The sequence below is a fragment of the Salmo salar genome, chromosome ssa20, assembly GCF_905237065.1.
Source record: "Salmo salar chromosome ssa20, Ssal_v3.1, whole genome shotgun sequence".
Taxonomy (NCBI): Eukaryota; Metazoa; Chordata; class Actinopteri; order Salmoniformes; family Salmonidae; genus Salmo; species Salmo salar.
In genome coordinates this window covers 49,621,344-49,765,522 of record NC_059461.1, presented here as the reverse complement: position 1 = coordinate 49,765,522, position 144,179 = coordinate 49,621,344, and the positions used below count along the sequence as shown (strand labels likewise).

The 144,179-nt window shown below is 43.3% G+C and overlaps 3 protein-coding genes across 7 annotated transcripts; 2 read left to right on the top strand and 1 right to left on the bottom strand.

The window, feature by feature from the left end:
* The first annotated feature begins 56,842 nt into the window (after positions 1 to 56,842).
* On the top strand, positions 56,843 to 82,750 carry scn2b (sodium channel, voltage-gated, type II, beta). 2 transcript variants are annotated; one of them, XR_006760961.1, is made up of 6 exons: positions 56,843 to 57,093; positions 72,255 to 72,421; positions 74,998 to 75,208; positions 76,488 to 76,683; positions 77,635 to 77,705; positions 79,268 to 82,750. XR_006760961.1 is itself a non-coding variant. In XM_045703570.1 (5 exons), exons 1-5 carry the CDS (start codon positions 57,009 to 57,011, stop codon positions 79,293 to 79,295), a joined length of 687 nt encoding a protein of 228 aa, XP_045559526.1. In that variant the 5' UTR covers positions 56,843 to 57,008; the 3' UTR covers positions 79,296 to 82,750. The 2 variants fall into 2 exon arrangements, 1 of the variants encoding a protein (XP_045559526.1); XM_045703570.1 differs by lacking the exon at positions 77,635 to 77,705.
* Positions 82,751 to 89,017: 6,267 nt separating this feature from the next.
* On the top strand, positions 89,018 to 120,383 carry LOC123729266 (sodium channel subunit beta-4). 2 transcript variants are annotated; one of them, XM_045703569.1, is made up of 6 exons: positions 89,018 to 89,964; positions 113,465 to 113,628; positions 113,838 to 114,057; positions 114,711 to 114,840; positions 115,065 to 115,131; positions 115,235 to 120,383. In XM_045703569.1, exons 1-5 carry the CDS (start codon positions 89,871 to 89,873, stop codon positions 115,111 to 115,113), a joined length of 657 nt encoding a protein of 218 aa, XP_045559525.1. In that variant the 5' UTR covers positions 89,018 to 89,870; the 3' UTR covers positions 115,114 to 115,131; positions 115,235 to 120,383. The 2 variants fall into 2 exon arrangements, with proteins under 2 accessions (XP_045559525.1, XP_045559524.1); XM_045703568.1 differs by lacking the exon at positions 115,065 to 115,131 and having other exon boundaries at positions 89,022 to 89,964.
* A 178-nt stretch (positions 120,384 to 120,561) lies between these two features.
* Positions 120,562 to 137,782, bottom strand: LOC123729265 (transmembrane protease serine 4). Of its 3 annotated transcripts, none has more exons than XM_045703566.1 (13): positions 137,467 to 137,782; positions 128,055 to 128,109; positions 127,755 to 127,898; positions 127,206 to 127,358; positions 126,782 to 126,908; positions 126,532 to 126,651; positions 125,558 to 125,601; positions 125,009 to 125,171; positions 124,613 to 124,779; positions 124,114 to 124,209; positions 123,832 to 123,974; positions 121,884 to 122,033; positions 120,562 to 121,710 (listed from the first exon to the last, which is right to left on the bottom strand). In XM_045703566.1, the coding sequence occupies exons 3-13, from the start codon at positions 127,864 to 127,866 to the stop codon at positions 121,699 to 121,701; spliced, it is 1,287 nt and encodes a 428-aa protein (XP_045559522.1). In that variant the 5' UTR covers positions 127,867 to 127,898; positions 128,055 to 128,109; positions 137,467 to 137,782; the 3' UTR covers positions 120,562 to 121,698. The 3 variants fall into 3 exon arrangements, with proteins under 3 accessions (XP_045559522.1, XP_045559521.1, XP_045559523.1); XM_045703565.1 differs by lacking the exon at positions 137,467 to 137,782 and adding an exon at positions 132,288 to 132,860; XM_045703567.1 differs by lacking the exon at positions 137,467 to 137,782 and adding an exon at positions 129,560 to 130,500.
* Between the last annotated feature and the right edge of the window lie 6,397 nt (positions 137,783 to 144,179).

The window sequence follows — 144,179 nt, the reverse complement described above, 5'->3', positions numbered from 1 at the left end:
TATTCCATTCCGCACCAGCCCCATACACCAGCGCCATACACTAGTGCCATACACCAGCCTCATACACCAGCCCCATATTCCATTCCCCACCAGCCACATACACCAGCTCCATATTCCATTCCCCATCAGCCCCATACACCAGCCCAATGCACCAGCCCCCCCGATCCCTGGCTGCTATTCTCCTGAATCATAGGGTGATGGGACATGAAGTCTTCTCATTAGATTGCCGTGTTAAGGTTGTATCGACCAGAGAGAGCCTGCCTGTTGGGCTTTGATTGTACTGTATAACAGAGGGGTAAAAAGGAAAAAATATATGACACACTAGTGACTAGTTTTAATCTTCTTCTCTCTGCCTACTCTATAGAAGCCACTCCTGGACAATAAACCCTGGCTGTTAAAGTCTGAATAAATCAATTTTGGGAGGTTTGGAACAAAAGGGCAAATAGACCATTACATTTGCGATGTCCCTGTGACTCAGAATATCAATTAATCCATGGCGTGATTACATCATTAACCCCTACAATGGTCTGTGGCTATTACATGGCAAACACTTCTTGACAGGGTGAAATGACCCCATGGGAAAACTCTCACTCTCTTCATTCAATAAAGAGTTAAACCTTGAGGTCTGTAGAGCTCTGATTTACCCTTTCACTTTCTGGTTTCCCCTTTGATTGATCCCTTCAGTTCATAATACCCTTTTTTTAATTTAAGCTTAAATCACTAGAAGGTTGGATCACTCCGCACTCTTTGGTATTGGTCCCCTGATGAGGTAGCAGATTTCAGCCGTCTGTAAATAAACATGCAAGGCTTCCTTGACTCTGGAGAGAACTCTTATCCAATGTATCAACCAGGGAAGAGAAGCTTAGGGAGCAGGAAGATGAGCAAAAGAGGAGAAAACAGTAGTTTGGTGATCATGGCAGCTTTTTTTCTCCATTCAGCCACAATCCATTCTCTATCGACAAAGCTCTTTTATTCTGCTTCCTCCCTGCTCAGTGGTGCTCTGCCTCCGCACTAAGAAACATTAATGTATTCTCTGAATAGAGAGACCCTTCTAAAGACACACCATTTTCTCTTAACACTCTTTTCACAAACAATTTTTTCATCTGCTTCTCCCTTTTGTGGATTCTGCATCTTTTCATCTCGTTTTCATTGAAACAGGAGGAAGCCGGAGATACGTGTGCTCAGAGATAGACAACAACAACGTATACCAACTCCCTCAGGTCAAACACAGACGCCCGCTCAACATGTGACTACTGAAGGTGTGAATACACTGGCACAAGGGTGAGAGAGTGAAAGAGAGAGAGAGTAAGACAATACGAAACATACAGTAGCCAGACAGATCTTGGGCTGCTATGAGATACTGTAAAGACACCAAGGCATGTACCATTCAAGTAATGTATTGTTTCATCTCAGCAGGGCGCAGATGAGCTTCCCTGAGACGGTTTTCTGATACTTTCTGCAGAAATTCTTTGGTTGTGTAAACCCACAGTTTCAACAGCTGTCTGGGTGGCCGGTCTCAGACGATTCCGCAGATGAAGAAGCCGGATGTGGAAGTCCTGGGCTGCCGTGGTTACACGTGGTCTGCAGTTGTGAGGTCAGTTGGACATACTGCCAAATTCTCTAAAACGCTTATGGTAGAGAAATATAGATTAAACTCTCTGGCAACAGCTCTGGTGGACATTCCTGCAGTCAGCATTCCAATTGCATGCTCCCCAAAAACTTGAGACATCTGTGGCAACATGCTGTGTGACAAAACTTCACCTAGAGTGGCCTTTTATTGTCCCCAGCTCAAGGTGCACCTGTGTAATGATCATGCTCTTTAATCAGCTTCTTGATATGCCACACCTGTCAGGTGGATGGATTATCTTGGCAAAGGAGAAATGCTCACTACCAGGGATGTAAACACATTTGTGCATAAAATATGAGATAGATATGGTTTTTGTGCATATGAAACATTTCTGGGATATTTTATTTCAGCTCATGAAACATGGGACCAACACGTTACATGTTGCGTAAATTGATTTGTTCAGTGTAAATCGGAAATGTGTTAGCCAAAAATGTTTATCAATCAATCAATCAATCAATCAAATGTATTTCGAAAGTCCTTTTTTCATCAGCAGATGTCACAAGGTGCTCATATGGTTTAGTGTGTGTGTACATATGTATGTGTGTGTGTGAGAAAGAGAGAGTGTGTGTGCATACATGTGATCAATCATGCATTTGTGTGTGTGTGTGTGTGTGTGTGTGTGTGTGTGTGTGTGTGTGTGTGTGTGTGTGTGTGTGTGTGTGTGTGTGTGTGTGTGTGTGTGTGTGTGTGTGTGTGTGTGTGTGTGTGTGTGTGTTTGAAAATGTGTGTAGATGCAACGGGAGGCAATCAATATGTGGGTTTGAAGTCTGTACTGCCAGATTGTACCGGGCCATACGCACTACCCTCTGTAGCGCCTTGCGGTTGGATGCCAAGCAGTTGTCATACTGTACGAAGTGGTGATGCAGCCAGTCAACTCAAGATGCTCTTGATGGTGCAGCTGTAGAACTTTTTGAGGATCTTAAGGGCCCATGCCAAATATTTGAAGCCTCCTGAGGGGGAAGAGAAATTGCCGTGCCCTCCTCACGACTGTGTTTGTGGACCATTATTGATCGTTAGGGATGTGGACATTGAGGAACTTTAAGCTCTCAACCCGCTCCACTACAGCCCTATCGATGTTAATGGGGTGAAATGTCCCTCCGTTTCCTGTAGTCCACAATCAGCTCTTTTGTCTTGCTGACGTTGAGGGAGAGGTTGTTGTCCTTGCACCACACTACTGGATGTGTTGTTGCCTACCCTCACCACCTGGGGGCAGTTCGTCAGGAACCTCCAGGATCCAGTTGCAGAGGGAGGTGTTCAGTACCAGGGTCCTTAGCTTAGTGATGAGCTTGGAGGGCAATATGGTGCTGAACGCTGAGCTTTAGTCAATGAACAGAATTCTCACATAAGTCTTCCTCTTGTCCAGGTGGGAGAGGGCAGTGTGGAGTGCAAGAGAGATTGTATCATCTGTGCATCTGTTGGGGTGGTATGCAAATTGAAGTGTGTCCAGTGTGTCTGGGATGATGATGTTGAAATGAGCCATGACCAGCCTTTCATGTGTTAAAAAGACAATCAGCAGTTGAAACAATGACAAAGCGGCTCCCCACCCCTGTTTCGGACTCCTGAGGGGTGCAGCAGTCTAAGGCACTGCATCGCAGCGCTAGAGGCATCACTACAGACCCGGGTTCAATCCAGGGCTGTATCAAAACCATCTAGGATCGGGAGTCCGGGTTAGGGGTGTGTTTGTCCGGGGGGACTTTACAAGAAGGACGTCATTGTAAATTTGAATTTGTTCACAACTAACTTGCCTAGTTAAATAAACTTGAAATAAAAAAATGAGGGTTCTGATGGGGTAAGACAGTTGAACTAAGCTCGTGAGGCATTTATAGTTTATATTCATTCTTCAAGAATCAATGGGTACATTTAATTAATTCAGAAGTAAAAAAATGGATGAAGCAACTGCAGATTGCCCTTTAATTTGTTCATAAAAGAAAGAAGACAATTGTAAAGGTGTATATGGATATTGCATACCAATGTCCAATGAATTATCATTTGATTAATGAATGAATCCATTCCCCCAAGGAGTTGAGAATCACCTAAAACAATTAGTTCTTTATCCCTCTGGGAATGGGAATGGGATTGTCTTTGTCTGACTGTGCATATGTACATTAAATAACATAGTTTAGGTGATCCATTATGTCATTGTGTTCCCAATCATTCTACATGCTGACTTTTAAAATCATTTCTAAATTGAATGCAAGTGGCTTCTTATAACACGATAGAAATACTCTAAAGAGAAAATGTTTTTTAATACTTTCGAGTCTAAGACGTAGGGGGAGGAGGGGTGTTAAGCTAACATATGGAATTGTTTTAAGATGGTCATACCATAGATCATTTAGCTATTTGATTTAGGTACTGTGGTGGTTCATTTCTTTACAATCAAATGAGGAGAGACAGACTTATCACACAAGTCAGAGTTATACTTAAACTAAATCTTTAATCCCTTATTAATAATGGAGCAGATCAATACATCGCACACATATAAAGTGAATCGATTGAGTGCTCTATCATAATGTTGGCTGGTCGACGATTCACGGTCAAATGATTCATTGAGAGCGTAGAGACAAAAGTACAAAGGTCCTTTATAGCCAAGTTACACCCCTTTCAATCTACATGATGAACAACAGATATATAGAATGGGTCACAAGGTTAAGATTTGTATGAAAGATACCTATAATACATAGCAGACAGTATCTGCTGTTTCAACAGTTTTCATTGTATAGACCAATGTCTGTCCCTCTGACTCCAAACTGGAACCATCTCTCTCTGGTACGGTATAGAACAGAAACATTAACTCATGCTCTGGAATGCTCTTTAGGTTTCATCACCCAAAAGACATCGTAAATCTCCTCTGTCAGTGTTATCTCCCAGAGGCCCATCCTCAGTAGAACACACACACAATAGTTAAGAATACTCTATTCTGTTGAATAAAACAACCATGTGACAAAATAAAAGTATTATAACATAATCTTACAATTTTGCCACCATAGTACAAAAAATATATATAAAACAACTATTTGATAAAATATTGATTTTGGCCTTTACTACTAAAGCCCATAGAAACACATTGAATAACACATTCAGAAATGGGAATAAGACAGTCACAAAATAAATCACAAGAAAGAAGGTTTTGTAGTGTCTGTCCTAAATCTAGATAGGAAACAGAACTCAAAGGATAGTGAGACACAGGTTTTATCTTGGACACGGGGCAACAGAAAAACAGCAGAGGGGCTAAGGATTTTAGAGATGGGGAACGGGCCGATGAAACGGAGGGAAAGTTTACGGGACTCCACCCGGACGGGCAGGTCCCAAGTGGAGAGCCAAACCCTCTGCCAGAGCAGATAACGGGGAGCAGGGGTCCGGTGGTGATCCACTTGTCGCCGATACCTGGATGGGGTCATCAAAAGAGAGGCCCAGGCTCTCTTCCAGGTACGGCAACAGCGACGGATGATCGGGAGTCCCATAGGGCGGCGCACAATTGGCCCAGCATCGTCCGGGTTAAGGGAGTGTTTGGCCGGGGGGGGCTTTACAAGTACGTCATTGTAATTAAGAATTTGTAGGATGGACCCCGATCGGAGACCATGTTGACCGGAAGTCCATGGATCCGGAAGACCATGAACTGAGCAGTCTCCTTGGCTGAGCCATCTCCTCTCCCTCCGAGTTCTGGCTGGGAATGCTATGCCTTACGGATCAGGCTCTCTATACCCCTTACGACTGCAGCCACTAGACAGGAGGTAGGGAGGATAGTCTCGGGGTCAGACATAGTAGCAAAGGGCGATACAACTGTGAGAGTGCACCCTGCTTCATGTTCTTGGATCCCGGGTGGTAGGAGAGAGTGAAATTGAACCGGGGAATGACAGGGCCCAACGAGCCTGCCTGGAGTTGAGGCGCTTGGCGGTGCAGCGAAATTCCAGGTTCTCATGGTCAGTCCAGACTAAGATTGGGGGTTCCTCACCTTCCAACCAGTTCTTCCATTCCTTCAACGCCATCTTGACGGCGAGGAGTTCTCGATTTCTCACTTCATAGTTCCTCTAGCAGGGGTAAGACGATGGGAGAGGAAAGCGCAGGGGTCCCTACTCTGACATATGAGGTATTGACCTCCGGATGGACTAAGATGGGGGCAGTAGTGAATCGATGTTTGAGGTCCGAGAACACCTGGTCAGCTGCTGGTGACCACGTGAAGGGAACCTTGGGAGAGGTGAGTGCTGAGAGGGGGGAAGCCAGGATGCTGTAACCCCGGATGAAGCAGCGGTAGAGGTTAGCAAACCCCAGGAAACTTTGCAGCTGCACTCTGAGTTGAGGCCAATCCACTACCACTCTCACCTGGTCTTGAACCATCTGTATATGTCCTGCAGCGATGACGTATACAAGGAAGGAGATGGTGGAGCGATGGAACTCACACTTCTCCGCTTTAACGAAAAGCTGGTTCTCCAGGAGACGCTGAAGGACTTGTCGGACGTGGAGGACGTGTTCTTGAGCTGACCGGGAAAAGACCAGGATGCCGTCGAGGTAGACAAACACGAACCGGTTCAGCATGTCCTAGAGCACATCGTTGACCAGGGCCTGGAACACAGCAGGAGCATTGGTCAGCCCGAATTGCATGACTAAGTACACATAGTGCCAGCTAGCCATGTTAAAGGCAGTCTTCCACTCATCTCCTTCTTGTATCCAAAACAGATGGTAGGCGTTTCCGAAGGTCCAACTTAGAGAAGATGGTCGCTCCCTGAAGGTTCGAAAGCTGAGGAGACGAGTGGTAGAGGGTGCATTTATTTTACTGTGATGTCATTAAGGCCCCTCTAGTTGATACACAGGTGCAGGGTTTTGTCCTTCTTCTCCACAAAGAAGAACCCTTCGCCGGCGGGGGAGGCCAATGTGTGAATACTCCCTGCAACGAGTGAGTTCTCAATGTACTCCTCCATAGCCTTGGTCTCCGGACCGGACAGGGAGTAAAGCAGTCCAGGTAGTCCGCGGGAATGGCTGAGAGATCCGGCGCTTCTCTCAAGCCTGCAGGAAATGTCCCGAGGCAGGCTGGTCCGACTTCAGACAATGAGCATAGCAGAATGAGCTCCAATGAGCTCCAACCCACGATAGCACCAGTAGCCCAGTCGATCAGGGGATTGTGCTTCTGGAGCCATTAATATCCCAAAAACATGGGTACATGGGAAGATTCGATGAGCAGGAACTGCATACACTCACTGTGCTTTCCTATTTCTTGATACTCACATGTTGATATGAATCATATTCCGGGTGACTCTGCCTATCGAGCGCCCATCCAGCACTCTGACGTCCATGGGAATGGAGAGGGGCTGAGTGGAGATACCAAGCTCCGACACCAAGGTAACATCGATAAAGCTCTCATCGGCCCCAGAATCAATGAACACCCGGAGTGATTTGGCCTGGTCATCTCATAACAGGGTGGCATGGAGAGGGGTGTGAGTAATGGGAGATTGGAAAATCCCCGTATGGCTCTCCAGAGTACTCATACCTACTGATGAGCTTGGTCTTTTTAATGGACAGGTGGAAATATAATGTCCTGTAATCCCTCAATAAAGACAGCTCCTGGTGTTCAGTCTGCGTAAACGTTCATCCGGAGACAATCAAGCCCTTCCCAGTAGCTTAGGCTCTGGAAGAGGCGAGTCGACCGCCCTCGGCAATTCCCGTGAGCACCCGTGTGACATCGGAATCTCTCAGAATTGCCTTCGAGGTATCCGAGATTCCTCAGAGTTGAGGTGGGAATCGAGCACGAGCGAAGCGAAAGAGGACAGATTCCCTCTCCCTCCTACGTACTCGTAGCCGCCCATCGATCTGGATGATCAAGTCTGATGGAGTCGAGGTCCATGGACCTCGCACCACCTCCGTGAAGGAACATGTCAAACAATGCTTCCGGGTTCCAGGCACTCTCAGCCACCAACCTGTGAAAATCCATCACTTAGTCTGCCACACTACAGGTGTATTGACGTAGCTGGAGCAGCTTACGAACAGCCTCTCTCCCAGACAACGGAGACTCGTACACTACCCGTACTTCCGCCACAAACTCCTCCAGACTGCGGCAGACGGCAGACTGTTGCTCCCACACCGCCGTGGCCCAGGCGAGTGCCCTCCCGGACATCAGCGTAATGATGTACGCTATCCTCGAGCGGCCCGAGGGGAACGAAGACGGCTGCAGCTCGAAAACGAGGGAGCACTTGGAGAGAAAGAATTCCAGAATCTCCAGCATAACACTCCAGAGGTGGTAAGCGGGGTTCTCGGGACACTGGGGTAGGCTGGGAAGAATCGTCGATTGGTGGCGGGGTTACTGAGAGTCTGGGGAATTACTGGTGTGGCTTGTACGGAATCCGCAGAATTCCTTCAGCAATGTATCAAATGCCTGTTAATGGCGTTCCACCAGGGTATGGAGTCCCTCCATAAGGCATTGCAGTATGTCTTTGTGTCTTTCAATGGTGGCTCCTTGCTGGGAGACAGCATTGTGGAGCTGGTCTGGCCAGTTCGTACTATCAGAACTCAGAATAAGACCCAGATGCGGACAGCTAGAATCATGTTTATTGGTCCAAACAGGGGGACAGGCAAAAGACAGGTTAACCCCTGTGCGGCGGACGGACATCCAGCGAAAAATCATATCGCCATTACATAACAAAATTTAATAATTTTCTTTTTCAATTTTTTTTTCAAATGATATCGTTTTATAGATACACCTCTCCTGAATCAAACCACGTTGTCCGATTTCAAAAAGGCTTTACAGCAAAAGCAAAACATTAGACTATGTTAGAGGAGTATATCGTAAAAGTAGCCACATAGCCATTTTCCAACCAACCACATGCATCACAAATATCAAAAAACAGCTAAATGCAGCACTAACCTTTGATGATCTTCATCAGATGACACACCTAGGACATTATGTTATACAATACATGCATGTTTTGTTCAATCAAGTTCATATTTATATAAAAAAACAGCTTTTTACATTAGCATGTGACGTTCAGAACTAGCATACCCCCCGCAAACATCCCGAGGAATTTGCTAACAATTTACTAAATTACTCACGATAAACGTTCACAAAAAGCATAACAATTATTTTAAGAATTATAGATACAGAACTCCTCTATGCACTCGATATGTCCGATTTTAAAATAGCTTTTTGGTGAAAGCACATTTTGCAATATTCTAAGTACATAGCCCAGCCATCACGGGCTAGCTATTTAGACACCCGGCAAGTTTAGCACTCACCAATATCAGATTTACTATTATAAAAGTTTGATTACCTTTTGTTGTCTTTGTCAGAATGCACTCCCAGGACTGCCACTTCAATAACAAATGTTGGGTTGGTCCAAAATAATCCATCGTTATATCCGAATAGCGACGTTTTGTTCGTGCGTCCCAGACACTATCCGAATGGTAAAGAAGGGTCGCGCGCATGGCGCAATTCGTGACAAAAAAATTCTAAATATTCCATTACCGTACTTCGAAGCATGTCAACCGCTGTTTAAAATCAATTTTTATGCCATTTTTCTCGTGAAAAGCGATAATATTCCGACCGGGAATCTCCTTTTCGGCAAACAGAGGAAAAAATCACAAAGACGGGGCGGCCAGGTCATGCGCCTAAGCCCACAGTCCCTTGATCGGCCACTTGAGAAAGGCGATAATGTGTTTCAGCCTGGGGCTGGGATGACGACATTCAGGTTTTTCCCGGGCTCTGAGCGCCTATGGACGACGTAGGAAGTGTCACGTTAGAGCAGAGATCCTTTGTAAAAGATAGAGATGGCAAAGAAGTTCCAGAAATGGTCAGACAGGCCACTTCCTGTAAAGGAATCTCTCAGGTTTTGACCTGCCATTTGAGTTCTGTTATACTCACAGACACCATTCAAACAGTTTTAGAAACTTTATGGTGTTTTCTATCCATATATAATAAGTATATGCATATTCTAGTTACTGGGTAGGATTAGTAACCAGATTAAATCGGGTACGTTTTTTATCCAGCCGTGAAAATACTGCCCCCTAGCCATAAGAGGTTAAGCTTGAAAGGGCTGGTAACTGTGACAGCATGGAATTCAAATGAGGAGATAGACAGATGGGTCAGGGGAGAAAGAGAGAATGTCCACTTGGGAGAGATGAGGATTCCAGTGCCACCACTCCGCTGGCTCGATGCTCTAGGGGTATGCGAGAACACGTAGTCAGACGAGGAGAGAGCAGTAGGAGTAGCAATGTTATCTGTGGTAATCCATGTTTCCGTCAGCGCCAGGAAGTCTAGGGACTGGAGGGTAGCATAGGCTGAGATGAACTCAGCCTTGTTGGCCGCAGACCGGCAGTTCCAGAGGCTGCCGGAGACCTGGAACTCCACGTGGGTCGTGCGCGCTGGGACCACCAGGTTAGAGTGGCAGCGGCCACGCGGTGTGGAGCGTTTGTATGGCCTGTGCAGAGGGGAGAGAACAGGGATAGACAGACACATAGTAGACAAGCTGCAGAAGAGGCTACGCTAATGCAAAGGAGATTGGAATGACAAGTGGACTACACGTCTCGAATGTTCAGAAAGTTAAGCTTACGTTGCAAAAATCTTATTGACTAAAATGATACAGTGCTGCTGGCTGGTGGAGTAGGCTAGCTAGCAGTGGCTGCGTTGTTGACTTTGAACGTGTAGCTGGCTAGGTAACCTCGATAGTTTCAGTACTACACCTTGTCATGATACAAAGCAACTTTGTAGCTAGCTAGCTAACATAACACTAATCAAGACGTTCCTTGTAATGTATTTAGTTTCTACAATGCTGCTCGTCGGTAATAGTTGGCTGGGTTAGGAAAAATGGCGTCGCGGGGGACGGAAATAGCTGGCTAGCTAACCTCGATGGCTGGCTAGCTAACCTCGGTAATTACTAAACTACACAATTATCAAGCTATGACAAAGACAACTAAGTAGCTAGCTAGCTAACACTACACTAGTCAAATCGTTCCGTTGTAAAGTATTAGTATCTACAGCGCTGCTAGTCGGTAACGGTTGGCTAGCTAGCAGTGGGTTAATGATGACTAGGTGTGTTGACTAAGTCTGGCGCCGCGTCGCGGCTGGCTAGCTCACCTCGATAATTACTCAAACTACACAATTATCTTAGATACAGAGACAGCAAAGACAACTATGTAGCTGGCTAACTAACACTAACACCACACTAATCAAGTCGTTACGTTATAATGTAATAGTTTCTACAGTGCTGCTAGTCGGTAGAAGTTGGCTAGCTAGCAGTGATGACTAGCTAGCTAGCAGCAAAATTGAAGTTGTTGGATTTTTGAGGAGTTTGTAATTCGCGCCATGCTCTATCATTGGATATTGGCGAGGCGTTCCGCTAGCGGCACATCTAGATGTAAGAGGTTAACCTCTTACATCTAGACGTTCCGCTAGCGGAACACCTGCTCCAATATCCAATGATCCAACTTCAATTTTTCAAACATATGACTTTTAAAGACAAGACTCTCCTTTAACTAACCACACTGTCCGATTTCAAAAAGGCTTTACAGCGAAAGCAAAACATTAGATTATGTCAGCAGAGTACCCAGCCAGAAATAATCAGACACCCATTTTTCAAGCTAGCATATAATGTCACAAAAACAAAACCACAGCTAAATGCAGCACTAACCTTTGATGATCTTCATCAGATGACAACCCTAGGACATTATGTTATACAATGCATGCATGTTTTGTTCAATCAAGTTCATATTTATATCAAAAAACCAGCTTTTTACATTAGCATGTGACGTTCAGAACTAGCATACCCCCGCAAACATCCGGTGAATTTACTAAATTACTCACGATAAACGTTCACAAAAAACATAACAATTATTTTAAGAATTATAGATACAGAACTCCTCTATGCACTCGATATGTCCGATTTTAAAATAGCTTTTCGGTGAAAGCACATTTTGCAATATTCTCAGTAGATAGCCCAGCCATCACGGCTAGCCATTTAGACACCGACCAAGTTTAGCCCTGATCAAACTCCGATTTACTATTACAAAAGTTTCATTACCTTTGTTGTCTTCATCAGAATGCACTCCCAGGACTGCTACTTCAATAACAAATGTTGGTTTGGTCCAAAATAATCCATCGTTATATCCGAATAGCGGCGTTTTGTTCGTGCGTTCCAGACACTATCCGAAATGGTAAATCAGGGTCGCGAGCATGGCGCAATTCGTGACAAAAGATTTCTAAATATTCCATCACCGTACTTCGAAGCATGTCAACCGCTGTTTAAAATCCATTTTTATGCCATTTTTCTCGTAAAAAAGCGATAATATTCCGACCGGGAATGTCCGTTTAGCTAAACAGAGGAAAGTAAACAAAGCTTTCGGTCGACGCGGGCACGAGCCTGAGTCTCACAGTACTGTAACCAGCCACTACCAAAACGCGCTACTTTGTTTCAGCCAGAGCCTGCAAAGCCACGATTCAGCATTTTGCCGCCTTCTGAGAGTCCATGTGAGCCGTAGAAAGTGTCACGTAATAGCAGAGATCCCCTGTAATTGATAGAGATAATCAACAAGGCCAAGAAATGGTCAGACAGGGTACTTCCTGTACAGAATCTTCTCAGGTTTTGGCCTGCCAAATGAGTTCTGTTATACTCACAGACACCATTCAAACAGTTTTAGAAACATTGGAGTGTTTTCTATCCAAAGCTAATAATTGTATGCATATTCTAGTTTCTGGGCAGGAGTACTAATCAGATTAAATCGGGTACGTTTTTTTATCCGTCCGTGAAAATACTGCCCCCTAGCCATAACAGGTTAAGGGCAGGCAGAGGTCCATAATCCAGGGCAGAGTCAGTAAGGTACAAAACAGCAGGCAGGCTCAGGGTCAGGGCAGGCAGAGGTTCGTAATCGGGTCAGAGTCAGGCAGGTACAGAACGGCAGGCGGGCTCGGGGCCAGGGCATGCAGAATGGTCAGAACTTGCAAGACTAGGAAATAGAAATTTGAGAAAACAGGAAGACGAGAAAGCACGCTGGTAAGACCTGACAAGACAAGACGAACTGGCAACAGACGAACAGAGAACACACATATAAATGCACAGGGGATAATGGGGAAAATGGTTCGAGACAAGCACAAAGACAGGTGAAACTGATCAGGGTGTGACACGGATGCTACCAAACAGAAGTTGGCACATCGACTGTACCGACTTCAAACGAGTCTCCTGACACGTGTGGAGTCGTAGAGCAAAATAGTTTGCAGGTCAAACCGTTCGGACGCTACAGACTTTTTTGTGAGAACATTTATTTTCAGGATGTCTCATGGTCTGACAAACACCGCTCTAGCTCTGCAACTTTTCACCACAGATGCGTTATAATGCCTCTGTTAACCTCTCTTGGGTAGGGAGCAGTATTTTCACGTCCGGATGAAAAGCGTGCCCAAAGTAAACTGCCTGTTACTCAGGCCCAGAAGCTAGGATATGCATATAATAGATTTTGATAGAAAACACTAAAGTTTCTAAAACTGTTAAGATGATGTCTGTGAGTATAACAGAACTGATATGGCAGGTGAAACCCAGAGGACAAACCATTCCCCCAAAAATGTTCAGCCTTCCACTGTTTCCAATGGCTTTCATGTTTATTATGAGGCGAAGTCCTCCCAGATTGCAGTTCCTAGGGCTTCCACTAGATGTCAACAGTCTTTAGAAAGAGTTTCAGGCTGGTTTTTGGAAAAATGAGCCAGAAGTTGTAGTTTTTCTAAATGGCTCCCATTTTGGCTGTAGTGTTTCCATGCGCATGGGTGAAAGCGCGTTCTTTGTTAATGAACATACTATTCTCCGTCTTAAATTTGATCATTTATTTACGTATTAGGGTACCTGAGGTTTGAATATAAACGTTGTTTGACTTGTTTGGATAAGTTTATTAGTAACGTTTGGGATTCATTTTGTATGCATTTTGAAGGAGGGAAACCGGTGGATTATCGAATGAAGTGCGCCAGCTAAACTGAGTTTTTATGGATATAAAGAAGGACTTTATCGAACAAAAGGACCATTTGTGATGTAACTGGGACCTTTTGGAGTGCCAACAGAAGAAGATCTTCAAAGGTAAGGCATTTATTATATCGCTATTTCTGACTTTCGTGTCGCACCTGCCTGGTTGAAAAATGTTTTGTATGTTTTTGTATGCGGGGTGCTGTCCTCAGATAACCACATGGCGTGTTTTCACCATAAAGCCTTTTTTGAAATCTGACACAGCAGCTGGATTAACAAGAAGTTTAGCTTTATTTTGATGTATAATACTTGTATTTTCATGAATGTTAAATATTTATATTTCTGTAATTTGAAATTCGCGCTCTGCAATTTCACCGGATGTTGGACAGGTGGGACGCTACCGTCCATAAGTAGTTAATCCAGCGTACAGGATTATTTTTGTTTTGTAACTTAGATTAACGCACCAGTGCTTCAATCGACTCTTTTTATCACAAAACTGTAGCACATTTGATGGCATTATCACTGTGTTTGCTTGTACTTTACCTTTTCTTTCTTTGACCCCCTGTATATTCACAGTGGTCCGGCTCCCCCATGCTGTGTAATACCTGGAGACATGCCTCTCAGCCCATGTACTAGCATGGTCAGGGGCAGTGATGAGTTTTGGCATCCTCACGGAAAGGCTCACTGATGTGCTGTGATGTGCCCACCTCTCCTGGGCAGATGGTGAGTGTGTGTGTGTGTGTGTGTGCGTGTGTGTGCAAGTGTGTAGGTGTGTGTACACGGACTGTTTATGGTATCTGGATTCAGAAGTAGGCCACCAGCACTTGAACACCACTCACAGTAATACATTTCCATTACAGACACCGTCAAAGGTGGATGCATCCTTTCACACATGCGAGCACGCGAGCAGGCAGGAAAGCGGTCTGAGACAGGACACACACTCCAATCCAGCAGTACACACTAGAATCCTTCCTGAGTCTCTCTCTGCTGGTGGTCTCTGATGCTAGTTCACTGAAGCATGGCAGGGCAGGGCAGGCTCAGGCTGACACTGTTAGCATTCATGCTAGGGCATGTCGGCGAGGGTAGCGGACAGAAAATTGTGCAGGTCTTTGCAATGCAAGTGTGAACAACACAAAACCCATCTAGATGATGTAACTAGAACACGCACAGGACTACGATGCTCACACACAGAACCCCTGTTCCCGTCCCCATCCCCCACAAACGCACACAAAATATGGTCGGAGCTAAAAGCAGCTAATCTCAGGCAGCATGCCATTCAGTGCGTCTTGAGTGACGTGTTGTCGTCAGCTCAGCGTTCCCACCTTCCCATGTGACTCTCAGATTGCAGAGCCTTGGTGTTAGGCACATCAAATAGAAATGCTGCATGTAAGTGTGAAGGGCGTGAAATTAAGATAAGCATGTACTTCCCACTGTCATGACTTTGAGTCAAATCGCTCAGACCACATCTGGACAACAATAAAAAAGGTTTCCCATGTCACCAATGCCATAAATTGAAATGTTAATAACCAAAAAAGCTGAAATCTTCGCTTAAATATATTTTCTACACAATAAACTCCATCTGCACTGAAGGAGACAGACTGTGTACAAACTCTCACATTTGATCAGATTTAAGTGGGAGGCTGTGACAGAGCAGTATGGGGGACATCAGGGATTGGTTTTGGTGCAGATATAATGAGAGGCGATCAGGCTGGTAAGAGCATGTCGCCAGAGCTCAGGGATCCTCTCTGTCACACTAAGATAAAAGTGACATTATGTGATTTGCAAAGCTCATATCAGGAGAATGGCTGGTTTTCCCTGCATCCCAAGCCCAACTTTGACTAGCCAACCAGCAATCAGTAGAGGGGTTGCATGAATACCGGATGGGGTATGGTTAGATGGCCTGATCATCCTCAAATCTCGTGTATAGTATGGGTGGCATAGGCCTCTTTCTAGTCACATAATGATTCAGAGAAATGTCAAACGCATCTCATCTTGTAAGACACTCTTGGCTGCACTATCCCCTTTACATCAACTCACCCTTTCTCCAAATCAAATAGGCAGATGTCTGTATGTATATGCCGCACATGAAAAGAACAGAAGAATCGAGAAAAGAGAATACTCACTCTCTTTTCCAAACTAAGAAAGAAATCCCTGAGAGCTATCCAATTACTTTTTGCTTCGACTACATTCTTTAACAGTTCATCCCCGAAGGACTTCAACTAATTAAATCGTTTTGACATCAACTTCTCTCTTTAAACTATGTCTCCCTCCACCCCCGTCCTTTGGAGTAGATTTGCATGTACAGTACTGCACAGTATGTCTGCGGGTTTTACAACTGAGCCACATAAATATTCCAATGACAAACACTTGTGTTTGGAGATTAAGGCATAAAAAAGTGGCTGGCCTTGCAATAAGTACAACTTGCTGACACCTCAGCTGGGAGATATGTTGTGCACTCTGGATGAGGAGAAGGAAGATTCCTGGGACTGTGCAGTGGCAGAATAATAGGTAAATAAATTGAAGTATAAAGCATGTGCCCAGGGAGAATGGAATACTCAACGATGGCTGAGCATGATCAGGGTGAAGATAAGATGGCCAAATGCGACGACAGGCCAAGATTAGGTCGTAAAACACAAGAAGACAGGGCTCAGGATAGAGTGGCTTTAGACAGGGCCCACTGGGCACACACCGGTTGAATCAATGTTATTTCAACCTCGTTTCAATGAACTTACGTTGAGCGAATGTGGATTAGACGTTGAATTGACGTCTGTGCCCATTGGGAGAAGATCAGAGATTGGCCACTAACGCATCCTGATGTAGAATTATTATATGCTTAAGAAGAGATGAGATGTACACGGAGGAAAAGAGAGAGGCATTCTCATCCAGAGGTGCTAGGCTGCTGCCATCTGCCATTCCTGCAGGGATGTAGAACAGTGGGCTACACATCAGAACCTGTTAAACATCAACACATAGGAGGAGCACAAATCTGGTTGGATGCTCAGTGAGAGGCTTCATCCATATTGATGATGACTTAGTCAAAAGTAGAGCCATGAATTATAGAGAAGGAAGAGGGAGGTGAAATTAGAATGTGGTATGGAGTTGGGAATGTAAAAATGCATCTTTGATGTGTTGGAACTACCCACCTACAACTGAAAGTATCTGGGTTTCATTTCACACATTTTCATGGGTAACTCGATTTGTAAATTTATGCCGTTGACCCTAAAGTTCTGTTTTTGTACTGTACTTTGAAGTCTACTTTACCGGAGTGAAGTAAGGCATGGTCAATGTGCCCAAACTAAGACCCCGTAGGGGGGTGGATCAATATTGGAGGGTGTCCCACTGCTGGCTAGACACTCCGTGACGTTCTGACTCTCTGAGTGACTGACAGTCCTTTTGCCCGATTATAAGTATTGACACTGCACTGTTGGACTCCTTGATTGCTTACAGTCCCAACCTTGAGTCAACTCCTTCCTCAGAACCTCCCTCCGAGCAGCTTCAATATGTCTCTCACAGAGCAATAGAAGAGAAATCTATGCCATTGATCTTATCTCATTTCGTCTGTTATTTGGTACAGTGGAATTTAAATGAGGAATCAATGTTTCGTATGTCTAGCTGGCTGCATGGGGTACAATTGAACCTTTTCAGATGATTACTCATGACACCTCATACTATTAACCTTAGTTCTACTTCCATTGCTTGTTTCCTGTATATGTTAAGGCATCAAACAGTGAAGATTTACACAATATTAGGCCTACAAACCTGCTGATGATGTGTGAAAACGATACACAATAACACTACAGCTATACACTATACTATTTCTTAATTCTTTGCGGTGCTCAAAGTACTTTATCATGTAGGGGATAACTCAATTCATCCATTGTGTAACCGCCCACCTGATTCATTATCAGTGAAACATTTGAATAATTTAGGCCATGAAGGCCATGAAAATTGATTGAAAGTCTAGCAGCGATTATGAAATGATATTACGTGATGGCTAGTTTTTGTTCAAATGGCTCGGTCATTCTCTTGTATTCATTTCTTTCCATGTCCTTGGCTTATGTCTGGGAATGAAGATAGTCTGCTTTCGTACAAAGCCAGCAGCACTCTCCTCATACACACACACAATACTAACGCCCCTTTCCCAGCGCCACACCATCTCCTACCCATTCTTCATGGATAAAGACACGCTCTTAAATTTGTTCAGACATCCGCTGAACAATGTGCAATAATTTGCCAGAGAACTGCTTAATGTTCACATATTATGATTTTGCATTAGTTCAAATTAATACTATTTGAACGAGGCCTGGTAATCCAGACAAGGGCAAAGTTTTAATTCACATCCCCCTCAAAGTGTTAATGTGATTTACATACACTTTTTGTTCCCATGCAAATTCTGCTGGATAATGTGGTGGAGAGATATATTGAGAAAGAGAAGGAGGAGAGAGGGTGAGAACCAGTGTTTAAAAATAGGGAAGAAGAAAGGAAGAAGGTTGCCCTGACAATTTCCATTACGCCGTGTGATTCATTCCCTCTCTCCTTATTTACATCACACGGTTTCCCTTTACTTCCGATAGCCTTGTTGACTCCACACACACCTCCGCGCAGGGGAACCGCACGCTAGGTTAGCAGAGGCACAACATTAACCATGTGGACCTATGGATTCAACATCTCAAGTGAAAAGCCATGGCTTTCAAATGAGTGGAGCCAGTGACTGACAGCTATAGCATGGACGCATTTTACCTTGTTCAGTTTGAAGGGATGGGTCAATATTCAGTGTGTATTTGTCTCGTCTTCCGTCCCCGAACATCTGTATCAACATGTCCAGCCTATTGACATCTACAAGTCAATCAATCAATCAATCAATCAATCAATCAATCAATCAATCAATCAATCAGGTAACTCTCATCTCCCTCACTAACCCATTTCTTACAAGTTAATCTTAGACCACATGAGGATTATTGACGAACGAGGTATCTCTCTTCTTCCTCCTCTCAACCACACTTGACAGTTATCACGCAACAAAAGGGTTTGAGTGGTTAATAATGTGTGTGCACGCACGCATATTACACACACACACACACAATAATCATTATTGTTTCACATACAATATCTCCCATTCACCGCTTACACGGGGTACACAGCTCAGCCGTAAGTCACACGAACCGTGAGAACAGAGGAGGACCATGGGTGATGATGGATGGATGGCACTTCAGAGGACACCATCATCGCCTCTCTTATTTCTCTGGGGGCGAGGCGAGGCTGAGACACGGTGGCAGAAGACAGAAATCATTACATAGGATAACATCTGGGTCAGGCAGAAACACAAAGCCAGAGAGATGTCCTCCTCGTCTGGCCCGCCACAACCCTAATGCAAATATCTGTTCCTGAGATAAAATATCTTATTGGACAGTGATGGCGTTTTTCCCACCAGGCCACTTGGGATGCGTTTAACATGGACTATTAGAGGGCATCTGCACTGCATAGCGGAGCTATAGGCTTGCGTGGACTTCACCTGGTTAAATCAAGGTCATTTGTCCCTTGTCATTTGTGTTGCATTACATTCATATTCAGAAATACAGGTAATTGAAAAATAAAGGAAATACGTTAGTAAATGAGGGATACAAAGTATATTGAAAGGAGGTGCTTTGTTCCTGAGTTAATTAAGCAATTAACATCCCATCATGTTTTGGGGTATAACAATGCCCAATTGCTCATAATTTTGGCCACCAGGGTTAGAAGAAGAGATCTCAGTGACTTTGAAAGAGAGGTTTCAAAAGAGCATAGGGGCTTTAAAGTTACTGTGTGTGTGTGTGCGTGCGCGTGCGCATTACCTGTGCTTATTTAATTAATATAACATTGTGTAATCACAAATGAATCGTAAAACTTCAGGACAGATGTTTTAATGTTTCATGATTTCATAGCACATTTCCTATTGTCACTTCAAAGTCTTCTCCATTTATTGAAGAAAAGTGATGAAATAGAGACAGATGAAGAGACTGTGATAACTGCTCCAAAGTGGGCACCACGAAGGTGTCAAATTACTTCTGAGAGAGACCACAGTGGGTGTGTATGAAATTCCCTCAAATACTAGTCATCTACGTACATTCAGTATACCCAGCCAATATAACAGGAACTCCAAAACACAACACTGCATTAATAACATAACTAAACTACCTGTTTTGATTTGAAACGCAACGTCTTCCAGACCCCCAAGGCAGTTGTCGTTAGATCCATGCCAGCGCTCTCCAGACTGCCCTCCTCTCTCTGGGTTGTCTCAATATTAATTCATTCCGCTCCTTGACCTTATCCAACACTCATTAGCATTTGGACGCACTTGGATGAGGTTCCGAAATGCGGGTCAACAACCTGTGCATTCCTAACGAACTGAGACCTCTTGAAATGGAGAGCTGCCATGCCACCTCATTAGCGGAAGTCTACATGGCATCGCCTGGCGCCCATTGCCCGGCGTGCACACTCTTCTGACTGGAGGGTAAGCTGACTGATCTCTAATAACCAGAGGAAAGCTGTTGATGTGACTCTTGCAAGCTAAGCATTCAAAGTAAGAAAATCTATTCTTCCTCTGAGACCAGATTTGTGTCCTCTAGATGAGATTTGGGTTAATTACAAGAAGTCATGTCATGTTAGATGTTAACACGACAGTGCTCTAATGACCTGATGCCTCCACCAATCGTATCACTTTACTAATCACTAAGGGTAAGGATGATTTAGTGTCCATTTAATAAATTATTCATATTAATTCCCCTTAACCTTGGTCAGAGGCAGGTGTCTGAGGCTTTTCTGTTGTTCTCACAGGACTGCTTATTCAAAACCAGAACAATGCCACGGCCCAGAGTGACTTAGAGTCACAGCGGGCTGAGTTGTTCAGGGATGGTAAGTCCATGTCCCGCAGGACAACAGTGTCTGGAGGGCTCTGGGCCCTCATTAATTACTACAGTGTTGTTGCTGTTATCATTTAGGGCCAGCTACATTGAAACAACGTTTTCAACTCCAATTTCCACTGAAATGCTTTGTGATTTAGTTTCAAAGTTCACAAACCAACCTACTTTGGTACTTACATCAGATCCTAATCATGGAGCAATATGGATAGATAACTGAGGAGTCTGCAGTGGGCTGATGTGGCTAGCTGTTAATGCTTTGAAGGCCAGCTAGATGGAGTGGAGACTTTCTCTTGCAGAGGGCACCTCTGTGAAGCTGGGCTCAGACGCTGGCTTTTACATTAGGAATCTCCATGCCCCTCTTCCAGACCATCCAGGGGTGAGAGAAATTGAGTGCCTCCCCATTGACATAAAGGTTACACTGAGGTTACATATTTGAAGCAAGTCTCCACACTCAAATTACAGGTATCTGTAGCAATCTGAAGAAGAAACCTGTTTTTATATTAATCATGAAAAACAATGTTGTGTCTTCTTTGGCTTATTTGCAACATTAATACCTACCAGTGTCATTATTGTAGAGCAAATACATTTCAACAGACTGCCAATAAACTTCAAATAACAAGATAATTGAAAGAGCAGAAGAAACAAAATGGTTCTTTTGTTTGTAGCAATTAAGATGGCCTTTTGAACTCTCAGGAGCTTATCTCTCACTTTCATCAAAGACGTTCTCATATGCAAATGAAAAGAAAAAGAGACTTCTCAGTCACTTCAAACATCGTTAGACAAGTCTGAAGTTTCTTATATTTGTTCATTAGTAGAGCATCTTTCGCCTCAGGAAAAACTTTGGAAAACTCCCTCATTGAATATATGGACAGAAGTTGTGCTGTCGTCAGGATAAAATGTGAATGTCATTTGAATCTGATAGCCTGTAGTCCGCTGTGCACGGAGAGACACTGGGTGTTGAAGAGTTGAGTCAGATAATCAGCTCATTGAGATTGCTTTTCGCTGTGTTCAACAAGCTCACGACCGGCAATAACTACCCACACTAGTGGATTTCAAATTTCTGCTACCACTTATCGATGGAAGTATTCTACCAGTTTAGGCAATACCGTCAGATCATTACCTGCAGAAAGGTAAAGAACATATATTGAGGCTTGCAATTGATCTACAAAAAAAAACGCCACCACCGACCATTCCATTACGAATTCGCATTGCTTGAGCACATGCTCTATTTATTGATTTAATAATGAGTGACTAAATCAGCACCCCACACTATGAACAGCACATGTCCTTTCTGACCCCCACTATGAGGTCAGGCATCTTCCTGGTCATCCGCCAGAACCATTATGTCACCTGTCACCATAGAAATATACTGAACAAAAAATATAAACGCAACATGTTAAGTGTTGGTCCCATGTTTCATGAGCTAAAATAAAAGATCACAGACATTTTCCAAATGCACAAAAAGTTATTTCTCTCAAATTTTGTGCACCCTGTTAGTGAGCATTTCTCCTTTGCCAACATAATCCATCCACCTGACAGGTGTGGCATATCAAGAAGCTGATTAACCTGTTAGGGCTAGGGGGCAGTATTGACACGGCCGGATAAAAAACGTACCCGATTTAATCTGGTTACTACTCCTGCCCAGTAACTAGAATATGCATATAATTATTGCATAAAATTGCATACAATTATTGGCTTTGGATAGAAAACACCCTAAAGTTTCTAAAACTGTTTGAATGGTGTCTGTGAGTATAACAGAACTCATATGGCAGGCAAAAACCTGAGAAGATTCTGAACAGGAAGTGGCCTGTCTGACAAGTTGTTGTTCATCTTGGCTCTTTTTATTGAAGACTGAGGATCTTTGCTGTAACGTGACACTTCCTACGGCTCCCATAGGCTCTCAGAGCCCGGGAAAAAGCTGAATGATATCGAGGCAGCCCCAGGCTGAAACACATTATCGCGTTTGGATAGTGGCTGGTCAGAGTACTCTGAGACTCAGGCTCGTGCACGAGGGCACGAGATGTTTTTATTTTCTCTCTCTTTGTACGTATACATACTTTCCCGGTCGGAATATTATTGCTTTTCTACGAGAAAAATGGCATAAAAATTGATTTTAAACAGCGGTTGACATGCTTCGAAGTACGGTAATGGAATATTTAGAATTTTTTTGTCACGAAATGCGCCATGCTCGTCACCCTTATTTACCCTTTCGGATAGTGTCTTGAACGCACGAACAAAACGCCGCTATTTGGATATAACTATGGATTATTTGGGACCAAACCAACATTTGTTATTGAAGTAGAAGTCCTGGGAGTGCATTCTGACGAAGAACAGCAAAGGTAATAACATTTTTCTTATAGTAAATGTGACTTTGGTGAGTGCTAAACTTGCTGGGTTTCTAAATAACTAGCCCTGTGATGCCGGGCTATCTACTTAGAATATTGCAAAATGTGCTTTCACCGAAAAGCTATTTTAAAATCGGACATATCGAGTGCATAGAGGAGTTCTGTATCTATAATTCTTAAAATAATTGTTATGTTTTTTGTGAACGTTTATCGTGAGTAATTTAGTAAATTCACCGGCAGTGTTCGGTCGGAATGCTAGTCACATGCTAGTCACATGCTAATGTAAAAAGCTGGTTTTTGATATAAATATGAACTTGATTGAACAAAACATGCATGTATTGTATAACATAATGTCCTAGGGTTGTCATCTGATGAAGGTCATCAAAGGTTAGTGCTGCATTTAGCTGTGGTTTGGGTTTATGTGACATTATATGCTAGCTTGAAAAATGGGTGTCTGATTATTTCTGGCTGGGTACTCTGCTGACATAATCTAATGTTTTGCTTTCGTTGTAAAGCCTTTTTGAAATCGGACAGTGTGGTTAGATTAACGAGAGTCTTGTCTTTAAAATGGTGTAAAATAGTCATATGTTTGAAAAATTGAAGTTTTTGCATTTGAGGTATTTGAATATCGCGCCACGGGATTACACTGGCTGTTGAGTAGGCAAGCGTCCCACCTAGCCCAGAGAGGTTAAACAGCATGATCATTACACAGCTGCACCATGTGCTGGGGATAATAAAAGGCGGACCAAAAATGTGCAGTTTTGTCACACAAAACCAATGCCACAGATGTCTCAAGTTTTGGGGGAGCATGCAATTGGTATGCTAACTGCAGGAATGTCAACCATAGCTGTTGCCAGATAATGTAATGTTAACCTCTCTTGGGTAGGGGGCAGTATTTTGACGTCCGGATGAAAAGCGTGCCCAAATTAAACTGCCTGTTACTCAGGCCCAGAAGCTAGGATATGCATATAATTGGTAAATTAGTACATTTGGATAGAAAACACTCTAAAGTTTCTAAAACTTTTTAAATTATGTCTGTGGGTATAACAGAACTGATATGGCAGGCGAAACCCCGAGGACAAACCATCCCAAAAAAAGAAAATTGGGCTACCCCTATTTTCAATGACTATCACTTTTATTATAAGGCCAAGTCCTCCCAGATTGGAGTTCCCAGGGCTTCCACTAGATGTCAACAGACTTTAGAAAGAGTTTCAGGCTGATTTTTGGAAAAATGAGCCAGAAATTGTAGTTTTTCTTGGTGGCTCCCATTTTGGCTGTGGTGTTTCCAAGCACATTCTTTGGTATTTTTCTCTGGTAAAGACAATGACGATTCTCCGTCTTAAATTGTATTGTTTATTTACATATTAGGGTACCCAAGGTTTGAATATAAACGTTGTTTGGTTGTTTGACTTGTTTGGTAAAGTTTATTAGTAACATTTGGGATTCATTTTGTATGCATTTTGATGGAGGGAAACTGGGTGGATTATTGACCGAAGCGCGCCAGTTAAACTGAGTTTTTATGGATATAAAGGAGGACATTATCAAACAAAAGTACCATTTTTGATGTAACTGGGACCTTTTGGAGTGCCAACAGAAGAAGATCATCAAAGGTAAGGCATTTTGTATATCGCTATTTCTGACTTTCGTGTCGCACCTGCCTGGTTGAAATATGTTTTTCATGTGTTTGTATGCGAGGCGCCGTCCTCAGATAATCGCATGGTTTGCTTTCGCCATAAAGCCTTTTTGAAATCTGACACAGCGGGTGGATTAACAAGAAGTTAAGCTTTATTTTGATGTATTACACTTGTGATTTTATGAAAGTTAAATATTTATAATACTGCCGTTTGAATTTCGCGCTCTGCAATTTCACCGGATGTTGGCCAGGTGGGACGCTACCGCCCCACCTGCCCATAAGTAGTTAATTTCTCTAACATAAGCCACCTCCAATGTTGTTTTAGAGAATGAGGCAGTATGTCCAATCGGCCTCACAACCACAGACCACGTGTAACCACCCCAGCCCAGGACCTCCACATCCAGCTTCTTCACCTGTGGGATCGTCTGAGACAAGCCACCCAGACAGCTGATGAAACCGAGGAGTCTGTAATAAAGCCCTATTTTGTGGAAAAACTCATTGTGATTGGCTGGGCCTGGCTTCCCAGTGGGTGTGCATGGCTTCCAAGTGGGTGGGCCTATGCACTCCCAGGCCCACCCACGCCTGCGTCCCTGCCCAGTCATGTGAAATCCAGAGATTAGGGTCTAATGAATGTATTTCAATGGACTGATTCCCTTATATGAACTGTAACACTGTAAAATCATAGAAATTGCTGTTTATATTTTTGTTCAGTATACTGTAGATAGAGGACTCTAGTGCCCAAAAGCCCTCTTAGCATGGGTAGAGCCATTGAGGACTTTAATCATTGTGAAGTAGTCAACTGGGTGGGACTTCCTATAGATTAAGGAAGGATCACATGATTCCATCTGGGTCATCAGGAGGGAACTCCTGAGCAAACATTCAATAACTGCAGGTAGCAGTAAATCACCAATCTTGGCTTTGTGCCTGTTCAAACAACACACTCTATGTGGCAGTATGCAGCCTTTTCAGTTTGTTTTCAACTCAAGTAGTAGAAGAAGAAAATGTACTCAATGGTGCTCTCACAGATGCCGAATAGAACAGATACAACATTGCGATGTCTATCTAAGTCTTTGCCTGAAACTGACCTGTCCCATCCTGTCATCCCCATAATGGTGCTTTCAAGACAACTGGTGCCGCATTCACGTGCTAGTCGGAATTCTGACATTTTCGACTTGCTAACTGGTTGAATACGGAACGTGTGTAACTACAACCAGTTAGCAAGTCTGACATTTTCGAGTTTCCTAGTTCCGACTACACCTTGAACGCGACATAGGAACTTGGGAAAAAATCATGGTGTCAGTGATCTTCAGGTCAGAAAGTCAGAGCTCTAGAAAGGCCTGAGTTTTCTACCTGGAATTCCAAGTTGGATGACCATTCAAAATTATTTTTCTGAGATTTCCTAGTTCCCAGTTCCCAGTTGTTTTGAACGGGGCATAATACCTGACAGATGTCTGATGTCCTTTACTGCCATTAAATCTTCCATGGGTAACGACCAGCGACCACTCCATAGAAACCGTATAGATGTTCTGTCCTCCTTGTATGTAGAGACTTTGGAGATAGGATATCTGTTTGTCCTTGGGTTTATTGACTGGGAAATGGTGAAACTGAGAAAAAGAGATAATCACTGAAATGTAACAAAGTACACCAAAATAATAATCTGGTAAGTAGTTAATAAATAACGTTATGTAACAATGATGCTATGAAAGACATAAGACACTTGCAGATTAATGGAGATTGCAAAGATACTGTATGTAGCAGTGGAGGCTGCTGAGGGGAGGATTGCTCATAATAATGGCTGGAGTGAAGTACAACGGAGTGAATGTAATGGTATCAAACATCTGAAAACCATGTTTTTGATACCATTCCATTTACTCTATTACAGGCATTGTTATGAGCCGTTCTCCCCTCAGCAGCCTCCACAGGTACATAGAATTAAATTATAATCTTCCATTACTGAACACACATCCTGTTTACTATGGTCACATGACAGACAAGGTCAAGGTCACTACAGGAAGAAACTGCTTATAGAAAATCACCAGCAGGAGGACACAAACATGTCAAAAAATGTAGACTCTTGTAACAGAACAATAGACGTGCCATTGCAAAGCACAGGCTGACAGAAAGCAAGGATATCCCTGCTCACATGGCACATGCAGACAGATGACGAGAATAAGAGATGTATGGGCGTCTTGATCGGCACCATGCGATAACCAAATCCCTGGATGGAGCAATTAGTGAAGAGTTTGTAAAGCTCTGCTTCAGTGTTAAAACTTTGACATTTCACATGTTGAATGGGTGGAGTGTGGTTATGTGGAGAAATAAATTCTCCTGCGAATGGGCAGTGGCAACCAGCTTTAAATAATTTTGATGATGTTGACGGATGATGGCAGTGTAACAATGGTGGTGATGACGAGAAAGAGGAAATGGCGATGATGCTAGTGTCGATGTCAAAGAGCAAGAGGACTCCAACAACAACAACGATCCCTTTCCCTGCTCACAAAAACAACTTCAGATGCTATGACATGAAACGGTGTTATGAGCCAGACTCTGACACACAATCGATAAGCCAGCCTCCATTTCTCAGCCCCGATATCCTTTGAGAGGGTTAGAGGATGTGTCTGGCACGTTCCGTGTCCTGTATAATATATCAATCTTTTACGTTTGTAGGAAGGGTGGCTGTGACACAAACACTCTGATGTCATTCCCAGACTTCCCTCTTCTGCAGGGCCAAGAGGACCTGGCCTTGATGTCAGTGATCCTCCACAGAGACGAGGGAGAGATGGCTCACGCCAGCATCCAGCCGGACCAGGAGGCCAGGAGGCAACTGCATTTTCCCCCTCCAGGAGACTGTTCAAAAAGGACGTTCCTCCCTCATGTTTGATTATCACTTTCTGACATTGTAGATAAGGTGTTTGGTTACAGTGGTAAAACTCTAGAATAAAAAAAAACAGTACACTTCCTGATGTTTTCCTCTCTTGGCTTTGGCTGCGTTGTCTTCAGTTTTTACTTAATTTTGTGATGTTACACACAGCAGGGTCTAAATTGTGCGTCTCTTTTCATGTCCATCTTTAGAGATGTTATGCCACAGACATGGTATCAAATAGCATGCTCATACTGCCAGCACAACACTTGTCTTTGAAGGTTTCATCCTCAGATTTGTCGCCTTAACAGGATTCATAATGTCTTACGGGAGACTTGAGACAGACACTTTCAAAAGTCAAAAGAAAAAAGGGAAAAAAGGAAGTGGTACAAAATCCCACAATCCCTTGCTCTATCTCACTTTGCTCTGTACATCCACACCTGCTCTCCTACATAAAACAAAATACGGTATCAGTCATCCTCCTCTGAGGCTTTTTCAAGTTGCAGTGGAGGTCTTAAGCCACGTGCCGATCCATCCTTTCCCCAGACAGACAGCTCAGCATAGGGTCAGCCAGTGCATCAGCATAGGGTCAACGCCTCTCACAACTAGGTGGGAGGGACCCTCTCCTCACCCTCTCTCTCTACAATGGCCAATAAACAGCAAGCAGCTTGAACCACTGAACCATACGTTTTGTGAAGCATGACTACTATGCCCACCCCGGGCCGAGACCAAAACCGATGGAGGATATGCATATGAATGACTTTTCTTTTACGATCCTCTCATAATCTAGGGTTAATTCTGAAGTTTAACAGAGGTTTTACTATAGTGTATAGGCGAGATTTATTGCAGTTTTCCAGAGACTCACAGATTTATTTTAGAATATGGTTCCACATTTCTGCAATCTGCAGAATATTGAAACAACTGGTAGTAATGGCTGCTACACAGACAACTGAGCTGCAATCCAATCAGAGGAGGCTGGTGGGGGGGGATCTTTAGGAGGAAGGGCTCATTGTATTGGCTGGAATGGCATAAATGGAACATGTGGTTTCCATATGTTTGATGTGTTTGATACAATTCCATTTATTCCATTACAATGGGCCCGTCCTCCTATATCTCCCCTCGCCAGCCTCCTCTTTTGCCAATAAGCATGAAAAACCTGTGTGTAATCCAATGTAGAATAGACCATTTGTGTTAGTGCAGACACTGTCCAAAAGTATTCCACTACAGAATAGAGGAGGACTCACTGTATCAATAAACTGCTAAATAATCCCTTGACAGTACCTCACAGCAAGCCTATAAGCCCCTGTGTTCTGTGCATGTCCAATATTTAGCCTTTACGATGATGAGCCTGAGACTAGGGGAATGGATGGCACTGAACACACACCTCAGTCTCACACTGACTACTGACGTTATACACACCTCAGTCTCACACTGATTACTTACATTATACACACCTCAGTCTCACACTGACTACTTACATTACACACACCTCAGTCTCACACTGACTACTTACATTACACACACCTCAGTCTCACACGGATTACTTACATTACACACACCTCAGTCTCACACTGACTACTTACATTACACACACCTCAGTCTCACACGGATTACTTACATTATTACACACACCTCAGACTCCCAACCAAAAATATACACCTTAATATCACTTTCTTTGAATCAAAGAAAAATCCCCGGTTCCTACCTTCGGCGGCACTCTCCTGCAGACTGACGTCTCTAGCGTGGCCTGAGAAGTGGATCATTCCTGTAGGTCTGTTCTCTGATGTTCTCTGTTCTCTGATGTAGATGATCACCACCCCTAGAGAGAACTGGGCTGGACTTCCAGGATCCATAGCCTCTACAATCAGAGTCCTCTGGCCCTGGGTCAGTGTCTGCAGCTTCTCTGTAGCCTGGGATGAATGAATAGAAAGTATTTTAGTAAACTCGGACAAAACAGAGATGCTTGTTCTAGGTCCCAAGAAACAAAGAGATCTTCTGTTGAATCTGACAATTAATCTGGATGGTTGTACAGTCGTCTCAAATAAAACTGTGAAGGACCTCGGCGTTACTCTGGACCCTGATCTCTCTTTTGAAGAACATATCAAGACTGTTTCAAGGACAGCTTTTTTCCATCTACGTAACATTGCAAAAATCAGAAACTTTCTGTCCAAAAATGACGCAGAAAAATTCATCCATGCTTTTGTTACTTCTAGGCTGGACTACTGCAATGCTCTACTTTCCGGCTACCCGGATAAAGCACTAAATAAACTTCAGTTAGTGCTAAATACGGCTGCTAGAATCCTGACTAGAACCAAAGAATTTGATCATATTACTCCAGTGCTAGCCTCCCTACACTGGCTTCCTGTTAAGGCAAGGGCTGATTTCAAGGTTTTACTGCTAACCTACAAAGCATTACATGGGCTTGCTCCTACCTATCTTTCCGATTTGGTCCTGCCGTACATACCTACACGTACGCTACGGTCACAAGACGCAGGCCTCCTAATTGTCCCTAGAATTTCTAAGCAAACGGCTGGAGGTAGAGCTTTCTCCTATAGAGCTCCATTTTTATGGAATGGTCTGCCTACCAATGTGAGAGACGCAGACTCAGTCTCAACCTTTAAGTCTTTACTGAAGACTTATCTCTTCAGTAGGTCCTATGATTAAGTATAGTCTGGCCCAGGAGTGTGAAGGTGAACGGAAAGGCTGGAGCAACGAACCGCCCTTGCTGTCTCTGCCTTGCCGGTTCCCCTCTTTCCACTGGGATTCTCTGCCTCTAACCCTTTTACAGGGGCTGAGTCACTGGCTTACTGGTGTTCTTCCATGCCGTCCATGGGAGGGGTGCGTCACTTGAGTGGGTTGAGTCACTGACGTGGTCTTCCTGTCTGGGTTGGCGCCCCCCCTTGGGTTGTGCCATGGCGGAGATCCTTATGGGCTATACTCGGCCTTGTCTTAGGACGGTAAGTTGGTGGTTGGAGACATCCCTCTAGTGGTGTGGGGGCTGTGCTTTGGCAAAGTGGGTGGGGTTATATCCTGCCTGTTTGGCCCTGTCCGGGGTATCATCGGATGGGGCCACAGTGTCTTCTGATCCCTCCTGTCTCAGCCTCCAGTATTTATGCGGCAGTAGTTTATGTGTCGGGGGGCTAGGGTCAGTCTGTTACATCTGGAGTATTTCTCTTGTCTTATCCGGTGTCCTGTGTGAATTTAAATATGCTCTCTCTAATTCTCTCTTTCTCTCTTTCTGTCTTTCTCTCGGAGGACCTGAGCCCTAGGACCATGCCTCAGGACTACCTGGTATGATGACTCCTTGCTGTCCCCAGTCCACCTGGCCGTGCTGCTGCTCCAGTTTCAACTGTTCTGCCTGCGGCTATGGAACCCTGACCTGTTCACCGGACGTGCTTGTTGCACCCTCAACAACTACTATGATTATTATTATTTGACCATGCTGGTCATTTATGAACATTTTAACATCTTGACCATGTTCTGTTATAATATCCACCCTGCACAGCCAGAAGAGGACTGGCCACCCCTCATAGCCTGGTTCCTCTCTAGGTTTCTTCCTAGGTTTTTGTCCTTTCTAGGGAGTTTTTCCTAGGGAGTTTTTCCTAGCCACCGTGCTTCTTTCACATGCTTTGCTTGCTGTTTGGGGTTTTAGGCTGGGTTTCTGTACAGCAATTTGAGATATCAGCTGATGTACGAAGGGCTATATAAAAATAAATTTGATTGATTGATTGATTGAAGTCGACCCTAAGCAAGCCCTCCCTTGCAGGTTTTTCTTTTTTTTACACATTATTAGTCAACAACACATGGATGTCCCCGGTCAAGAGAGAGTGAGAGCAGGGGAGGTAGGGAAAAGAGAGGCCTGGAGATGGACGGAGTGAAAGGCATGACTTGCAGACTGAAAGGTTTTGAGGGGGAGAGAGAGGTGAGTGATGTGATGAGAAAGAGATGACTTGCGTAGAGAGCTGGAGTGTAGAGGAGAGGGAGAAGGAGAAGGAGGGCAGGGAAAGATGACATGTAGCCTAGACAGATGATGGGGGGGACTAAGGATAGATTGGGACTTGCAGATAAACAATGAAAGATCCTGAACAGACAAATGGTTGCATTCACCAAGCAGCGTTTTCATGAATGAGGTGGTATGGGCGAGAATTATGCTGCTATGACTTCAGGATTAAAAAAAATGTCAACTGCATTTTATTGATTATTGGTGTGATTGTGTTTATAATATGCAAATAATTTATTTTAACCTTTGGAGTTAATCAAATTCAGATAGATCACCCTACTAAATAACCATGTGTACTGTGTAGAGAACTTAAGTAGCAAACAACGTGCTTTGAATCTATTGAGCATTGCTTTTGCAACATGGAAAATCACATGTCAGCTCTCTCTCTCTCACCATGGAAGCTCAGAGGAGATAAAACCCCCAAAAGCTGATTAAGTGTGATCTGTATCCTTGATGCCAACCCAGTGCCCATTACAAGCCAGGATCCAACCTTACCCTGAGGCTATACTTAGAGACATATGGTCCAACCTGTACAATGATTATGGGTAAAATTATAAAGTGGGATGGGCTTGATTTGCGACTCCTCCAACTGTGGTCTCATGGAATATTCATGAGGTGATTAGAGGAAAGCTTATTAATTCTTGATAAATTATTACCAAATTTACGACACATGGATGAGCTCTTCCGTTTGTTTTTTTCCCTCCCAGAGTTTGATATAATACCATACTGACATCTACTGGAATGAAATCAGTACTACGCCTCCAGAATGGGAAGGAATTTTCTGTGATGGACAAATACAGTTCCTTTGATGACCATTATCAGTTCACTTCCTGATTATGCTTTTATTGAGGGCTCGTTATTCAGAGTTACCCTGTCTTTATAGAGTTGTTTCTATGATGTGTCCAATCCTTTGGATCCTATTGTTTTTCTATCTCTACCTGGTAATTTATTGACCAGTTAATTTGAATTAGTTAATTAATTAATGAATTGTGTCTTTGATGTGCCAGAGATATCATTTACCTGGTTAGCAATATACAGATTCCATCTCTGATATTTGATTAAAATTCTAGAATGGAACCAGTATAGGCCTACACTGTTCGAGGGCCTTAGGTTTTGCATCTGCACTGTCCCATATCTACCTGCTCAGAGTATCTTCAATTATACTGAACAAGAATATAAACGCAACATGCAACAATTTTAAAGATTTTACTTAGTTACAGTTCATAGAAGGAATCAGTCAATTTAAATACATTCATTAGGCTCTAATCTATGGATTTTACATGACTGGGCAGGGGCGCATCCATGGGTGGGCCTGGGAAGGCATGGGAGCAAGGCCCAGCCAATCACAATGAGTTTTTCCCCACAAAAGGGCTTTATTACAGACAGAAATTCTCCTCAGCACCCCCCTCCCCCTCCTCAGACGGATGTTGAGGTTCTGAGCTGGCGTGGATACACGTGGTCTCAGGTTGTGAGGTCGGTTGGATGTATGATGCCAAATTCTCTAAAACAACATTGGAGGCGGCTTATGGTAGAGAAATTAACATTCAATTACAAGGCAAACAGCTCTGTTGGACATTCCTGCAGTCAGCATGCCAATTGCATGCTTGTGTTGTGTGACAAAACTTCACATTTTAGAGTGGCCTTTTATTGTCCCCAGCACAAATTGCACCTGTGTAATGATCATGCTGTTTAATTAGCTTATTGACATGCCACATCTGTCAGGTGGATGGATAAACTTGACAAAGGAGAAATTCTCACTAACAGGGATGTAAAGAAATTTGTGCACAACATTTGAAAGAAATAAAGCTTTTTGTGCATAAGGAACATTTATTAGATCTATTATTTCAGCTCATTAAAAATAGGACTAACACTTTACATGTTGCATTTATATATTTTTTCAGTATATTTGACACACTGGAAGAGTCAACCAGAAAAACGGAGCAAATTAGAATGCTATGTGGCCTTAAACAGAGTACGCAGTTGCAGAATACCTGACCACTGTGACTGACCCAAAATTAAGAAAATCCTTGACTATGTACAGACTCAGTGAGCATAGCCTTGCTATTGAGAGAGGCTGCCAAAAGACCCACAAAATGAGGTGGAAACTGAGCTGCAATTCCTAAACTCCTGCCAAATGTATGACCCCCTTAGAGATACACAGTTCCCGCAGATCACATGGACCCACAAAGAATTTGAAAACAAATCAAACATTGATAATCTACCATACTGTATCTGTTAGGCAAAATACCGCAGTGTGCAATCACAGCATGTAAGCTCTGTGGCCTTTTGCCATGAGAGAAGGGTAACCAGTGCTGCACAAACATTGTAAATACCACCAAAATGTCTCTTTTTATTTACCTTCCCCTACTATTTGTAACTATTTGCACATTGCTAAAACATGATACATAGCTGATAAAATAACACTTGAAATGTCTTTATCTATTTCAAACCTGTGAGTGCAATGTTTACTGTTCATTTCTTCAACATATATAAATGAATTGGCGAGTGCACTAGAACAGTCTGAAGCACCCGGCCTCACCCTACTGGACTCAGAAATCAAACGTCTACTGTTTGCAGATGATCAGCAGCACCAGAGCTTCTGCACAGATTATGTTAGACTTGGGCCCTGACAGTGAATCTCAGTAAGACAAAAATAATGGTGTTCCAAAAAAGGTCTAGTAGCCAAGACAATACCTCAGCCTAAACATCAACACCACAGGTAACTTTCACAAGGCTGTGAATGATCTAAGAGACAAGGCAAGAAAGGACTTCTATGCCATCAAAAGGAACATAAAATTCAACATCCCCATTAGAATCTGGCTAAAAACACTTAAATCAGTTATCGAACCCATTGCCCTCTATGGTTACGAGATCTGGGGTCCACTCACCAACCAAGAATTCACAAAATGGGAGAAACACCGAATTGAGACGGCATGCAGAATTCTACAAAAATATGCTTAGTGTACAACGCAAAACCCCAAACAATGCATGCAGAGCAGAATTAGGACTATACCTCTAGTTATCAAAATTCAGAAAAGAGCTGTTAAAATTCTACAACCACCTTAAAGGAAGCGATGCCCACACATTCCACCACAAAGCCCTCACCTACAGAGTGATGAGCCTAGAGAAGAGTCCCCTCAGCCAGCTGGTTCTGGGGCTCTACTCACAAACACAAACAGACCTCACAGAGCCCCAGGACAGAAACACATTTAGACTCAACCAAATCATGAGAAAGCAAAAAGAGAACCATTTGGCACACTAGAAAGAACGACACAAGGTGAGACCCAAATGCAGACACGGGAGGCAGATGGTTTGAGCTCTGATATTTATTATAATCCAAGGGATAGACAAAAGGCAGGTTGGGGACAGGCAAGAGTTCATAACCAGGTCAGAATCCAAAACGGTACAGGGCTGCAGGCAGGATCGAGGTCAGGGGCAGACAGAATGGTTAGGCATGTGGGCTCAGAGTCAGGACAGGCAATGGTCAGAACCAGGAGGATGAGAAAAAACTGAGACGAGGGGGGGGACCAGGCGCTAGGCGAAAACCTCTGGTTGAATTGGCAAACAAGACGAACTGGCCGACAGAAAACACAGGTATAAATACACAGGGGATAGTGGGGAAGATGGACGTGGAGACAAGCACAAGGACAGGTGAAACAGATCAGGGTGTGACAGAATCAACCAAAGAAACAGAGCAACTCTGAATTTTATCTGGCCCTAGACAGAGAGTACACAGTCTGTCACAGCAGCAAGATTTGTGGACAGTTGCCATGAGAAAAGGGCAACCAGTGGAACGCAAGCAATATTGTAAATTCAACCTATATGTATCTATTTAGATGTTTTATCTTTAATACTGTACATAGTAACACTGTACATAGCCAATGATATAGCATTTGAAATGTCTATATTCTTTAAAAACTTTTGTGAATATAATGTTTGCTAATGTTTCCTTTGTTCATTTCCCTTTTGTTTATTGTCTATCCCAATTGCTTTGTTAATGTGAGCATATGTTTTCCATGCCAATAAAGCCCTTTGAATTCAACTGAAATGAATTGAGAGAGCGAGAGAGAGAAAGAGAGAGAATGCTGACAAGTGATATGTTTGCTCTTTAAGTATTTTACACAGTACACATGTTTATTTAGTAAGGTGATATAATATAATTTACATATTATAAACACACAAATAATTGATACAATAAAGTTTATATTTTTTTAAATCCTGAAGTCATAGCAGGATACCACCTCATTCATGAAAAGACTCCTTGGTGAATGCAACCACTTGTCTTTTCAGGATGTTTAATTGTTTAGTTGCAACTCCCAATCTATCCTTAGTTCCCCCATCATCTGTCTAGGGTACAATTCATCTTTCACCACACCGCCCTCCTTCTCCTCTCCTCTCCTCTCCTCTCCTCTCCTCTCCTCTCCTCTCCTCTCCTCTCCTCTCCTCTCCTCTCCTCTCCTCTCCTCATCAGCTCTCTATGCATGTCTCTTTCTCGTCGAATCACTCACTCTCTCATCCTCTGTGCAGTCAAAACCTTTCACTGTGCAAGTCATGCATCCATCTCCAGCCATGTCTTTCTACTCCCTACCTCCCCTTCTCTCACTCTCCTTTTTCCGCCGGTTCCATGTGTCATTTTTTCACTCAACTCCTCTAAACTCTCCTCCTCTGATTCACTCACTGCTCTCATCCTCTCCCTCTGTAACTCTCTCCCTCCCTTCCTCCTTATCTTGCTCACTCTGGCTATACTTCTTCAGTGCCATCCATTCCCCTAGTCTCAGTCTCATCATCGTAAAGGCTAAATATTGTACATGCACAAAACACAGGGGCTTATAGGCTTGCTGTGAGGCACAGTCAAGGGATTATTTTGCAGTTTACTGGTACAATGAGTCCACCTCTACTCTGCAGTGTCTGCATCGGATTATACTCAGTCTTTTCACGTTTATTGGCACATGCACAGCTTTCTGCTCAGTTGGATTTCAGAGACTCACAGATTTATTTTAGAATATGTTTCCACACTTCAGCAATCTACACTCTTGCAACAACTGGTAGTAATGACAGCTGCACAAACTGTAATATCCCCTGCCCATACCCTTTGGTAAAATGTATGTACAACGTCCGAATTAACGCTAGATTATGAGAGTATTGTAAAAGAAGTCGTTCACATGCATATCCTCCATCAGTTTTGGACTCGGCCTGTGCTCGGATTAGTAGTTACGCTTCAAACTGCAGTGGTTTAAGCTGCTTGCTCTTTTTTTTGGTTGAGATCTTAGGCCCCATGTGCTTTATTGGTTGGAAGGGAGGTAGCCATGTAATTATAGCGAGTGACAGGGTGGTAGTAGTAGTACTCGTGGTGAGGGGCCGGGGTGGGTGGGTGCACTGGTTGACCCTGTGCTGAGGGAAAAGATGGATCGGCAAATGACTTAAGCACTCCACTCCACTGCACCTTGAAAAGGCCTCAGAGGAGGACCACTGATACTGTATCTGTTTGATGTATGAGAGCAGGTGTGGATGTTCAGCCCAGCGGGAGATAGAGCTTGTAGGATTGTGGGATTTGCTTCCACTTCCTAGAACAGTTTAACCGATTGGATCCAAGCACCGCGGTTCTTTTTTTCTTTGTAATTTGCAAGGTGTCTGTCTCAAGTCCTCCGTCAGACTTTAGAAATCCTGTTAAGGCGACAAATCTGAGGATGAAACTTTCAAAGAGCTTTGGCACTTTGGGCAAGATATATGATAGCCTACCATGTCTTTGTCTGTATACCGATGCTGAATTGCATTGAATCAGGAAAGTTTCCTCTCACAACCTCTACAAGCAAGAATGTTGAATTTAATGATATTTTAACGTACTTTACCGGTTGTCTGTGCGCTTGGTCCTTTTGGCGGTTGTAATGTGAGACAATATATCAAACGCTAATTTCTTCCCAACGTACAATTCAATTCAAACAAACCACCTGCAGTTGGACACTGACATTTTAGAAGATACATGTTCGGCCGCATCGAGAATGAGGATTGTATCACCAATACTAGGTTAGTTGAAAAATCTATGGCAACGTTGTGTATAGGCAAACCTGAAATGCCCATTAATGGATACCAAAAATCTTTGGTTATATCACATTATCTGGTGTACAATCTGTAGCTACTTTATGAACAGTCTCCTGGATGGGGAGAATGCAGTTGCCTCCTGGCCTCCTGGTCCGGCTGGATGCTGGCGTGAGCCATCTCTCCCTCGTCTCTGTGGAGGATCACTGACATCAAGGCCAGGTCCTCTTGGCCCTGCAGAAGAGGGAAGTCTGGGAATGACATCAGAGTGTTTGTGTCACAGCCACCCTTCCTACAAACGTAACAGATTGATATATTATACAGGACACAGGGAACGTGCCAGACACATCCTCTAACCCTCTCAAAGGATATCGGGGTCTGGCTCATAACACCGTTTCATGTCATAGCATCTGAAGTTGTTTTTGTGAGCAGGGAAAGGGATCGTTGTTGTTGTTGGAGTCATCTTGCTCTTTGACATCGACACTAGCATCATCACCATTTCCTCTTTCTCGTCATCATCACCGCCATTTCCTCTTTTTCATCCTTTTAATTGTGCCATCATTTTCATACCTATCTTCATGAGTGTTACACTGTCAACATCCATCAACATCATAACAATTATATGAAAGACACATTCGCTGGATAATAATTGATTTCAAAGAATCTTCAATTCTCATAACCACACTCCACCCATTCAACATGTGAAATGCCAAAGACTTAGCACTGAAGCAGAGCTTTAAACAAACTCTTCACTGATTGTTTGTTTTTCATTCGTTTTATTATAGCCTTTCATTACCTTTGTCCTATTTTTCTGTGCCTCTAAAATAGGCATATCTTGTGTGTGTTTCCTGACTACACTCTCTCCCTGTCTTCTTCTTTCTCTCATGCCCACCTGCTGGTTTCTCTCAGCATTGTCTCACCGCTGTGACCTCCTACGACACGCCCACATTCCCGGTGTGACTCAGCCCACCAGGCAGAGCAAAACCAGCACCCGCCAGAGGCAACAGCCAATCAGGATGGGTTACATCAGGTTTATGGAAATGTCCTGGGAAACTCCTGTGGCACCCTGGGAAATTAAGATGTAAAGACAAAAGATAATCTGTCATTTCAATTTAAATAGCCCGACTCCTTTTTGGCAGATACGCATTGATTTTTATACATTTTATATAATATATTATATATAATATTTCACTTCTATTTAATTACGGTGAATACAGTAAATACTTTGAAAATCCAGCTGTTATCTTTTCAAAATAAAGAATGCATCTGATCTCTCCACCTCTCTGAACTGTGTGTGACTCTCATGGATGTCTGCCAGGTGGAGGACACAGGAGACACAGGTAGGTGCCACTACGTTGGACTGTCACCGACAGCAGCAGGACGGAGAAGTCACATTCAGAGATGTCCCTGACCAGAATCACTCTGGCTTCAACAGGCACAGTCCGGTCTTGGTAATGGTAGATGAGAGGGTGCAGCTCTTTATCCAGCCAGCCCTGTTATTGCATATTAATGAGCACATTTCTAGTACAAATACACAGATTACTCCAGGTATGTGATATATATCTATAAGTCCATTTTTGGCAATACACATTTTTTGTTGCAAAATATTAATGTAGAAAATCCTGCATGTCAAATTTGTTGTGACATAATATTGTTTACCTTGTCAGTGAACTCCCACTCCACAAGGAGATGGTGATGTTCCAGACTTCTCAAACACTGAGTGAGGAGGCAGGACAGATGGACGTTAGAGCCTGCTTCAACTGTCTGGTTTGGGCTGGTACCCACACAACCTGGAGTGCTACACACTGTGAATACTACTACTACTACTACTACTACTACTACTACTACTACTAATACTACTAATACTACACACACACACACACAAAATGAACATGCATAGCAGAAACCACATTCAATACTATTCCTTATTTACATTATAACATGAACATGCATGATCTTACCTGTATATTAATGTTCATTTCTCTATTTTGAATTAAGACAGTCCACTCTGATCCGTCTCTATTGTCAATGTGTCTCTTCACTTTGAACACTTTGCTTACAGCTACAAGCTGCAACAAGTTACAGCAACATACTGGTGGTTCACCGTTACTAAACTGTGTGTATGTGTCTGTGGGTGTGTCTGTGTCTGTGGGTGTGTCGGTGGGTGTGTCTGTGTCTGTGGGTGTGTCTGTAGGTGGGTTGGGGGGGGGGGGGCAGTTGTGCATGTCAATTTGTGGTCAACCGATCTCTTTAGTTAAACCTGAGATATACACTGAGTATACAAAACATTAAGAACATCTGCTCTTTCCATGACATAGTTGAAAGCTATGATCTCTTATTGATGTCACTTGTTAAATCCAATTAAATAAAACAAAATGTTATTGGTCACGTGCACATATTTAGCAGATGTTATTGCGGGTGTAGCAAAATGCTTGTGTTCCTAGCTCCATGTGCAGTAATATCTAACAATTCACAACAATACACACAAATCTAAAATAAAATAATGGAATTAAGAAATATATAAATATTAGGATGAGCAATGTCGGAGTGGCATTGACTAAAATACAGTACATACATATGAAATGAGTAAAACAGAATGTAAAAATTATTTAAGTGACTAGTGTTCCATTATTAATGTGACCAGCAAGTCCATGTCTGTGTACATAGGGCAGCAAGCCTCTAAGGTGCAGGGTTGAGTAACCGGGTGGTAGCCGGCTAGTGATGGCTATTTAACCTCTACGGGATTGGTGGGACGGTTGAGCTAACGTAGGCTAATGTGATTAGCATGAGGTTGTAAGTAACAAAAACAATTCCCAGGACATAGACATATCGGATATGGGCAGAAAGCTTAAAATTGTGTTAATCAACCTGCACTGTCCAATTTACAGTAGCTATTAAAATGAAATAATACCATGCTATTGTTTGAGGAGAGTGCACTTTTTATTGTGCCTGGGCTGAAATAATACATTATGGCATTTCTCTTGCATTTCAAAGATGAAAAGAATATGCATGTTTTTTCTTTGTATTATCTTTTACCAGATCTAATGTGTTATATTCTCCTACATTAGTTTCACAGTTCTACAAACTTCAAAGTGTTTCCTTTCAAATGGTATCAAGAATATGCATATCCTTGCTTCAGGTCCTGAGCTACAGGCAGTTAGATTTGGGTATGTCATTTTAGGCAAATATTTAAAAAAAAGGGTTGGATCCTTAAGAGGCAGTCTTATGGCCTTGAGATAGAAGCTGTTTTTCAGTCTCTCGGTCCCAGCTTTGATGCACCTGTACTGACCTCACCTTCTGGATGATAGTTGGGTGAACAGGCCGTGGCTCGGGTGGTTGATGTCCTTGATGATGTTTTTGGCCTTCCTGTGACATTGGGTACAGTAGGTGTCCTGGAGGGCAAGCAGTATGCTCCCGTTGATGCGTTGGGCAGACTGCACCACCCTCTGGCAGTTCAGTTGCCGTACCAGGTGGTGATCCAGCCTGACAGGATGCTCTCAATTGTGCATCTGTAAAGGTTTGTGAGGGTCTTAGGGGCCAAGCCGAATTTCTTCACCCCTACCTTGTCACAACACAACTGATTGGCTGAAACACAGAATAAACAACTCCAGTACCGAAAGTAAGTGTGAGGGATGTTGTTGCATGTGTGTGTGTCTGAATCTACTACCTTGGCCTGCTGTAACTATATACAGTATGTGAGTGAGATGTTAGTAACTAAGTGTTTTCTTCATTCTCGATTGCAGCCAGTAGCAACAAGAAGAAGCGCTGCAATGTGTGTGGACGCAAGAAGGACAGGAAGACACAGTACACATACATCAAGTGCAAGAAATACATTTGCAACACACACAGAGTAAAACTCTGTCCCTTATGTGATACACATAGAAAGTATGAAAAAAACAGTGACAACAATAAGAATAGTAGATATAATACTAATGAAAAAAATACAAATATAACAAATAAAACAAATAGAAATGTAATAATAGTCAATGTTCGGATTAATTCAACAAACAAAGATGACTGGTCCACTTATACAGTCTATTAATTATAATACATGGAGAGAATAGTACATTTTATTTTTCTTCCCTTAGGTTGTGGCAATCTGTGACATACTATGCTGCCAACTCTAACCTCAGACCTTTGCCCCAAAAATATACAAAGTTTATCTTTGTTTGATTGTTCTGTGAATGGAAAAAAATACATTTTGAATTTGGGGAAGGAGTCTCTAAATAATACACACAGCACATTCGGGAAGTATTCAGACCCCTTAACTTTTTCCACATTTTGTTACATTACAGCCTTATTCTAAAATGTATTCAATTAATTATACACACACAATACCCCATAATGACGAAGTGAAAACAGTTTTTTTTAAATCGTACAATTATATATATTTTTTTAAACAGAAATACCATATTTACATAAGTATTCTGACCCTCAATCAAAATTGAGCTTAGGTGCATCCTGTTTCCATCGATCATCCTTGAGATGTTTCTACAACTTGATTCTGAGTCCACCTGTGGTCAATTCAATTGATTGGACATGATTTAGAAAGGCACACACCTGTCTATATAAGGTCCCACAGTTGACAGTGCATGTCAGGGCAAAACCAAGCCATGATGTCAAACGAATTGTCTGTGGAGCTCCGAGACAGGATAGTGTAGAGCCACAGATCTGGGGAAGGGTACCAGAAAATGTCTGCAGCATTGAATGTCCCTAAGAACACAGTGGCACACAGTGGCCTCCATCATTCTTAAATGGAAAAAGATTGGAACCACCAAGACTCTTCCTAGAGCTGTCCGCCTGGCCAAAATGAGCAATCGGGTGAGAAGGTCCTTGGTCAGGGAGGTGACCAAGAACCCGATGGTCACTCTGCCAGAACTCCAGAGTTCCTCTGTGGAGATCATTATTTGGCAGCAGTTACACAACACACCTATCTTATCTAATTCAAATTAGTTTATCATTGAAATATGAGAATCTGTAGAATTCTAGATAGCTGAGCATCTATCTATCATCTTTTTGAAATCCACAGCACATATACCATGCAGAAAAAATGCAGAATGTCTCTGATAAGGAATCCCATCAGCTCTCATCACTACATTTCTATCTGGAACATCACTCATTTGTTGTCGAAACATGGCCCAGGTGGTAACTTCTGATAGAAACATGGCCCAGGTGGTAACTTCTGATAGAAACATGGCCCAGGTGGTAGCTTCTAATAGAAACATGGCCCAGGTGGTAGCTTCTGATAGAAACATGGCCCAGGTGGTAGCTTCTGATAGAAACATGGCCCAGGTGGTAGCTTCTGATAGAAACATGGCCCAGGTGGTAGCTTCTGATAGAAACATGGCCCAGGTGGTAGCTTCTGATAGAAAAATGGCCCAGGTGGTAGCTTCTGATAGAAACATGACCCAGGTGGTAGCTTCTGATAGAAACATGGCCCAGGTGGTAGCTTCTGATAGAAAAATGGCCCAGGTGGTAGCTTCTGATAGAAACATGGCCCAGGTGGTAGCTTCTGATAGAAACATGGCCCAGGTGGTAGCTTCTGATAGAAACATGGCCCAGGTGGTAGCTTCTAATAGAAACATGGCCCAGGTGGTAGCTTCTAATAGAAACATGGCCCAGGTGGTAGCTTCTGATAGAAACATGGCCCAGGTGGTAGCTTCTAATAGAAACATGGCCCAGGTGGTAGCTTCTGATAGAAACATGGCCCAGGTGGTAGCTTCTATCTACATTTTTGTCAAAATTATGTTGATAAGATAGCCTTGTTCTTTCAATGTCCTGTACCTACATAGTACTCTAAATACCCCAATTCATGTTGATTAGTTCACTTACAGTAGTTAGTGCATATATCTTCATACTTTTTGTACTATATATACACATCACTGGAGGCTGGTAGGAGGAGCTATTGGAGGACAGGCTCATTGTAATGGCAGGAATGGAATAAAAGGAACTGAGTCAAACGTGGTTTGTTTGATATCATTCCATTTATTCCATTTCAGCCATTACAATTTGCCTGTCCTCCTATAGCTTCTCCCACCAGCCTCCACTGACACACATCCTTCCCTGATCAGTTAAGACCAAAGTGCTATGGGGTGAACAGCTTCTCCACACTTTGTGTAGGCTGCTTTTGCATTTACATGTTCCTCCGTTTTTGCATGAGCTGGACCACAGACTGTGACCTGGGTCTGGGGTCTTTGGGTGAACTCCAGGTAAAAGACCTCCAGGAATAGCGCCACCTGAAGCCCTCACTTCCCTCACTGATGGCCAGCTTCAGCATCTTGTGCAGCTCCTCATAGGAGTCATAGGTGGGAAGGCACAGCTGGTTAAGACAGGTGTGTGCAGTGGGCAGGGTGCTGTGTGTAGGAGCAGCGATAACCTGGAATGAGGGGCAGAGGGTGGGTGTCAAAACCCCCGGTGGGCAGCTGGGAGGAGCCTGGGGTGAACTGCAGCAGGCGGGCAAACTCCTCCCGGCGAAGCTGGACACATCACCTTCTTTCTGAAGTGCCACGACCCTCCGACGATCACAGCAGGGGCCTTGAAGTCCTACACGTTGATGTCCCCTGTACTACACATCAACAGCTCATTCTCACATGTTCATTCAAACCTTCGAAAAAAGTGCTCCACCTTGCCTCATCATTTGAGCTCCTCCAGATATCAGCTCCACCACTTTTTCCAGCTGTCCTAGAGAAGATATGGGATGTATCGGAAGCAAATAGAAGCAAACAGAATGAAACGGGAGTGACTGAATTTGTAGAATAGAAACTTGTTTTTATTGCAAAACATTTTCCGCTGCAAAATGTTTTGCTACGGTGTGCAGTAATGGAATACATCCCTGGTGGTGTCCACTATCTGCCTCAGGTGAGAGGAAGACAGTCCTTTTCTCTGACTATGATGGATGGGGCTCATGGTGCATACCTCACAGCAATAAATCAAAGCTCTCTCCTTCCCCAACTCTCCTTCCCCAATACTGAATAAAAATATTAACGCAACATCTAAAGGGTTGGTCCCATGTTTCATGATCTGGAATAAAAGATCCCATAAATGTTCCATATGCACAAAAAGCTTAATTCTTTCTCTCAAATGTTTTGCACAAATTTGTTGACATCCCTGTTAGTGAACATTTCTCCTTTGCCAATATAATCCATCCACCTGACTGGCGTGGCATATCAAGAAGTAGTGGTCTAAAGTACTTAAGTAAAAATACTTGAAAGTACTATTTAAGTAGTTTTTGGGGTATCTGTACTTTACTTTACTATTTATATTATTCCCAACTTTTACTTTTACTTCACTACATTCCTAAAGAAAAGAATGTACTTTTTACTCCATACATTTTCCCTGACACCCTAAAGTACTTGTTACATTTAGACAGGAAAATGGTCCAATTCACACGCTTATCAAGAGAACATCCCTGGTCATCCCTACTGCTTCTGATCTGGCGGACTCACTAAACACATGCTTTGTTTGTAAATGATGTCTGAGTGTTGGAGTGTGCCCACGGCTATCTGTAAATGATTTATACTTTTGATACTTAATTATATTTGAGCAATTACATTTACTTTTGATGCTTAAATATATTTAAAACCAAATACTTTTAGACTTTTACTCAACTAGTATTTTACTGGGTGACTTTCACTTTTACTTGAGTCATTTTCTATTATGGAATCTTTACTTTTACTCAAGTCTGACAATTGATACTTTTTCCACCACTGTCAAGAAGCTGATTAAACAGCATGATCATTACACAGGTGTACCTTGAGCAGGGGACAATAAAAGGCTACTCTAAAATGTGCAGTTTTGTCACACAACACAATACCACAGATGTCTCAAGTTTTGAGGGAGCATGCAATTGGCATGCTGACTGCAGGAATGTCCACCAGAGCTGTTGCCAAAGAATTGTATGTTCCTTTCTCTACCATAAGCCACCTCCAACGTTGTTTTATAGAATGTGGCAGTACGTCCAACCAGCCTCACAACCGCACACCTTGTGTAACCACGCCAGCCCAGGACCTCAACATCCGGCATCTTCGTCTGGGACCAGCCACCCGGACAGCTGATAAAACTGAGGAGTATTTCTGCCTGTAATAAAGTCATTTTGTGGGGAAAAACAGATTCTGATTGGCATAGATTATGGCCTAATGAATTTATTTAAATTGACTGATTTCCTTATAACTCAGTAAAATCGTTGAAATTGTTACATGTTCTTTTTATATTTTTGTTCAGTATATGTGTGTGCTCTAGGGCAACAGTATCTAAATATAATTTGTATTTGTTGTCTTGGCTACTGGACCTTTTTTGGAACACCATTATTTTTGTCTTACTTAGATTCACTGTCAGGGCCCAAATCTAACATAATCTGTGCAGAAGCTCTGGTGCTGCTGTAGGTCCTTCCTTGTTTGGGGACAGAAGCACCAGATCATCTGACATTTGATTTCTGAGTCTAGTAGGGTGAGGCCGGGTGCTGCAGATTGTTCTAGTGCCCTTGCCAAATCATTGATGTCGAGGAGGGTGGAGCTCAACCTGCATTGCTTTCTCACCCCATGGCCCTGAGGAAAGAAATATGTGATTATTTTAACTGCACAATTGGTTTTTTTTGTATATAGATTTTATAATGTCGCATGCTTCCTCCCAACACCGCTTTTCATCAATTTGTATAGCAGACCCTCCCGCCAAATTGAGTCAATAGCTTTTTTGAAAATCAACAAAGCATAAGACTTTGCTTTTGTTTTGTTTAGTTTGTTTGTCAATAAGTGTCGGTCTGTCGTATGGTATTTCGGTAGAAAGACAATTTGACATTTTCTCAGGACATTGTTTTCACTGGGGAGATGTTGGAGTCTGCTGTGCTGCAGGGGATTTTTCAGAGATTGCTGTAAACGCAGATTCACCTGTAATTATTGGGGTCAAATTTGTCTCCACTTTTGTGGATTGGTGTGATCAGACCTTGGTTTCAAATATTGGGGATGATATTAGAGCTGAGGATAGTGTTGAAGAGTTTAAGAACAGGCCATTTGAATTTGTGCTCTGTATATTTTATCATTTTGTCTAGTATACCATCAACACCACAGGCCTTTTTGGGTTGGAGGGTTTGTATTTGGTCCTGTACTCATCCAATGTATTTGGAGAATCCAGTGTGTTCTGGTTGTCTTTAATAGCTGATTTAAAGTTTGGTAAATGATCATCTAAAAGTTGTTGTTCTTGGTTCTTTGTTATGTGGCCAAAAAGATTGGATAAGTGGTTTATCCGTACATCTCCATTTTGGATAGATAGCTCTTTGTGTTGTTCTTTGTTTAGTGTGTTCCAAAAGCTGATAAGTGTGATCTGTATCCTTGATGCCAACCCAGTGCCCATTACAAGCCAGGATCCAGCCTTACCCTGAGGCTATACTTAGAGACATTAGACACATGATGAAGTGGGATGGGCCCGATGTGCGGCTCCTCTCTCCTATCTTCGGACTGTGGCGTATCTCAGATTTTATGAGTGTGTGTGGTCTCAATGAATATTCATGAGGTGATTAGAGGAAAGCACATGAATTCTTGATAAATTATTAACACATTTACGACACATTGTGGTGCTCGTCTGTTTTTGACCTCCCAGAGGAGTATGATATGATGCCATACTGATATCTAGTGGAATTAAATCAGCACCACGCTGCCAGCATGGGGAGGAATTTACTGTGATCGACAAATACAGTCCCTCTGAAGACCATATCAGATTATGCTTTTATTGAGGGCTCATTATTCAGCTGTACCTTTTTTTATGGCTGTTTGATCCTGTTGTTTTTCTGTGTCTGCTAGGTAATGAATTGACCAGTTAGTGTGTTTGGTGTGCAATTTTCAGATTCCGTCTCTGATGTTTGATTAAAATGCTACAATGCTACAGCATAGGCCTACTCTGAGGGCCATGGGTTTTGCAGCTGCTCTATCCCATATTTATCTGCTCGGAGTATCTTATTAGATCATTCAGAGAGTCTGTGAAGGAGAGAGCTTTGATTTACTCCTGTGAGGTGTGCATCATGAGCCTCATTCATCATAGTCAGAGAAGAGGACAGACCTCCTCTCACCTGAGGCAGATTCTAGTCATTAGTGAACACCATAGCAAAATGTTCCGCAACAAGGGTTTCTATTGGACAAATTCAAGTAGGTCACTCCCCATTTCATTAAGTTTGACTCTATTTGCTTCCGTTTGGATCCTAGTGAATACACCCCAGATCTGTGGAACAGAAAGTCAAAGGGGATGCTTCATCTCCATGGAAACAGCAGCTCTACTTCACCTCCTCATAGACAGAGGGCGCTAAAGGCTACTCTACAGTCTGCAGGAGCCCCACTGAAGGAAGAGTTTGAATGATTTGAGCGTATTATCAAAGGAACTACATATGGTGAGAAGATATTACTACTTTTTTTATCCTTCTAACTGGAACAAAAAAATATGTGTTTAAAACAGTCTTTAAAATGCCCATGAATTGAATCAGTAGACTGAGAACACACAATGTGGTTTAGTCAGTTGGTCTTCTGGGGAAGGGGAAACTGTGAGGGACAGAGGGCTGAGAGAGAGAGAGAGAGAGAGAGAGAGAGAGAGAGAGAGAGAGAGAGAGAGAGAGAGAGAGAGAGAGAGAGAGAGAGAGAGAGAGAGAGAGAGAGAGAGAGAGAGAGAGAGAGAGAGAGAGAGAGAGAGAGAGAGCAATTGAAAAAAGCAAGTGGCCTAAACAGCTACCCTGGGGAATTCCTGATTCTACCTGGATTATGTTTGAGAGGCTTCCATTAAAGAACACCCTCGTGTTCTGTTAGACAAGTAACTCTTTATCCACATTATAGCAGGGGGGTGTAAAGCCATAACACATACGTTTTTCCAGCAGCAGACTATGATCAATAATGTCAAAGCTACACCGAAGTCTAACAAGTCAGCCCCTACAATAATTGTATTATAAATTTCTCTCAGCCAATCAGCAGTCATTTGTGTAAGTGCTGTGCTTGTTAAGTGTCCTTCCCTAAAGTCTGTTGTCAATTTGTTTACTGTGAAATAACATTGTATCTGGTCAAAATGTTTTTTTTCTAGAAGTTTACTAAGGTTTGGTAACAGGCTAATTGTTTGGCTATTTGAGCAAGTAAAGGGGGCTTTACAATTCTTGGGTAACGGAATGACTTTAGCTTCCCTCCAGGCCTGAGGGCACACACTTTCTAGTATAGATAAAGTCCCGCCAAAGAACAGGAAACTACAAAGATATGTGCTTATCACTCAATGCTTCAGAATTCAGACTGTCTACACTGCGCTGTGAATGTTGGTTTGACTTGGACTCCAGCAGATCCTTATTTTATATATCCACCACAATAGAGAGAATTCTGACAAGTAATATGTTTGCTCTTTGAGTTTTCTACACAGTACACATGTGATTTAATATATATGCAGTACGAGTCAAAAGTGTTGAACACACCTAGTCATTCAAGGGTTTTTCTTTATTTTTACTATTTTCTACATTGTAGAATAATAGTGAATTCATCAAAACTATGAAATAGCACATATGGAATCATGTAGTAACCCAAAAAATGTTCAACAAATCAAAATATTTTTTAGATTTGGATATTCCCTTTGCCTTGATGACAGCGTCTTTCGTAACAGCATGCGTGGGTATAGCAGAGGAATGACAATGACACATCTCAGACACTTTATTGAGGGGTGTGTTTTTCTTCTTATTTTCTCCAAAATGAAAGAGCTCTGTTGACCACATACAGACTTGCAAAACTCGTCCCCCCCACCCCTTCCAATCCACACACACATACACACTGTTTACTGAAGGGGAACCACCAGTATGTTGCTGTAACATTTTGCAGCTTGTAGCTGTAAGCATTTCCACAGTGTTCAAAGTGAAGAGGCACATTGACCATAGAGACTAGGGTGGACTGCTTTTCATCGTCATTAGCCAAAACAGATAAATCAATATGTAATCCATCGCGGAGTCAAGAATAGGTAAGATAATGGTCATGTTAAAATGTATGTAAGGAACATTATTGAAACTGTTGGTCACCCAAGAACATGGAAATATAATGGTTGGCACATTGGCAACATGGCTGCTCTATCTGTAAAGGAGACATACTTATATGACTGGCAGATTGGTGCAATTTACATGTTGAATCATTGTGTACGGTGCCTTCGGAAAGTATTCAGACCACTTTACTTTTTCCACATTTTGGTACGTTACAGCATTATTCTAAAATTGATTAGATGGTTTTTTTCACCTCATGAATCTACACACAATACCCCATAATGACAAAGAAAACACAGGTTTATAGATATTTTTGATAATTTATAAAACATACAAAAATGGAAATATCACATTTACGTAAGTATTTAGACCCTTTACTCAGTACTTTGTTGAAGCACCTTTGGCAGTGATTACAGCCTCGAGTCCTCTTGGGTATGACGCTCAAGCTTGGCACACCTGTATTCTTCTCTGCAGATCCTCTCAAAATCTGTCAGGTTGGATGGGGAGCGTTGCTGCACAGCTATTTTCAGGTCTCTCCAGAGATGTTCGATCGGGTTCAAGTCCGGGCTCTGGCTGGGCCACTCAAGGACATACAGAGACTTGTCCCGATCCACTCCTGCGTTGTCTTGACTGTTTGCTTAGGGTTGATGTCCTGCTGGAAGGTAAACCTTCACCCCAGTCTGAGGTCCTGAGTACTCTGAAGCAGATTTTCATCAAGGATCTCTGTACTTTGCTCTGTTCATCTTTGCCTCGATCCTGACTAGTCTCCCAGTCCGTGCCGCTGAAAAATATCCCTACAGCATGATGGTTCCACCACCATTCTTCACCGTAGGGATGGTGCCAGGTTTCCTCCAGAAGTGACGCTTGGCATTCAGGCCAAAGAGTTCAATCTTGGTTTCATCAGACCAGAGAATGTTCTGAGAGTCTTTAGGTGCCTTGTGTTAAACTCCAAGCTAGCTGTCATGTGCCTTTTACTGAAGAGTGGCTTCCGTCTGGCCACTCTACCATAAAGGCCTGATTGGTGCTGCAGAAATGGTTTGGTTTTAGCTCTGACATGCACTGTCAACTGTGGGACCTTGTATAGACCAGTATGTGCCTTTGCAAATCATGTCCAATCATTTGAATGTACCACAGGTGGACACCAATCAAGTTGTAGAAACATCTCAAGGATAATCAATGGAAACAGGATGCACCTGAGCTCAATTTCGAGTCAAGTAGCAAAGGGGCTGAATACTGTACTTATGTAAATAATGTATTTATATTTTGTATTTTTCTAAATGTGCAAACATTTCTAAAAACCTATTTTCGCTTTGTCATTATGGGGTATTGTGTGTAGATTGCCGAGGATCTTTCATTTATTTAATCCATTTTAGAATAAGGCTGTAACATAACAAAATGTGGAAAAAGTCAAGAGGTATGAATACTTCCCGAAGGCACTGTATGTTTGCATTTGTATGCTAGTTGCATTCTACTGCGGTACAAGTCTAAATGAAGAGTGTATTTTCAAAACGCTATATCCACAACTTTTTCACATTTGTGTTTTTTCATCAGAAGTGATTGCCTATGTTTACATGTTTTAATACTGTTCTCAGATTTTTTATTAATAGATTTTAGATGTGCAAGAAAATGCTTTTGTGTGTGTGTGTGTGTGTGTGTGTGTGTGTGTGTGTGTGTGTGTGTGTGTGTGTGTGTGTGTGTGTGTGTGTGTGTGTGTGTGTGTGTGTGTGTGTGTGTGTGTGTGTAAAATGACATATATCCATTGTTTTGCTGGAATGCAATGTTCGTATCCTATATATTTTACTGTGATATGTGGTTGTCTCACCTAGCTATCTTAAGATGAATGCACTAACTGTAAGTTGCTCTGAATAAGATCATCAGCTAAATTACTAAAATGCCAAATGTAAATGTTTTACATACAGATCTCATCTGCATTGAATTTTTTTTTTTAGCACTTTTTAAATATTGATGTCACAAATGTATCATTTTAACTATTCTTTATTAAAAATGTAGTTATTTGTTATATTCGGACTGTTGTCTGAGAGTGAGGCGGATGTATAGCATTGTGCTAATAAAACCATGAGTTTTTGTCTCTCTGAAATGAAACCAGTGAAAGACTTGAAACAAATACATGTCTGTCATTGAACAACCACATGCCATGATTAGATAATGACAAAATGCACAACAAAAGGGCTTAATGGATAAAACCGTCACCATATCATATACCACTACCAAGACCGAATTGTCACCGTTGAACCAAGAGTGTTTCTGGTCAGGGACATCTCTGAAGGTGACTTCTCGCTCCTGCTGCTGTCGGTGACAGTCCAACGTAGTGGCACCTACCTGTGTCTCCTGTGTCCTCCACCTGGAAATCCAGACATCCATGAGAGTCACACACAGCTCAGAGAGGTGGAGAGATCAGGTATATACTTTATTTTATAAAGATAACAGTTTGACTAAGCATTAAGTACAATTATATGTAAATAATAATAATCATAATCAACGTGTATATGCGGATAAAGGAGTTGTGCTATTCAAATCAGATTGACAGATTATCTTTTGTCTTTACACCTTGATTTCCCAGGGCGGCACAGGAGTATCCCAGGAGATTTCCATGAACCTGATGTAACCCATCCTGAGACAGACTGTACCTGCTCGCTCTAACACAACACAGGACACAAACTGCTATGTCACACTCCAGAGGCTCAGGGCCCCGCCCCCTCCCACACCATCTAGAGCAGAGGGCGTCTAGGTTACCATGGTGAGCACACTGTGTACAGAACAGAGACTTTAATTCCTCTATTTTGAGATGATCATACAGCCATTTCTTACACTCGATACAGTCCTTGATAATACACAGGTTTTTTGTTTGACCACTTGACTGAATGAACGTGTGTGTGTGTGTGTGTGTGTGTGTGTGTCCTGTGTGTGTATGTGCGTGAGCTCATGTGCATATCATTCCCAGCCCAAGCCTCACCCCAGCAGAAAACCTCTCCCAGAGGAGATAATAACAGTGGTGTTTTTTTGTCCTTTAAACAATTCAAGTATTTCCACTGGGATAGAGTCAAGAACCAACCCAACCCTCCCTAAAGACTCAGACACAGGGAACTGCTGTGTTGAGGCTAGTAGCTTGGCTTTTTCAAATGGAGAGAATGACCAAATCTCCCATTGTTCCTTTGTGACATTGCCGAAGAACCACTGTGCTTGAGTCATTTCAGAAGGGGTGAAAGTCTGTTATTTTGGAAGAGAATCCAGAACCACTTATATCCACATTCATCTCTTACACTCTAATCAGAGTGGTTATTGATTAAGATTCCTATAATTTAGCTATATAAATATAATGTATTACTATTACTTAGAAGATCCATCCTTCTTGCTAATGGTCCCCTGGGTGCAGAGGAGTCCTCTCAGCTCAATGCATTTCTATGTGTACAGCAGTTCAACTGCTCAGTAATTAATCAGGACATCAATTATTGACAACTAACATTATTGTAACCCTAACAGAGATGGACAGTTATTATGTTTGACAGGTAGGGTTTTTAAAAAACAGGAAGTGGGTAGAGGGATTATCTTGCACATGGTTTCATCCACCAGCTGGCTCTCTCTGTAGCAATTATCCTGGGGACATTCCACAGGATATGTACAGAACATTCACAGACCATGCACAGGACAATCAATTACATGTGGTGTGATTTAAAAAAAAAAATGTTGGTCTTGGTGTGAAGTATTTTAGTCGAAAATAAATAAACAATTAGTTTGCTCAAACTGGCTCAAACTGTTCTTCAAAACTGTCTTGCCTGTCTTGCACATAACAGTTAGAGAAATAGGTAGATACTTTCACTTCCACTTCTATTGAGATGCTAGATTGTTTTTGTGTGGTTATTCAACAAGCATACTAGCTCTCTGTTATTGGTAAGCTGATTTGCTATATATCCGATTGGGGAGCAACATTTGATGTAGCCTTTAGAAATAGGTCATGTCCCATCTGGAATGACTTGACCATTACACAATGTGTCCTTATCCTTTAATCCCAGAGTGCTCCTCTCTCAGAGGTGTGGCTGAACGCTTGTTGCTCAACCTTATTGGACAGCTCGGTTTCATTACAGACTTTAAAAAGACAACTTTGGAATGCATATCATTACACCACTGATGGAACATGATAACTTATACAAAAATGTATTATATTGCTTCATCTTCCTATCAATCTCCTCCACTGTTTATCTAATGCTTACCGTTCCCTCTCTTGTTTTGTCTCTCTATCTCTCTGCCCTTTTCCGGTGTGATGTGTGAACGTCCTTGTCTATTTATTTGTTTCTGCTCTAAAGCCTCTCGACTCATCCCCTGAATCCCCAGAATGATTGCGTTCTCATCTATGTGAAGGTTTATGCCAAATGGCACTGCCTGCTGTCAAATGGTGCCTTCTCCCAAGGGGCGCACACAACACATATACACACACACACACACACACACACACACACACACACACACACACACACACACACACACACACACACACACACACACACACACACACACACACACACACACACACACACACACACACACACACACTGCAATCTGTTGGAATGGCCAAGCTAGAGCCGTGGAGTCCTTTACACTCACGATCACCACTGGAGTAGCATACCTGAGTACCCTGTGGGTTATGCTGCCGTTCTACAAAGAATGATATGGTTGTACTTGACAAGATTATATCCAGTCTCACAATTCTTCCATGAGGAATTGCTCATCCCTTTTTATATTTCTCACACTTTATTTATTTCACCCTCTATCTTTAGCATTTCCCACTATGTTCCTCTGCAGTAGCTATATGTGTGTAGCCCCGTTGTGCTTGACTGATCAGTAAGGGCTTTAATACCGAAATCTCTCGTCAGTATTGATCTTTTCATCCTCACCCGTTCATCTGGAGCTCCCAGTACATCCCACTCTTTCCCTGTTATCTATCTCTTCCCCCCATCCCTTAACATCCATATTAGAGCTCTCTTCCTCCCTTGTTTTCTTCCTAGGTACCTCTTTATTCCTGCACTTGCTATTGATGAACAGAAAGGGAGGGGTCGGGTCTTGCTGCGAGCAGGTTGGATTTTTTTTGTTTGTTTGGCGACCACGACTGCTTCGTTCTTCATGTTATCTTTTCACAGACTTCCCAAACTCCTCCTCTCAGGAAACTGAGAGACAGTGCTCACTCAACATCTTCATCCTTTGTCTTTGGGTTTCTCTGTTAAGTCTATGACCCTTTGTAGAGATATCCCTTTTAAAATGTTAAGAATTACATTACCTTCAAGATCACGTATAATTTTCTTGGAAGCTTTTCTGATACCTTTTTATAATCCCATTCAGTTCAGTCTAAAAAGCCAGGAGGTCTGTCTGGCCAATATCCATTCAAATCGTGTTCTACCACTGCGAAAGTGCATTCTACCGCTGGACACTGAACTACCAACAATGCCTTTTAAAGGGAATTTCCCCCAACGTTCGTGGAGATGGTAAACGCTGTGAATGTCACCTCAAGTGTCAATTACCACCTGTGCGTCAATTTAATTAAAACAAAAATAAATATCCATAAAATGTGTCTGTTAAAGCTAGACGTAGCAGTTTCATGCATCGGGTGCGTCTCAATCCACCTCATCCACCTACTTTGGCCTTCCGTATCTGCGGTGGAAAGTGGCAGAGCTACAGCGCTGTTTGTCAGACCAGGAGACATCCCCAAAATCGGTCTTCTCATGAAAATGTCTGTAAAGTCCGAACGGTTTGGCTTACTAACTAATACCACTCTATGGAAAGATGAGACCATCATGAACACGATGGTGTTCTCTATTTTGCTCCATGACCCCCACAAGTGTCACGGGACTTGTCTGACAAATGAATGGAAGTATGGAGGTAGTTCTGTGCCCCAAAAAAAAAGTGTTAAATATGTGTCCAAAAATATTTCCTGAGCTTATATCTCCTAGATATAGGACAAACACCTCAAAACCTTATACCTTATGATAGAAATGTTTACTGTTTTTTTAATAAATGTGTTATTCAATGCGTTTCTATGGGCTATAGCAGTAAACGCCAAAGGCTTTGACTTTCAGAGCTTGAAAGGCACCTCTGACATCACCTAAACAAGAGCAATGCATTTGTCGGTCAACATCCTACAGATCCAATCCCAGACAGTTTCTGTCAGTGTTATAGGTTATTGTTTATGTGTACAGCAGTCCAACTGCTCACTAATTAATCAGGACATCAATTATTGACAACTAACATCCTTTACTCATGGAAATGTCCAGGGTATTTCGTTAAGTGGAAACTCTATAAACAAATATACACACACACACACACACAAAGTAGAGCCGTAACTTTGATTTAAAATAAGGGGGGAACAACATTCGACTTGCCATTCAAAGCTCAATTTGTGTCCGACGGTCCTGCACCCTCATTTTAGACACACTTGTCAAAAACAGTGCAAATATACAATTCAAAATTCTATTTCCATGACCGCAATCAAACAATGGTTTTTATGATGTCATGAAAATATTCCGGTCCTTTACTCAATGAACAGGCTATCTCTGTGTGTTCAAGACAAGAGGAAACTTGGCCTGCTCCACTGACACTCTCTCCAGCTAGACCACAGCACTGTCTTTGACGGGATTAGCTCGGCACTTGCACACACAGATGTCCCACACAACACACACCACAGAGACAGAGGAGGGAGGGAGAGAGGGATGCAGGAGTGAAAAGAAAAAGGGACAACACACAAAGACTAAAACACAGTCCAATGCAAAGACTCTCACTCATAAACAGAGACACAGAGACACAGAGAGAGACACAGAGACACAGAGAGAGACACAGAGACACAGACACAGACACAGACACAGACAGACAGACAGACAGACAGACAGACAGACAGACAGACAGACAGACAGACAGACAGACAGACAGACAGACAGACAGACAGACAGACAGACAGACAGACAGACAGACAGACAGACAGACAGAGTGGTTTTCAAACCTCGCTGGGCACCTAGACATTTCACAATTATGCTGACCTGATTCACCTATTTATTTAAGTGCTTGCTGATTAGTTGACAAGTTGAATCAGGTGTGTTAATAACTGAGGAATAGGTCAAATACATGTAACGGTTTTACATCCCCCAAGGAAAGGTTGGAAGATCCCTGGTCTAGGACACACAGAGATAATTAGAGATCAATATAATTGATTCCGTTAGCTAGCCTATTGCCTATTTATATTCCATATTTATATTTATCACCTATACTGACAGCACGATACACGCACATCGTCTATTTTGAGCCTGATCAAACAAACAACAAAAGACACTATTATATGATTAAATCTCATTCATTTATCTGAGTGCATCCGTGCTTTTCCATGATTGTTAAGTTGAAACTGTCGATCGTTGCGAGTAAATGTAATTGAATAATTGTACATTGAAATGTGAGATATGAAAAGGGTAAATGTAGGGATAGAGAGGGAGGGAGCTAAGAGTGGAGGATTTTATTTCATTTCCAACCTCCCCGCCTTCTTTTGAGAGACACCCACAACCATATAACCAACTATTTCTACAGCTACAGTCACTGCCAGCCATATCATAGCACTGAAAAAATAACACATATTTTAAGCTTTTTTAAAAGTAAAACAGAAGATTTGACGATATTTGTATTTTAATCATATAGCGTGACGTTTTACTACAAGGAGATACAATGCATTTTACATTACAAAAGCGAAATAAGACGTGGATGCCTGCTACCAATTTGAGCATCGTGGGATTGGTGGTTTATATTTTGGGTAAGTAGGCTATAACGGAAACGTCTCATGTAACAGCGGATCGTAATTTTGAAAGATGAGTGACAGAGCCGCAATTTTACTATATTGGATCAAATGTGCACCGTTTTCTCGCGCGTTGTGTAAGTGTGTGTGTGTGTGTGTGTGTGTGTGTGTGTTTTGTAAATGAGCAAAATTAAGATATTCCTGAAATGCTGTGTATGATTATTGTAGGCTACCTAGTTAATAGACTGGTGGCCCACGAAAAACGCCGCTTGCCATCACTGGAAATTGCCAACTTCATCACCTCTAAGCCTAACACTTTAGGCTATGTCAACAGACTCAGTCAAGGAACCAAAACAGTTGGCTAAACGATGTGCGGTTGTTTTTAATCCAGAGATAAAGCGCGGTGAATCACAAAAAGCATAATTCCAGCGTCCCAACGCCTGATCTAAACCGAAACAACGTGGGGATTTATTATTGGCCCGCTCTCTACCTATAGCTTATTCAGAATGTGGAACAAGTCGCTTAAGTATCAGGGCTCAAGCAGGTCCAGTGATGCTCTCTCTACTGATGCAGGTACGGAGTGGAGTGGATGGACGCTGACGCACGGACACCGCGTATCTCCATCGTCTCTGCACTAGAGACGCATCGCTAGCAACATCGCATAGTATTTGTTTTCTCACAATAGCGGGTCGAAAGCGTGACTGGCAGCTTGCTTTGCCGCGGTCGGCTGGCTATGACGAAGCCAAACTATGCTGAGTTTAGCGCATCTGGGTGGATACACTTATCTATTCACATTGCCTCACTAGTGTAGGCTATATTTCCTGTTTATTCACATAGCCTACACTTCATTATTCGTATCCCAAAGAACACTCAGATAAAGATGGATAGTGAGAGTGCTGTTTTGTGCTCAGCAAAGGCCTGCTTGGCAACAGGCTACTGGTGCGTAATGACGGCTCATGAGATGAATTTCCCGATCTGTGATTTTGATGCCATGACACCATTAAGCCTATACAGTAGCTTAAACCTGTATTTTCCACATATGTCTGTTCATATCTGTGTTATCGTAGTGTTGTGGGATATTACAAATAAAAGGTAGGTTAAAAATGTAGAAAATATATATTGGGGAAAAAAACATTGCTATGCAGTGTCTATAGCCTATCACTTTCAAACTGTTGTGATGACGCCTGGTTCACACTGTCTGGTCACCGTCAGTCTGCAGCAGAAGAGATGACTAATACCACACCAGCCTCTGAAACCTTCACCATTTTAGAACAATCACGTATTGTCATGATGCTGCACCTCCTAGACGTTTACACTAGAGGGAGACAGTGCCACGCAGACGGTCTACTTTATAGACCAACAGGGATGATGTCTAATAGGCAATGCTGGCAAGCTCACATACATCCTCTCATACTATTTCAAGGAGCAGTTGGTAATAGTAGACTTTTAGGAGCTCAAAAATGCTATTTAACATCAGTATGGATGATATAGAGGACTAGTATTGATATAGAGGACTAGGCTACACTCGTGACTACCGGGTGCTGACTAACAACCAACAGTATTTGTGATGTCCATTTGGTATCGGGATCTTTGAGTATACTTTTATATTTCATCCACAAGGGGGCAGGCTAATCCACATCCACTGCCACTGTATAGCCCGCACTGCAGTCTGTAGACTAGTGGCTATGCAGCAGCACTAGCGGTTCTGGGGGGGCAGTGCCCCCATGACAACAATTTTGGACCCCCTTGTGGCCTCCCTAAATGTGGAGTATGAAATAATTTTTACATGACACATTTTTGCTCTCGTTCTTTTTTTTACATCCGTTACATCCCTCACTAGCTTTAAGCACCAGCTGTCAGAGCAGCTCACAGATCACTGCACCTGTACATAGCCCATATATAATTTAGCCCAAACAACAACCCCTACCCCTACTGTATTTATTTATTTATTTTGCTCCTTTGCACCCCATTATTTCTATTTCTACTTTGCACTTTCTTCCACTACAAATCTACCATTCCAGTGTTTTACTTGCTATATTGTATTTACTTTGCCACCATGGCCTTTTTTGCCTTTACCTCCCTTATCTCACCTCATTTGCTTACATTCTATATAGACTTATTTTTCTACTGTATTATTGACTGTATGTTTGTTTTACTCCATGTGTAACTCTGTGTTGTTGTATGTGTCGAACTGCTTTGCTTTATCTTGGCCAGGTCGCAATTGTAAATGAGAACTTGTTCTCAACTTGCCTATCTGGTTAAATAAAGGTGAAATAATTTTTAAAAATTAAATTAGACAGTGGCAACGCGGAACACTAATTTAACCCACACATTTTCTAGAGGGACGGCTTTAGGCGGAACACAACAGTATCGTACCACATGCAAAACGATATGACAACAATAACATCTAATGTAACTGGCCCCTCTAACAGTACAACTGGCCCCAGCTTGGCCCCCCCAGTTGAAATGGTCTAGCACCGCCACTGTGTAGCAGTTAAGCTCAGAGCTGGCAGCAATGATTTCATGGGATAGATCATCAATTCTCATTCTCCGGATGGTGTAATCAGGCTGCTCCTTCTGAATGTGAGGAAGTAGAGAGGAGGAGTAGCTGCTTCCTCATGGAAGGGATACTGTAGTGTACATGTTCAGATTGAGCTGTAAGGTAAAGGCTACTGTGTGTAGTCTGTAATCCCATAGCCTGCATAATGACCTTGCCTGTCAGCAGGTTCACCTAATAATGTGCCCTGTGTCATATCAAAGATACATACCTCAGTCATCAGACAGAGATCCAGTATATTTGACCAGTCTTGAACACTTACCTCCATATAGCCAAACGTAATAACATTTTGACCACCATATTAAGGTTCCTCAGTAAGGTATTATACTACATTATCCTTCCCCTATTGAACCCACTAGTCATTGAGTATGCTGAGCCACTGCCCACAGCAAAACAAACACACACACACACACACACACACTCACACTGAACACACGCAGGACCATGGACATTGGCCTCACCTTTATTCAAGGCTATGGATCACTGGGCCGCTAATGGGCCCAGAGGTTACAGGCGGTCAAGGTCTATGGGAAGACCTGTCCATCAACCACCTGGGTCGGCCTATCCCTCAGCCAGTCAACACCTGCCCTGTCAGCAGGCAACCCGGGTATGAACCGTCCTGGTCTGTAATCACCCACCTACAGGGTGATAAAGGGAATCGACATGGGGGTGAGATGACATCTATGCCACTGGTAGAGAGGAGACAACAGCTTCTGGTCCAAACCAGAGCCATGTGTCTAGAGACTTGAGGTTTCTGTATTATGATTCATTTACATGACACTTAAAAATGATATGTCAGCCATGTTAGACCTAACGCCCCATTACCTTACATGGTCAAATATTTAAATAAGGCTACAGTTGAAGTCAGAAGTTTACATACACCTTAGCCAAATACATTTAAACTGAGTTTTTCACAATTCCTGACATTTAATCCTAGTAAAAATTCCCTGTCTTAGGTCAGTTAGGATCACCACTTTATTTTAAGAATGTGAAATGTCAGAATAATAGTTGAGGTAATTATTTATTTCAGCTTGTATTTCTTTCATCACATTCCCAGTGGGTCAGAAGTTTACATACACTCAATTAGTATTTGGTAGCATTGCCTTTAAATTGTTTAACTTGGGTCAAACGTTTTGGGTAGCCTTCCACAAGCTTCCCACAATAAGTTGGGTGAATTTTGGCCCCTTCCTCCTGACAGAGCTGGTGTAACTGAGTCAGGTTTGTAGGCCTCCTTGCTCACACACACTTTTTCAGTTCTGCCCACACATTTTCTATAGGATTGAGGTCAGGGCTTTGTGATGGCCACTCCAATACCTTGACTTTCTTGTCCTTAAGCCATTTTGCCACAAATTTGGAAGTATGCTTGGGGTCGTTGTCCATTTGAAGACCCATTTGCGAACAAGCTTTACCTTCCTGACTGATGTCTTGAGATGTTGCTTCAATACATCCACATAATTTTCCTTCCTCATGATGCGTCTATTTTGTGAAGTGCACAAGACCCTCCTGCAGCAAAGCACCCTCACAACATGATGCTGCCACCCCACGGTTGGGATGGTGTTCTTCGCCTTGCAAGCATCCCCCTTTTTTCTCCAAACATAACGATGGTCATTATGGCCAAACAGTTCTATTTTTGTTTCATCAGACCAGAGGACATTTCTCCAAAAAGTATGATATTTGTCCACATGTGCAGTTGCAAACCGTAGTCTGGCTTTTTTATGGCAGTTTTGTAGCAGTGGCTTCTTCCTTGCTGAGCGGCCTTTCAGGTTATTTTGATATAGGACTCGTTTTACTGTGGATATAGATACTTTTGTACCTGTTTCCTTCAGCATCTTCACAAGGTCCTTTGCTGTTGTTCTGGGATTGATTTGCACTTTTCGCACCAAAGTACATTCATCTCTAGGAGACAGAATGCGTCTCCTTCCTGAGCCGTATGACGGCTGCGTGGTCCCATGGTGTTTATACTTGCGTACTATTGTTTGTGCAGATGAACGTGGTACCTTCAGGCGTTTGGAAATTGCTCCCAAGGTTGAACCAGACTTGAGGAGGTCTACAATTTTTTTCTGAGGTCTTGACTGATTTCTTTTGATTTTCCCATGATGTCAAACAAAGAGGCACTGAGTTTGAAGGTAGGCCTTGAAATACATCCACAGGTACACATCCAATTGACTCAAATAATGTCAATTAGCCTATCAGAAGCTTCTAAAGCCATGGCATCATTTTCTGGAATTTTCAAAGCTATTTAAAGGCACAGTCAACTTAGTGTATGTAAATTTATGACCCACTGGAATTGTGATACGGGGAATTTTAAGTGAAATAATCTGTCTGTAAACAATTTTTGGAAAAATGACTTGTGTCATGCACAAAGTAGATGTCCTAACCGACTTGCCAAAACTACAGTTTGTTAACAAAAAGTGGTTGAAAAATGTGTTTTAATGACTCCAACCTAAGTGTATGTAAACTTCCAACTTCAACTGTATGTAACTGAATGTCTAGAATTAGAACAATATTCCAGCCTTGTGTAGGTCTACAATCTTGTCCCTGACATTCTTGGAGAGCTCTTTGGTCTTGGCCATGGTGGAGAGTTTGGAATCTGATTGATTGATTGCTTCTGTGGACAGGTGTCTTTTATACAGGTAACAAACTGAGATTAGGAGCACACTCTTAAAGGGAGTGCTCCTAATCTCAGTTTGTTACCTGTATAAAAGACACCTGTCCACAGAAGCAATCAATCAATCAGATTCCAAACTCTCCACCATGGCCAAGACCAAAGAGCTCTCCAAGAATGTCAGGGACAAGATTGTAGACCTACACAAGGCTGGAATGGTCTACAAGACCTTCGCCAAGCAGCTTGGTGAGAAGGTGACAACAGTTAGTGCGATTATTCGCAAATGGAAGAAACACAAAAGAACTGTCAATCTCCCTCGGCCTGGGGCTCCATGCAAGATCTCACCTCGTGGAGTTGCAATGATCATGAGAACAGTGAGGAATCAGTCCAGAACCACACGGGAGGATCTTGTCAATGATCTCAAGGCAGCTGGGACCATAGTCACCAAGAAAACAATTGGTAACACACTACGCCGTGAAGGACTGAAATCCTGCAGCGCCCGCAAGGTCCCCCTGCTCAAGAAAGCACATATACATGCCCGTCTGAAGTTTGCCAATGAACATCTGAATGATTCAGAGGACAACTGTGTGAAAGTGTTGTGGTCAGATGAGACCAAAATGGAGCTCTTTGGCATAAACTCAACTCGCTGTGTTTGGAGGAGGAGGAATGCTGCCTATGACCCCAAGAACACCATCCCCACTGTCAAATATGGAGGTGGAAACATTATGCTTTGGGGGTGTTTTTCTGCTAAGGGGACAGGACAACTTCACAGCATCAAAGGGACGATGGACGGGGCCATGTACCGTCAAATCTTGGGTGAGAACCTCCTTCCCTCAGCCAGGGCATTGAAAATGGGTCGTGGATGGGTATTCCAGCATGACAATGACCCAAAACACACGGCCAAGGCAACAAAGGAGTGGCTCAAGAAGAAGCACATTAAGGTCCTGGAGTGGCCTAGCCAGTCTCCAGACCTTAATCCCATAGAAAATCTGTGAAGGGAGCTGAAGGTTCGAGTTGCCAAACGTCAGCCTCGAAACCTTAATGACTTAATGAAGATCTGCAAAGAGGAGTGGGACAAAATCCCTCTTGAGATGTGTGCAAACCTGGTTGCCAACTACAAGAAACGTCAGACCTCTGTGATTGCCAACAAGGGTCTTGCCACCAAGTACTAAGTCATGTTTTGCAGAGGGGTCAAATACTTATTCCCCTCATTAAAATGCAAATCATTTTATAACATTTTTGACATGCGTTTTTCTGGATTTTTTTAATTGTTATTCTGTCTCACTGTTCATATAAACCTACCATTAAAATTAGAGACTGATCATTTCTTTGTCAGTGGGCAAATGTTCAAAATCAGCAGGGGATCAAATACTTCTTTCCCTCACTGTAACTGGTGTACTCCACAGCCATTTTGGCATAGCCAGATCAGGATCTAACATAAGGGCAACATCGAGTATGCTATTCTGTTCTTCTGAAATACATTTTCTTCATATCATTGTGAAGGTGTAAGCTATATTACATGGATTCTTTTGAATTTTTTAAATGTAGATGTTCCAAAGGTCTGCATCATTGACTTGCAGGCTGTGTGGAAGCCAGGAGATCCAGGCTGTGTCACATCCGGTCGTGATTGGCAGTCCCATAGGGTGGCTCACAATTGGCCCAGCGCTGTCCAGGTTTGGCAGGGGTATGCTGTCATTGTAAATAACAATTTGTTCTTAACTGACTTGCCTAGTTAAATAAAGGTTAAATAAAAAAAGAAATGCTCATTGTGTTTATGTTAATTAACTAAAAATGACATTAAGACCGACAGTTATTTACTTGACCATCACCGGCTGACAAAATGTTGTGACCGCCACAACCCTAGTCTTTACCTTCTTTTTTACAATGACCTTGAGCCTCAGAAAAAAAAGCTGAAAGACAGAGAAAGGAGGAGGGAGATATGGGGTGTGCTGAGGGAGGGAGGGAGAGGAGAGTAAGGGAGAGTGAAGAAGGACGGAGGGAGGGAGAGGGCGGCACACTGCAGTATTTCCTGCCTTGTAATAGCGGATCGAGTGGTGCAGCAAAAGCATTGGCTCATATGGGTGTTTAAAACCCTTTACATCCTTGCCTTACAGGATGAGAGAATCTCTCTCAAAATGCTACACATATTGTACTACTATTGTTCAGTAAATGTGTTTATAGGCAATGATGTTAGCGTCAGACATATTCTTAACTCCCAGTAACATGTACAGATAGCATACATGTACACTTGTTCAAGATAGAGTTTGACTCTTTTTCGCAAATTACCAGAGGTTACAGTACCTTCAGCAGTGTAGAAGTGGGTAAAAAGTAGCTCAAGGCAATGTTCTTGTATGATAAACATTGACTCATCATGCATGTGGTCGCTACTGACGTGATGTAACAATCCAAACCGAAGCCTTTTGCACAAAAGATAGAGGGGACTTTCATTGGACTCCCCCTGCAGAACCAGATGCTACTCAGGTTAGGTTAGTTAGTCTCTTTTGCTTCCCATTACATTGGAGATGTAGACATTGATTGTCATTAAGACATTTCAGCTGATTAAGTGTGAATGGGATTAGCTGATTGTGTATGTTTATTAAAGGATGTGATAGACATACTGTAAAGTAACCCCCTCCTCAGTGTGGGAATATACTCACCCTACAGATGCACTAGATACAGTACAGATGTAGGATCTTCATTTGATCACTCTTTTGTTGCTGAGAATTTCCTGCACGTCAGGAAATACGAACTTGAAATGTATTCAAGGTTTAAAAAAGCTTCTAAAGTTTGTAATTTCCACTTTAAAATGTTGGTCTTGATTTTTCTGTTGCTGCAGGATAATTTTTCTGCTGTAGCCAACTAGCTCAAATTAAGATCCTACATATGTAAATGGGAATAGGCATGGGCTGGGAAGACATTGACATAGCATCAGTAAAGAATAGTGCATATGGCTGAGTGCTGACTCTGCAAGTACACGTGTTGTGTGCGTGCGTGCGTGCGTGCGTGTGTGCGTGTGTGTGTGTGTGACGTACAGGGTGTGCATATGTTTGCCAATGTGTAGCTATAGGTCTATATGTGAGCACATATGTGTGTGTGAGGGGGATGCGTCATGCTTGTATGTTTAATGTGGGATGTCAGCCTATTTGTCCCTCCCTTCCTCCCTCCCTCCGCTCTAAGCAGGTGCTGTACTGCAGTACTTCCAGATGACACCTGATTCAGAGAGAGGAAGGGAGGGGAGGGAGGGAGAGAGGAGAGGGAGGAAGTGAGTGATCCGAAAGACTCTAACTGCACCACTACAGGACACAAACAGAGAGAGAGAGAACGAGAGAGAGAACGAGAGAGAGAACGATAGAGAAAGAGAGGGAGAGAGAGAAATAGAGAGCGAGATAGGAGGGTGTGATTAGAGGGTCTAGCTGCTGCAGAGACCCGGTACGATGAAGAGTGATTGCAGCAGCAGGGGGAACTTGTCCAGTAACACAAAAGTTGGCAGACTGGTGCAGAGCCGAGCAAACACACCCGTCCCACGCCGGCCATCATGCACGTGCTTGTACTCACTAACAGCCACACTCAGACCAATACACACACACATCCCACTGAGGCACTCACAGAACACACACACAGGGCCGTCGTTATGGGCGGGTCTTAGGGGGCATGACCCATCCTCCTTGCCCGTCCAAATAAAACATTGAAATATTGATCATTTATTTGACCGAGACGTGCGCTGACAGAAAAATGCATCAATTTCAGATAAAGCATCCGAGCGAACAAAACACTGCCACTCTGTCTCAGTATGTGTAGACCATGTATCTGATGCTGTCTGGAAAGAAATTGTATGACATGCCATACTCTTTTGGTCCAGACAGCATCAGATACATGGGCTACATATAGTGAGACAGAGGGGCGCTGTTTCGCTCATTCGGATGCTTTATCCGGTGGAGTTTCAGCAGTGAGGAAGAGGTGAAGCGAGCGGGCTCACTCTCGCCAAAATCTGTCCAGAGTAAGCCAAATGTGTTTCTGTGCGCATAATATGCAGACCTAAGCTTGCCGCCTGCCTTCCCGCCTTTGGGACAACGACTCCCATGGTTAGGGCGGAGACATGAGCATCTTGTCATTATATACTAATCTCTGGTTTCAGCCTCTTGAGAAATGGAAAGGAATGTTTGGCTGGTGCACAGTGCACTGTTAGGATAATGGCTTCCCTTTAAATAAAATGTATGTTTGCCAAAATTACATATTTACTCCTGTCTAAATGAAAGCATTCAAAGTACTTCACCAGAGAGCATGACTTAGCCACAGAGGATCATTAGCTTCTTTAATAAAAATAACTGTGGATTGCTTTACTGTTCCCTGTGGCTCAGTTGGTAGAGCATGGTGTTTGCAATGCCAGCATGGTGTGTGCAATGCCAGGGTTGTGGGTTCAATTCCCATGGGGGGCCAGTACAAAAAAAAAAAAAATATGCATGAAATGTATGCATTCACTACTGTAAGTTGCTCTGGATAAGAGTGTCTGCTAAATGACTAAAATGTAAATGTTAAATGACAAGTGTGTATGACTATTTGGGAAGCCTGCAATTTGGGTAGTGGGTGTGTCAATAGGTCTAGCTGATTGAGTTGTGGCAGTCAGTGAAAAGCATCTAAAATATGTGAAGATAATGTGTCTTGAGAAAAACTTAAAATGTTGCAACATTCTGGAGACGTCTCTCTCCAGAATGCGCTCAGTTGTCTCTTGCGCATTCATTGATACATTGTGTGAATTGTTTGCCCTTTGATTTTTTTTTTTTTTATCAACTTCCCATGACATACTGTACAGGCGTGGCCAAAAGTTTTGAGAATGACACAAATAAAACATTTCACAAAGTCTGCTGCCTCAGTTTGTATGATGGCAATTTGCATATACTCCAGAATGTTATGAAGAGTGATCAGATGAATTGCAATTAATTGCAAAGTCCCTCTTTTCCATGCAAATGAACTGAATCCCCCAAAAACATGTCCACTGATTTAGATTTTAGTCATTTAGTAGACGCTCTTATCCAGAGCGACTTACAGTAGTGAATACATTTCATAATTTTTTTTTCTTCCCCATACTGGTCCCCCGTGGGAATCGAACCCACAACCCTGGCGTTGCAAACACCATGCTCTACCAACTGAGCCACACAGGACACATTTCAGCCCTGTCATAAAAGGACCAGCTGACATCATGTCAGTTGACGAGGACAAGGCTGGAGATCACTCTGTCATGCTGATTGAGTTCGAATAACAGACTGGAAGCTTCAAAAGGAGGGTGGTCCTTGGAATCATTGTTCTTCCTCTGTCAACCATGGTTACCTGCAAGGAAACACGTGCCATCATCATTGCTTTGCACAAAAAGTGCTTCACAGGCAAGGATATTGCTGCCAGTAAGATTGCACCTAAATCAACCATTTATCGGATCATCAAGAACTTCAAGGAGAGCGGTTCAATTGTTGTGAAGAAGGCCTCAGGGTGCCCAAGAATGTCCAGCAAGTGCCAGGACCGTCTCCTGAAGTTGATTCAGCTGCGGGATTGAGGCACCACCAGTACAGAGCTTGCTCAGGAATGGCAGCAGGCAGGTGTGAGTGCATCTGCACGCACAGTGAGGCAAAGACTTTTGGAGGATGGCCTGGTGTCAAGAAGGGTAGCAAAGAAGCCACTTCTCTCCAGGAAAAACATCAGGGACAGACTGATATTCTGCAAAAGGCACAGGGATTGGACTGCTGAGGACTGGGGTAAAGTCATTTTCTCTGATGAATCCCCTTTCCGATTGTTTGGGGCATCCGGAAAAAAACATTTCCGGAAAAGACAAGGTGAGCGCTACCATCAGTCCTGTGTCATGCCAACAGTAAAGCATCCTGAGACCATTCATGTGTGGGGTTGCTTCTCAGCCAAGGGAGTGGGCTATCTCACAATTTTGCCTAAGAACACAGCCATGAGTAAAGAATGGTACCAACACATCCTCCGAGAGCAACTTCTCCCAACCATCCAGGAACAGTTTGGTGACGAACAATGCCTTTTTCCAGCATGATGGAGCACCTTGCCATAACTAAGTGGCTCGGGGAACAAAACATCGATATTTTGGGTCCATGGCCAGGAAACTCCCCAGACCACAATCCCATTGAGAACTTGTGGTCAATCCTTTAGAGGCGAGTGGACAAACAAAAACCCACAAATTCTGACAAACTCCAAGCATTGATTATGCAAGAATGGGCTGCCATCAGTCAGGATGTGTCCCAGAAGTTAATTGACAGCATGCCAGGGCGGATTGCAGACGTCTTGGAAAAGAAGGGTCAACACTGCAACTATTGTCTCTTTGCATCAACTTCATGTAATTGTCAATAAAAGCCTTTGACACTTCAGTATTCCATAGTAACATCTGATAAAAATTTCTAAAGACACTGAAGCAGAAAACTTTGTGAAAATTAATATTTATGTCATTCTCAAAACTTTTGGCCACGACTGTATGTCACCAGTAGGCCAACAAATGTATTGTTAATCCCCCGTCATTTGATTACAATCATTTCTATTAATGCATGTATTAATTACAGTAATTTACCAGGCCTGCTGCATTCTGATTGTCTTAACTCACCAAACTTCATAAAAACTGCTGTCTGTCTCAAGCTCACTGGCGCGGGAAATAGGCTATGGCTGTAACGGCTCTCGTCGGAATGAGTGGACCAAAGCGCAGCGTGGAAAGTGTTCATGATTTTTATTGATAAAAAAAAACACTCGAACAAAGTAACAAAACGAAAAGCCAACAGTTCTGTCAGGTAACAGAATACTAAACAGAAAATAACCTCCCACAAAACTCAGGTGGAAAACAGGCTGCCTAAGTATGATTCCCAATCAGAGACAACGATAGACAGCTGCCTCTGATTGGGAACCACACTCGGCTCAAAAACAAAGAAATAGAAAACATAGATATTCCCACCCAAGTCACACCCTGACCTAGCCAAACATAGAGAATAAATAACATCTCTAAGGTCAGGGCGTGACAGTACCATGGATCATCACTGGAGGCTTCGTGCCATGGATCATCACTGGAGACTTCAGACCATGGATCATCACTGGAGGCTTCGTACGTGGAGCCGGAACAGGTCTCACCGGACTGGGGAGACGCACTGGAGACCGGGTGTGCGGAGCTGGCACAGGATATACTGGGCCGTGGAGGCGCACTGGAGGTCTGGAGCGTAGGGCTGGCACAACCCGTTCTGGCTGGATGCTTACTTTAGCCCGGCAAGTGCGGGGCGCTGGCACAGGACGAACTGGGCTGTGAAGGCGCACTGGCGACACAGTGCGTAGAGCTGGCGCAGGATATACTGGGCCGTGGAGGCACACTGAAGGTCTGGAGCGTAGGGCTGGCACAACCTGTCCTGGCTGGATGCTCACTTTAGCCCGGCAAGGGCGGGGCGCTGGCACAGGACGAACTGGGCTGTGAAGGCGCACTGGCGACACAGTGCATAGAGCTGGCGCAGGATATCCTGGACCGAGGAGGCGTACTGGAGACCAGGAGCGCTGAGCGGGCACAACCCGTCCTGGCTGAATGCTCACTTTAGCCCGGCAAATGCGGGGCGCAGGCAATGAGCGCACCGGGCTGTGAATGCGCATCGGAGATACGGTGCGCATAACACGGTGCCAGACTGGTCACACGCTCCCCACGGTAAGCACGGGGTGTTGGCTCAGGTCTCAACCCTGACTCCGCCAATCTCCCCGTGTGCGCCCCACTCCCCCCAAAAAAATGTTTGGAGCTGCCTCTCGGGCTTCCCTCGTTCCCGTGACTCCCGATCTCGTGGCTGCTCCTCCCTCTCTGCTTCCACTTGTTCCCATGGGAGGCGATCCCATCCGGCCTGGATCTCCTCCCACATCCAGGATCCTTTGACATCCAGGATTTCCTCCCATGTCCAACTCTCCTGGCCACGCTGCTTGGTCTGTTTTTGGTGGGAGGTTCTGTAACGGCTCTCGTCGGAATGAGTGGACCAAAGCGCATCGTGGAAAGTGTTCATGATTTTTATTGATCAAAAAAACACTCGAACAAAGTAACAAAATGAAAAGCCAACAGTTCTGTCAGGTAACAGAATACTAAACAGAAAATAACCTCCCACAAAACTCAGGTGGAAAACAGGCTGCCTAAGTATGATTCCCAATCAGAGACAATGATAGACAGCTGCCTCTGATTGTCACCAAAGCCCCATATACTACCCACCACTGCGACCTGTACGCTCTCGTTGGCTGGCCCTCGCTTCATACTCGTCGCCAAACCCACTGGCTCCAGGTCATCTACAAACCCTGCTAGGTAAAGTCCCCCCTTATCTCCGCTCACTGGTCACCATAGCAGCACCCATCTGTAGCACGCGCTCCAGCAGGTATATCTCTCTGGTCACCCCCAAAGCCAATTCCTCCTTTGGCTGTCTCTCCTTCCAGTTCTCTGCTGCCAATGACTGGAACGAACTACAAAAATCTCTGAAACTGGAAACACTTATCTCCCTCACTAGCTTCAAGCACCAGCTGTCAGAGCAGCTCACAGATCACTGCACCTGTACATAGCCCATCTATAATTTAGCCCATACAACTACCTCTTCCCCTACTGTATTTATTTATTTATTTATTTATTTTGCTCCTTTGCACCCCATTATTTATATTTCTACTTTGCACTTTCTTCCACTACAAATCTACCATTCCAGTGTTTTACTTGCTATATTGTATTTACTTTGCCACCATGGCCTTTTTTGCCTTTACCTCCCGTATCTCACCTCATTTGCTCACATTGTATACAGACTTATTTTTCTACTGTATTATTGACTGTATGTTTGTTTTACTCCATGTGTAACTCTGTGTTGTTGTATGTGTCGAACTGCTTTGCTTTATCTTGGCCAGGTCGCAATTGTAAATGAGAACTTGTTTTCAACTTGCCTACCTGGTTAAATAAAGGTGAAATAAATAAATAAATAGTTTAGTCACCTCAACTTGCTCAATTTCCACATTATTCATTACAAGATTTAGTTGAGGTTTAGGGTTTAGTGAATTATTTGTCAGAAATACAATGCTTTTAGTTTTGGAAACATTTAGGACTAACTACTTCCTTGTCTGAAACCAACTGCAGCTCTTTGTTAAGTGTTGCAGTCATTTCAGTCGCTACAGTAGCTGACGTGTACAGTGTTGAGTCAGTAGTGTTCCTCAGTATTTGAAAAATCTTTCCAACACAAGCGTGTGCAAAAATAGGAGGTCCAGATGATACTGTGTATTGTCATCATACGCAGTTCGCAGACACAACACTATACGCACGCACAGGTATACAGCACAGTTCTGCCTTAATGCCTCAATGAGTTACACATTCAGGAGATTCAGTCAGTCCTTTTTCTTCCGCTTTAGCCAGTACTCATGGATAAGCCATTGCCGCAGTAAACGCCAATCTGCAAACAACGATTACCAAAACAAATATGAGTGGAATGATTACGGGGCAGAATTACCGGGCTGAATTCCTCTGTGCCTACAGCTGAACCACCGCTTCAACCGCTCTGGCTGTTCAAAGTGCTGTCTAAAGCATTCGTTCGCATGCAGCTCCTTCAGTATGGTTCAGGGCACTGCAGAGGGAGTGCTGTACAGGGTGTGTCTAGAGCTGCGTTAAGAGTAACCGGTGCAGGAGTGAGTCACTCCGAGATGTTACTACAGTACGGTTCTGTGCTGCGCAATGCCTCCCAGGTTGTGCGGATAGTTAGCGTCCATAACACTACTGCTAAAGCAGTATCCAATAGTACGGTCACCTTCTGCTGATGGTGGTTGCTTTACAGAGGAATTCACTGACCCAGGAAAAAATTGCCTTTGAAATAGATAGCAGTTTGTTTAGATGATCTCCGTACATATGTGTGTAATCAGAATTATCTTTCTTGTGAATGAACTCACTCCTTCCTGTAGAACAGTAAACGACAGTACCTACACTTCCATGTGTAGCACATCTATGTGTTTCTTGACCAATCCCCTCCATTCCTTCCTTCCTCCCTCCTCCAGCCTGCCCTGCGTCCAGTATGGATGTCCTGGTCCATAACCAGATCAACGTCCTGAACGGCACCATGGTGAGGATCCAGTGCATCTTCACCTCCTGCTACAAGATGGACGTCAACAAGTTTGCCATGAACTGGACCTACCAGGAGAACACCAACGAGACTGAGGAGATGGTGAGAGACCAGACCGTGTGTCTGCCCTTGTCTTGTGTCAATGTCAGGCCGATGCACAGTGTCCATTTTAGGACACCCTCAGCCTCAGATTGAGTCAAGGAGGGGTAAGGTGTAAGGCTAAAATAGACACCATACCCCTGACTCTGCCATGATATACAGTAAGATTCATCTTTTTTTTTCTTTTGCATACTCCATCCTCCTTACCTTTCCCGTGTCAACTCTCTCTCCTCTCTCTTTCTGTTTCTTTAATGCCATGCTTTCTCCAACTATTTCGATGTGTTTCATTTCATTTATTTAGCCAGGAAAGTCTACAGATGTAGGATCTCAATTTGACCAGTATTGTCGTAGCAAAATAATCCTACTGCAACAGGATTTGAACGTTTAGTCCATAATGTTGCTTGATCAGTGGTTAGACTATGAGCTGGACAAAAGTAGTTTACATGAAAAGTGCAATACTGTTAATACAACTGTGTGTTAGTGCAGGTTTCAGTGACCGTACATTCAGTACCTGTCATGTCCTGACCAGTATAACGGGTTATTTGTTATTGTAGTTTGGTCAGGACGTGGCAGGGGTGTGTTTGTTTAGAGTGTTTCGGGGTTTGTTGGGCTATGTTCTGTTTTAAGAGGGGTGTTTATTTAGAGTGTTTCGGGGTTTGTTGGGTTATGTTTTTGTTAGTCTATTACTATGTTAGTTCTAGTATGTCTATTTCTATGTGGTGTTTGTTGGGTTGACCTTCAATTGGAAGCAGCTGCTCCTAGTTGCTTCTAATTGAAGGTCCTATTTAAGAGGGGTGTTTTTCTATGGGATTTTGTGGGTAGTTGTTCCTTGTATAGCTGTAATCCTTACAGGACTGTTTATCATCGTTGGTTTTTTGTATACTTTTGTTTTGGTTTTCCTTCTTTCTACCTAATAAAAAGAAGATGAGTATACACACTCCCGCTGCATTTTGGTCAAATCCTTACGACAACCGTGACAGTACCAGTCTAAAGTTTGGACATACCTACTCATTCAAGGGTTTTTCTTTATTTTTACTATTTTTGACATTGTAGAATAATAGTGAAGACATCAAAACTATGAAATAACACATAATGTAGTAACAAAAAAAAGTGTTAAACAAATGAAAATATATTTGATTCTTCAAAGTAGCCACCCTTTACCTTGATAACAGCTTTACAGACTCTTGGCATTCTCTCTACCAGCTTCACCTGGAATGCTTTTCCAACAGTCTTGAAGGAGTTCACACATATGTTGAGCACTTGTTAGCTGCTTTTCCTTCACTCTGTGGCCCAACTCATCCCAAACCATCTCAATTGGGTTGAGGTCGGGTGATTGTGGGGGCCAGGTCATCTCATGCATCCCTCCATCACTCTCCTTCTTAGTCATATAGCCCTTACACAGCCTGGAGGTATGCTGGGTAATTGTCCTGTTGAAAAACAAATGATAGTCCCACTAAGCGCAAACCAAATGGTATGGCGTATCTCTGCAGAATGGTGTGGTAACCATGCTGGTTAAGTGTGCCTTGAATTCTAAATAAATCACAGACAGCGTCACCAGCAAAGCACCCCCACACCATCACACCACCTCCTCCATGCGTTACAGTGGGAATCACACATGCGGAGGTCATCTGTTCACCTACTCTGCGTCTCACAAAGACATAGCATTTGGAACCAAAAATCTAAAATTTGGACTCATCAGACCAAAGGACAGATTTCCACTGGTTTAATGTTCATTGCTCGTGTTTCTTGGCCCAAGCAAGTTTCTTCTTCTCATTTGTGTTCTTTAGTAGTGGTTTCTTTGCAGCAATTCGACCATGAAGGCCTGATTCACACAGTCTCCTCTGAACAGTTGATGTTGAGATGTGTCTGTTACTCTGTGAAGCATTTATTTGGGCTGCAATCTGAGGTGCAGTTAACTCTAATGAACGTATCCTCTGCAGCAGAGGTCTTCCTTTCCTGTAGCAGTCCACATGAGAACCAGTTTCATCATAGCGCTTGATGGTTTTTGCGACTGCACTTGAAGAAACTTTCAAAGTTTCTGGATTGACTCACCTTCATGTTTTAAAGTTGATTGGCTCAAACGCATTAAAATTAAAATGTACTTTTAACAAGGCACACCTGTTAATTGAAATGCATTCTAGGTGACTACCTCATGAAGCTGGTTGAGAGAATGCCAAGCGTGTGCAACGCTATCATCAAGGTAAAAGGTGGCTACTTCGAAGAATCTCAAATGTAAAATATATTTTGATTTGTTTAACACTTTTTTGCTTTCAACATGATTCCATATGTGTTATTTCATAGTTTTGATGTCTTCACTGTTATTCTACAAAGTAGAAAATAGTCACAATAAAGAAAAACCCTGGAATGAGTAGGTGTGTCCAAACTTTTGACACAAAGCTCATCTGCATTTCCTGTAGTGCAGGAAAATTCTCAGCAACAAAAGAGTGATCAAATTAAGGTCCTACATCTGTACTCAGTAACAATTGCCACTGTTTTCCAGGGAGTCCTGGGTTCAATAAAAACAAAAATGTTTCTGTCTATCTTTCTGCTAATCCCCCTTTTCCTCCTCTCTCCTCCAGTTCATGACCTATAAGAAGGGGATGATGCCCCTGCGGACAGACCGGTTCAGTGACCGGGTGCAGTTTGTGGGTAACCTGGAAAAGAACGACTTGTCCATCACCCTCTCTGATGTCCAGCTGTCGGACGAGGGCGTCTATAACTGCTATGTCCGTAACCCCCCTGACCGCATCCAGGGCCACGGAATCATCAACATGTTTGTCGTCACAGAATGTAAGGGCAGGGGGAAAGGCAGGGAGCAATAAAAGGGACAGGGGGCAAGTTACTTAGCAGTCTCTTCGCGAGCCTGAAAATAGTTGATCTCAGTGATTGATAGTTGGTATTCAGCAGTCATAAAAGTATGCCTTATGTACTTTGAAGATCTACTAACATTGTGATTTCGTCAGACCGCATAGGCAGCAGCTCTATAGAGATGAGGTGGTAACTTGGAATATAATAATAAAGTCACCAAATCAAACACATATTTTATTAAAGTAAAGTAATTTGAATAAATTATGGTTAATAAGTGAAAAGCCGTAATGGGCAGTCACTACCATCATAGGACTTTTATTAACCGTTTTATTCTGTTACAGCGTTCAACACACATAAAGCATTGTGTATTTAATGTTTCAAAAAAAGTTGAAACCGAAAACCGTGATAATTTTTTTAAAATAAAACCTAAACCGAACCGACCTCAAAAAGCACTAATCGCTCAGCACTAATCTGTGGTCAACTGGTCCATCCATCCACCCTTTCCAGCCCATCCCTGGCCTTGTGTGCTAGCATGTCATTAAAAATTGTACCCTGGCCTTGTGTGCTAGCATGTCATTAAAAATTGTACCCTGGCCTTGTGTGCTAGCATGTCATTAAAGATTGTACCCTGGCCTTGCCATTCATCCATTCATCAATCCATTCACTCACCCATCCATCCATCCATCCATCCTTCAGTTCCTCATCTGGTTGTGTTTCTGTTCTCCCTTGGTCTCAACCTTCCTTCAGCCCAGGACGTGATGACTCAACACTATACAGCTTTTTACTTATTTACTTCCCGAGTGGCGCAGTGGTCTAAGGCACTGCATTGCAGTGCTAGAGGCATCACTGCAGTACCTGGTTCATTCCCAGGCTGTATCACAACCGGCTGTGATCTGGAGTCCCATAGGGCGGTGCACAGTTGGCCCAGCGTCGTGAGGGTTTGGCCGGGGGGGTAGGCCATTGTAAATAAGAATTTGTTCTTAACTGACTTGCCTAGTTAAATAAAGGTTAAATAAAACATTTTTATACAAATATTGATGGGCGTGCCAACCCAGCTCACCTCAGAATCATTGCCTCTCACAAATGCTGGTCTCACACACATGTATGCATGATGACACACACACACACACACACATAAAAGGCCATTGCTGTCCTTTTTTTGGTTTCCTCACACTGTGGTTTAATCAGCCCTTTGCCAACTATACACTCTATCTACAGAACTATCTCACCTCCTCTTCCCTCCTCCTCTCCCCCTCCACAGTGCCTCCCCCACGGGACTCGACCATAGCGGTGGCGATCGGGGCGTCAGTCGGCGGTGCGCTGGCTCTGCTCATCCTGTCCATGGTGGTGGTGAAGTGTATACGGCGTCACAAGAAACAGGAGCTCATTTCTGACGAGCAGAAGATGGAGGAAGAGGGCAAGCTGGATGCAGAGGGGGGCCCCGAGGAGGGAACCAAGTGAGATCCCCTCTTTGTTTTAACTTACCCATCCTCCTCTAAACGTCTATCTCTTCCTCGATACCTCTACAGATGTCGGATCTTAATTTGAGCTGGTTTGCTACAGTTGGAAAGTAATCCTGCAGCAACAGGAAATGTGAATTATTATCTGTATTATAATTAAGGGACATTTTTCTGGGATTTTACACATTTGTAAGGAAAAATCAATTCTGAAATTTCTAAGTAGAAATTGCAAACTTCAGAAACATTTTTAAACCTCAAATAAGTGTAACATGTCCTGATTTGCAGGAAAGTTATCCTGCAACAGGGTGATCATGTTAAGATCCTACATCTGTATATTGTTTTACTCTGACTCTTTCTCAATGTGAAATTATAATAATGTGTCCCCTGATTTAGGCTATTCTCCTTCTCTTTTCTCTTTACTGCTTGTCCTTTTCTCTCTCTCTCGCTCTCTCTCTCTCTCTCTCTCATTTTCTGTCATCTACTTGAGGCAATGCTCTTGAGGCAAAACCGGAGAGTCTTAAAATCCACTCCAATTCTCTTTCTCTTTCAGCTGTACATAGTATGTGCACTGACAGGGTGGTCCATACTTTTATACCTAACAAGCCACAACATTCTGGAATAACCCCAGAAACTTCACAAAATATAGATGTTATGGAAACACATTCCAGAAATATGTCCGGTGTAATGTATAAGTGGATTCATACATTTCTTTTAAAACCACCCTGACAAGTATCCCCTCTTCCCCTTCTTTTATTCTTCTTTTTTGATTTGTGTGTATGTTGAATGTGTGTTCCTGCGGGTATGTGTGTGCATGTGCGTGTGTATGTGTGTGTGTGTGTGTGTGTGTGTGTGTGTGTGTGTGTGTGTGTGTGTGTGTGTGTGTGTGTGTGTGTGTGTGTGTGTGTGTGTGTGTGTGTGTGTGTGTGTGCTTATATTGCCATGAGCCAGGCAGCTATAACCGGCCTGCATGGTCCTGGAGGCCCAAGGTTCGCTGGAGCCCAACCTCCTCCCTCACGCTGGTAACAATCTGTGATTGGTGTTTTGTGCTGGTCATGTGACCCCAGTTAGCCAAGAAGGAGTGGCCACTTATGGCCTTCTTCCTTTTTCCTTTTTCCCAAACCTTGCTGTTCATCCCTCTCTCTCATTACCATGGTGATGGGAACTTCAAATTCTGTTTGTCAGGACAGAGCCTCATATTTAAATATCAATCTCAAAATAATAGTCTATCCTTGGCTCATTTCCTGTATGACCACTGATGTGAAAGGACGATAGATTAAATCAACGTGATCTCATGTGTCAGTGGTCATGAAGGACAGGAGACATGGAAAGGACTGTTGAGACACATTCTCACTCTCAACCACATGTCCTGATCTCATCCAATAGAATGGTCAATCCTGTCCTGCCTTTCCCCCGTCTGGTCTGCTCTCCCTTCTACAGTACCTTCAACCTCTTTTCTACCTGATTATCTCTCTTCCAGGCCTTAGATCTGATCATTTCTGATTCTGAATACCTGTAGGGCTCAAGCCTAACTTCAGATACAAACACAGAACGTGTCTGCACAAACCTGTTGTCTAACATGATTCACGGAGAAGGAACATTTACGTGTGCTCAGTGCATCTCAAGTTAGAGTTTGTCTGTTAGTTTGCACTCGTGTTTGTTTGACCTGACACATGGCTAGGTTCCAAGATGAATTTGGGTCCCGCTTTATTTGGATAGTCCGGATTTTCATGGTCATACTATCAACAAACTGTCTGTTGATAAGAAACCTCTTGCTAAGGTTACGGTTAGGGTTAGGTTTATGTTTAGGTTTAGGTTTAGGTTTAGAATACGGGTAAGGGTTAAGGTTAGATCTACGATTGGGATAAGCAGTTAAGTTTAGGGTTACGATAAGAGCTACAGTTAGGGTTAGAGATAGGGTTAGCGTTAGTAGATAGTTAGTTGAAATGTCTGTAGATAGTATGTAGAGCATCTACAAAGGGACTATCCAAATGTGTGTGTCATAGATTTTTTTGGGGAAGCTATAGCATACTACAGCCATGTCTCAGGTCAATGTTTTTGTGCGTTTTAACTAGGTTTTGACTTACTAGTAGCTAACACATTTTCCACACTAACTCTGTGAGAGATCCAACCCATTCCTGTTTCTGCACAGTAGCTATTGATGTGTTTGCATTGTGGTCCTAGCCAATGTGATATAGTGATGGGTGTGTGTGTTGCAGTCTGTGTTTGATGTAATGGGATTGTACAAGTTAGTATATGTCCCAACATTTCCCCCTGGTCCGACAGTGGGATGTAAATACTGTACAACAACAATAGCATGGAAATCAGCTTAAAAACAAGTCAGGTTGGCAAGACAACCAGTGCCTACTTTAGGAAGCACTGACCTAGATGTTTCAACTATCTTGTCTTCTACTCTTATGTGACTTTCATTCTGTGAGACATCTCTTTAGTGTGTTGGTATTAGGGGTGTTGTTTCCTTGTTAGGTGGATTGAATGTACTGCATGTACTGTATCGCTGAGCTCATATATATCTCTGCTCTCTTCTTTCCCTGCCTCTCTGTTTCCGATGAACCATGACCTTCAGGAAAGCATTCCTGCCTGAAGATGTATAGTGACCCTTGCTTGAATCCTCATCCAGCATCTGCCTCACCCCACGCCGCCTCCCTCCCTCCTCTTGTCCATCCAAACAAGATTGCAGTTATGGGAAGCCCCAGCCACCAGCCACGCCACCAACGCCACCCCTGCCTCTATCTTCAGTCAGTCTTATCTCCTCTCTTCTTTGACGGGGAGCCACAAAAGGTGGAGGAGACTAGTAGACAGCAGTCTCCAAACGACATTCCTCTTTCCCCTTTTTCTCGCTTGTAGTCTAGCTTAAGATAGAGATGTAAGACCTTAATTTGATCACCCTGTAGCAGCATAACTTTCCTACAATGCAGGATGTTTAAAATGTGTACTGTATTGGAGGTTTAAAAAGGCTTCTGAAGTTTTCCCTTATGAAAAATGCATCAACTCTTAGAAAAAGATCAATTCATTCTAATTCACATTTCCTGTTGCTGCAGGACTATTTTCCTGCTGTAGCAAACTGGCTCAAATTAAGATCCTACATCTGTAGAGTAAATGGATGGTTTGACATCCATGGTTACTGGGAAAGATCCTGCTCTCTCTCTATCGCTCTCTTAAATTGTTGTCTTCTAACTTGCCACTCCATTGGATAACAAATTATTTACTTCCAAATCATATAATTCTCTCTCGCTCTCTCTCGCTCACTCTCTCTCGCTCTAATTCTTTTGCTCTGTCACATTACTTAGCGATGCATAATGGCTGGGGCAAAAAAAGTTCCCTTTTTTTTCTGACAGCTAGTGTGTGTGTGTCCAAATTATACCTTTCTGTGGGAGAATGGTGTGGGTGTATTTTTGTCTGTGTGTGTTAGTTTTTATGTACAGGGTATAAGGTTGTGAATGACCTTCAGATGTAACTACGATCAGTGTGGGTGGTGTGTGTGTGTGTGTGTGTGTGTGTGTGTGTGTGTGTGTGTGTGTGTGTGTGTGTGTGTGTGTGTGTGTGTGTGTGTGTGTGTGTGTGTGTGTGTGTGTGTGTGTGTGTGTGTGTGTGTGTGTGTGTGTGTGTGTGTGTGTGTGTGTGTGTGTGTATTTGAGAATGTGTTTGAGTGTCCTTAGAGTGTCCGAGTGTCTTTCCTTCAAACTCAGAGTCTCCCTTCATGGAGAAGCCAGGCATGATTTTATCAGTAGTCAACTCTTCTGAACCCTTGCTTCACCTCCAATATGATATTTTAGCCTGTGTTGCTTGCTCATACATCGAAACAAACATACATCGAAACAACACACATTTGTATTGCTATGAATAAAGCTAGTACAATATCATACATAAGCATGACATTTTTTGCATACATTTTGCATACATTAAGACAGGCACAATTCTGTCTACAATGGATTGTGGGTTCGATTCCCACGGGGGGCCAGTACCAAAAAAAATAAATGCATGAAATGTATGCATTCACTACTGTAAGTCGCTCTGGATAAGAGCGTCTGCTAAATGACAAAAAATGTAAAATGGATAGATCATTAATGGTCTGACATTATATACTAACTGACATTGTACAAAAAGCCCAATCCCCAAATGATGTCCCCCTTTTGTCCACATGCAGTAACCCTTACACAACACCTGAATGTCCGGCCCTAGTTGGTTGTTGACACACAAATGAGCACACAGACACACTGGCTATACGTGATCCAACACATTGGCTTCAAACACCACATACAGCCGTGTAGCTGTTTTGCACATCAGAAGTCCAAACGCTGAGGCCTACACATACATAAAAGCTGAGCACTTTCAGGGAAAACAGAAAAAAAAGTACAATAGAGAAAAATTTATATCAGATACATATATTTATACGTTTTGACCAAATACCAAGCTGTACTCTAGAGGTGTGCTTTGATTGTTGTCGCTATTTACGTGTGGTCCTCACTGTCTTAAACTATCAATGTTTGAATGTATGAGACCTCTCTCCTCTGAGGTAATTGATCTTGGATGTTCTTTGGATGTTACATATTTAGCTCTATTAGTATTGCACTGGTTGTGAATGTATTTGGGAGACAACGTGAGATGTCCAAGTTGACGTAACAACTACTTTTGAAATGAATATACGATCAATCATTCCACTTTCCACCCACTGAATTTCAAACTACCTTCACAGATGTAGGGCTTACGTTACATTATCACACAAGTATTATAATGTATGTAAGTCTGTGAAGGATCACACAAAGTATCCAAAAGCACAGATAAACTGTGGATTTGCTAAACAATATCACAACCCTAAAATAGTAACATTTATTTATTTTAGTCAAAATGTGTAAAATGTTACCTTCATTTGATCCTTGTGTTTAAACGTCTTGGCTTTGTATTTTCCAACAGACAGTGTTGGGGGAGCAGATAGCCTATGGGAGTGTGACTGTAGGTTGGCAGAATATGACTGGGTGCCTCTGGTGTTGTCTGATGTGGTTTTAAGGCCTAAAGCCAGGGGCCACGCTGATTCTGTGCCCAGGAGTGCCCTACCTCATCTGGAGACAGTCTCTCCCTGTCTCTGCAATGGGCACTGCATTCATAGGCTGCCTTTATGTTATTCACTGCCAAAGCTTGTTTCTTTTATACTTTGTTTCTTATTATTTGTCTCCTCAAATCCGTCGTAGTTTAGATTTCATTTGATTGAGTATTGTATTTTGACATTGTTGAGTTTTGTACCACATAGTTATGTAATTTGTACTTTATGATGTGACTTTGTGGTTGTCCTAGCTGTTGACGTTGTGGTAGCTATCATTACCTGGTCTTTGGGAAGTTAGCCTGAGTTTGGGGAGCTCACATCTGAAAGATCATTAATTAAACAGAGGAAGGTCAATGCTGATCTCCACTTGTAGGGTGTACACGCTCCCTTTCTAGAATGACTTAATTACTAATTACTATATGAATTAATTAAACTTCTGTGCAATTGTGACTGTGGTGTTAATCAGTTTGTATGGAGTCTGAGACATCAGCTAGATGCATGGTTAGAAGTCTGGGAAGCTTGTTGTCACAACCAGAGAATATATATCTAGGTCACAATCAGACTTAATTTCCAAAGTAATGATGGCACCTCAAGAATTAACCAAAACAATTATAATTTAGATTGTACTGTATTTTATACATGAACACAGACACACAGTGCTACCAATGGGTAGGGGACAAAGCACATGTTCCAAAAAAAAAATAGAATAATCTGTAGCCTAATGAAATCAACATGACCTCCATTTCTCCCGTCATTCACTCTGACATCTCTGCTGGAGTCCTGAATGCTGGGTAGCTAGCTGGGATAGTGGAGGTCCCGGAGTTTCGCGTTTGCCTGCCTGTCTCTGTGTGATCATGCATGTTTTTACTGCAGTGTTCCTCTGTGACGCATGGCTCTAACCAGGCCCTCTCGCACCGAACACCAGAAATGCTTGCACTGCACTGTGTCTCTAAGAATGAGCTGTAATCAATATTGTATTTTGAAATAAAAATGAGTACATAAATATTACAGTGTGCATTTTATTGTCAGCAAATAGCTTTTTTTTTTACTAAGCCCTGGCATATTAGCTCTAAAACTGCACCGTGGAATTACTACTGGTGAGAAGGGGTGATTAATGATAACAGGTGAAGTGTGGAGGCTGTAAGGCTGGGTTATGGCCAATGCACCAGCGTGCTGCGTGTAGCTACTACCATCGGGCAGCATTGACAAAACATCCAAAGACTTAATCTTGCTGGGCAGAGAGGGGGGGGGGGAAACTGCGACTCAAGCTGCAGATAGATTTTCTCTCTCTCGCTCTACACTTCCATTTTTCTCTCCCTCTGGCTCTCTTAAAGTGAGACAAATAGAGGGAGGAAGGTCAGCTTTTCCGCTGGAGCCTGGAGAAGAAGGGAGGGGGGAAGGCGGAGGGAAAGAGGAGGAGAGAGACAGAGGATGAATGTGTAATACACGTAGTGCAGGTATCTGGGTCTCAGTGGGAGGGTTCTTAATAAATAGGCCGGGCGGGGGTTTGGATCACAGCAAGGTCAAAAGGTCACTGCAGAGTGTGGCGTGATAAGCCAACTGAGGGGTCTCCGGCACAGACAGGACTGAAGGGGACAAATGAATGCTCACAAACTCAGTTACAGACACACACACGTACTCCGTTGCACAGGTCAAATCCTACTCAGACATACTAGGTCAAAAATGCCGCAGCTGCTGTCCAGTGCCAGCAATTATATCACCTCAGCCGTTTGCCCTAGAGTCAGTTAGGTATAGGTATAGGTGTGTGTGTGTGTGTGTGTGTGTGTGTGTGTGTGTGTGTGTGTGTGTGTGTGTGTGTGTGTGTGTGTGTGTGTTGGAGGTGTGTATTTGTGGAAGGAAAGGGAGCTGCCAACACTTAAAGCTGGAGTATTTGGCCAGGAGTTCATTACTGAAACAGTTAATACTCCTAAATAGCAGTCAGTAAATCTGGTCTCAGAACATAGAACTTGGGAAGACCATTGCCAAGCAATTTATTCGTTTCTCTATTGGGATCTTAACTGCATTACATAACACACATCTAATTCCTCCAGCACTCCAGTCTTCAGCTCTTAAGTCATCATCCCATTGGAGTTATTCGCTCTTTCTCTTTCCTCCGCTCCCTTTAAAACACCTCCTCTCAATTCCGTGAAATCCTGATCAAGAGAAATAGAGCTTATCTGAAAATCGGACTCCCTCTCTGAAGCCTATATTTAGTTCCTGTTAGTCATGCTGATTATAAAAGACATACCTCAACAGAACTGGGTCTGATGAGAGCCACATACTGAATAATAAGCCCAATGATGAATTTAAGTTATTTTTTTCACAAACTGAAAAATATATGTACTTTTCGGTCTCAGAGGAAAGTACTATTTCCTTAAAAGTTAGATAGAATAGTTTCAAACCGCTCTTGAGAAATATTAACAATGAGCGTCAAAACATTTAATAGTTACAAACTTACCCAGACACGCAGCGCCAGATACATGACTGTTGTTTCTCAGTGCTAGACAAGATTAGTCTTACCCACTTGAGAATACTCCATGTTGTGGCCTATTGATAGGTTCAACTCCGTTGTGGATTACTCTGGTTGGTTCGCGAAGAAATGGCCCAGTCGAAATTGATCATGAAAATAGTCAACCCCACAGCTTCCTCTTCCCCAGAGTACCAAGGCCCTGGGCAGGTCTGAGGAAGCCTCCCTAGAGAACATGGTGGTGGATGCTGGAACTGTCGACAGAGGACACATCCCACCTGGACCCCAGCCATTTCAAAACAGGCATCTGACTGCAGTATTTAAGCAAAGCCAGCAACCTGGACTTCCGAACACCTCCGAATAATACTGTTAACTGCTTTAAAACAACAACGGCAGTGTATCTTTACTTGTCTATCTGGACGATTGTGGCGTTGTTCAAATTGTTAGTGGGTTAGCCATCAATGCACATAACAACTTACCCATCGCAAGCATAAAAACTCGAATCCACCATGATGACATGACAAGACATCTAGCGGTAAATCCTGTCTTGCAAAAAGATTATGTCTACAGAGGACTCCCCAGAATGCATTGTGCCCATGCAAAGATTGCATCCAATTGTAACGGATCATGTCCATCAGAAAAACAAGCTGCGACTCTTACAGCCCAGATGTTTTAATTTAGTGTTGTATCAAGATAGATCAAACATGTTGATCCTGGCATTAATCAGGCACCAGTCAGATTTCTACGTCAGTCAAATCCTCAGATGTTTGGGTCAATGGTTTCCCTCCCCCCCCAAAAAATCATCGGAAACCATTTTTTCACAGTGACGCCCATCAAATTCATGGAGTTATTGAATCTCTGACATACTGTACTCCATTTGCTCTACAACAGTCATACTGACTCCAACTTCTAAATACAACAACGTGAACACTGCAGTCCATCTCACTGAACAGTACGTTTCTCGGGCTCTTTGTAGCCGTACTTGTCAATCTCACTTGAGACAGGTCTTTTCAATGATGTATGCCACAGAGGTTACGGCTGAATGCAGTTTACATACATAATAACATTCCATGCAAATTCTTACTATCCCACATAAAAGCACCACATGGTGCTGAAAATGAAGACGCCGAAGTTATCTTGAGAGGTCACCTGAAAAGATTCAGTTTACAATTGCTTACCGTAAGAATACAAAGTTTATGTTTTTTGGGGGCCTAATTCACAACATGTGCAATACTGCCCGTTAAACAGCTAACTGCAATAAAGCAAGTAATACCTCTATCAGAACTTATAGGTACACACAGTATTGCTCCTTACACAATGATGTCACTGCCAGCCGTTACACAAGAACATATCATTTGGATAAACTACCTCCAGAACCGGTCATCATTTTATTTTACTCCACGCGTATAGCAATCGCCCGTACAAACACACACACATTTGACTACCATCACACGATGCAAAACACTGAACGTACAGTAGTAGAACTATAATTAGGAATGTGTGGCAACAACATAGGGGTTCAAAACTTCAGACAAGACGGTCACTCACCTTGTCAAGGTCCCCGTGGCGGAAAACAAAGAAATAAAACAATCTCACTGACACCACACGTGCAAAACAAAGAGTAAAACGAAGGAGCAAAAAAGAGAACTGGGGCCCAACCTATCTTCATCCATTTCCTCGCATATAGGCCTTACTCTGAGCTCTGGACATGCACTGGCTGCTCCGAGGGAGAGAGAACGTGTGTGTGTGTGATAGAGAGAGGGAGGGGAGAAGCAGAGGGTGGACGGGAGGAAGGCAGGGAGAGACGGATGGTGAGGGAGGGAGGTAGGGAGAGAGGGATGGTGAGGGAGGGGGGGGAGAAGAGCAGCTCTGTCCTCCTTTCCTTTCTATGTCTCGCTGAGTTCTTACTGGGATGGCTAAGGTCACAGTTTTAAATCTCAGGTAGGCGAGGCTCGATGCACCATTTTACCTTCTCAAAGGGAGGGGACATAGTGAAGGCAGAGACCGAGAGGGAAGGAATGATCGAGAGAGACTAAGGAGAGTGAATGCTAGGTCAGTGCTGAGCATTCTATATGCGTAAATGTCTCTGAAGACTTTCCCTCCTCTGTCTCCCCTCCAGCTGTCCTCCAATCATGTCCTCCCTCGCTTCCCCTCCCCTCCCCTCTGCATCCCTCTGCTGCCCAACCCTCCCCTCCCCTCCTCTCTCACTCTGCCAAAGAGTGTTGCTTCATCATGCTCCCCTCAGTTACAGTAGTACAGGGAAACAATCCATTTCTTGTCCGTCCCACCACCATGTTGTTCCATCCATAGAATTACAGACAGTAATTTCCTAGGATCACTATGGTTCCCTCTCCTCAGCACCCAGAACTTTACTCTTCGCTCAGTCTCCAGGTGAGGGGCATCTCTATGCGTTTCTTTCTTATACTCCATAGGTCTCCATTGTGTGCTTCAGAAATCCAAATGTTACGTTTGTCCCGTTTAAGTCCAGCGACAGCGCACAATGACAGACTTCAGAATCCCGGGTACTCTGTGTTGTTTTCCTTGCTCCAAGTCATGAGCGCTATAGATACTAAGGCACGTATCATCCACTATAGCCACTCTCTTCGCTGTCCGTTCCCTCAAATATACTCCCTAAACTCTTTTCATTTATACCCTATCGTCCTTCCAACCTTCCCGCCACTGGCCATGGTCTCACCTATCCCGTCTCGACCGTCCGACTCCCCTCCCTCCTTCCCTTCCTCTCTCCCCTGTCTCATATCTCTCTCAGTTGATAGCAGTCACACCCGCCCTCCGTCCTCTGCCCAGCGCTATACTGCAGACTACATAATGGGAATTGCTTCCTTTCCCAATCCCTCCCACCCCTCTTCCTCAACACACATGGTGCTGCAATATGTAACCCAAGGTCACATCGTCCTGAATTCAGAAGGACTGCGTGTGTGTGTGTGTGTGTGTGTGTGTGTGTGTGTGTGTGTGTGTGTGTGTGTGTGTGTGTGTGTGTGTGTGTGTGTGTGTGTGTGTGTGTGTGTGTGTGTGCGTGTGCGTGTACGTGTACGTGTGTACGTGCACATGTGTTTTATGTGTGTGTGGTGGGAAGGTGCAGAATCATAAATCCGTCAATCCCGCCAGGAACATGTCACTTCTACAGCACTGTAACGGCCTCAGTGAAGATGCACATATCAAACCACTCATGAAGCTCCTTACGTCAGTCATCAGTGAAAACAATTTCATTGTGGTGAACAAGGTGGTTTATTTATATGGAACAATTAATAATTCAAGAAGATGATCCACTGCTGATGTGCTAATGTAATGTGTTATATGAGGAATGTACTTGTTTTTTCAAAATAATCAGTTCAATTTACACACACACACACAGTAATATTAATTATTGCTGTGAATTCTGCTCTGTTATTGGACTGCACCTGGCAAGGTTTTCTCTATATATTATTAATCATCGAGAGATTAATTTACAAACTAATTATGGAGTCACCTTCCCCGGGAGACCCCTGCATTGCGTGCCACACACATGCAAGCGCGGAAGCATGCATGCAAGCACACATGTGCACTGACAAACTCACACACACGCTTCCCATGCCAAGGTGACAGCTGTTCTCAGATCAAGGTTTACATCATGTTGAATGACAAGCATGAATCACCTCATATAGAGTAGCTCTCACACACACACACAGACACACACACGCACACACACACACACACCCCTTTACACACTCAAGACTAGTGGTCGGAAGGACTGGTGGAGTGTATATGGGAGTGCTTTATCAAAGTGGGGATGTTCGGCTATAATATTACTCAATATTTAGCGTTTTTTGTTGACATCATCATTTACATAACCATTGACCCTTGCCCCTCTGGATTCTGTCATGTGAACCTTCATAGGTCAATTACAGTGACTCTTTTTAAGGGGTCTCTGTACCTCTCACCTTGCAGCACCCCTCATCTCCACACCCCTCTCACACACCCACACCCCTCAATCTCACACACCCTCCCCAGGCATCAAGCACCCACTGCCATGGGAATGGGTCACCCGACACCTACTCCCACTCAACCGGTGACAGGTGGTGGAGGTCACGCATTCAGGGCCCTCAATCATATGGATGACAGGGTTAGGGTGGGGGTGGGGGTGGGAGAGAGGCAGAGAGCGAGGCATGGGCAGTCAAGCTCAAAGCAACATGTACAGGACATTCTGTGCGTGCACATGGAAATCAGTCGACGTGATTGCGATTACCATAGCCTTTCATAAACTTTGGGTTATTTTAGTGGTATTTTCTGATTTCATCCTTATTAGGAGAGTTTGTTGATAGAGTGAAATGCGTTTGTGATAAAGTATCGTCAATGCTGCTGCAGAAACATGCGACAGAGATGTTTTAGTAGGACTATAAAGACCCCATACAATCTGAACATGTATCAATAACGGCATGTTACTGTGCATGCATGCACATCAATTATCTGGCATGGCATCTGATCTGGTAGTTGACCTCAGTGACTTCACTGGTTACAGCCTGCGTTACAGGAACCACTCAGATTTAAAACTCACAGAGAGAAAAAAATGAACTGTCTTTGTTTGAAATCCAACTGGATTGAACATGAACTGATGGAATGGTACATATAGGGGGAATTAGATGAGTCACGGAGACAAAACACAAGTGTGTGTGGCTGAGTGAAATAAAAACAGCTTTCAAGGAAAAGTCATTATTCTAAAATATATGGAAAGTTGATGGAGAGTGGTGGGAGGTGATCCAGGATGGAGGGGGGTGTAGATGGCAGTGTACCCAGACAAACCCTCCTAAACCTGGCCACGGGCGCAGTGGTAGACAGGGTGGGTTGCAGGACCCTCTAGTGTGAGGGTCCTGCAATCAGGCTGAAGGCCCCCATTCAACTCCTCTCCTCTCCCATCCCCCTCCCCTCTTTCCCTCCTGCTCGCTCACTCTGTCCTCCATGTCTCTGCTGCAGTGGCTCTCCCTCCGCGCTCATTCCTCCCTGTGCCGGCTAGGGAGACACATACCGCCCGCTGCCTGCTGCCTGTCTGCCTGAGCTCCAGGCTCTGCTGTCCTCTCCGCTCCCTCCCCCCACATGCAGCTCTCCGTAAGGGGCAACGCTGACATCCCCCGACTGCCTCCACAGCTCCATTGCTATGCGGTGCAGATGCTCGCTCTCTCTGAGTGAGTTTTTTTCCTCTCCTCTGCTTGCTCTAGCTCTCAGAATGAAGGATTCAGCAGATAATCAGTGTGTCGGCGAGTGAGAGAGCGACTGAAGCAAAGAGAGAGAGAAAGCCTGGATCAGGTGCAGGAGCCTTCCCTTCGTCTGTCTCTTTCTGTTACTCTCTCTTTCAGTCTGTCTTCAGCCTAGCACATACAGAAGGGTAGACAGAACTCATAATCCAGGAATAAGCCATCAATTCACTCTCCTTCTCTGGGACTCACTGCAAAGGAGGGAGAAGAGGAGGGAGACACTCACAGCAGGACTTTGCAGACTGACAAGTCTTGCTTTTTATTTCTTTGCTCGCTCTGCGTCCCACCTGACCCTACCCCTCCCCTGCTTGCTCCAGCCAACACACACACACCCAGAGTGTGTATCCAGGGGAGGACAGACAGACATACAGATAAACAGACGGACGGACAGATTGCCAGACGGACGCAGTAGGATATGGAGTCCAAAGGAAGCGGCAGGTTCACTATGTCCAGGTGTTTGCGCTCAGGAGACACCGTCCATACCAGTGTTGTCGTCACACTTCTGCTCGGTGAGTCCAAAAGCTGACTTTATACTGCCATTTTTCGTCTCCTTTCTCTCTCTCTCTAACGCTCTCTTGCTCTATCTCTTTATCTCTCTCTCTCTCTCTGCACCCGTCTCCCTCCATCTACCCCTGGGGTGCCAGCCAAATCACTGCAGGTTCTGCCGAGCTTGCAGAAATGTGTCCGACGCCGGGGAACAGGGTTGCACGCTCATTTACTTGTTGCTTGTAAGGCGGGGGTTTATTTGCTTACACGGCTCACGCTTTTCTATATCGGGAGACTCAGAGTCATGTGTTTCAGCCAGGTCAGGGCAGCAAGTGCTGCATCTTGTTATTTCACTAAGAGAGTGAGCGGAGGGGATGAATTTGAGATGTCAAGGCGTAGATCCAGAGTCAATAAGAGGATGCCGGTAACAATGGATCCTGTTTAGGGCAAGTGGAATTATGGGCACTGCCAATGGACCCTGCCAAGTCAATGAGTGTGATAATGTCGAATGTTTATATCTTTAGGGGGGAATGGAGGGAATGATCCATGGGACAAGACAATATACATCTAGATGAGGCAGTGGGATGGAAGTTGTCATGTGAGGAACACAGTGTAGTTGTCAAAAGACAGCCCTTTACACTGCCTTCTCATCAGAGGAACTGGCGATGCAGATTCAACTACGCACTTGATTCTGTCACGGTACATTTACACACATCACTTAATCAGGGACATATTGAACTTATACAGCTGATGAGATGAAGTGTAAGGTCTTAATACAGCGAGGGAAGTGTGTAGGAATATATGGAGGAATATCTTATTTTGGGGAAAATATATTTAATACATCTTTTTTTAAAGTCAGATAATGAGCAGGCTGGATCAATAACTACTCAAATCATAGGATATCCATCCATTCTCATTCTCCTCAGTTTTCTTCCTGCAATTTGTTTATTATCCTTTTACATGTTTTGTTTAGCTATGTACAGACTAGTGTGACCACTAACAATGATCCAACAACCACATGGTACCCTACATTTGTATGTCTGGGTGATATGATATATTATGATACACATTGCTCTATAGGTTTGCTTTGTAGTAGAGTACCTGACTGCTTTCAACACATAGTGCTGTATAATGTACAGTAATACAATATAGTTACTCAAGCTTTGGACCAACTAAACCCTATGTATTTGAGAATCCACACATGATCATATCAGTTTGTTATCGCTAATTGTTAGCGCCTACTGTTATATGGACACAATTCTTAGTGGGGTAACCTAAGACTCCTCAGCATCTTTTGAGTTGAGTGCCTTATTGACACTGACATCAACCCACCGATCAAATAAGAGCAAGGTCACAAGATTGCACAAAACATCTTAAAACAAGTTTTTGAATCCAAATTAGCATACGATTCTAAGGAGGCTAACACAGCAGAGAGCTGCCCATAATAAATAGGCTTTTCATTTGCATATTTCTTTGAGATGGAATGTGACATGATATTAGATTAGATTATAGGACGTCCCTGATAAGTAGCCTCTCCTGTCTGTGTGTATCCATGGCCAGTTTTCTCTGGATTCTCTGCCTGGCGGCTCTCCTTGGCTCTGCGTCAAGGTGAAGTACAGGCTATAATACTACGATATGTCATTTTTTTACAGCTGGGGGGCAAAGGGTTAATGTGCATGTTCGTATATACACCCCTAGCGTATAGTGGAGGGTTTAACCTCTAACACAAAAGATTGGGTTCACATGTCGACCAGCCAGGCCTACAGTAGGGCAAGCCAACACCCCCTCGAGCCATTCATCAGAGACCAGGGAAGGATTTATAATGTTGTTGGGATGTTTGTGTGTCTATATGTCCCATATAATGGCCCGGCAGTTATATCATTAGATGCTATGGTCATTCTACATTGGCAGAGTGGAGAGAGAGACTACTAGACTACAGTATATGTACATTCCTCAGTTATTAGCTTTCTACCTGAATGTTGTGTAAAATATATGATTGAATATGAAACTATTTGTGAGAAGATGTAATGTCATGTTTACTTTTTAAACAAGATACTTGTTTAGGTAGAAAGTTTTAACTAGTCAGTGGCCACGCCCCCGTGATGCCAGACATTGCATTAGGCATCATGGAACAGCCCCTTCTTCTATAAAACCAACTTCCGACAACATTTACATTAGACAGCGTGCAGCGGTGGCTACACGGCTGACAAATGGTTTAAAACTACAAGACCAGAAAAGCATGAAGTGGTGGCTACATGTTGGAATGGCTAAGAAATCTACAAACTAAAGTCAGAGAACGCCGGGACAGAGACCCCACGTTGAAATGACTACAACACGATAGGCCATGAGACCATAAAGGTATGGAGTGGTAGCTACATGTGAAATGGTTAAGAACTACAACTCTATAGGCTGAGAAGACCATACAGCATGTAGCGTTGGCTACACGGCTAGAAATGGTGACTCTAAAACATTTCCACAGAAGGAGCAAATCTTAGACGAGGCCTTTTCGGTCTGCAGCTGGAAATGTAGGTAGCCTAGGATGAACAATACGACAACCGCCGAAACATCTATTCTATGCGACAACATGGGTACGCCTGACGTATCCATTAGGAACGCAACCAGAGACTTTTCTGTCGACTCTCTCCAGCAGATGGACCGGCGACCACAGAGAGAGACAACAAGACATACGCACGTAAATATGTAAATTACAATTACTTTTCAAATGAGCGGTTGTTCATATTCAAAGTATTAGCAATTTCTATGAGTGTAGTTATCAGCTATGAGTCTCCAACTCTTGAGCGGGCCCCACCCCCTTTCCTTTCTCTACCAAGCCGTCATATTGGTTTCGTCCACTAGGAACTTTTCCTTGGGTCATGTTTAGTACCCAATGCATAACTAATGGTGTGTTTATCATGTATTTCTGTGATTGATTAAGTTAGTTAGTAAATAAATAATTAAGCCAATTTGTATATTGCTGATTCATGATTATATGCTAGGGTTCGTGCAGATATCCAAGGGTTTGCGACATTCAGTAATGAGACTGATGAGTACAATTCATTAATAAGCGACTGTTTTGATAATATATGAAAATATCAGAAGAGTTGTATTTGGGAAAATGACACAATACAAACAACATTTTTTTCCGAGGTGCCTCGACATCCTATTAAATTAAAGTTACATGATTAGTTTAATCTCGTAATTAAATTACACAGAGAATTTTATATTTTTTTTTTCACCTTTATTTAACCAGGTAGGCCAATTGAGAACAAGTTATCATTTACAACTGCGACCTGGCCAAGATAAAGCAAAGCAGTGCAACAAAAACACAGAGTTACACATGGGATAAATAATCGTACAGACAATAACACAATAGAAAAATCTGTATACAGTGTGTGCAAATTAAGTAAGGAGGTAAGGCAATAAATTGGCCAATAGTGGTGAAGTAATTACAATGTAGCAATTTACACTGGAGTGATAGATGTGCAGATGAAAATGTGCAAGTAGAAATACTGGTGTGCAAAAGAGCAGAAAAACCAAAACAAATAAGGGGATGTGGTAGGTAGTTGGTTGGTTGGATGGGCTATTTACAGATGGGCTGTGTACAGCTGCAGCGATCGGTAAGCTGCTCTGACGGCTGACGCTTAAAGTTAGTGAGGGAGATATAAGTCTCCAACTTCAGTGATGTTTGCAATGCTATGGTGACCAGTGAGCTGAGATGAGGCCGGAGCTTTACCTAGCAAAGACTTATAGATGACCTGGAGCCAGTGGGTTTGGCAACGAATATGTAGCGAGGACCAGCCAACGAGAGCATACAGGTCGCAGTGGTGGGTAGTATATGTGGCTTTGGTGACAAAACGGATGGCACTGTGATAGACTGCATCCAATTTGCTGAGTAGAGTGTTGGAGGCTATTTTGTAAATGACATCGCCGAAGTCAAGGATCGGTAGGATAGTCAGTTTTATGAGGGTATGTTTGGCAGCATGAGTGAAGGAGGCTTTGTTGCGAAATAGGAAGCCGATTCTAGATTTAACTTTGGATTGGATATGCTTAATGTGAGTCTGGAAGTAGAGTATACAGTCTAGCCAGACACCTAGGTATTTATAGATGTCCACATACTCTAAGTCGGAACCGTCCAGAGTAGTGATGCTAGTCAGTAGGGCAGTTGCGGGCAGCGATCGGTTGAAGAACATGCATTTCGTTTTACTAGCATTTAAGAGCAGTTGGAGGCCACAGAAGGAATGTTGTATGGCGTTGAAGCTCGTTTGGAGGTGTGTTAATGCAGTGTCCAAAGAAGGGCCAGATGTATACAGAATGGTGTCATCTGCGTAGAGGTGGATCAAAGAATCACCCACAGCAAAAGCGGCTCCTAGAGATGAACGTACTTTGGTGCGAAAAGTGCAAATCAATCCCAGAACAACAGCAAAGGACCTTGTGAAGATGCTGAAGGAAACAGGTACAAAAGTATCGATATCCACAGTAAAACAAGTCCTTTATCGACATAACCTGAAAGGCAGCTCAGCAAGGAAGAAGCCACTGCTCCAAAACCGATATAAAAAAGCCAGACTACGGTTTGCAACTGCACATGGGGACAAAGATTGTACTTTTTGGAGAAATGTCCTTCGGTCTGATGAAATAAAAATAGAACTGTTTGGCCATAATGACCATCGTTATATTTGGAGGAAAAAGGGTGAGGCTTGCAAGCCGAAGAACACCATCCCAACCATGAAGCATGGGGTGGCAACATCATGTTGTGGGGGTGCTTTGCTGCAGGAGGCACTGGTGCACTTCACAAAATAGATGGCACCACGATGAAGGCAAATTATGTGGATATATTGAAGCAACATCTTAAGACATCAGTCAGGAAGTTAAAACTTGGTTGCAAATTGGTCTTCCAAATGGACAATGACCCCAAGCATACTTCCAAAGTTGTGGCAAAATGGCTTAATGACAACGAAGTCCAGGTATTGGAGTGGCCATCACAAATCCCTGACCTCAATCGTATAGAAAATTTGTGGGCAGAACTGAAAAAGGGTGTGCGAGCAAGGAGGCCTACAAACGAGCTCTGATAGGAGGAATGGACCAAAATTCACCCAACTTATTGTGGGAAGCTTGTGGAAGGCTCCCCGAAATGTTTGGTCCCAAGTTAAACAATGTAAAAGCAATGCTCCAAATACTAATGAATGTATGTAAACGTCTGACCCACTGGGAATGTGATAAAAGAAATAAAAGCTGAAATAAATCTTTCTATCTACTATTATTCTGACATTTCACATTCTTAAAATAAAGTGGTGATCCTAACTGACCTAAGACAGGGAATTTTTACTAGGATTATGTCACGTCCTGACCAGTATAAGGGGTTATTGGTTATTGTAGTTTAGTCAGGACGTGGCGGGGTATTTGTTTTATGTGGTTTGGGGTTTAATGGGATATGTATTTATGTAAGAGGGGTGTTTGATTCATGTGTTCCGGGGTTTTGGGGTAATGTTCTTGTTTTGTATTTCTATGGTTTCTATGTTGTGCATTTCTTTGTTGGCCTGGTATGGCTCTCAATCAGGAACAGCTGTACATCGTTGTTTCTGATTGGGAGTCATACTTAAGTAGCCCCTTTTTCACCTATGGTTGGTGGGAAGTTGTGGTTGCATAGCTGTGTGTTTTAGCCTGCAATCCTGTTCGTTCGATCGTTTTCTTGTTTTGTTTGTGTTCAATAAAAGTCATTATGAGCACTCAACCCACTGTGCCTTGGTCCACTACGTACGACGACCGTTACAGATTAAATGTCAGGAATTGTGAAAAACTGAGTTTAAATGTATTTGGCTAAGGTGTATGTGGCTACGTTGAAGAATCTCAAATTTAAAATATATTTTGATTTGTTTAACACTTTTTTGGTTACTACATGATTCCATATGTGTCATTTCATAGCTGTTGTAGAGCAATGAGAACTGGCGGCAGAGAAATCAGGCGCAGGAGAGCAGAAACTGATTTACAACGGTGTCGTTTAATATCCATAAAACACCGTCAACAGAACAATACAATAAATGGGTCAAACAAAACCCGGCAAATACCAGCATACCGTGCATAAGCACTACAAGAAACAATTACCGACAAGGACATGAGGGGGAACAGAGGGTTAATACACAACATGTAATTGATGGAATTGGAACCAGGTGTGATGGAAGACAAGACAAAACCAATGGAAATTAAAAGTGGATCAGCGATGGCTAGAAGGTCGGTGACGTCGACCGCCGAACGCCACCCGAACAAGGAGAGGGATCAACTTTGGCAGAAGTCGTGACAGCTGTGATGTCTTCACTATTATTCTACAATGTAGAACCTTTGACTGGTACTGTATGTATATGATGGTGTGTATAGACAGTATGGAGAGTGTAGGAATAGAAAAGGTGTGAATAGCAGTAGTTCTGTAGGATGAGCCTTGACCAGAATACAGTATATACAGTGGGGAGAACAAGTATTTGATACACTGCCGATTTTGCAGGTTCTCCTACTTAAAAAGCATGTAGAGGTCTGTAATTTTTTATCATAGGTACACTTCAACTGTGAGAGACGGAATCTAAAACAAAAATCCAGAAAATCACATTGTATGATTTATAAGTAATTAATTTGCATTTTATTGCATGACATAAGTATTTGATCACCTACCAACCAGTAAGAATTCCGGTTCTCACAGACCTGTTACTTTTTCTTTAAGAAGCCCTCCTGTTCTCCACTCATTGCCTGTATTAACAGCACCTGTTTGAACTCGTTACCTGTATAAAAGACACCTTTCCACACACTCAATCAAACAGACTCCAACCTCTCCACAATGGCCAAGACCAGAGAGCTGTGTATGGACATCAGGGATAAAATTGTAGAACTCCACAAGGCTGGGATGGGCTACAGGACAATAGGCAAGCAGCTTGGTGAGAAGGCAACAACTGTTGGCGCAATTATTAGAAAACGGAAGAAGTTCAAGATGACGGTCAATCACCCTCGGTCTGGGGCTCCATGCAAGATCTCACCTCGTGGGGCATCAATGATCATGAGGAAGGTGAGGGATCAGCCCAGAACTACACGGCAGGACCTGGTCAATGACCTGAAGAGAGCTGGGACCACAGTCTCAAAGAAAACCATTAGTAACACACTACGCCATCATGGATTAAAATCCTGCAGCGCTCGCAAGGTCCCCCTGCTCAAGCCAGCGCATGTCCAGGCCCATCTGAAGTTTGCCAATGACCATCTGGATGATCCAGAGGAGGAATGGGAGAAGGTCATGTGGTCTGATGAGACAAAAATAGAGCTTTTTGGTCTAAACTCCACTCACCGTGTTTGGAGGAAGAAGAAGGATGAGTACAACCCCAAGAACACCATCCCAACCATGAAGCATGGAGGTGGAAACATCATTCTTTGGGGATGATTTTCTGCAAAGGGGACAGGACGACTGCACCGTATTGAGGGGAGGATGGATGGGGCCATGTATCGCGAGATCTTGGCCAACAACCTCCTTCCCTCAGTAAGAGCATTGAAGATGGGTCGTGGCTGGGTCTTCCAGCATGACAACGACCCGAAACACACAGCCAGGGCAACTAAGGAGTGGCTCTGTAAGAAGCATCTCAAGGTCCTGGAGTGGCCTAGCCAGTCTCCAGACCTGAACCCAATAGAAAATCTTTGGAGGGAGCTGAAAGTCCGTATTGCCCAGCGACAGCCCCAAAACCTGAAGGATCTGGAGAAGGTCTGTATGGAGGAGTGGGCCAAAATCCCTGCTGCAGTGTGTGTAAACCTGGTCAAGAACTACAGGAAACGTATGATCTCTGTAATTGCAAACAAAGGTTTCTGTACCAAATATTAAGTTCTGCTTTTCTGATGTATCAAATACTTATGTCATGCAATAAAATGCAAATTATTTACTTAAAAATCATACAATGTGATTTTCTGGATTTTTGTTTTAGATTCCGTCTCTCACAGTTGAAGTGTACCTATGATAAAAATTACAGACCTCTACATGCTTTGTAAGTAGGAAAACCTGCAAAATCGGCAGTGTATGAAATACTTGTTCTCCCCACTGTACATATGAAGTGGGTAACACAGTATATAAACATTATTGAAGTGACCAGTGTTCAATAACTATATGTCATTTATATAGGGCAGCAGTCTCTAAGGTGCAAGGTAGAGTGCCGGTTGGTAGCCGGCTAGTAACAGTGACTAAAGTTCAGGGCATGGTACAGGGCGGATGCCAAGGGGCAAGTTGAGCCAATGGCTACCATACCCCATACAAATTATGATTATATTTTGTCAGTTTTATGCATAATATGCATAGTATTTTGCAATATAACATGCATATGAAATCAAGATTTTGTATTGGTACAGAACAGACATGCCCTGTGTATGCATATGTAAAACAAGCAGTGGTTTAGCCCCCCTTGAGGTTCATGAGAGTGCAGCCAAGGAAAGGAGAGAAGGGAAGAAGACCATTCGAGCAGCAGCAAATTATGAAAAAATAGACTGAATGACACTGAAGGGTACATTGACAAAAAATACAACAAACATACCTGGATGAAAGAGAGGCTATGATAAAGTAGCAGAGGCACATAAGGTCTTATCTGATGAAATGGAGTCTGAGCTTGCTAAATATATCAAGAATTTCTCAGACCAGTTCCATCCCACTGGGCACAGATGTCAATTTAACGTCTATTCTGCTTTGGTTCAACGTAATTTCATTAAAATGACATGGAAACAACAGTGATGGCGCCGACTAAGATGACGCCGAAGAGGATGGCTGACGTTTTACATGCTCCTGACCAATTGTGCTATTTTGTTAGTTTTTTTGCGTTGTTTGTAACTTAATTATTTACTTATTTTGTACATAGTGTTGCTGCTACCGTTTCTTATGACCAAAAATAACTTCTGGACATCAGAACACCGATTATTCACCACGCACTGGAAGAAGCTTTTTCCTTTAACGAGTCCGACGAGAAGGATATATTGCTCTCCCGGGAACAGGCCCAAATCTCTGTCATTTGCGTGAAGAAAAGATAGAGGATTAAAGGACGCAGATCGGGCTGCCTTCTGAGAATCCATAGGCGAGCGAGTAAACTCCCACTGCCTTCCATTCTACTTGCTAACATTCAATCATTGGAAAATAAAAATTGATGACCAACGATTACGATTATCCTACCAGCGGGACATTAAGAACTGCTAATATCTTATGTTTCACCGAGTCGTGGCTGAACGACGACATGGAAAATATAAAGCTGGCGGGATTTTCCATGCAACGGCAGAACAGAGATGCTACGTCTCGTAAGACGATGGGTGGGTGGGTCTGTCTTTTTGTCAATAACAGCTGGTGCGCAATGGCTAATATTAAATAAGTATCAAGGTATTACTCGCCTGAGGTAGAGTACCTTATGATACGCTGTAGACCACACTGTCTACCAAGAGTGTTCTCATCTATATTATTAGTAGCCTCTATTTACCACCACAGACCGATGCTGGCACTAAGACCGCACTCAACCAACTCTATAAGGCCATAAGCAAACAACAAAATGCTCATCCAGAAGTAGCGCATAGATTGATACAAAGCTCTCCCCGAACCTCCATTTGGAAAATCTGTCCATAATTCTTTCCTTCTGATTCCTGCTTACAAGCAACAACTAAAGCAGGAAGAACCAGTGACTCGCTCAATACGGAAGTGGTCAGATGACGCGGATGCTACGCTACAGGACTGTTTCGTTAGCACAGACTGGAATATGTTCCGGGATTCATCCAATGGCATTGAGGAGTATACCACCTCAGTCATCGGCTTCATCAATAAGTGGATCGACGACGTCGACCCCACAGTGACCGTACGTACATATCCCAACCAGAAGCCATGGATTACAGGAAACATCTGCATTGAGCTAAAGGCTAGAGCTGCCGCTTTCAAGGAGCGGGACACTATGCCCTCAGACAAACCATCAAACAAGCAAAGCGTCAATACAGGATTAAGATTGAATCCTACTACACCGGCTTTTATGCTCATCAGATGTGGCAGGGCTTGAAAACTATTACGGACTACAAAGGGAAAACCAGATGCGAGCTGCCTAGTGACGTGAGCCTACCAGATGAGCTAAATGCCTTTTATGCTCGCTTTTAGGCAAGCAAGCATGCACGAGAGCACCAGCTGTTCTGGATGACTGTGTGACAACTCTCTCGGTAGCCGATGTGACTGAGTCTGTAATACCTACATGTTTCATGCAGACCACCATAGCCCCTGTGCCCAAGGAAGTGAAGGTAAACTGCCTAAATGATTACCGCCCCATTGCCCTCACGTCAGTAGCCATGAAGTGCTTTGAAAGGCTGGTCATGGCTCACATCAACAGCATCCTCCCGGATACCCTAGACCCATTCCAATTCGCAGACCGCCCCAACAGATCCACAGATGATGCAATCTCAATCGCACTCCACACTGCCCTTTCCCACCTGGACAAAAGGAACACCTATGTGAGAATGTTGTTCATTGACTACAGCTCAGCATAGTCACTATGGTTTTGGCACTATGGTGATAACACCAGAGTGCCCACGATGCGCATCACTAAGCTAAGGACCCTGGGACTAAACACCTCCCTCTGCAACTGGATCCTGGACTTCCTGACGGGTCGCCCCCAGGTGATAAGGGTAGGCAACAACACATCTGCCACCCTGATCCTCAACACTGGGGCCCCTCAGGGGTGTGTACTTAGTCCCCTCCTGTAATCCTTGTTCACCCACAACATTTTCAAGTTCCTTGGTGTCCACATCACCAACGAACTATCATGGTCCAAACACATGAAGACAGTCGTGAAGAGGGCACGACAAAACCTTTTCCCCCTCAGGAGACTGAAAAGATTTGGCATGGGTTCCCAGATACTCAAAAAGTTATACTGCTGCACCATTGAGAGCATCCTGACCGGTTGCATCACCGCCTGGTATGGCATCTGCTCGGCGTCTGACCGTAAGGTGCTACAGAGAGCAGTGTCATAGGAAAGCCCATACAATTGTCAGAGACTCCAGTCACCCAAGTCATAGACTGTTTTCTCTGCTACCGCACGGCAAGCGGTACCGGAGCGCCAAGTCTAGGACCAAAAGGCTCCTTAACAGCTTATACTCCCAAGCAATAAGACTGATGAACAACTAATCAAATGGCCACCGGACTATTACATTGACCACTCCATTTATTTTGTACACTTCTGCTACTCGCTGTTTATTATAGATGCATAGTCACTTCACCCCTACCTACATGTACAAATTACCTCAACTAACATGTACCCCCGCACACTGACTCTGTACCGGCACCCCCTGTACATAGCCTCGTTATTGTTATGTTATTGTGTTACTTTTTTAACAGGTGTGCCTTGTTAAAAGTTAATTTGTGGAATTTATTTATTTCTTAATTTGTTTGAGCGAATCAGTTATGTTGTGACAAGGTAGGGGTGGTATACAGAAGATAGCCCTATCTGGTAAAATACCAAGTCCATATTATGGCAAGAAACCTCAAATAAGCAAAGAGAAACGACAGTCAACCATGACTTTAAGACATGAAGGTGAGTCAATATGGGAAAATTCAAGAACTTTTAAAGTTTCTTCAAGTTTAGTCACAAAAGCCATCAAGCACTATGATGAAACTGACTGCCACGAGGACCGCCACAGCAAAGGAAGACCAAGAGTTACCTCTGCTGCAGAGGATAATTTCATTAGAGTTACCAGCCCAAATAAATGCTTCGCAGATTTCCAGTAACAGACACATCTCAACATCAACTGTTCAGAGGACACTGCGTGAATCAGGCCTTTATGGTCGAATTGCTGCAAAGAAACCACTACTAAAGGACACCAATAAGAAGAAGAGACTTGCTTGGGCCAAGAAACACGAGCAGTGGTCATTAGACCGGTGGAACTCTGTCCTTTGGTCTGATGAGTCCAAATTGGAGATTTTTGGTTCCAACCACCGTGTCTTTGTGAGATGCAGAGTAGGTGAATGGATTATCTCGGCATGTGTGGTTCTCACCTTGAAGCATGGAGGAAGTGTGATGGTGTGGGGGGGGGGTGCTTTGCTGGTGACACTGTCAGTGATTTATTTAGAATTCAAGCCACACTTAACCAGCATGGCTACCACAGCATTCTGCAGCTATACGCCATCCCATCTGGTTTGCACTTAGTGGGACTTTCATTTATTTTTCAACAAGACAATGACCCAAAACACACCTCCAGGCTGTGTAATGGCTATTTAACCAAGATGGAGAGTGATGGAGTGCTGCATCAGATGACCTGGCCTTCACAATCACCCAACCTCAACCCAATTGAGATGGTTTGGGATGAAATGGACCGCAGAGTGAAGGAAAAGCAGCCAACAAGTGCTCAGTATATGTGGAAAATTCTTCACAACTGTTGGAAAAGCATTCCTCATGAAGCTGGTTGAGAGAATGCCAAGAGTGTGGAAAAACATCATCAAGGCAAAGGATGGATACTTTGAAGAATCTTAAGTATATAATATATTTAGATTTGTTTAACACTTTTTTGGTTACTACATGATTCCATATGTGTTATTTCATAGTTTGATGTCTTCACTATTATTCTACAATGTAGAAAATAGTAAAATAAAGAAAAACCCTTCAATGAGTGGGTGTCTCCAAACTTTTGACTGGTACTGTATGTATTTATATTCTGACATTGGTCGTATTGATAATTATTAATTCATTAATTTCAATGTTTTGTTTTGAACTGTTTGTACTGTTTTGTTCTGTGGAGCTAGAATCACAAGCATTTCGCTGCACCTGCGATAACATCTGCAAAATATCTGCACGTGACCAAGATTTGATTAGATTTATTTTTTTCTTCTAAGCATGTATATCTAACTTGAAGCTGCATTCAGCTCCCTATATGAAGTCAAGTTTGCAGGATCAGACTGGGTGGATATGTGGTTGGGTCTGCTATCAGATAACGTTGACCATTACCAAGGCATTGAATTCCTGGGGGGGTAGTGATGCTTTATCTCTGAAATAGCCATGTAAACTATCCCGGTGGATATCTGTCGCGTAGCTAAAAATACAGTTGATTTTAAGCCGTTCAAATCATGTACACACATGTGACGCCCTATAAATACCTGTGGTTTGTAGACTCCTGAGATAATGCACTGGCATGCCAAGTCTTGGGAGGTCAAGACTTTGATCATGTATTATGGTGTAGCATTTGACTCTAGGGGTTACATTGGGGGAAGGGAGGGTGGGGGGAGCAGGGGGGTCCTCTCTCTTCCTAGCTGCACCTGTCCTCTTAGCCCCACTATAACTAAGGGTCTGGCCTTTTTAGAGGTTCTTTGGTATGGCTTGTGATGTTGGCTTGTTAAGTTGTTGTGAATGGAAATGGCTTTGGGAAGGGATCCGTGTGTGTGTGTGTGTGTGTGTGTGTGTGTGTGTGTGTGTGTGTGTGTGTGTGTGTGTGTGTGTGTGTGTGTGTGTGTGTGTGTGTGTGTGTGTGTGTGTGTGTGTGAGCGTGTGAATGCTTGCGTGTATGTTAACAATTGTATGTAAATGTGTTTGCATGTACTGTAAGTGCTGAGGCATGTGCATTTAATGATCTCTGTGTGTGACAAGTGTGACGTGGGTGTTATAGAAAGGGTGTCCTGGTTATGAGCTCCTGACGTCCTGTTGATCCACAGATTAGTCTGAACTGTGCCATGGTCATGGGGCGGGCCGGCAGCACCAGGTGTTCAACCTGTACTCGTCTTAAGCTACCCTTGCCAATAACTACGTCCACACCCCGGTCTGATGTCATAACCTCTTCAGACACACGCCACTCTTACAGGACGAATAGTTACTACAGCCCTGCCAAAACCGTAAGAATCCCCCCACAGACACACACAGGCCGGCAGGCAAGCACAGGTAGAGTGAGAGTGAGTGACACAGAGTTTTGAATGTCATCAACCCTCACCCACATACAGATATGTACTCCCCAGACCACACACACGGACACTCAGCACTCCTCCCCTGTGTAGTGTTACTGCACCGTGGTGACGGCCTGTACATAGCAATGTGTTGTAATACTAACACCATGCGCGGGCATTGTCTGCGACATTGAAGTACATGGATTAGTGTGTGACGATGGACCCCTTGCTGTGATCCGTTGTTATAATGTTAGACTGAAACGCTGCAGTGGCACTTGTTTTTGTACTGCACACCTGCTGAGCTGATGGTTTGAATTGCTGTACTAAAATCATAGGTGGTTGCGTCATGGTTGGGTCATTTGGATTTACTGGAGGATTATGTATGTCAAGGTTATGAGGGCATGTTTGATGACTTCATGAATTAAGGTACCTTGGGAGAATAAGGTAGATTATAATTTCTTTTAACAAGGACTGCATCAACGTTTTTCTTGGATATTTCCAACCCCCCCAAAAAAACAGTCCAAATTAACCAGAAAGACATTTATAGCAGTTCAATTTTCCTTTTGTATGAAGGGTACGTTCTAGTAATTGTCAAGAGATTTCCCATGTAGGTTACAAGGGAAATGAGTTATGCCTGTAAATTGAGAGCCTGAATGCAGCCCATAGAAGGTACACACCGAAGGGTCACGGCTGAGGAGTTGATTGAAGGCAGATGTTTTAATGAATTCCTATCCCTGGGGTTGGTGGATGCTTGCTATGGTGTATGGGTCTATTGTAGACTAGAATTTTTGTGTCTTCCTGTTTTTAAATAAGTTGAACAATGCCTCATGTGTGCTAATACAGTATGGCATAGTCCCACTGGAATTGGAAACAATTTCTGAGGATAATGATAAAGGATGATGCTCTCAACAAAAATGCTTAGATAAATGATCTCTATAATGGCATCCAAAACCATTATGCTCCGCGTTCAGTGTTCCATGATTAAGTTAGATCACAGCAAAGGTAGACTTGGCAACCTCGATTGACTCTTCCCAAAGTGGCAATGCCCAAAGGGAGGCCACATATTGGGGAAAGAAGATAGCGCCTTTTGGAGAAATCCAAATTCTGTTCTTGTTCTAATGGGGGTCTGATATGATTATGTGGTGCCGCTGTTTAGGTTATTTTCTTCGTTTCCTTGTCTTTCGCCAGTGTAGCTGAAGCAATGTTACCCACAGTGATCCAAGAATAACCAACGTCTCCACTCTGCACTTTGCTTTGGTGTGCTGTAGCTGAGGGGAGCAGTATGCCTGTAAGAGGACCAGAGAGACAGAGAGAGAGAGAGAGGCCAGCTGCGCAGGCTGTTTGTACTTATTGTACTTCACTGCTCTACTCAGGCTGAGGTTGAGGCTCATTCTCAGGTCTATGGAGTGACTCACAGGTTTCTGTCGGACTGTGTTATAAAACCGTCGGATGCGTTTCCGTGCGCAATAGAGATGCCTACTCCTGTAGTCACTAATTGGAAGGCTCAAGGGACCAGCTGGATAACCAAGCGCCGGGCTAAGGCCAGGCGGCCACTAGTAAATGCGCACGGAGAGAGGAAGATGAAGGAAGAGCGGGTCAGAGAAATTGAATGAGAGAGGCTTAACTTAGTGAAGAAGTAGGAACGTGAAGAGGGAAGTAGGAGAGGGATGGAGAGACTACAGAAATATATGCATTGTACCAGAGCTTAGTTACTTTAGGAGCTCCCATGAAAGAACGGATAAATAAAAGTTTGAGTGGAAATAGTCTTCCCCAGTGTCTGACCAAGTCGAGGTCGAGGGTCGAGGACAGTTGTTCTTGATTTAGTCTGAGATTAGCATGAGGTATCACAGCTGTGATGCATTCACAAGGGCCACTAAGAGAATCAGGAGAGGACAGAGAGGCTGCGAGTTTGGGTTGCTAGTCTAGACATGTATCTTAGAGGACAAACAAGTAAACACCTCACAGATGCGCAGACAGGCAAGTTTAAGTATTTAGACGCACACACACACACACACACACACCACATGCTTAAAAATGTGCTTAGTCATGATATGAGCACCACGGTAGACACTAGCTCTTAAACTTCAAGGCAAATAACACGTATCAGGTGAGCAGAAATATTCTTTATTCAATGGATATCACAGGGTTGTATAACAGTAATGTAAAACTCTCAAACTACGATAACAGCAGTGTCACCACAATTTCAAGTTGACTGCATCAACAGACTAAACAGTATGCTGAGTCATGGCTAATGGACAAGGAGTCAAGCCTTCTCTATAAACAACACACCAGTCCACGGGAAACCTGTCTCTCTCTCTCTCTCTCTCTCTCTCTCTCTCTCTCTTAGAGGAAAAGATTGTGTGTGTGTGTGTGTGTGTGTGTGTGTGTGTGTGTGTGTGTGTGTGTGTGTGTGTGTGTGTGTGTGTGTGTGTGTGTGTGTGTGTGTGTGTGTGTGTGTGTGTGTGTGTGTGTGTGTGTGTGTGTGTGTGTGTGTGTGTGTGTGTGTGTGTGTGTGACAAAGTGATGGGAGGTAATATATTTGCCAGGCAGCAGGCAGGCAGTCGAGACTGGTGAGCAGAAAAGTGGTTCTTTAATCAAAACCACTGAGAGATTAGTCCTGTCCTGCCCTCCAGGGACCCACAGCACACACACGTGACTCACCAGCCGTGCTGTCCCCAACCTAGCTAGCCCAGCACTGCTGGCATCACACAGCTTATAGCTGCCTCAGAGCCCTTGAGGGCCAACATCAACAATACCACAAAACTGTTTCCTATGAATTGTGTAAAGATGAGGAGTAGATGAGCAGGGAGTATGGGACAAAGAGGAGGGAAATAGAGTGCCAGTAAGAGAGAGAGCGAGAGAGAGAGAGCGAGAGAGAAGGAGGCAGAGAGAGAAACAGAATATATTAAGCCGCTGCAGCATTACTCTGCTGCATTACAGAGAGAGAGAGAGAAAGGGAGGGAGGGAGGGATATATTGCGATGCTGACCAGGGAAGTGTGCGTGCGTGCAAATGTTTGTGTAAACCGTATGTCTATGCATGTGCATCCCTAGAAATAGGTAAGGGAGATTACCAGGGAAGGCAAACGTGAAGTAGTACAAAATAGGGAGCTTAGTTTGTTTTGCATCCGCCAGCGTCCTCTCAGGTACCCCTCGCTAATTCTCCCTCTGCTTCCATCAGTCAGTTCCCTCTGCTGAAGTGTGATTGATGCTAGCCTCTGTCATTCTCAACCTCTGTCATTCTCAGCCACAGCGGCCCAGTAAAAAGAACCATCTGTCAAGATGTGACAGTGGATTGGATGGGTATAAACTATATGCCAATAGCTCCAACTAGCCCTCTATGTGGAATTCACACCATATTGATTACGCAATGCGGATGACAGGGTTAGAGTTCAGATGCAATTTAAATATGACCAAGACTATTTGGACTGAAATATCTAGAGTCTAGGGACTAGGTGTTAGGGGCTAGGGGGTAGGAGCTAGGGGTAGATTTCAGATGGGATATTCATAAAGTATGATCTAATGCGGTAATTGCCTCAGTTAATCGGTGCAATTAATGATCTGTTGAATTGTTAATTGTTTTTCTTAGCAAGTTGCTTTAAAATAGCTGTTCAATCACAGCCAAGGACAAACTCTTTTAATAAGACAACCTTTTTCAGTCAATATCTTGTCATTTGAGACTGTATTGCCATTCATTGGCACAGCAAATTTTCTATAGATCTGCAATGAGTTACAGTATACTGAACAAAAATATAAACGCAACCTGCAACAATTCTACTGAGTTACAGGTCATATAAGAAAATCAGTCCATTGAAATAAATTAAGTAGGCCCTAATCTATGGGATTCACATGACTGGGCAGAGGCGCAGCTATGGGTGGGCCTGGGAGGGCAAAGGCCCACATACTGGGGAGCCAGGCCCAGCCAATCAGAGTGAGTTTTTCCCCAAAAAAGGGCTTAATTACAGACAGAAATACTCCTCTGTTTCATCAGCTGTCCGGGTGGCTGGTCTCAAACGATCCCACAGGTGAAGAAGCCGGAGGTGGAGGTCCTGGGCTGGTGTGGATTCACGTGCTCTGCGGTTGTGAGGCCGGTTGGACATACTGCCAAATTCTCTAAAATGACATTGGAGGCGACTTATGGTAGAGAAATTAACATTAAATTATCTGAACAACAGCTCTGGTGGACAATCCTGCAGTCTGCATGCCAATTGCAATCTCCCTCAAAACTGTACATTTTAGAGTGGCCTTTTATTGTCCCCAGCACAAGGTGCACCTGTGTAATGATCATGCTGTTTAGCTTCTTGATATGCCACACCTGTCAGGTGGATGGATTATCTTGGCAAAGGAGAAATGCTCACTAACAGGAATGCAAACAAATTTCTGCACAAAATCTAAGAGAAATACACTTTCTGTGCGTATGGAACATTTCTGGGATCTTTCATTTTAGCTCATGAAACATGGGATCCAACACTTTACATGTTGCATTTTTTTTTCAGTATAGATAACGGAAATAGATCAATGCCACTAACAAGTTGAATGCATTTTCTACAAACACACCCATCCACCACTACAGCCACCATCCTTTGACACGCAAACACAACCATCCACCACTGCAGCCACCATCCTTCAACACACAAACCCCCCTCCTAGCTTCCCATCATGAAGACATCTTATTTTTGTGCATCATCATCACCTCTCTGTGGATCACAGAGCCGTGACACCCGCTGAAATGTGAACACTCCTATCGTAATAGGCATCACTAATGATTAATTGTTCCATAATGGCACACATCCACCGGTCAGAGTGAAAATGAGCCAATCAAAAGCTTCGGCTATATACAGCACCATTGATCTTGGAGCTGAATGGGAGGCTCCATCTCAGCATAGGGAGGGAAACCTAGAGCCTTGGTGGGACTGGGCTAGTTTATGCTGGACTAGGTGGGACTGTGCTAGGTGGGACTGGGCTGGGTGGGACTAGGCTTGGATAGGTGGAACTTGGCTAGATGGGGCTTGCATAGGTGGGACTGGGCTAAGTGGGACTGGGCTGGGCTAGGTAGGACTATGCTAGGTGGGACTGGGTGGGAGTGGGCTAGGTGGAAGTGAGCTAGCCTGAGCTGAGTGGGAGTGGGCTCGGTGGGAGTGGGCTAGGCTGAGCTGAGTAGGAGTGGGCTAGGTGGGTTTGGGCTTGGCTGAGTGGCTGTGGGAGTGGGCTAGGTGGGAGTGGGCTAGATGGGAGTGAGTTAGACTGGGCTGGGGCAGAGTGGGCTAGGCTGGGCTGGGACAGAGTGAGCTAGGCTGGGCTGGGTGGGAGTGGGCTAGGTGGGAGTGAGCTAGACTGGGCTTGGGCGGAGTGGGCTAGGCTGGGCTGGGTGGGAGTGGGCTAGATGGGAGTGAGCTAGACTGGTCTGGGGCAGAGTGGGCTAGGCTGGGCTAGGTGGGAGTGGGCTAAGTGGGGCTGGGCTAGGTGGGACTGGGCTGGGCTGGCTCAAGATGGAACCTGTGCAGTGGACATAACCCTTAAAGGACACATTTATAATAGACAGGCGGGTTGTCCACCAGCACAAAAAAAAAATATGTTGCAAAAAAAACAGACAGGGTTGGCTTACAATCAAATGATTTTTGACAACATAAACTCGTTTTCCTCTGCATATATTCATTTTGCCCAATAAAGAACGTATTTGTCTTTCAAATACATTGTCATCAGCAGTTGTGTGGTTGTGGTCAGTAGTTGAGGTCAGGAGTTATGGTCTGTTGTTGTGTTGTCAGTAATTGTGCACAGTAGTTATGGTCAGTAGTTGTGTGATTGTGGTCAGAAGTTGTGTGGTTTAGTAATTGTGTGGTCACTAGTTGTGTGGTCACTAGTTGTGTGGTTCAGTAATTGTGTGGTCACTCGTTGTGTGGTTCAGTAATTGTGTGGTCACTAGTTGTGTGGTTGTGGTCAGTAGTTGCGCGGTTGTGGTCAGTAGTTGTGGTCAGTGATTGTGGTCAGTCGTTTTGGTCAGGTGTTGTGGTCAGTAGTTTTAGTCAATAGCTGTGCTCAGTAGTGGTCAGTAGTTGTGGTCAGTAGTTTTAGTCAGTAGTTTTAGTCAGTAGTTATGGCCAGTAGTGATCAGTAGTTGTGATCAGTAGTTATGGTCAGTAGTTATGTGATTGTGGTCAGTAGTTGTGGTCAGGGGTTATGTTCAGCATTTGAGGTTAGTAGTTGTGGTCAGTAGTTACGGTCTGTAGTTGCGGTCCGTTAGTTTTAGTCAGTAGTTATGGTCAGTAGTGGCCAGTAGTTGTGGTCAGTAGTTGTGTGGATATGGTCAGTAGTTGTGTGGCTGTGGTCAGTAATTGTGGTCAGTAGTTGTGGACAATAGTTGTGTGGTTGTGGTCAGTCTCTAAACTGCAGTTGTTACATGCGAAAACTGAAAGACGTGCGATGAGAAGTGACCGGGTGAAATATGAAGTGAGTGAACGCAACAGCTTCGCTCTATCCAATCAGAGCAGAAGGATCAACGTAGAGCCCACCATTCTCTTTACAGAGAGGCAAACTAGCCAGGTATTTATAGCACGGGGCACGATCCTGAGAATGAGGACGAAGCTAGTGCGCATTAGAGATCTTCACTGTATCATTGCAGGTTGCCCAGATCAGGGAAGCATTAGAAATCTTAACGCTAGCTGTTCGGTCCAAAACAGATTCACAAATCATGGGAACTTGTCGTGCTATGTAGATGTTGTCTCCCTCTGAGGCACATGTTGCTAGGCAACAGTTGCCTTAGCAAGCCTGCTCCCTCCATGGCTAAAGCCAGTGTGAGAAACATGCTAGCAAACGTTTGTGCTATGAAACTAAATTAATACTGCACTCTGACCCACACAACTTCTGTGCTAGATTCATAATAGTGTTGTTAGACAAAGACAGGAAAGTTCATTTCAAAATGTGATGTAGTTGTATTGATATTTACAGCTGTTGGTAAGTAGTGAATCTGCTAGCTTCTGACATAACTTACTGCATCTTTAATAAAAGCAGTCGATGGGTTACTAAAAGAGCTCTACCTATTGATTGGTAGAAGCTATTCCTGTTCTGCTTTCAGATTTCAAAATCAGAGAGGTAGAGGAAGATTTAATATGCTCTAAGTTTTTGTCTGACTTGTTGGTGGAGTGGTCAAAACGGTAGTTGTTTGGGAAAAGTTGGGGAAAATGTATTAATGCAGTTACTAAAACAGCTGTATTGTTAGATTGGTAACAGATCATTATGTTCCAATTTCAGATTTGAATAGCAATTGTTGTCTTGGCAAAGTGCCCAAAGTAGCTGATATGTGTCAAAAATTGCATTATAAACTGGATGGTTTGAGCCCTGAATACTGATTGGCTGACAGCCATGGTATATCAGACCGTATACCACGGGTATGATAAAACATGTATTTCTACTGCTCTAATTACGCTGGTAACCAGTTCATAATAGCAATAAGGCATTTCGGGGGTTTGTGGTATATGGTCAATATACCACGGCTGAGGGCTGTATCCATGCACTCCATGTTGCATCATGCATAAGAACAGCCCTTAGCTGTGGTATATTGACCATATACCACACCCAGTGAATGGAATGTTGAAAGTGATGATGTCACAATGAGGCCTTTAGAATGATGAGGAAATCCTTTGAAAGTGGATGGAGGACAAAAGAAAAGACAAAAAGTTTCGTAGCTTAAAAAGTATCAAATATATGGTAACGTTTTATACAAGCAACTCAGTCCAGACCAGTCTACACGTTTTAAAGTTTGAATGACATTTCTAGATTAAATGGTGTAAGAGGAATAGCGTGCTAATGAAAAAATATAATGAGAAGAAGTATGTTGAAGATTTAACGTGGGGACTCTTGCTTTGCACGCCCCATTAGCTCGCTGAAACAAGCCATCTGCACTCATGCTTCTAGTCATTGTTGCTAGCTATCTGACTGATCAGAGTAACAACAATACAGAGCCTTTTTCATCTTTGTCGTGGCGTTGCCAACCCACTAGCCTGGGTGCAAGTCTGTTTCTACTAACATTCCACTCCTTGCACACCGTCTCATGTGCCGTGTTTGAAGTGGAATGTTAGCAGAAACAGACTGGTACCCAGGCTACCAACCCACCCGTCTACTGGCAATTATCGTCACATCACAGTGTGTTAACATACAGTACTATTGGCCAAGTACAAACACATTCATTTCATTAATTACCAGCCCCTGGTAACGCAGGAGCTGCGCTGAGCTGGGGTAATTGGCTGATGGGATTGCTTGGTTCTCCTGATCTGATCTATTGCCATGTTGTGCAAGGCTGGTGTGACTGCAGTACTATAGTCTTCAGTCATTTATCATCCAAAAAACACACTCACTCGTACCAGAGTTGTTTACAGGCCCATACACTCAGCACACACACTCACTATCTCTTTCCCAGAATGAAATATTGAGATGGGACGAGAGGATTTAAAAATAGCCCCCGTGCAGTCCTCTCAGCGCTGACACCAAGCCGCGTGGTGAGAATACCACCGCCCGCCGTGTTGCAGCGTGCTGCACTGCATGGCCCACAGGACCAGACAGAAAACAACCGGCCCTTTCTCTCTGTCTCTCTTTCCTCCTCCACTCTCTATCACTCTCTTTCTCTCCCTCTCTCTCTGTCCCTCCTCCTTCTACCCACCCACCCACACACATCCATCCATTATTTTTCTCTTTTTGCTTTCCCACTCTTTCACTCGCTCTCCCTTGAAAACACACTTGAATAGGCTACTTGATTTGGATGCAGTAGACTAGAATGGACTCAAATATGTTGGAGATCACGCTGATGCTTTGATTAGGGAGGCATGTTGACTCGTGATGGACACACACTCAAACACACAAACAAACACATATGAGGGCTATATTGGCCTAGGTTGACCAGCCATGTCACCCATTACACAAATCAGTATTCGACGTCCGTCCATGTCTGAGGACATTGGGTGACGACGTGAAAACTGGCCACTAGGGGCAACGGTGAGCGCTTAAGGTTTCGGATTTGATTTGATTTGCTAGAGCGTTTTGGACGGGGATAGCAGTTGGGTGTAAGCATCTGCCTCAGATTCCACGTTGCAAGTTGAAATTCAGCAATAGAATGTTATTTTTGAGATTTTTGTTTTAAGCCTATACCGAACCTTAACCCTTACCTTAACCATTCAGAGTTAATGCCTAACCTTAAGATTTCAGAGATAATGCCTATACTTAACCTTAAATACTTTTATTTAAGGTTATTTGACGTTTGCAACAACTTTGAATTTTGAGAAACATCGATGAACATCTATTTCTGACGTGAGACTGTGAGAGCTGGTTGAGGTGTGTATGCATGTACACACCTGTGTGTATTGTGCCCCAGTGTCAGCCCTTTGGGTAAGTGATGATACTAACAGCCATTTAACAGCCAGGCCACTATAAAAATAGCTGGAGATAAGAGAAGAACGGTCATGTAGGCTACTGCTGTTGGAGAAAAACAAATTATGTCCTCTTTCTCTTCCTCGTTCTCTCTTTCTCTCTCTCTAGAGCATTTCAATTTCTGTCTTCCAGTGTGCCAAATCATTGAATCCCCAATTGTTTACTTACAAATCTAATCATATTCTCTCTCTCTCTCTCCTTCCCCCCCCCTCCTCCCTTCCAGGGGTATGGTGTGCTTCAGCGCTGGAGGTGTCAGTGGGGAAGGTGCCCTTCATGGAAGCGATGAACGGCAGCACGGTGCTGTTACCCTGCATCTACTCCAGCTGCATCGGCATCAAGAACCTCTACTTCAACTGGCACTACAACGACAACGGCACCATGGCGAAGGCACGACACCGACTGACATGGTCATCTCCCTCACTAACACCCCCCCCCCCCAATGAGCAACGTGACATCCCACTCATATCTCAACATCTCTCCCCCTCACCCCTGTTCTCTACCACATTCCTCCTCTCTCTCTTCCTCCTGTTCTCCCTATCCCTCTTCCACTCCCTCCTCTTCTCCCTCTCCCTCTCCCCCTCCCGATTCCTCTCCAGCTGTGTGAGGCAGTGATCCCTATAGAAGGTGTGGAACCACGGGTGCAGGTGTACCAGGAGCGGATAGAGTTTGTGGGCAGCAGTAAGCACAACAACATCTCCATCCTGCTTTTCAACGTGACCTTCGAGGACGAGGGAGAGTACACCTGTTTCGCCCGGAACCCCAAGGAGAAGAACCGCAATCATAGCGCCATCTTCACCCTGTTCGTGGTGGATGAGTGTAAGGCACTGCACACTCCCTGACTGCATACGACATACCCATTGACGACATTTTCCTACTTTAGGTTTAGGCCACCCAGTCACCAGTGTTTTTGATGTCTTCAAGTGGAAGTAGGGGCAAATATCTGCTTCATTTGTCATGTGTCTAAGTTCCACATTGTATAATGGCTCAAGAATACCCCGATATCAGTTCCATGGTCAAGTGTTATGTTGCAGCATCATCTATTTATTGTCCAACCGAATGTGTTGATTGTAGTGTATACACAGTATGCACTAGAATCAATTCCTTGGAGGTAAAAGCTATATGGAAATGTATCCTATCTCCTCATGAGCGGATCAATCGATCTCCCAGCGCTGTGGTTGTGAGACTGATCCACACCTCCTCTATCCTTCCCTCCTTCTCTCTCATCGTCGCCTGGTAAAAGATGTTTGCCAGTTTGTTTTTCTTGAAGGTTTTACAGATACACCAGATCTTTGATGCATGATGTCAAAGATCTGCATCACATGACTTCTTCATATTCTCCTAGACAGAACGTACACCTGACTATCATTATAGGGAAACAGCTGAATACTCATCTTATTGAACCCTCTCTTCCTCTCACCATTCCTTCCTCCCTTCCACCCTCTCTCTTGTTATCCACCTCCTCTCCCCAGTGAAAGTGGTTGACAATACCGTAACCACCATCATCGTGTCTGTCGTTGGCGGAGTCATCGGCTTGATCATTGTTGTCATGGTGACAAAGACTGTGGTGCTCCTCATCCTAAAAAAGTCTGCGGAGAAGAAGTAAGTGATTCAAAACTCAGGTGTATAAGTGATGGCAGAGTATGCAGTTAGTATGTATTATATGAGTGTGTGCGGCTGCAGGCTGGGAGCAGCACAGGATCAGCCACAGAGTGGCACCCATTGAGCTGTTTGGGAGTTTAAGTGCCTTGCTCAAGGGCATCTGAGATATTAATGCCAGCAACCCTCTGGTTGCCAGCTCATCCCCTTCACATTTTTCCCGTCAGCGCTGGGATTCGAACCGACAGCTCTTCGGCTACTGCCTCCCCCCTTTGAAACTGTCATGGAACATTGGTATGCATGCCTTTATCAACATTTCTTTACTTGCCTTTAGTTCTTCACACTGACTCTGACTCTCTCTCTCTCGCTCTATCGCTCTCTCTCTCTCCTCTCACAGTAAAGAGTGCCTTGTGAGCTCAGGACAGGACAACACAGAAAATGGACTCAACGCAGCCAAAGCGGACAACAAAGCCACACCAAAGGCATGAAACATGTGCACCTATGTATATGTACATATATGTCTGTACATGTATATATGTACACATGCAAATATATTGAACAGGCATAGAAAGAAAGCTATTATCAATGAACTGTTTTATCTTTATCTAATGACAAAAGTATAACATAAACCAATGTGAAATAGTATGTCAAATGTATATTTTAAATTGTGCTAGAGATTTTGGGGAACATGATAACTGATCAGGGCTGGATCAGACACTCCAATGACACACCCTAAAGATTGTGTATCCAATTTGGAGTTTACTGAGGTATTTATCTGAATCGGCGCAAAGCCTACTTTCCGAACATTTCTGAGGAGGATGGACTCATTGTAATGCCTGGAATGGAATCAATGGAATGGAGTCAAACGTGGTTTCCATATGTTTAATGTGTTTGACACCTTTCCATCATTCCATTCCAGTCATTACAATGAGCCTGTCCTCCTATAGCTCCTCCCACCAGCCTCCTCTGGTTTATAATCAGATGTTGACTTTGTGGCTAAACCAGCTAGTGACCACCCTGCAGAGCTGCCTCCAGGACAAGATTCATCCCAATAAACACACACACAGTAACTCACACACTGCCAAGTTCTACTAACTGCCATATTGTATACTCTACAACAGCAAAATATATTCTGACCATCTCTACAGCTCTTTTTATTAAGAGACATATTTAAGGTAGCCTACTGCCCGATGGAGATCCTTTGTACTCTCTGCACACCTTTTACAGGGAGCAAACAGCTTAACTATAGTGAACCTTTACAGTCCATTTTTTGACAGAAAGGTAATGCCTTTAAAGCTGATCCGGAACAAATTCCATACAGTATCAATTGTGCCTATTCAATAGGATATACAGTAACTCAAATATGTTTACCACTATGATCAATGACTGCTACAGTTACTAAGGTCTAGACTCTTCATTAGATCTGCATACAGAGTACAAATACAGTTCTTTGGAAGGCAAAGCAGTGGGCTGGTTATGTGGACAATGTCACTGCGGAGGAAAGGAATGTGATAAAGGATAAGAGGAAGAAGGGTGTCATTGGAGTGTATATTAGATCCAGGCCGGAACTGGTTTGATACATTTTTGCATTAGATGAAACACAGGTGCCTGTTCTCACTTCCTGCTCCCTTCGCTTTTAGGGAGCCTTAAAACCGCCATGAAAAACACACAAAAAAAATATATAAAAAAACACAGAAAATATAAAAATATCAAGACCTAAAGTAAAGACAATTCCCAGTATCCCATTTCCCTGTAGAAATGAATGAACATTTATGATGCTGCTTCTAACAAATAACTAATGCATTTTCTTAGCATGTGAATGTTGTTTATATACGCGACACGTCCATACCACAGGAAAGACTGCTGTCTAGTGTTCTGTCATCACCTGGCCTGTATGCATAGTGGATCTGTAGGCTACTTGCAGTTTATTCACATCCACTTCATTTGATGCAAACCCCCATAGCCCTAAAATGTTAATGTGGTGATTAGCCTATAACAGGATAATGCCCTCCATCTTCAATACTGCAAAACATTGCACCATTGACTCTGACGCCAACTGCCAAGCTGGCTCATCATCGCTACCCCTTGACCTTGTGTAGCCTACAGTGTCCCGTATTCAAATCAACTGCCATATGAACCAAAAGGCCCACTACTAATATGCATGAGTTTGAGCTGCAGAATGCTAAAGGTCCATTGTCCGTAATCAAAGCGTTCCTTTATGACTCCGTCCCCCTCAAGAATGAATGTTATATTGCCTCGATGGGAAACATGCAATTCTCAAAGCGAGCATCTCAAACCAGGCCAAGGCATAACTTATCTGTTTAAATTTATTTATCTCATTTTCAACCTGTTTCGAAAGCAAATGTGTTACTTGTACATCCATATTTGTTCAAATTCGGAGGTGCCATTTGAAGTGACGACCACACCTTTATACGTCTAGGTGTGTGTAAAGTATCATTGTAGTTGCAGAGCTAGGACTATACATGAATGTCCACTTCGTAGGGCTCACTCATCTGAGATGGGAATGTAATAGGCCCCTCCATCTCTGTCTCCTCGTCCTGAGACAGTAAAATGTGCAGGGGGTTTAGGGACAGGGTGGTGCTGTAGACTTAGGAGGGGTGTTAATAGGAACCGTACTCGTGTAGAGTATCCTTATGAATATCTAGAATGTGGTTGATATGAGGAATGGAGAGCGACGTGTTAGACTTTGCAGGGAAGGTGATGCCCGGTTGATTATAACCGTATTGTGTGTGGCGATAGATAGAAAACGAGTTAGATCGGGACAACTAGTCTGTCTAGGGATAATCCATTCTAGACCTCCCTCCTTCTATTCCCTCACCATGTTGAGGTTAGCATCTTTGGAAAGGTCTTCCTTATCACTTGACCTGCAGTACCTTTTATTTTTAATTACCAGGGGCCCTGGTGACATGGAGAGCCAGGGTGTGCTTTCAGACAGAGCACTGCCATACCCACATCCCATAGTTGTGATTTTAATCCTATAGGGTCATTTGATGGATGTAGTAGTGGCACTGGACTTAACTTTTGCCATGTAATGTCTTAGCTTTAGAGAACACAAGGTAACATACATGATATTGCAACATCATTCCAGCAGGTTCTTGCAGAATCACAGAGGTTGAGATGGCAATAGATCAACCTTGTTCACCATTTACCATCACTGTAGTTTCTGTATTCTATTCATACATACCTATGTTTAATGGAAGCAATAAGATTGACAACTTTCATGTGCTGTTGTGGTAGTAAAACAGATGATGCAATAACCAACTCGTGAAACTAGATATTGGGTATGGCGGTGTGCTATCTGCCACACACACACACACACACACACACACACACACACACACACACACACACAAAAAAAAAAAAAATTGGTTCCATGTAGTCAGTGAACCATTACTCCTTTGACATTGGAGAAAAGCACACAAAGCCTGCCTCTGGGAGAAAAGCAATACTATTCAGTTGATCCTTGTCTGTCAGTGTCTTTGTATAATCAAGCCCTCTGTTGATGTATTCAGAAGAATCATGTCGATGAAGAAAATGATTCATAAGGCTAGTTATTGTATCCGTATCTTGTTGTTTGCAGATTCGTTGTCCCTTCTGTAACTTTAATCAGATCTGACAATGTACAGAAATACCATCAGTATTTCTTGTGTGTTACTAAGTACAGAGTTGTCCTTCACTGTTCACTGCTTCAGTATCTCTAGGAGAACACTGTCTGTTCAAGCCCCTCAGTATGAGCAGTTCCACAAGCTCTGAGCTCAACTAGCCATGTCTGAACTGAGATCAACAAGCTCTGAGCTCGACTAGCCATGTCTGAGCTGAGATCCACAAGCTCTGAGCTCAACTGGCCATGTCTGAGCTGAGATCCACAAGCTCTGAGCCTGATTGTGCATGTCTGAGCTGCAGGGGTGCAGCAGTGAGCATGCCCAGTGTAGTGATCCTCTAGAGGCAGTCGCATAGCCGCAGTGATGCATTGTGGACCGCATGTTATGATAGACTAAAAGCTGAATTCAGCTCAAGCCTGCATCACCGTGGCAGATCCACACAACTCACCCTGTGAACCAACGTCTCAGGCAACATAGACTAACAGCATGGCTGGTAGTATTACGAGTATTATTTACAGCACAGTATTATTAAGCACCATTTGATACAATCTTATCACACTTGCACAACCATGAAATGAAACAAATGTCATGTGTCTGTCGGTATTGATACCTTGTGCACGTTATGACAGTACACAGAAATACAGGAAGACTTCAATGATGTTTCACTGTTTTACTACTACAGCAAAAACCTGGAAAATGATAGAGCTATATCTCACGTTCAATGTTATCAAAATACTTATCTACCATGGGAAATCCAATCAACGCTAATCCATGCCATGAATTCTCTGCAGCTCAAATAAGAATACTCCAATTTGCTAATAATGCATTGTAGATTACATTGCCACAAGGTGTACGTATTCAATATAAAGAGATACAATGAAAGTCAGGACAGAAATATAAACATATCCAGTCCTAACATTGTCTGCTTCTTATATAATAGATGTAATAATCATCTGATTTGATACTAATATGGGTTTCCTACGGCCCACTGCCAGAGCGACTCCTACTCACACTGCCAAGCCAAGAGTTTGTGAAGTCTGCTCTCTGCTTCCCACATTCCAGTGCAGAGAACACCCCCTGCTCCAACCTGCAGTATACTGTACAGTACAGTACAGGTCCTCTGGCCAAACTGCATTTTAAAACTCCTTTTCTAAGTTTTAGCCCACCAAGGCCAAGCAAACAAATAAGCAAAAAAAAGTTGTATCTATTTTAATCCTTATTACAATGGGTGTGCATTTGTAGCCAACTGAAGCTACCCACAGCACAGTTTACTCTATAGTCAAATAGATAGGAATTTCCTCTGAGCTCATAGGTAGCCAGGTTACTGCCTGTTAGGATCACAACACACACAGGTTTACACAGTTTTCACCCATGATCCTCTACTCCATGGAGCTGTCCATGGTTCTGAGGAGGGGCTGTTTTCACTCCCTCACTGGCCTCACCCACAGGGTTACTGTCTGTGGGTAGCAGTCCCTAGACAGCCTTGAATGGCTCAAGTGGCAGTATCATCCTAACTGATGTCTCAGTACAGTGCATTTGCTATTTGTTACTGGGGTTAGAGTGCTGTACTTCCATAATGGCTTGCTAAATTGTAACGACCACTGTCAAGCCCAAGCTGAGCATGAGGGCTAATGTGGCTCGTGCAGAGGAAAACAGCTCGCCCTCTCACCCACCAAAACACACACCCGCTTACTGTGAGGCAGTCACTGACTGACCCGACTCAACCCCCTCAGTCTCTAACGTGATGCTTCCTTTAAGAACTATAAAGTGAATGTGCAACTCCCACCTCCTACTCCTGTTTCTGTAATACTGTCCAACGTTCTCCCCTCTCATTAACTATGCACCCCAATTGTTTTTTTTCCTCTTGAATTGTAGAGAAAAAAAAGTATATATATACTGGAAATAAAGGTTTGCATAAAAGGAGTTACTGTTGTGGATGTGTCAGTTTGTTGCTAAGGCTGTGGATGAACTTTGTTACTACGGTCTTGTAACTTCCCTATGTAGCACCCTGGAAGACACAGGCTTCCATGTCATTGATACAGGGTTTAGGCAGTAGAAACAGACACTGCCGAGACATCCCATCACTCAAAGTTCATCCCAATCCAAATCTGATCATTTATTGAACACAGGCATCCCTTTATCAAACATACCAACAAATACAGACATATTTCTATCTTACACAGACAACCATTTCTACGTAGTAAACAATATTTAAAGAAACACAAAAATGTTCACAATGTTAAAAAAAAAGACACGCTATTAATTAGAACCTTGTACATGTAGTGCAAGTAAGGATTATTCCGATTGCCCACTGGAAATCTGTCGGCACACAGTGAATAGGTCTGACCACCTGAAAGTGTAAAAGTGAATCCATGACGGGATGCACAGTAAATCGAGGGGGCTAATGCCCCCTCCAATGACATATAATATGAAGAAAGGTTCACGTCACCGCACCGTACTTGAGGATCATTTAACATGAGGTAAAATGCAATTTTCAACTGCATGGCACATATACTTCATCAACATATATTTTCATTAAGACATTTCACCCATGGAAAGTTGGGTGAACATGTTGAACATTGTGCAATGCATTTCAATACTCACAAAGATGTGGTCACATTATGACTTTACATTTATAAAACGTGGTCAAGTACAGTAGGTATGGCGGTCCCCTAGCAAACCTCATTGACATAAAGACAGCAGAGGCACTTGGTGAGAGTCCTGTCTCAAAGTACTCAGCCATGTGGAAAACCCAGGCTTCGTCCCAAACGCCCCCCTATTCCCATGATAGTGCACTACTTTGAACCATAGTGTTCTGATCAAGAGTATTGCACTATAAAGGCAAAAGGTTGCCATTTCGGACGCAGCCCTAGACCGACTGTTGACTCCAGAGACAGTGTTACACTACCACGTCAGTGGTCCCTGAGACACCTAAAATGGCACAAGTCACATCGTAAATAACCTGTTATAGTAAAGAAGGAGTGTTGTGTGTGTGCGTGTGTTTGCGTCCGTGTCTATCTGAGTGTGTGTGTGTGTGTGTGTGTGTGTGTGTGTGTGTGTGTGTGTGTGTGTGTGTGTGTGTGTGTGTTTGAATTATGTATTGTTGTAGGTGTTTTAAATTGCACTTCGAAGAGGATTCCTTTTCTATTCCCATAACGGAGCTCCATGTAGATCCGCTGAAACCCATTCGGATAACCCAACGCAATAGAGCATTGGCTTTTGGTCATGTTTTGAGGCTTCAAGGGTTTTTCTAGAACAATAAAGTACACATGGTCAAACCATTATATAGTGTAAAACACACTATTATTAGTCTTGGTTTTCAGGGCAGCAGCATACAACATCTAGACTTTACACAGTACAAAGCCAAAAGAAACACTCTTAAAATACACTAGCTCCATACCTCTCCTGTGTGAGCGTACATACCTCCATGACAGTGTGGATCCAGTTGAGCATATCGTCCACGTTGCAGTAGACACCTGGTTGACCCTCTCTGGCACAGCCGATGCCCCAGCTCACCACCCCCACCAGCTGCCATTGTTCTGACAGGTACACCAGAGGACCCCCACTGTCTCCCTACAACACATGACCCAACAGTGGCATTAAGTACACTGGAATTACCCACTATACACGTATGTCAAAGGCCACATGAGGGTGGATATTCTATATTCAATTAAGTGTTATAAGGTCTTCCCATTTGTTTTTTTACAGGACAAGGCATTGAATGTATTCACGCCAAAAGCTATCTTAGTTTCTCTTCTGTTTTTCTCAAAGCAAACATTCTACTTTACAGTGGCTTGCGAAAGTATTCACCCCCTTGGCATTTTTCCTATTTTGTTGCCTTACAACCTGGAATTAAAATAGATTATTCGGGGGTTTGTATCATTTGATTTACACAACATGACTACCACTTTGAAGATGCAAAATATATTTTTTGTGAAACAAAAAAACCTGAGCGTGCATAACTATTCACCCTCCCCAAAGTCAATACTTTGTAGAGCCACCTTTTGCAGCAATTACAGCTGCAAGTCTCTTGGGGTATGTCTCTATTAGCTTGGCACATCTAGCAACTGGGACTTTCGCCCATTCTTCAAGGCAAAACTGCTCCAGCTCCTTCATGTTGGATGGGTTCCGCTGGTGTACAGTAATCTTTAAGTCATACCACAGATTCTCAATTGGATTGAGGTCTGGGCTTTGACTAGGCCATTCTAAGACATTTAAATGTTTCCCCTTAAACCACTTGAGTGTTGCTTTAGCAGTATGCTTAGGGTCATGGTCCTCCTGGTAGGTGAACCTCTGTCCCAGTCTCAAATCTCTGGAAGACTGAAACAGGTTTCCCTCAAGAATATCCCTGTATTTAGCGCCATTCATCATTCCTTCAATTCTGACCAGTTTCCCAGTGCCTGCCGATGAAAAACATCCCCACAGCATGACGCTGCCACCACCATGCTTCACTGTGGGGATGAGAGGTGTTGGGTTTGCGGCAGACATAGCATTTTCCTTGATGGCCAAAAAGCTACATTTTAGTCTCATCTGATCAGAGTATCTTCTTCCATATATTTGAGGAGTCTCCCACATGCCGTTTGACGAACACCAAACGTGTTTGTTAATTTCTTTTCTTTAAGCAATGGCTTTTTTTCTGGCCACTCTTCCGTAAAGCCCAGCTCTGTGGAGTGTACGGCTTAAAGTGGTCCTATGGACAGATACTCCAATCTCCACTGTGGAGCTTTGCAGCTCCTTCAGGTTTATCTTTGGCCTCTTTGTTGCCTCTCTGATTAATGCCCTCCTTGCCTGGTCCGTGAGTTTTGGTGGGTGGCCCTCTCTTGTCAGGTTTATTGTGGTGTCATATTCTTTCATTTTTTTTAATAATGGATTTAATGGTGCTTCGTGGGATGTTCAAAGTTTCCGATATATTTTTATAACCCAACCCTGATCTGTACTTCTCCACAACTTTGTCCCTGACCTTGCTTGGTGGTGCCCCTTCCTTAGCGGTGTTGCAGACTCTGGGGCCTTTCAGAACAGGTGTATATATACTGAGATCATCTGACAGATCATGTGACACTTAGATTGCACACAGGTGGACTTTATTTAACTAATTATGTGACTTCTGAAGGTAATTGGTTGCACCACATCTTATTTAGGGGCTTCATAGTAAAGGGGTTGAATACATTTGCACGCACCACTTTTCCATTTATTGTTTTTGTTGTTGTTTTTTTAAAACTAGTCTTTTTTTTCATTACACTTCACCAATTTGGACTATTTTGTGTATGTCCATTATATGAAATCCAAATATAAATAAATTTAAATTACAGTTTGTAATGCAACAAAATGGGAAAAACACCAAGGGGATGAATAATTCTGTAAGGCACTGTACCTGACATGTATCCACTTTGCCCTCCAGGTAACCAGCGCAAAGCATTCTGGGAGTAATTGAGTCACCGTAGACACTGGGACTGGAGCACTGATCACTGTCTATAAGGGGAATGATAGCCTTCTGGAGGACAGGAGACACTTTACCTGAGGGGAGAGAAAAGGTGACAGAGGGATGAGAAGGAGAAGAGGGGAAATCGACTATTAACATTTGAGTACATGTGCTTGTTGGATAGAGATGAAGAGGGTGAAAGAAAAGGAAGGGTAGTTTTTGTTTTATGTTCACCCTTCTCATGGAGGTAGCCCCAGCCCGTCACCGTCATAGAGTCTCCTGCCTTCAGGCCCAGGTTCTTAGGGGGCAAACACACGGGCCGACGAGAGTCTGGTGGAGGAAACAGAACTTTATTGACATCTACTTCCTCATAAATACATCACAGACTACAATCTAAATATACAGTATTTTCCTAGAGGGACGTCCCATGTTCCAACTCATTGAAATTGACAGTTTGATAAATTGGCCACTAGAGGTCAGAATCTACCCTGAATGCATTCTCTCTTCCCAGAATCTGCTTTTACAAATACACATTTCCATATCATTGTGTAATGCTGTAGCATTCATTATTGAGAGGGCTGAGAAATGTTCCTCATGGGAAGTCATTCAAAACCAGAATGGGTGGAGGTGGGGCTTTTCTTATGTCTAGCCTTTGCGAAAACTGGAATTGTCCAGGAAATTCAGTACCACAGTCTGTGTGTTGCTAAAATGTAATGTTGGGGAAGGGACATACTTCCTACAGTGATGGGCTCGGTCAGCCTCATCATGGCCAGGTCGTAGTCATTGCTGGCTGCATTGTAATCTCCGTTCAGTATGATCCTGTCTACATATGAGCCTCCCAGGGTGCCCATGTAAGTCCTGCCAGACACCACCCGCCAGCGACTCAGCTCCTTCTTACTACTGTAGGACCAGGAGAGAGAAGAGGTACAGGGGTTAGCAGCAGGGCCTTGGTCTCTATCACCAGATGCTTAAGCCTATTATACAATTGCAGACCTTGTGGGATTTTCCACATGGATGGTCAGAGTTAGATATTTTATGTCTGGTTAAGCTAGTTATAGATATCCAGAGTAGATATTCACACATATTCTACAATGTATATATTTTGTATTAGATGTCCAGTGGTACTGACCCAGAGAAGCAGTGTGCTGCTGTGACGACCCAGCGTGAGGACACCAGTGACCCTCCACAGGTGTGTTGTCCGTTCTGCTGCAGGCTCACCTGCCACGGCCAGTCTTCTATAGACGCATCCACACCGCCCACGATACGGTCCGATCGCCCCCGCTCTCCACAGTCTGACACACACACAGGGGAAAGAGAGTTTAGTTCCACTGAAGAGTTTAGTGAAGTGCTAAAGCACACAAAGGTGGTTTGACGAGAAAATGTAGAATTAGCGCTGGAAGCGAACTCAATGTAGCCCTTTGGCAGTTAGCGTTGCTACCTGTCTGTTAAGTGACACACTCAAGCTACCGCTGACCCATTACAAAGTGGCTTGTTGCCTGGATCCTGTCCAGTTTGCCTGCATTCTCCAGGCTCAGTCTTTCTGTCTCACTCTCCTGTATAATTCAACTCCTAGAGAACTTGGATGATTTTCCCAATGAGTAGTCGGAGTGGAGGAGTCTAATAGAGGGGCATAGGGAGGTGACAGAGTGTGAGGTGGGGTATCAGAGGCAGAACTTACCGGAGCAGGTCAGGGAGATCACGGATTCTGAGTTACACACCTGGCTGGAATCAAACAGAGAGGGGAATTCAACACACAGTACATTCACATGGTATATAGACACATCACATATGCTGTAGGCAAAGAAATACACCCAAAACACCATTACCAAACATTAAAGGTAAATAAAGAGTCTGATTCCAGAGTTAATCTTCAGTGTTGGTTCAGATTCTGTCAGACATAAAATACTCGTACTTCTTGTTTCCTCTAATTACAGAAACAAGGATGGGGGAAGAACAGAAACTCCAAAATTGTTTGTGTCAGAAAAACAGAGAGTAGGACAGTCAGAGATACACATCGAGAGAGAGAGAGATGACGCAGTGGTGCACATCACAAGTAGAGACAAAAAAAGGTGACAGAAGGAGGAAAAAAGAGGACAGTTAATCTGTTTTTCTAGTGCCTGGTGCTGTTTTAGAGTGAACAGACAGGGCGGTGCCATCCCATCTGTCATCAGTGGTGGTTATGCATTCCATTCGTCATGTCACAACTGCCTGAGCCTAAACTGCCATCTTACTACAAACAGTGGCAGTAGGATGGGAGTGAACCAACACAAACACTGCATGGTAAACAGTATGACAGTGATGCAGACATGGTCAACATAGTCATGTACTTATTTATTTTTATATGAGCTTTATTTTACAAGGCAGGTCAATTAAGAACAAATGATTATTATTTACAATTAAAAATAAGACGAGTATCATAAAACAAGTACAGACAGTAGTACCCAAAGTGGGTAACATTTATTTTGACTTGTTTCAATTCTCCATTTACTGCACCGATCCAATTATCCAACCATATTGATACCAAGGCAGATTTTTTACTGATCCATTTCGGTTCTCCTTTCATAGCTGGAAAGTGTCAGAGTGAATATCAGAATACAGTAGACAGTAACACCACAGTAACAGGCTCAATATGACCCATCTTCTAATACTTACCGGTCAATGACAGTCTGGTAAATGGGGGTGGTTTCAGCTGCGACCCTGACCCCCGAGAACGGTCCTGTCTTCAGGGACGAGGACAAGTTCCGCACTGAGATACTACTACTGTTGGGTTTACTGTGGGAACGCGTGGAGACAGAGAGACATTTTCAAGACGTTTAAGAGAAGCTCAATATGTTAAGGGGAAACTGTAGCTAAGCTGCTCGGTGAGCAGGGAGTGAGTGAGTTAGGGAGGGAGGAGACCCACTAGGTGTAGCCCAGCTGTTGACAGGCTTTCTCTGTGTGCTGCTGGGTCCAGTCCTCACTACACACACTCCTCCATCCTGTCCCGGCACTGTAGATCTGGAGAACACTCTGCTCAGAGACCAGACGCACTGCACAGAGAGATGGAGAGAGACACAGAGAGAGAGAGAGAGAGAGAGAGAGAGAGATGACGCAGAGGTGCGCATCACAAATAGAGAGAGACAGGAAAAGGAAAGTAGGAGCCCGAGAGAGAGAGAAAAAAAGAGAGAGAATAAGAATGAGATTAAACATATAGAAGTGACACAGAGACAGATGTATAAAGATATATAGATGGAGTGGTGTGTGTGAGTACCTGTCCATACCTGTGTGCTTGTACATGTGTGCAAGCTTGAGTGTTTGTGCATGTGTGTATGTGTGTGTGCGTTTACCTGGGAAGGTAGTGTTGACCGTCATGTTGGCCACACAGGTGAGCTCGTCCTCTCCTCCTGAACAGTCCGCCATCCCATCACACGCTTTGCCCAGGGGAATGAACTTCACCGACCGGGAGCAGAAGAAGTACTTACTGTTGATCAGCTGCGCGACTGAGGACAGAAAGGAAAGGGGAAAGAGGGATGAAAGGAGGAGAGAGTACAGAAGACAGGGACAGGTTATTAAAATATATTGTTTGCTGACTTTAAAAAAAAAAATCCCAAAAGTTTTTGTGGAATCAAATTCCATAACGTTGCTATGGTTTCATTGTGAATCATTGAGCATTTGTACAGGGGAGAAGTACTAGTATGTCTTGTGTTAGCTAAGGGGGAGGAGAGGGTGTAGAGGTGGGTTTGCGTCCCAAACGGCAACCTTATGCCCAACATAGTGCACTACTTTTGACTGCACTACTCTTGATCCTTATGGGCCCTGTTCAAAAGTAGAGCACTATGTAGGGAATAGGGTGCCGTCTGGAATGCAGAGATGATGGGTTTCGAAGCTGGACTCACTGAAGTAGCCAGCCATGGCCACGATCCCCAGCACTACCAGTACCATCAACACAGTGATCAGGACCCTCTTCCTCGACGAGGACTTCTCTTTCTGGGAGTTCAGAGCCGTCATGACCTTTCGTTTCCTACCAGGCTGTACTTCAACTGGGGGAGAGGAAGACAGAACAATCCGGATTATGTAGTTATTTAAAAACATAGATATATGCGACTAAAGCATAGTTGGACAGTATATTATTGCATATTAAGTAATACTTGTACAATATGATTGCAAAATTAATCAATTCCACTACAATGGCATACCTTGTTGCCTAGGATTTAATGGTATATTGCTTTCTTCAGCGAGGCAGGTGTCAGTCTGGGGAGAGAGAGACGACAGAATGAGAGAAAGGGGATTGTACTGTGCTCGGTGCAGAACGTGGGACACAATGTAAAGGTTTGTGAGGTTCTAGGGTCTAGAGGCATGACAGATTGGATGAAGAACACACGTACACGGAACCGTGTGCTTCCCATCAAAGTTGTGTGTGACTGTCATGCCTAATGCTGTGAGCACAGTTCCCAGGCCCATCTGACACAAAGACAGAGATAGTTGTATGACACATCCTCAGGTGTGGTACTCTGCTCAATGTGTAGTTGCTTTATACTGCGTTATTCCACTCCATTAAAGGACAATAGATCTTGAATGGTGGAGCATGCTATATACACAGCATTCTAATCACGCACGCTATAAACCCCTTCATTCAAGTTATGTAATTGACAGCTCTGCCCCACCAGCTTTACAAATCTATTGTTTTATAGAAGACACGTTCGGTAAACTGTTCTCTAATCTTTATATGACAATGTGTTCATGATGATAGAATCACTCAAGTGTACAGCAAGCACAGGTACCCGCCATCATAACTGTCATGAGTCATAGCTTCAGTGAACGAAACCTGCTCTCTGGTGAAACAGCCATCACGACCAAAAACAACAACATCCCAAAATACCAATGACTGGTGTCTCAAACTGTCTGTTAGGCATCTACAGTATCGGCTATTCCGTCTGACACACTCAGCAACAGTGAACCCAAGTCCTTTTGAGACTGAGGCTGTCCTAACATGGACAACGCCACACAGTACACCATCCCGCAGATATGGAGGGTTATGCTGTATGGAGGGACAAGACAGGTGGTGGCTATAGTGAGGGACAGGGCTCTTAGTGGCTGGGTAAAAACAGTGCTTAATTGCTGTTGGTCTTCTGTAGTTAAAGTTGTCAGTGCTTTTGTTTCACAGATTTACCATTGCAGAAACAAAACAGGTTCAAGTTTGTTAAATATAACCCAAAATCAAAGGCTTGTCTGTATGTGTTGACATGAAGCAATATGGTAGTGAGCCATTCTCAAATGGTATTTAAAAATATATATATATAGCACTTCTCAAATGGTATTTTAAAATGATTTATATATATATGTGTCCCGTAATTTAACTTTTATAATTCAGTTGCGAGTGAAATCCCTTCATCTGCATGAAGTCTTCCTGTGTATTCTCCATGGAGACAGTCTGGTCTAATATTGGAAACTAAAACAGAGGGTTCTAGCAACATAGAAAATAGCAAAACAACCACAACTTCAGAGAAAAGGGGAAGTGAGATATACATATACTGTTCATTTAACTGACTACAATCCTACACAGTTAAAGACACTCCCCTGGTTGCACATTGTGTTGTTTGCCCTAACACTACACAGCTGATTCAAATAGCCAACTACATTTTAAAAAATCTGCTGTATAGTGTTAAAGCAAAAACAACAAAACATGCTGTAAGCTTTTTACCTGACTGGCTTTTCAAATACGGCTTGACATGTAGCCTACACCTTTTGTCGGAAGCAGTAACTCCCCATCTAGGGCTGGGCCGATAACTCGCTAACTAGCAAAGAATATCAAGAAATGTGCACTTTGCGGTCTGGTCTGAAAAACGCGTTCACTCGCTGGTGACTGAAACACCGCTCGTGGGCTACGCCCACCAATATAATTCTACATTGCGCTCCGGCTCTGCCTGCAACAAAATCAAAGACTCAATCTTGCAAAGTGAAATTTGTTCTGGTTTGGTGATTTTAAAATTGTCTGATATAATGTTGATTCGATCACAGAAAAAAAGTGTATCTATAATATAGGGCGAACTCAGTGAAGTTCAATCGCTTGGGTCTGTCTCTGCACTGCATTGCATTTCTTATGTGCGGTAGTCCTGCAGGAGTTGCGCGGCAGCGAACGCCCGCAATTTAGAGGGAACAGTGCTCACCGTACGTAAATGTTCGTTTGAATGACACACGCACGCACACACACACACACACACACACACAGAGAGAGAGAGAGCGAGAGAAAAAAATCCTGTATGATTTGCATGAGTCATGGAGACGCTGCTGGGTGGTGGAACTCTCCACGTAGATGTACTGTAAACAGGAACTAATCTAGGTCAATATGAGCAGGCTATGAGATAAGGAAATATGGTTACAAAGAGAGAAGGAGAGAAAGAAAGAATGGATGGTAGAGTACAGAGGTGGGAGAAGAGGAAGGTCAGCCAGTTCAACTTGAAATGTGACTATACACATCTCGGGGCTGACAGCTGACTGACCAGTACCAAACATAGCCAAAATACCTGCAAAGTTTCATCAAAGTTGACCAGCAATATACAGTACATAGCAAACTATCGAAAATAGGGACTCCTTGTGATTTGTAGACCACATAAACTATAGGTCGCTAACTGCAGGCCGCACACATTCATTTGCTCAAATATATTATTTAAAGATCGCCTACTTTGCAACAAGATATCTAAAAAAATCATTATATAATGGCAGAGACACAACCCGAACCTGAATCACACAATCTATGTCAATGATGACCTCAGTGCAAGAATTCACTTTGACAGACAGTTGGCATAAATTTACAACAGGGGTGGAATAAAATCACAGAGAGGGGGGGTGGGGAAGGGGGTATGCAAATGTATATGCGTGTGTGAGGCAGCGAGACAGAGGTGTGTTCAGGTCGTTTGGCCCACGCAGGATAGTGAACAATGGGACTAGACCCAGTTTGCATTGAGAAAGCACCTTGGGAAGCAGAACTGGGTCACAGAAGGTTTAACCGATAAAATCACTCGGCATGTTTCGCTTTAGTGTATAAAAAGGTGCTCTCTTTTCATTGTGGATTGTATTTTAAAGTGCCAGCAGCTTACCACCCTACATACCACCGCTGGCTTGCTTCTGAAGCTTAGCAGGGTTGGTCCTGGTTGTACCCTGGATGGGAGACCAGATGCTGCTGGAAGTGGTGTTGGAGGGCCAGAAGGATGCACCCTTTCCTATGGTCTAAAACAAATATCCCAACGATCCCAGGGCAGTGATTGGGGACATTGCCCTGTGCAGGGTGCCGTCTTTTGGATGGGACGTGAAACGGGTGTCCTGGCTAAATTCCCAATCTGGCCCTCATACGGTCACCTAATCATCCCCAGCTTACAATTGGCTCATTCATCCCACTCCTCTCCCCTGTAACTATTCCCCAGGTTGTTGCTGTAAATGAGAATGTGTTCTCAGTCAACTTACCTGGTAAAAGCAACAAAAATAAAAAATAAAAATGTTAAAAAAGCAAAAAAGACCTTTAGAGAAGCTACACGTGAGTTGTAATCAAAGGCAGGGATCTCCAACAACACAGATTTGCATGAGCACACACAGGCATACACACACAAACGCACACCAGTTTCCTACACAAACTGATCACTGGTCACTTAGCATTTTTGCCACCAACGACAGATGTGTACAATCACAAGGACCCTAATCTATGTCTATTTCACACTTTTACACTACCGGTCAAAAGTTTTAGAACACCAACTCATTCAATTTTCTACATTATAGAATAATAGTGAAAACATCAAAACATCACATTTTCCATATTGACTGACCTTCATGTCTTAATGTAATGATGGACTGTCGTTTCTCTTTGCTTATTGGAGATGTCCGTGCCATAATATGGACTTAGTCTTTTACCAGATAGGGCTACCTTCTGTATACTCCCCTACCTTGTCACAACACAACTGATAGGCTCAAACGCGTTAAGAAGGAAAGTAATTCTACAAATGAACTTTGAACAATATTTTGGTTACTACATGATTCCATATGTGTTATTTCATAGTTTTGATATCTTCACTATTATTCTACACTGTAAAACCTTTGAATGAGTAGGTGTTATAAAACGTTTGACTGGTAGTGTAGAACTCACAAAAATGTGATATTGTCAGCAGAAACACAGTAATACTTTAACATGGTAGTACTTTGCAAGGGACTATTTGCATGTATAACAATTGTTCACTAAACACACAGACCGCACATTTATACACAGGTAAACATGGGCATGTTATCCCATTTGTTTTCCCTAAAGTCTCATCACTGTGAACCTGTTAACCACTACTGTACGAGTCCACAGAAAGAGCTGAGTGACAGGTGATCAATAATACTCCACAAGTGAATAGCCTGTTCCCCTATTTTCCCAGACTGTAGTCTCCATCTCTACTCACATTCATGGTGCAGAAGTCCCCTCTCAGCTGGCCCAGATCACAGGATATAGAGGATGCACTGTCCTTCGGTCTCTGGAGCAAGTCAAACTCCCTTCAACAGTCTCTCCCTCCACTTTTGAAGTTCTACCTCTCACAACTCTGTGCCGGTCCGTATGGTTATTCTCCCTTCTGTCTCCCTCTTTCTCCCTCCCTTTATCTTTCTCTCTCACCCTTCTCGTACCCTATTCGTTGTCCCTCAATTCACAGGCAGTGAAAGGTAATCTATCATGCAGGCCGCCTAACTTGTCCTGCTGCTGTAAAAATCTGCTGCTTTATTAATGACTGCCGGTGTGTTTCTGTGTGTATCCGTGCTGCTGAAATCCACATGGATTTGTTGTGAATGACCCAGCCCCTGCTGACAAAACAACACCAAACTAGTATCTGTAATAGGACACCTAATGCCTTGGTCTCTCTACCTGCATACTTCCTCTCTCTCTCTCCTCCCACAAACGGCCTTTCCTGATTCGGTGGATCTTTGTAGCTCTAGCTCTGTCTTTTTCTGTTCTTCTACCTCTCGTTCATGTATGTATGAAAAAAAACACACACACAGGAACAGTCACACGAGCACAGACTGGCAAACACACACACGCACACACGCACGCACGCTCGAACACACACACCTTCAAACACGAACACCTGTTTGTGTAGTGAGATGCCTTCAGGTCAGGTCGTGGGCCAGTCCTGTCATGTTGGTTACAGTTGGAGCTCCAGTCTGGCGTTTCTCTCTGAGCCAGAGGACATATGCTTCTTAACCCAGGAATGGATACATGATCACAATAATATTTTGGGACAAAAACTTGTTTATACTGTAACTCCTCTTTTTTGAAACCCTCCTCACTAGGGGATTTGACAATCATATTGCTAAAAGCTTGATTGTCACACCCTGACCTGAGAGAGACGGTGTATTTCTCTATTTTGTTAGGTCAGGGTGTGGGGTGGGCATTCTATGTCATTATATTTCTATGTTTTGGCCAGGTATGGTTTCCAATCAGAGGCAGCTGTCTATCTTTGTCTCTGATTGGGAATCATACTTAGGCAGCCTTTTTCCCACCTGGTTTTGTGGGTAGTTGTTTTCCGTTTAGTTGTCTGTTGCCTGACGGAACTGTTTGCTTTCGTTTTGTTTCTTTGTTTAAGTGTTTCATTATAGTAATAAATATGAGCGCATACCACACTGCGTTTTGGTCCCCTTCTTATTACGATGAAAGCCATTACAGAACTATGCACCAAAAACGGACCAAGCAGCATGCCCAGGAGGAGCAGGGATCCGTGGGGAGCAGGTGAACAGTCAGTCACCATGTTATGTGGTGATGCGTACCGTATCTCCGGTGCGCATTCATAGCCCGGTGCGCTCTGTGCCTGCGCCCCGCATTTGCCGGGCTAAACTGAGCATTCAGCCAGGAAGGATTGTGCCAGCCATAAGCTCCAGACCTCCAGTGCGCCTCCACGGCCCAGTATATCCTGCGCCAGTTCTACGCACTGTGTCGCCAGTGCGCCTACATGGCCCAGTATACCCTATGCCTGCTCTGTGCACCCGGTCTCCAGCGACGTTCCCTAGTCCGGTGAGACCTGTTCCGGCTCCACGTAAGAAGCCTCCAGTGATAATCCATGGCCCGGAGCCTCCAGTGATGATCCATGGCACCCAGCCTGCAGTGATGATCCATGGCATGGAGCCTGCAGCGACGGTCCCCAGTCCGGAACCTCCTGAGACGGTCTACAGTCCGGAACCTCCTGAGACGGTCTACAGTCCGGAACCTCCTGAGACGGTCTACAGTCCGGAACCTCCTGAGACGGTCTACAGTCCGGAACCTCCTGAGACGGTCTGTAGTCCAGAGTCTCCAGCGACAGTCTGCAGTCCAAAGTCTCCAGCGGCGGTCTGCAGTCCAGAGTCTCCAGCGGCGGTCTGCAGTCCAGAGTCTCCAGCGGCGGTCTGCAGTCCAGAGTCTCCAGCGGCGGTCTGCAGTCCAGAGCCTCCGGTGAGGATCCACGGTCCAGTGGAACAAGAGCAAAGGGATCAGCGGGCGGAGCGGGGGCTACGCCCTGAACCGGAGCGTAGTGTTTAAGTGTTTAAGTGTTTCATTATAGTAATAAATATGAGCACTTACCACGCTGCGTTTTGGTCCCCTTCTCATTACGACGAAAGCCATTACATTGATAAAATATCCCCCCACCCCTCAGGCTATATGTGGTACATGGGGGAACTTCCTGTAAATGTTTGAATTGTGCCAGTGGAGTAAAGAATCGGGCAGTTTCCTTGTACTGGATTCTCAACATTTCCTTCCTTCCAGTCAATGGTCAACAATACAGTAGGTCCACTTCTCTTTGATTTCAACTAACGGCTCCATTACATACTGTAAATGATTCATAACTCAATAACCTACTTTCCTATGAGCCAGTTCTGAACCATGCTGAATTGCTAGACATTATTGAGCTAGTAACAAATGATCTCTTACTTCAATAAAGATCTGTGGCTTTGGATTAAATAGGATAGAGGAGGTATACCGGAGGTATACAATGTAGTCAACACAGTAAAAACAGTCTATGTATGTGCAAATTGCCTGGTTTACTTTGCAGAACCTATGTGGTTTTGTATTGTCCGAGCACTATAGAGAGGTTATGGGAGAGGTAGCAAGAGATAAAGAGAGGACAGGATAAAAGAGATTGGTCCTCTATGATGATCCAAATTGTTAAGAGCTGTGACCCCTGACCCTCTCACCACACTACTTCTTCCCTCTTCAGAATGAGGAAGTAATGCAGTTCCCGAGATTTCTATTGGTTTTAAAGTTCACTAGGGCATGGCCTCCTTTAATGATCCTGACTCCCTGCCAAGATATCTATTGAATAATACATTAATACATAATATTAATTTTATTTAACCTTTATTTAACTACCGTCCCACCTGGCCAACATCCGGTGAAATTGCAGAGCGCCAAATTCAAATTAAATTACTATAAATATTTAACTTTCATAAAATCACAAGTAAAATACATAAAAATAAAGCTTATCTTGTTGTTAATCCAGCCGCCGTGTCAGATTTCCAAAATACTTTACGACGAAAGCAAACCATGCGATTATCTGAGAACAGCGCCCAGCAGACAAATCATTACAAACAGTAACCAACCAAGTAGAGGAGTAACAAAAGTCAGAAATAGCGATAAAACTAATCACTTACCTTTGATGATCTTCATATGGTTACACTCACAAGACTCCCAGTTACCCAATAAATGTTTGTTTTGTTCGATAAAGTCCCTCTATATATCCAAAAACCTCTGTTTTGTTAACAAGTTTTGTTCAGTAATCTACTGTCTCAAACAACATCCGGTGAAATTGCAGAGCGTGAAACTCAACAAAACAGAAATTCTCATAATAAACATACATAAAGGTTACAAGTGTTATACATCAGCTTAAAGATAAACTTCTTGTTAATCCAACCGCTGTGTCAGATTTCAAAAAGGCTTTACGGCGAAAGCAAACCATGTGATTATCTGAGGACAGCGCCCAGCAGACAAATCATTACAAACAGTAACAACTCAAGTAGAGGAGTAGCAAAAGTCAGAAATAGCGATAAAATGTATCACTGACCTTTGATGATCTTCATATGGTTGCGCTCCCAAGACTCCATGTTCGATAAAGTCCCTTTTTATGTCCAAAAACCTTCGTTTTGTTAGTGCATTTTGTTCAGTAATCCATTGGAACAAAGCATTGTCACAGCAGGCAGACGAAAAATCTAAAAAGTACTATAAAAGTTGGTAGAAACATGTCAAACAATGTTTATAATCAATCCTCAGGTTGTTTTTGTCATAAATAATCGATCATATTTCAACCGGACAATAGCTTCGTCAATAGAAAAGGAAAAACAAGAAAGGCACGCTCCCGGTCACGCGCAGGACTCATGTCTGGAAATTTCCAGTGTCCTCTCATTAAAAGTGGTGTTTCTCCCTCATTTTTTAGAGTAAAAGCCTGAAACAATGGCTAAAGACTGGCCACATGTAGTGGAAGCCATAGGGATTGTGAACTGGGTCATAAGTCTTTGTATGGTGGATAGGCTTTCAACAGCCATTTCAAAATAATAGCACTTCCTGGATGGATTTTCTTCAGGTTTTCGCCTGACATATCAGTTCTGTTATACTCACAGACATTATTTTAACCGTTTTGGAAACTTTAGAGTGTTTTCTATCCAAATATATGCATATCCTAGCTTCTGGGCCTGAGTAGCAGGCAGTTTACTTTGGGCACGCTTTCATCCGGAGGTGAAAATAGTGCCCCCTAGCCTAATTAAGTTTTTAAGAACAAATTCTTATTTACAATGACGGCCTAACCCGGCCAAACCATAACCCGGACGACACTGGGCCATGTCAACAATAGATAACAAATGGGTGATACACAGTACAGTGTAATCAACATATCACCATTAATTGTCCATGTTATTGTCACCCACCTATGTGATTAAAATGTTCAGACACTGAAAAAGAGAGTGTGGAAGGAGGGAGACTGAGATAGTGAGTTAGGGATTCGTAAAACGTGTGAAGGAATAAAATAGAGATTTGAACTACAGCAGTGACACAATCTGACAGTGTCAAACTACAGCTCCTTTCACTGTCAAAAATCCCCTCTCCATCACAACAGACACACTTTCCATGAGGTCGATTCGTGGGGCGCTGGGGTGCATTTTTCAAGTACAATATGTACGCATAGTCTCTACTGAACTGTCTGAGATGGGTTAAATATTAACCATACTGATACAGCTGAACTAATGTTACCCTCGGTGCTCTAGTTAAATCTGTGGAGTTGTTTATTGTTGTATCCCAATAAACACAATGCCCAACCTTGAGTATCTCACAAACAGTATCTTAGATCGAATTGCAAGCTCATTTTGAAAGGGGGCATTGACCAACCTATTACTGCGGATAATATTAGCGATCTGGCCTGGCTTCTGTTAAACAGACACACCAAACGTGATGAGGTTCAACAACCGTTTAACCCCTTGGATGCTGTGTAACAGCTCGTTCAATCTCAAGACTGTCATGTAGACAGAAGGTCCAGTCTGCACAAGCAATGGTGCCCCCCACATCATTTCATAACACTAGCATACTCAACAATAGAAGATGTGACAACATTAACATGACCAAAATGTGTCACTTACATGAGGTTAACCAGTCCCTGTTGCCTGTCAGTCCTTTACCCTCAGTCCTGATCAGGTGGTCTCTGGTTGTTGGGGTCAGTGTTTGCCTGGTGGTCTTCAGCGATCAACCTGGATCCTTATAGTAAGACTGCAGAGGTAGGTGTGAGCTTTGAGTATGGTTGCCTTTCCCTCTGTCCCTACACTGTTAAATACACAACTTTTCAATCCCAGAATCTACCCTCTCTTCCTGCTTCCTTCCCTCTCTGTTTGAAGTGTTGCTCAAGCCTGCCTCCCTAGGGAGCAGCCTTCACAGTATTCATTTTATGTGATCCCACTTCTCTATTCCTCTGTTTATTTATGTTTTTGGCTTGGTTGAATGAGAATGAGTCCAGGGAAATGATTAACATATTCAGACTAGTTTCTGGTCAGTGTGTTGTGTCGCCTCACTCTCACATTACATACCACCTGTGTCTGTGTGCTAAAGGTATTCAATATAAGGGAACAGTTCAGGGAAAATTATGCTCTGTAATGATAGTATTCATGTTATTTAACATCATAAAATAGATAACATAGGACTTTGTGTGTTATATAAAGTGCATTCGGAAAGTATTCAGACCCCTTCCCCTTTTCCACATTTTGTTACGCTACAGCCATGTTCTAAAATGGATCAAATATATTTTTTGGCTCATTAATCTACACACAATTCCCCATAATGACAAACCATAATGGTTTTTAGAAATTTTTGCACATTTATTAAAAATTAAAAACAGAAATGCCTTATTTACATAAGTATTCAGACCCTTTGCTATGAGACTCAAAACTGAGCTCAGGTGCATCCTGTTTCCATTGATCATCCTTGAGATGTTTCTACAACTTGATTGGAGTCCACCTGTGGTAAATTCAATTGATTGGATGATTTGGAAAGGCTCACACCTGTCTATATAAGGTCCCATAGTTGACAGTGCATGTCAGAGCAAAAACCAAGCCATGAGGTTGAATTATTTGTCCGTAGAGCTCCGAGACAGGATTGTGTCACATGACAGCCCATTGGAGTTTGCCAAAAGGCACCTAAAGGACTCTCAGACCATGAGAAACAAGATTCTCTGGTCTGATGAAACCAATATTGAACTCTTTGGCCTGAATGCCAAGAGCGACGTCTGAAGGAAACCTGGCACCATCCCTACGGTGAAGCATGGTGGTGGCAGCATCATGATGTGGGGATGTTTTTCAGAGACTGGGAGACTAGTCAGGATTGATGGAAAGATGAATAGAGCAAAGTACAGTGAGATCCTTCATGAAAACCAGCTCCAGAGTGCTCAGGACCTCAGACTGGGGTGAAGATTCACCTTCCAACAGGGCAATGACCCTAAGCACACACCCAAGACAACGCAGGAGTGGCTTTGGGACAAGTCTCTGAATGTCCTTGAATGGCCCAGCCAGAGGCCGGACTTGAACCCATTCGAATATCTCTGGAGAGACCTGAAAATAACTGTGCAGTGACGCTTTTCATCCAAACTTACAGAGTGTGAAAGGATCTGCAGAGAAGAATGGGAGAAATCAAATCAAATCAAACTTTGTCACATGCACCGAATACAACAAGTGTAGCCCTTACTGTGAAATGCTTACTTACAAGCACTTAACCAACAGTGCAGTTCAAGAAGAGTTAAGAAAATATTTACCAAATAGACTAAAGTAAAAAATAATAATAAAAAGTAACGCAGTAAAATAACAATAACAAGGCTATATACAGGGGGTACCGGTACAGAGTCAGTGTGTGGGGATACAGGTTAGTCGAGGTAATTTGTACATGTAGGTAGGGGTGAATTGACTATTTGTAGATAATAAACAGCGAGTAGCAGCGGTGTGCAAAACAAATGGGGGGGTCAATGTAAATAGTCCGGTGGCCATTTAATTAATTGTTCAGCAGTCTTATTGGTTGGGTGAAGAAGCTGTTAAGAGGCCTTTTGGTCCTAGACTTGGCGCTCCGGTACCGCTTGCCATGTGGTAGCAAAGAAAACAGTCTATGACTTGGGTGACTGGAGTCTCTGACGATTTTATGGGCTTTCCTCTGACACCTCGTATTATATAGGTCCTGGATGGCAGGAAGCTTGGCCCCAGTGATGTACTGGGCCGTACGCACTACGTAGTGCCTTATGGTCAGATGTCGAGCCATTGAAATACCAGACGGTGATGCAACCGGTCAGGATGCTCTCGATGGAGCAACTGTAGAACGTTTTGAGGACCCGGGGACCCATGCCAAATCTTTTCAGTCTCCTGAGGGGGAAAAGGTTTTGTCGTGCCCTCTTCACGACTGTCTTGGTGTGTTTGGACCATGATCATTCGTCGGTGATGTGGACTCAAAGGAACTTGAAACTTTCGACCCGCTCCACTACAGCCCCGTGATGTTAATAGGGGCCTGTTCGGCCCTCCTTTTCCTGTAGTCCATGATCAGCTCCTTTTTCTTGCTCACATTGAGGGAGAGGTTGTTGTCCTGGCACCACACTGCCAGTTCTCTAAACTCCTCCCTATAGGCTGTTTCATCATTGTCGGTGATCAGGCCTACCACTGCTGTGTTGTCAGCAAACTTAATGATGGTGTTGGAGTTGTGTTTGGCCACACAGTCTTGGGTGAACAGGGAGTACAGGAAGGGATTAAGTACACACCCCTGAGGGGCCCCAGTGTTGAGAAACTCACCAAATACAGGTGTGCCAAGCTTGTAGCGTCATACCACAGAAGACTTGAGGATGTAATCGCTGCCAAAGATGCTTCAACAAAGTACTGAGTGTAGGGTCAATACTTATGTAAATGTGATTTTTCAGTTGTTTTTTTTATACATTTGCAAAAATGTCTACAAACCTGTTTTTGATTTTTCATTATGGGGTATTGTGTGTAGACTGATGGGGGGGACTATTTAATCCATTTTAGAATAAGGCTGTTGCGTAACAAAATGTGGAAAAGGTCAAGGGATCTGAATACTTTCTGAAGGCACTGTATATTGTGTGTATTTTCTTAACTTACATTTCTTTAATTGTTGACGGGAACCAGTTCATAGAATTCATTCATCATATGACCTAGGTTTCATATGTCTTTCAACCCACCTTTCTCCATTATTATTGTACGTCTTACCAAATATTTTCCTTCCTGGTGTGATGTCAATCGCTATTGTCCCTTACTGGCAGCCTTACCCAAAAATGAGGCAGAAGGGGAAATGCTCTGATGATTAACGTGTAGCCTAAGCTTCTTCCTGAGAGGGGAACTCTTCCCTCGTTCTCAAGCTCATCTCTTCACCCTTCTATCCCTCTTTTCTACATCTATGCTCCTACTGAGCCCAACTAAGCAGCTCATATTGGTAGAGACAGCTGTTACAAGCAGTGATTGTAAAGGATAATACAAACACACAAAGGCAATAAACATAAAATAATATGAATTACATTTTTTCAACTCTTTCCCGTGATGTTGTGCAAGGATTACTCAATCATTTGGGCCGTGTCTGTTTGTGACTAGTGATTCACATGAAGAAGGAAGAAGGTGATGATTACACAGCATAGGGGCTGATTCTCAAGAGCTTAATGGGTTTAGTGAGTCGGGGTTTGTGACACAAAGGTTCTGTGAAGACATAACTCAGAGTTAGAAAAACAAACATCTTAGGTAAAAAACAAGCTCCTAAACACATGGCCCCAAAATGCATGTGTGTGTTTGTTCAGCATTGGAACTTAAAACCCTCTCCTCCTTGGGAAAACTCTCATACTTTACAGGGCATACGTTCCAATAATCTCTCCTTTCTCCCCTTTGTGGGTTTGACAGGAAATGACAGGTATATGGAAACTCCCTCTAGCCCAGGCTTACGTCAATGCAATGCTTTTAACTTTGTGGGGCGTAGTGAACAAGAGCACACTTCAGGAGAAAGGAGAGATTATTGGGATGCCATCATGGAAATTCTAACATCATATCACAGATGAACGTGCACAACATACAGTTTCACAATCAGCAGACTAGGAGTCCCCACTTACCGGTGGAAGGTATAGAGCTGAGTGTCAAGCCGATCAATGAAGCCTGTTGTCAACAGAGTGGGAAATGAACAACACATAATTCTGCTCTGCCCTTAAGACCAGGGGCACAACGTTCCCTGGGGACGGAGGGGACATTTCACCCCTCCAGTTTTATCATTGGAATGTGATACAAAACGAGGCAACGGTGTGCTTTTGGACCATGTGGACGCCTCCGAGCGATCGGGTAGGCTGTTTGAAGTGTTTATCCGACTGGATAAAAAAAATATATATATAATTATGCCCCCCCCACTTCTAAAACCAAAGTTGCACCCCTGCTTAAGACAAATAGTATAAGTGAAGAGGATGTCACTATGTTGAGAGAATACATGCATAGGGAATTTTCAAGGCACAGTGTAATGTTCAAATTAGAGTAGGTAAGGTGTCTCTGGCGTAAGTCTGAAGGCTACTCAAGGCTCTAAGATGGCTGCAAGGCTTTTGCCATGTCAATACTTCTGTTTCAGCGATGATCTGTGACGTGAATTTGTGGTGCTCAAGAAATAAAAATGAAATGTGTGTAAATGACCGATAAAAGTGAACTGAACTTTTATGGTATGGTAATGAATGCCATACCCATTGCTTACCCATTCACTGCGAGAAGACGTAAAATAATGAGAGTGAACGAGAGATGAGAGAACGTCTGAATGTGGTGCTAAATAAAGATAGGGAGGTTATGTAGGTTATAAACATCACAGAGAAAAAACAGCTAAAAGAATGAAGATGGACCAGTTTCCAGAGGAATCTTAGCTATGCAGAGCTGGGAAGATATTGAAAGACACATGATAGAACATTAGTGAGAGTGGAGACGTTTCTGGTGGCAAACATCTAATGACAATGATTTAAGAAAGGACAGATATGCCAACACGAATCAAGTGACTGACAGAACATTCACGAAAAGGAGAAGAGGAGAGGAGAGAGGCGGACATCCAAAATTAAAGCCTGGCAATTCAGCGATGGAGGGTAAGAAAAACGAAACCTCTGCTTTTACTAAATTAACATAATGGTTTAAATGTTGACTGTGGTGTGTGTTCACTTCCTTTACTGCAGTATGTAGCCTAAAGTGCCCAGTATATTTAACATTAGCTTTGCCACTCTTAAAACGTTGAGCTCATTGCTTTCTGAGACTGTTGGATACTGTTGGTGATTTACTGCTTTTGAACTGTCAACTCTACACACGTTCAGTAATACCTGTAGAGTAGCAGAGAGAACTTCCACCGCACACGTTTTTGCACTTTTAATGAGAGATTCAGATTGTTGGCTAATTGTTCTTTATCGCTTGAGCACAGAAGCTTTACCTGTGTTGGCCAGGTCTCCGGGATTACACAGCCATTAGTTGAGCTGCTGCTATTGTGTCTGTGACGCGTTAGCCTTAGAAGCTACTCAGTCTCGAGCTAACTGCTAACGCTAACATAAATGCTTATCTACCGTCAGCTAACCTGTGATGGCTAGGGGGCAGTATTTTCACGGCTGGATAAAAAACGTACCCGATTTAATCTGGTTACTACTCCTGCCCAGTAACTAGAATATGCATATAATTATTGGCTTTGGATAGAAAACACTCCAACGTTTCTAAAACTGTTTGAATGGTGTCTGTGAGTATAACAGAACTCAAATGGCAGGTCAAAACGTGAGAGATTCCTTTACAGGAAGTGGCCTGTCTGACCATTTCTTGAACTTCTTTGCCATCTCTATCTTTTACAAAGGATCTCTGCTCTAACGTGACACTTCCTACGTCTTCCATGGGCGCTCAGAGCCCGGGAAAAACCTGAATGTCGTCATCCCAGCCCCAGGCTGAAACACATTATCGCCTTTCTCAAGTGGCCGATCAAGGGACTGTGGGCTTAGGCGCGTGCCCTGGCCGCCCCCGTCTTTGTGATTTTTCCTCTGTTTGCCGAAAAGGAGATTCCAGGTCGGAATATTATCGGTTTTTTACGAGATAAATTGCATAAAAATTGATTTTAAACAGCGGTTGACATGCTTTGAAGTACGGTAATGGAATATTTAGAATTTTTTTGTCACGAATTGCGCCATGCGCACGACCCTGATTTACCATTTCGGATAGTGTCTGGCACGCACGAACAAAACGCCGCTATTCGGATATAACGATGGATTATTTTGGACCAAACCAACATTTGTTATTGAAGTAGCAGTCCTGGGAGTGCATTCTGACGAAGAAAACAAAAGGTAATCAAACTTTTATAATAGTAAATCTGATTTTGGTGAAGGCTAAACTTGCCGGGTGTCTAAATAGCTAGCCCGTGATGGCTGGGCTATGTACTTAGAATATTGCAAAATGTGCTTTCACCAAAAAGCTATTTTAAAATCGGACATATCGAGTGCATAGAGGAGTTCTGTATCTATAATTCTTAAAATAATGGTTATGCTTTTTGTGAACGTTTATCGTGAGTAATTTAGTAAATTGTTAGCAAATTCCCCGGAAGTTTGCGGGGGTATGCTAGTTCTGAACGTCACATGCTAATGTAAAAAGCTGTTTTTTGATATAAATATGAACTTGATTGAACAAAACATGCATGTATTGTATAACATAATGTCCTAGGTGTGTCATCTGATGAAGATCATCAAAGGTTAGTGCTGCATTTAGCTGTCTTCTGGGTTTTTGTGACATTATATGCTAGCTTGAAAAATGGGTGTCTGATTATTTCTGGTTTGGTAGTCTGCTGACATAAT

Excerpts from the sequence above, each read along its gene's own strand:
- scn2b (XM_045703570.1), top strand. The coding sequence starts at position 57,009 with ATGCATTTTACATTACAAAAGCGAAATAAGACGTGGATGCCTGCTACC. Across the intron at positions 72,422-74,997 it reads CCAACGAGACTGAGGAGATG|TTCATGACCTATAAGAAGGG; the intron begins GTGAGAGACCAG and ends TCTCTCCTCCAG. Across the intron at positions 76,684-79,267 it reads GGCCCCGAGGAGGGAACCAA|GAAAGCATTCCTGCCTGAAG; the intron begins GTGAGATCCCCT and ends CATGACCTTCAG.
- LOC123729265 (XM_045703565.1), bottom strand. Across the intron at positions 126,909-127,205 it reads GGTCAACACTACCTTCCCAG|TGCGTCTGGTCTCTGAGCAG; the intron begins GTAAACGCACAC and ends CTCTCTGTGCAG. Across the intron at positions 124,210-124,612 it reads CGAGCCCATCACTGTAGGAA|ACTCTCGTCGGCCCGTGTGT; the intron begins GTATGTCCCTTC and ends TTCCTCCACCAG.
- LOC123729266 (XM_045703568.1), top strand. The coding sequence starts at position 89,871 with ATGGAGTCCAAAGGAAGCGGCAGGTTCACTATGTCCAGGTGTTTGCGC. Across the intron at positions 89,965-113,464 it reads TGTCGTCACACTTCTGCTCG|GGGTATGGTGTGCTTCAGCG; the intron begins GTGAGTCCAAAA and ends CCTCCCTTCCAG. Across the intron at positions 114,841-115,234 it reads AAAAAGTCTGCGGAGAAGAA|TAAAGAGTGCCTTGTGAGCT; the intron begins GTAAGTGATTCA and ends CTCCTCTCACAG.